Source organism: Sinohyriopsis cumingii, chromosome 5, assembly GCF_028554795.1.
Source record: "Sinohyriopsis cumingii isolate HCF-2022 chromosome 5, ASM2855479v2, whole genome shotgun sequence".
Lineage (NCBI taxonomy): Eukaryota > Metazoa > Mollusca > Bivalvia > Unionida > Unionidae > Sinohyriopsis > Sinohyriopsis cumingii.
The window spans coordinates 117,571,085-117,715,263 of NC_142965.1; the positions used below are offsets into that span (position 1 = coordinate 117,571,085).

The following is a 144,179-nucleotide window of genomic DNA, read 5'->3' on the forward strand; positions in this document are numbered from 1 at the left end:
TGCCACCAACGCCCTTTCTCACATTCGCTACTCTTAATCGGTAAAGATAACAAAATTGTTTAGAAAAGGTATGTCATGGCTACGACGACGACTACGACAACGACGACGACGAAGAAGAAAGGATAGAAACAGAAGAAATAAGAAGAGTAAAGACCATTCTTCTACCAAATAAAGTTTACAGTATCTAGTCCTGTATTCAGAGTTTTGTCGGACTTTAACATCTCATAAAAGATGTTTTGAACTTTATCAAATTTAATTATTCCAGGGATATGTGTTTTAGCAGAAAACACTTACTGTTAGAACGGAATCTTCTACTTGATTTAACTTAATATATTTGTGCGTACCAAATTAAGTATGACACTTACAGATATGAACAGTTCCTTGATTTTGGTCTTGTGATCAATAATAGATTTAACGAAAATTCCCGGAAAGGGTATTGTAAAATGATAACGTCATGATGGGAAAAGAGGACATGTACACTGACTTGAAGAAAAAGAATGCGTTCTGCTTAGTAAAACTTGCTTTAGAAGTTAAATAATAAAAAAATATGTTTTAAATTTACATTCTTCAAAAGTGGACGTTTTTTCCACTTCATTTTATCCAATTTAATCAAACACAATCATGCCCAAGTATTTGAATACACTGTCTTTTAATGCAATTTTTCAGACCGAACAATCGGGTACCACGTGCTACATATGAACTTTGATTGGTCTAACAGGTGTTGTCTCGATGTTTACCTGTATTTTTCAAAATGTGAGTGGTCGGGTAGGTGTTGTCCCGATCTTTACTAGTAAGTATTTTTAAAAATCTGATTGGTCAAGCAGGTTTTGCCTCGATGTTTACGAGTAAGTTTTTTTTCTTCAAAGCTTATAGACGCATTCAATAAGTCACACTTTGCGTATGTTGGATTGTTTTCCTTATCAGACGTGACGTCATAAGAGGGTTTTAGCTGAACATTGATAAACAAAGCCATTTCACAAATCCACGTATCCATATTTTTAACGTATTTTCTATATTCTTTTATTTATTTTTAAAGTACAGTTTATTTTTGGAAAAAAGAAAAAACATTGGTTTCTTGATATTTGTCAATGGATAGCTCACTTGATTTTCGATCATGGTCTAATAATGGAATACATGATAACATAGTTTTAATTCTAATTTTATTAGATTATTTTAATCTTTTTAATTTTTGATATAAATGTTGTGATAGTTGTTCCGATTTAGATTAAACTGAAGCTTTATCTCTGACATATATTGGTCTAATGGGGGGGGGGGGGGGGCATATATTAGTTACATTCCTTACAGTAATAGAGAATAATGCGTTTTTCATTGATCCATTTAAAAAAATCTTAATTTTAAATGTCCATCTGCATTTCTGAACTACATTTTACGCGCAGGGTTTCCTTGAAAATATAGTAATTTACTACTTCATAGAATGCAATAATCATTTGATCTCGACATTTTGTTGGTTCAAATCGAAACTATTAAAGACATGCCAAAACATTTAATCAACGCAGATTTTTACATTTGCACAACTTAGACTTAACGGATTTCCTTGTCAAACACATCACTCTGCATGATTCCTTAATTAATTGAAAAGAAACACACAAAAAAAGTTTTCTCACACATGCCGATAAGAACGAAATATTTATAACCCCGTTTCTTTGATGTCCGTTTTATCAACGCACGGCTTGTCTTACCGGGAAAGCTAAGTAAGGATCTTCAGACATTTATAACAAGACTGTCAAAGAATATTTATAAAACCACAACGAACATGCAGAATTGACTTTTCTATCTCACTCTATCGACACAGCTAGCAATTATTTCGGTGCAGGTGTGGGTTTTATACGTAATCTTCTATTACGAGGGAGTGTTATCTAAAACTCCAACTTAACTTAATGAGTCTTATTATATGATCGTTAATGGGCAAAGAGTTATGAGCTAATTTGGTTCCTCTCTTCTGCTATTAATACTGGGAGGTGATTAATCAGGTGTCAAGGTTCACCTGTCAATAACTGTGCCAGGTCATAACCTAGGCCAACCAGATCATCAAATCCCGACAAGATGCAATTTTCTTCGAAGGCAGTTAAATTCACACCAACAACGGACAAAATCTACACTCCCTTTTAATAGTAACGTGTTGTGTTTTGAGTCTCCCTTGATACCATACATCGATTTGTCCACTGATTGCATAACTGCACAATATATTAAACTGGTCAAGCATTTTTCATACGTCAGTACGTACCTGCAGCTAAGAGAAACACTAACCATTTCACCATAGTGAACCATGCAATAGTACACATCTGAAATAAATACCATAGGGTGTGCTATGTTTTGTTCGACGTTTGTTTTTCTCCACTCTCAATATTAAGGTTTTGTCCTTATTCAGTCAACTTAACAAGGAAACTCACCAAGGGCTCCACAACAAACTTTTTGTACCCCCCCCTTACTATCACTTTATTTTCAAAACTTCTTTTCTTGGTTGGGCCGGGCTTTCAACACGGCCCGGCCCCACAGCACAGCTGTACCTGCTACCACTGTAGTTCCGCCACTATTCAGAAGGAATATGCTGACTCCACTGATACATGTTTAATACACCTTTGTGATCATAGTATGGCCCATCTGTCCAAAGGTTTTTGGATCATAGTATGGCCCATCTGTCCAAAGGTTTTTGGATCATAGTACGTCCCATCTGTCCAAAGGTTTTTGGATCAAAGTATGGCCCATCTGTCAAAAGGTTTTTGGATCATAGTATGGACCATCTGTCCAAAGGTTTTTGGATCATAGTATGGCCCATCTGTCAAAAGGTTTTTGGATCATAGTATGGACCATCTGTCCAAAGGTTTTTGGATCATAGTATGGACCATCTGTCCAAAGGTTTTTGGATCATAGTATGGCCCATCTGTCCAAAAGTGTTTGAATGCTAAAGATGGAGGACAGAGTGAAATAATGAGGACTAATCATGTTCATATTTCTTGTTTCAAAATGGGAAATGCTTATCCATGTATTATATGAATTAAAAATTTGTTAAACTTAGTGATCATCGCCGTTTTGTCACTAGAGAAGGAAATGTAATTTTGCTACATCATGTGTTAGTAGCATAGCTCCCTATTTCCGTATTACACCGTAAATAATTGGAATCTAGTTGTATCAATGGCATTTCAGAGATCATTTAAAAAATCGAATGTTAAGTTTACTTTTTAAAGCAGAGTCCAACGCTATTTATACTATTATGAATTCGTTTGTTTTGATGTGCTTAATTAAAAAAATCGGTTGTCAAGTTTTATAGTATTTAATAGTAATTTCTCATTTAGTCGAATATATAATTTTATTTTATAAATGTACCCTGGCCAAAATCTTGACCAGTCAAGACCCAATTAGTGGGCTATGTTTGTTTCTTCTGTATGTGCTGTGTCAATGTTACCGGACTTGTTATTAGTTATATATACTTGTGATGTTATTTGCTGAGCCGGGCCCCGAGTGGTCGAGTGGTCGTTAGCGCTCCCCGTTACGGATCACTGCCATCTCACCTCTGTCTGCGTGGGTTCGAGTCTCGAATTTGGCTGTGGGTATGTGAGAAAGCTTGCCAGTAGTGGTTCTTTCCGGGTTTTCCCGGTTCTTCCTCCATCATTAATACTGGCCGCTATGTATAGCATATCGTGTGCTGAAAAATAGCGTTAAACCCTACAACAACAACAATTTGCTGAGCCTGCCTACATAAACGTATTATGTTGTTCTTATTTCTTTCTTTCTTTATTTACTTATTTAGTTGTAGTTTTAAACATTTTCAAAACACACATTTATATCAAAAGTACAGCTGGCTCTAGAAACTCAAAGGGCTCTGTGATTGTGCTGCTAATCTTGAAATGTGGTGAAAACCACATAATCAGAAATAAAGCCAAGGACATTGGATGGCTGACCACCATCGTAAAGCACGTGCTGGTTCCCGAAATTTAACCAGGCACTGCACAAATACAAAGTGAGCATATACACCATTTCTCAATCTAGGCTCATGTTTTTGCACTTAGTTGCATTTCGTGGCAAGATAAAAATAGGGAAGCCATAAAAAAATAATACAGTGTCCCAATTTTCTGTGTGAAGGTGATTTCGAAGGATAAATAATTTATGCTCTAATAATAAACGTATGGTCATTACTGGGCACAACATTTTTCAAAGTATACTCACTGGAACTAGTCTTAACACGAGTATAAATGTGTTGAAATTGTATTATAACGTCCCTATTACATCGAAAATTCCAAACACTTATCCTCAGATATACCATCAATTCTAACCATAGTCATTTGCCATGATGCGTAACCACACCTCGAGAAAAAAGAAAGCAGAGAAAAATCTTTGAATGGTCAATTATAGATTAATGCAAATGACTTCCTGGAAAAAAGAACAGACAAGCCAACCAATCATCACAATCAAATAGTTGTCTGAAATATGGATGAAATTTAGCATCTTCTCTGTGGAGAGGTGATCGTCATAAAAAAAAAAAATATTGATAGAGGTACGAGTGTAGGTCAAGATATTGCAGACATAATTATATTGCCATCCAAATTTAAAATTTTAATATATTTTATATTAATCTGCCAATGATTTAAACATAAAACCGTTTGTCCATAACACACATCGTATGTGTTGCTTATAAGTCGCGTCGAACCGCCAACAACACAGGCAATGATCTGCCGTCGTATACTGCGCTGGCATAACACGATTTTTTAATGTTTCTTCTGAAAAACTGCATAGACCCAGATTATGGGACAACATAGTTGGATCTTACAGCCTGGAACTGAACTAGACTTGTAAGCTAGTATATACTGTAACTGGTGCATTTACAAGTACAGAAGGAAGGCTGGTATATATAATCCAATGCCTCGTTCCAAAAGACGAGTGAATAAATACGGCCACTATTTTAGGACTAATTTCAATGAATAAGCTTTTCTTGTTTGCTGTCTGTGCAACTGTGAACGATAACGTACCTGCAAAATATGATTACAAAACAATTTAAGAGCTGCGTTTAATAAATGAAATATACACAGGCGAATTAATATTTTGCAGCAATCAACTCGTTGTCATGATTTCATTACACACGTTGATCTATCTAAATAACCAACCGTATCGGCTGTACAAGTACATGCATGTGCTTCAATGTTTCAAATTCGATATTTCGGTCGTGCCATTAAAAAGGTAAATAAAACGAACGTGGAACAAAGAGAAAAGTCTTTAAGACCAGACACCTTTGTATCACAAGGAACTTATTACCAAACAATGACTGAATCAATTTCTGGGGAAGTATCGGTTCATGCATTCTGAAATAGTCGTCACTCTGCGTTTTCTTAATTTCTAACACTACAGTGAATCTAGCTAGTTTCAAAATTATATTACCAAACACTGAGGTTTCATTTTCTGAGAAGACAGCTTCCGAAATCTCAAAAGGCACACAATCACGAATATTCTCTGCAATTTCAAATGCAGTGATTACAAATGTGTGATCAAAAGTCATTTGCATTATTTATTTATTTTTAAACTACTAAAATAAATCAATATTGGTGGAAATATAAACTTTGTATTTTTGGCAGATCTGATGACTCGTGTTTTTCAATCGCTTGCTCTCTCTGATAATATTTGCTTTATTAAAGTTTGCTTCAGACGTCTTTTTATCGTTTCATCTAGTAGTTTGGTTAATACAGAAAACAGTAAATGATTACTCAGTTGTTACCTTGGCAAAAACGCAGTTAACGAACAGAACTGGGATGTAAATGTTGCGTGATAGTAACATACCCTTAAATACAATTTACCATGTATCACTGTATTTTTATAAAAAGAAAGATTATATTAAAAAGGTTTCATTTGTTTGATATACCGTTTATAAACAATGTGATTTTCCGATATTAACGATAAAATATTTGTAGTATAACATTTTCAGTGACCTCGTCGTTGCAGTATATGATAGTAGCAGCAGCAGCATTAATAGTAGGTTTTCATCGTCGCGGTTGTTGCAGTATAGTCGTGGTACGTTAAAAATAGTGTTTGTAGGGTTTAAAGCCATTTTTCAGCCCAAGATAGGCTATACATGGCGGCCAGTATTAATGGTGGAGGAAGAATCCGGGGAAACCCCCGAAAGAACCACCAACCCACGAGAAGCTACTGTCAAGCTTTCTCACATACCCACATTGGCCGAACCCGAGACTCGAACCCATCCAGACAGAGGTGTGATGGCAGTGATCCGTAACGGTGAGCGCTTTAGACCATTCGGCACCCCCGTTGCAATAGTAGTAATTGTATGACACAGTATCAGTAGTAGTAGAGGTAGACAAACAAGTTGTTCTCCACCTTTTTGTTTTTGTTTGACTGGTGGAGAACAACTTGTTGGTCTATAGTAGAGGTAGCAGTAATAGTAGTAGTTGTACGTTTTCACTGCCGTCGTAGTAATGGTATGGTGGTAGTTGTAGTAGTGCATTCTCACTGCCGTCGTTGCAGTACTACGGGTAGTAGTAGTAGTTGTTGTACGTTTTCATCGCCGTTGTCGTTGCTGTCTTAGTAATGGTATGGTGGTAGGTGTAATAGAAATGTTATGATTGTATGAATGTTAGTAGAGTAGGAGTAGAAATGGTATATATGTGTGTGTGTTTGTGTGATTAAGATTTTTAACGTAGCTTTAACAATTTTTCAGTCATATTGCCACAATGTCTGCAGTGTCTAATTAGACAAGTTAACTTTTTTATTTTCAGATTATTCATTACCATGTAGTAATGGGGGGGGGGGGACGGAGTTAAGATGAGAGTCACGATGCAGTAACATAAAGCAATAGGTACTAGATACTCATTTATTGTCAAAATAATTGATGATGAAAACGTACAGTTTAACTCTCATCCTTGTGGGCTCGCATATTATTGTTTACTACTACCTGTGGCGATCGAAAATGACAAATGTTCTATTCATGTAAGAAGTGTAGGTCACTCGAGTTGCCCTACGTCAAATGCGCATGACCATACAGGATGCGGCTCTGGGATAGGTTTGGCCAGCTAAAAATAGAATCTGACAATGACCTATAGCCTATCGTGAGCTAAAAATGACGTTAAACTGACAAACTACTGTACGTGTGACATAATATTCATTACAGTCATTCTTGGCATATCAATACAGATGCCGTTATATTTATTTTCAGCAACTAGAGGTATAACTCTCTCTGAGATGTTATATTTATTTTGAGCCACTCAGGGCATAACTCTTGTGACATATGCAAATAAGCAGCTCTGACCTGGGAAGAACTCTTTGTAGCCATTAACTGCTCTGAGTCCAGGCCTCATCGTCTTATGAGACTGTGGGGCCTCATGGGAAATTAGAAGTCCAAGTGAGAAAAGAGGGAACTGATTAGTGTGCATTAATCATGACATCTAAAGTAAATAAAATTACAATGTAGTAATATTTATTATTAGTTTTATTATTACGTTTTTGTTTCATATATATTTTCACTTTTCTCTGTACTGAAAGAATAATGAATTTATTACTGCTTGTAATTAACTTGTTTGAGACTAATAGTGATTTGTTTCTTTTCATTTCATTTTGAAATAAAATATGTTAAAAAATATATTTACAGGAACCAGTTTAAAAATATTGAGTGTCCATGATGTGCTGAAGTGCCTACCTACCACAATGGACTTTGCTTTTGAAATGTCACTTTGGACTGGCTGTGACTTGAAAGTTGATCCCAAACTTTGTTTTGTTTTAGGATGTTCACTTTAGACATAAAACAATATTAAATAGACATTTACTGAACAGCTAATAACATAGAGTAAAACCTGCTCTAAATGCCACCTCTGTAAGACAGCCACATTTTTAAGATCCAACATAACACATTCCATATAACAACTATCATTATATCACAGCTGGTTTAAGTAAGTCATAACGTGGCTTTGTTATTCAGGTTTCATTGTAATGGACAAATGGCTGAAGATACGAAAGTTATGCCAGCATAAATAGGTCACAGTGACATAGTTTTAATATGGCAAGTAACATTTTGGGACTTGCATTCACATATCAATTCTCGAGTGTAGGTGAAACTGGGTCCAATATATTGTGTACAACAAATGTATGAAGCCTGAACAAAATGGTCAAAACATTATACATATCCAAAATACTTAATTGGCAAGTGAATAATAACATATTCCTGTCTTATGTCACAATCTGTTTGGAAAATAACTTTGCATAGGGGTTAACACACTATCACATCTTGTCTTTGTTCCCATAACTGCTTGGAATAAAATGTCATATTTCAACCTATGTCCACAGTGACTATTAAAATAATTACCCATGGTAACTATTCTTGTAACTACCCAATCATAGTGACTATTCAATTACCCTTAGCAACTATTCAATTACCCATGGTGACTATTCAATTACCCATAGCAACTATTCACTTACCCATGGTGACAAATCAATTATCCATAGTGACTATTCAATTACCCTTGGTGACTATTCAAACAATTACCTGCAGTGACAATTCAAACAATTACCCATAGTGACAATTCAAACAATTACCCATACTGACTATTCAAACAATTATCCTTAGTGACAATTCAAGCAATTATCCATAGTGACAATTCAAACAATTACCCACAGTGACAATTCAAACAATTATCCATACTGACTATTCAAACAATTATCCACAGTGACAATTCAAACAATTACCCATACTGACAATTCAAACAATTATCCAAACAGTTACCAACTTCAGTCTTGTTACCAGAGCTGTACCATAAAAAAGCCAATGTTTGTTTGTTTCAATTTAACAAATCTGTCACAGGTGTTTGTGTTGTTTTGCACACCTTTAAATTAGTGACTTTCTAGTCCATGCTTGACAATCATAGCTGCCAATCTTTCAGGCTTGCAATGAGTGAAAATAGGGATAAAAAGTAGTGAATTTGGACATGAATTAGTGAAAAATACCATGACAATAACTCCGTTCACTCTGACTGTCAATATTACACTATATCAATATCCCAATATAAAACTAAAACACTACATATATGCAGAAATATATCTGCATTTCTATCTATTATGGTATTCATAAACTTCACTTGTTCTTGTGGTTATTTATCAAGACATGATACTCTGGCAGACATGAACTTCCTCAACAGCTTGATCGTAAATTTGTTTTCTAAAGAGTTCAGACTTCTTGCCTGCTGGCTGATCTAGGTGACTAACATTGCTGACAAATTTTCTGCAGCTAAGGAGGCCCTACTGTCTGTCCTCACTAGAAAAAATACTCTTTCGCTGTCACTGTTGTTGTGAATAATGCACAGGAGCTGCAGCACTTCTGGTTTTTCCAAAGGAAAATTTGGAAATGATTGTCAGAACAAATGTTTAGCATGGTCTCCAGCTGATAAAGGTAGACTGTGTTAAACAAGAAAACTCACAAATAATGCTTCAGCTTTGGTAGCTTGCAGGTCTTCCACTATTGGCTTAAAATATTCCAGAGCTGAAATCAAATTCTTAATTGTTCCAAATTTTACGTGTTTTTTGCAACCTATGTGCTTCCTCACATCATCTCTACCACCATGCCCAATACTAAAATTTGTGGCACACTGTGTGCAAAAAGCATGATGTATATCAATGTTTCATGGTAGAATGCGCAGCAAATTTTTGATACATTTCAAATTAAACTTCACTTTTTGAGCAAAAAATTTAGTTTTCCTTGGTGGTGAAAACATGCGATGCCGAACGATAACTCAAATCAGTATTAGTGACGCATGTGCTGAACAAAATTCCGGTTAGGCCACCATTTCTCTCAAAAGCGTTTGTAAAACTACTCTTATACATATAGATTAAAATAGGATAAAATGCTTGCTACTGGGCCAACTGTACTAATTGGCTGTAGTTCTACTAATATCGCAATCAGCAGTACCAGACAGTTTTGGCAACCGCCAATATCACGACTAGCGCTTAACAGGAAATCAGTTATTTTATTAAAGATTTAAATAATTGAGAATTGAAGAAATCATGAATTTTTGGCTTGCGGTGTGAATACATGAATCACTGAAAAAGTTGTGAAAATCACGCCAAATTCATGAGAGTTGGCAGCTATGGACAACTGCCACACTCATCAAGGTTTTCAATTTTCCAAGGATACTTCTCTTGGACATTATTCTGGAATATCATTCCAGGTCAATGGAAATTTTTAAAGACCGTTAACCTAAGATAAAACCTTACCTTCAATACAGTGACTCTTGACCTTCCTAAACTCAACAACTGAATGGTGACCCTGACATTTGTTTTATCCACATATCAATTCAATTCTACCAATGGAATTGGTCTAAGATTTTTTATTTCTTGATTTGCAGAAAGAGGTAAAAATCATTAATAACAATCTGGATTGTTGATATTAATTTTGAATGAAAAGGAACTTGTTCAGAAATCACTCTCATAGAATGTAATTAAGAACATCTAATACAACTGTTTTTCTAAAGAGTACAGTTACACTATACAGGTGTCTGTCATTAAATAAACAAAACAAAAAACAATAAAAAACAAAAAGAACTTCTTAAACATTTACTCTGAATTGATTTTAATAGGTTACCTATTGATTTTGTTTTTGTGGCAGTAAATTTATAAGCCCAAAGAAACAATGATCTTTTTGTGGAAGCAATAGGAATCCTTCCTTAACCCACATGTTTAAAACCAATATAAATGCAATATTACTCAAACCACAGAAATATATATATATATTCATTAAATTAAATAAATTAATTGATAAAAACAATAGACGGATACAACCATTCTTGATCCCACAAATGAATCATTTGCAAACTGCTTTGTACATGATAAAGCTCACACACAATACATTTCAAGCACTACTGTTGTTCCAATCCACATGGTCAAGGGCATATTCATAATGATTTAATACATACATGTATAGTTAACATGGTCTCGAAAGACCATTTCCTCAATGCACATATTTAGTATATAGTTATAACCTGTCATGAGAGATTGCAGTTTTTGAAAGACCATGATATTTTGGCAGAAAGGGTGGTCTTTCAAGACAGGTTCCGCTGTATATGGATATTTGAATATCTAGGGATTATTTAACTGCATGGTTGTCTGTGAAGGCTTAAACCATTGTTGTTTTGGTAGTTCATAAACATCATTATCTTAATTGGACTAAGATGAATCAGACATATTATTACACCCCATAAAAACAACAGCATCAATGACTTAAGTACTGAATATCATGTGACAGGGAACAAACCACTGTGTCATGCTCACATGTGTTTTCTTGTCTTGTCTAATTCTGTATAATAAACAATTTTATTGCCCATCTTTGAGGAGATATGAGGATTTGTTCACCAATGACAAGTCTTGTTCCATTACGGGTTTGTTATTAAGGAATACGACTTGCCTTGGGTGAATACATTTTCATATTATCTCCCCATTCCACAGGCAATAAATGTATTATGTTCATCAGAAATTTGTTCATGGAACACAGTCCCTGCCAGTGACCTTCTTTTGATACCATCATGTTAAGAAAAATCCCATACAAAGCTGCATAAATCTGCAGCCACCAATATCCCAGACACTGACTGATATGAAGCCCAAGATGCTGGCATGAAATATAAACCAGTGTGACCATCTTTTTAAAAAAAGACAACATAATGATTTTGAACCATTAAAATCTGAGAAAGAAAGGTCCAGAATGCCTAAGCTGGAACATATTCCAAAAATTTGTGCTTATTTCTGTTTTGGATTTCTAACATTGCTTTAACAATTTTTCAGTCATACTGCTATGATGTTTGGAGTGTGGAATTTTACAGTGGCATCAAGCCACATACATGTAGCATCATGTCCCACCCAGTCACATTATCCGGACACCAGGCCAACTAGTCCTAATACTAACCTCTTAATGCTGAGTGACTAGCAAGGCAGCGGTTTGTACCATTTTTATAAGTCTTTGGTGTGACTTGGCTGGGGTTCAAATTCACGACCTCCTGCATCCAGGGAGGACACTCTAACTACTAGGCCACCAGCGTGATCCTATTCCAAAATGTAATGCATAAACTACCTTAACCCAACTTTTGATTATAAACCTTCGGTACTAAAAGTCCTTGTTTTGTAAAAATGTTATGACATTGATAAATGTAAAGAGAAGTTAACTTTCACAGTATTTCCTCTAGTTATTTAATGAACAAACCCAATTCTTGATAGCACGTTGCAAGATGCACCAAGCAAGTTCAAGACTTGGCAGCAGAAACAACTGAGACATTGACCTAACTGTAAAAGTGAACCGAAATCAGAAAGGCTAGAAATGCTGGTCACAGTGATCCATGGTTTTAGACCAAACAAAATGCATTCATAAAGTTGTGCGACTCTGTGATCAGCCACGTCTGAAAAATAGAAAATTTAACCAGTAAATTATAAGTCACTGTAGCCTGGATTACGTAGGATGGTGTTGTGATCACCGAGATGCAAGGATGGCCATGGGGAACATCTGGTAATGGAAGCATGATAATATATGAGTGTGTGTTTGCATGTGTGTGTGTGTGATTTGGATTTTTAACATAGCTTTTAAAAAATTTCAGTTATATTGATACAATGTCTGTTTGTAGTGTGGCAGTTTATAGTGATGTCTAGCATTGGGGCATCATGCTGTAGACATGTAGCATGATGACCCACCCAGTCATATTATTCTGACACCAGGCCGACCAGTCCTAACACTAACCTCTTAATGCTGAGCACCTAGTGAGGCAGTTGTTAGTAATATTTTTATAAGTGTTTGGTATGATTCGGCCTGGGTTCGAACAGGCGACCTCCTGCATCCGAGGCGGATGTTATAACCACTAGGCCAATGGAGTGGGCAATTATATACGGAAAGAAATATTTTTAAATAGTATATATATTTTATTAGATGCATGATTTATAAGTGAGGCATTAAGTTTCATTGTGAACATACTGCTAATGCATATATAGTATTATTAATAATGACAAGTATTTGAACTTCCTCAACAGAAGAACTTCAGTCAATTAACCAATGCACTATGTCTGCACTATATACTAGATGAATTTTAACTATAGTATCTTTTATCTACTTCTTCTTGAAAAAGGACATCAAAGATCTTTGCGTTGTTCCAGCTCCTTTTGAGGGAGAGCCCTTCTTCTTTGGGGATGGCTTCTTCTGTACAAAAAAAATAAATACAGGATTAACTATTTGCCTAAAGAAAACTGCCAATGGTGACATGATCAAACTGCAAACCATGAATGCTGTAAATTCATTTTTATTCATGAGGCATTAATCTTTGATGATTTTTTGTGTCTCTAAACCTTGGAACAACACATAAATATCTGCTTGTGTAACATTTATGGGTGCAGTGCTCCATGTGGCACATTTAATGCTATCAGCAATGAAATGCAGGCATAGCAGACTACTTCAGTGAAGGAGAAAACGACCGAAACACAAACCCCAGCCATAATGTTGATGTTCCACAAACTGGCTCTGAGACAGACATCATAAATCCATAAAATGTATTCTTTTTCAATTTTGGTGCATAACATTTCTGTGAAAAATAAAATTTGCAAACCAAAATATTCCATAATATTTAAATCCATCTGATTAGATTATTGTAAAAATATGTTATTACTATCAGTAACATGTTTACCATGTTTACATAATGCGTGTGAATTGAAAACAGTGTGCCAAAAGAAATTGATAAATGAAAGGCAAAAGGAATGCAATTGAAAAATGAATGCATTCTGATGAAAATGGAACTTAAAATAAATTATTTTTTAACATGTGATCGTTTCCATGGTTGAAAGTCCGCTTGAATAATAATTCAGAATCAGATCCTTTTCAACTTAAAATTGTTCATCGCATATAAGCCATGACATTAATCTTGTTGAGAAAGATGCCAGGGGGCCCTGAGTGGCCAAGTGGTCTAAAGTGCTCACCGTTCCAGATCAATGCCATCTCACCTCTGTGTGCATGGGTTAGAGTCCAAGGCTCGGCTAACGTGGGTACGTGGGAAAGCCTGCCAGTAGCTTCTCGTGGGTTGGTGGTTCTTCCCTGGGTTTTCCAGGGTTCTTCCTCCACCAGTTATACTGGCCGCCATGTATACCCTATCTTGTGCTGGAAAATGGCGTTAAACCCTAGAACAACAACAACAACAAGAAAGATGCCAATGATGTAATGACATCATCACAATTGGTTATATCTGTAGCCCTTATCAGAACAAAATTAAATAAATACAATTTTTGACAGATACTCAAACAACTATATTTTTTCACTATTTGATATTGTGGATATATCCTTATGATTACAGGACAAATATAAATATGCATTTAAATGGGATATGTTTCTAAAAGCAAAAACATAAAATCCCCCCACCCACCCAATTAATGCCATTCTTTGATACCAGTATGAGAGTGCTATCCCTTGATCCAACGGGAGAGTACTTGATAATACTAACAGAATTTTTATAAATACAAATAAATTAAAATATTATACAAGTTATAATACTTTTAATTCATACTCTATAGAGAGCTAAACTCAGGTCCACAGAAAAATGGCACCATCACCATGTCTGCACACACCAACCCCTATACCATCTCAATCATGCAAACACAACAAATGATGCTGGTCAGTGGTATAGGCATTACTGCATAGCAGACACACCTGCATGCTGACCTAGTAATAAAATCTCAGTAAAGTACTTCACCATTCCTAGGTCAGACTAAATATATAGACCTTTTTAAAAAAAGATGTAAAAATGTAGAAAAATTCTGTACTGGAATGAAAATTAAGTCAAGCCATCTATATTCACCTAAAAACATGCATCACAAATTCTCTTTGTTTGCCACAAATTGTTTTTGATAAAATGAGCTAACTTTTGTCCCAAAAAGTTAAAAGTCCAATTTAAAAACTCTCTAAAAGATGGAATAATTGCTGTAATAGTTTACCAAATTTAAATTGCCCAATTCAAGTAATTTTTGCATAATCATGATTTCAAGACTGTTGTAAAAAATGTCAAAAAAGATATAAAAAATATAAGAAAGATAGAAATTGACAGAAGGTCACAAAAAATAAGCTGATCTGCACAGTAATACAAATAAACCTGCCAAATATAAGTTGTCTCCCTTGTAATTTTTTGCATCAACGTACTGACAAGGTTTTGCCAAAAAAGATCCTGAAAATTCAAATGGGTCATCCACACATAAGAGAGAGAGACAGTGAGAGAGAGAGAGGGAGAGAGAATAAAATGTAACAGCATATTATCAGCAAATTGTAGTCATCAGGAACAAACTATCTGACAATTTCAGTTAACCCCATGCATGCAATTATTATACTAGATTTCTTTCTGTAATCAACAATTTTTCTTTTTGTAATCAACAATTTTAACTAGCTAAATCTGGTAAAATCTATATGGAATACTTTAGCCATACTAAAAAAACTTGCCTACTACACTCAGGTTTTCTGACCAATAATCCATCTGAATGTCTCCTGTGACACTTGTCTACTTTAACATAGATATTATAAGCCATGTAAATGGAATACTTCAAAAATAGCTACGGGTAATCATTTAATACTAGGGGTTGAGACTGTCATCATGAACTGCTCTTGCCAGAAATTTCGTGTGTATGCAGTATACTTTTACCATTTTATTTTAACATGATTGACATGTGATTTTGCTGTTACTGGTTGCTCAGTGCTAGAAGTGAATTGCTTGAAGATGTTCTATGAGGTCATTTGTGCAGGTTCCAAAAAACATTGATGTGATTTAGTTAACTGGACATAATCCTGAATGAAAGCTGCATGCATAATTTTATACAGTGACTGACTGAGGAGTTCTGCAACTTCTGACAAGTCTGGTAACTATTAAATAAAAGTCAAATGATGATATTTAACATATGTTTTGCACAACTAATCAATCTAAAGTAAAGTGCTTTTCCAGATCTCTAGCCAAGTTTTGCTAAAATACAAGACTGCTCCTGGTTTAAAACAAACCTTACTCCAGAGCTTTTTCAAGTATTCCCTGAAGGGTGGAAACTCTGTGATGTCGAACTAAATTAAAAATTATTATTCAGAAACCATTTTATTCTTTTTATTACAATGACCTTGACTATTGACCCCAAGATTTAACGGTTTTTCTCCTTACCCAAAGTACTAATCAGTCACAAGTTTGGTCCAAGTCTGTATTGTAGAACTAATGTTATTGTGCAGAAACCATTTTCTTATTCAGTCGTTGTGACCTTGACATGTGACACCTTAATCGATACACTTTCTTCTTACCCAAAATGCAAACCAGACAAAGATTTGGAAAAGATGGATAGTGTTAAACTATTGCTATTTTGCAGAAGAAAAACAAACTGGCAAATATCATGACCATGTATGCTCAGCCTTTTTCAGACCTGCCAACCCTGACAAGTCTGTCTCAGTAAGGCAGTTTAATTTTTTCTGTAAGATTTACCAGTTTTAAGGTGTAACAAAATATCATTAACTGCTATTGTAAAGCTGGAAAATGTAATTAAAAGTTTGACGCATCGATGATAAATATTATGTTCAACTGAAAAGTTTTAAAGGTCGCATAGACTTTATTTACCACTAGTACAGTTGCACAAGCTCTAGTTCCAAATCCTATGCAGCTCAATGGCTTGTTGCTATCTCTCAACTTGACATAATTCTTGGAAATTCTTTTCCATTTCACATGATGACAGCAATCATATCTCACATCACGAGTCATACTCAAATTGGCATTTCCAATAAACATAACTGTGTCCTTTCCAGCTTTTATTCACAAGAATCTGAATACACCTTTTTATTCTTCTGTGTCGATTATTAACACTTTTATAGAAGCTTATTTTCCCTTTCATATTAAACATGCATCTCTTTCTGGACGCCATTAAAAAAAACAATCTATAATCAATAGTTTGATTATGCAGATGCTTAGCATGAACAAATAGGTGCAGTTTAAAGCATCTGGGGTGCTGCTGTAAAATTAGTCTGGTTCCCTGATTAATTTCACTAATTCTAAGAAGAAACCTGGATCAAAATGAAACATGGATGAACCAATTATCAAGATTTTGTGGCAAAAATCATTTTCCCAGTTTTTGGTATTATGCTGTAAGTCCATATTTTAAGGGTAATTTTCGTACGACTTACGGCAAAATCATTTGAGTTGGCAGGTCTGCTTTTTCCATATAAAAGGTTTTGTGTCAATAAGAAGGGGTATGCAAAATGTTTTAAACTGGACTCTCATTCCATGCATTGGGCATAGCATGAATACCTCTGTTCCGAAGACGTCTGGCCTTCAGTGGCAGTCCAATGAGATCTATTGTTAAAAGTTTTACAGAAGGAGAAACAGCAACAACCTTAAACATGTGTTGATAATTGCTGGAACTCCACTCTAAATGTGTTTCTGCTAAACAATGAATGGGTACTTCTTATTTGTTCGTTTTAAAAGGTAAGATAAAGATCTCTGTCTCTAACAGCTCCATGCTTTCTGCTGCAGTTTTTGACCCCCAAACAAAATCTCTATCATTTGTTGTATAGATGAGGCATGAAAATGCAATTGTTGAGGTACACAGGGAAGGTATTTAAAAAAAAATATATCCCAGGGTACTTTGATATCACAGAGTTCATATTAAAATCACAAGAAAATTATTAATTGCATCTACTGGCGAGTACCCCATATTAAAAGTGCCTTCTCTGGGTAACAGGTATGTTTTACTGGAACAGCCGTGAGGTAAAAACTTTACTACTGACATGGAGAGATGGGAGTAATATTACAAAAGAATACCTCTTTCTTTCCTTTTCAAGTAAGAGACTGGCAGGGACTTAAAAATGAAATCCAAGCTATCCTACTTCTTTTCCTTCAAACCCTTACCTGAGGTGAAGACGGTTTTGCAGGGACTGGAGGTTTCTTGACAGGTTCCTCAACTTCAGAAGCATCTGTTGATTCGCTTTCCCAGACTTTCTCTGTGACTGTGGAGGACATGATTATGCAATAAATAAATGTATGCCTGTATATAATAGCATTTGATGGCACCTCGGCACAACAATGGCCATATAATGCCAATTACAAGTATATTTAAAACATATACAATTAAGAAATATATATATATATATTAAATCTCATCCTATTACATTGAGGCACATGCTTAATAACGCCACTGAGAACTGAAGAATCCTGTCAACTGAAAAATTGCCAAGAACTGGATAACCTTGTTTACTAACGATATTTCAAGTAAAACCAAAGTTAACCTTTTAGAAAATTTACCATTTTATTTTAGAGAGATTTTTCAGTTGATAGTGAAATGATCCGACCATCCATTCAGGAGTAGTAATAACATTTCCACTGGTGGCCATCTTGAATGTCTGCGTGGTATCATTTTCATTTAGGACCATCTAGATCATGGGATGAATGTGTGTGTAAAGTTTTGTGGCAATTCTCCAAGTAGTTATAGGAGGAGTAGTGATACAAAACTTGTGCTGACAGATGGATGACAAATATCAGACCATCCCATAAGATCTTCTAGTCCAGAGGTGGGCAAATTTTCCAGTGCAAGTGCCTCATACACAAATTTACACCTTGTCATGGGCCGTATAGTTCAATAAGTAAAATAATTAATATTTGAAATAGCAAAAACAAAAGGTTTTTCTAAATAACATAATTAATTTTCAGTTGTTAACATGTTGTTAATATTTGAAAACTTAAACTTACACTTCAAAAGAAGGACATTTATTTGATAAACAGAGTAACATAAACAAAGTCAGTGCGAATGATGACTTGTTCCTAGGCTGCATAAAAACTATTGGTGGGCCACATGTGGCCCACGGGCCATAGTTTGCTCACCCCTGTTCTAGTCTATGATGAGTACAGCAAAAAATATATAAACAGACCCAACAAAATGTCACTTTGTTTAACCAAATGGAGAAATGTCAGATACATTTTGACCCAACTGAAGAGCACTGGCTGCATATCAAAGGACTTCACTTGCCTCAGTTAGCTCATGGCTGTCTTAAGTAAGGAAACACTACAATACGGTGTATACAACAGTAATGAATCATATTTTGATATATGGGGGGCAAAATTTTCAAATCAAATAGACATGTGTGGCTGGTTCACTGTTCATGTAAGACATGGCTAAAGAGGGAGCCCTACCAAGAGCAAAATGTTAGGTCATTTAGAAAGAAATAAAATATGGGTTGCAAATACTCATACTTGTTTATTCAAGTATTTCAAACATGTATCACTACTGCAAGCACTTGTGTTATGGATTTACTAATTTCTGCAATAAATAATCATTTTTTTAAGCATTATTTTTTTGAATCAGTCACTGTAGAAAGCTGAGCTGTCCACAGGCTCCAGGCCAGTACCCTTATCAAGAAAACTGAACTGTCCACAGGCTCCAGGCCAGTACCCTTATCAAGAAAACTGAACTGTCCACAGGCTCCAGGCCAGTACCCTTATCAAGAAAACTGAACTGTCCACAGGCTCCAGGCCAGTACCCTTATCAAGAAAACTGAACTGTCCACAGGCTCCAGGCCAGTACCCTTATCAAGAAAGCTGAGCTGTCCACAGGCTCCAGGCCAGCACCCTTATCAAGAAAGCTGAGCTGTCCACAGGCTCCAGGCCAGCACCCTTATCAAGAAACCTTTACTGTCCACAGGCTCCAGGCCAGCACCCTTATCAAGAAAGCTGAGCTGTCCACAGGCTCCAGGACAGTACCCTTATCAAGAAACCTTTACTGTCCACAGGCTCCAGGCCAGCACCCTTATCAAGAAAGCTGAGCTGTCCACAGGCTCCAGGCCAGTACCCTTATCAAGAAAGCTGAGCTGTCCACAGGCTCCAGGCCAGCACCCTTATCAAGAAAGCTGAGCTGTCCACAGGCTCCAGGCCAGCACCCTTATCAAGAAAGCTGAGCTGTCCACAGGCTCCGGGCCAGCACCCTTATCAAGAAAACTGAACTGTCCAGGCTCCAGGCCAGGGCTCTTATTAAGAAAACTGGAGTGTCCCTGGTTAATCCGCAATATAAGTGCATGTGTCAATGTGTACAGACATGTATATTACACATTATAAATGATATAATTGCTTATTATAAGCCTAAAACAAAACATCAACTAAAATATTTCTTTTCACTTTAATGAAATGTGTACAATGACTTAAAGACTCCTGTGCAGATTCCCCAACACAATAATGAATCTAGGCTCATAGCTTTGTGGGGGTGTTTGAAGGTCCATACTAACATATCATTCATGAAAGATATAAAAATTGTTCTCAAATTGCAAGGGACACTGGCAATGAAATTATGGAAAAAAACTGGTCATAGATTTACCTAAGTAAAACAGGCAATTGAAATACTGGACTTAAAAAATTACTAACCTAAAAACCCATCTTTGTCCATAAATGTTTTCTTGACCTGCTTTTTCCGCCTGACTCGATGTTTTTCTGCAGTCATCACCTTTTCATCTCTCTTTTCCTTTGAAGATGATTTCATAATTATGTTTTCCTCTTTTTTTCCTATTTCCTCTTTTTCATTCACCTCTGCTGCTTCAGGGCTGGGAGATTCTGGAATGGGGGAGGGCTGCTTCACTGGAGATGGGACAGGACTGTCCTCTTCTATCTCAACTTCAGTAAACAAAGACAATACAATTAATGCTCACCAGGGGATAAATGATTAATGTTGACTGATTTGCCGACGAATACTGGTGGATAAAGACTGTTGCAAATTTCATTAACAAAAAGCTTGTGGAATCAATAAAACTTAAAATCTTTAACAGGGTAACCACAGACAAGTCTTAAAAGAAAGCCCTTTCATTTCTAATCAAATGTATGTTGGTTTGTTTCTATTCTAATACAGCATATTATGCTATTTAGAGCAGAAGCAACTGGAGTTAGGTTCCTTGCTAAAGGGAGAAGTATGTGTTAATCAAGGAATTGTGCCAAATTGGTGTCCTGAGGTGGCATGTGTTGGAGTAATCCTTGGAGGATCTCATGGTAGCCACTGGTCTGACCGAATAGTAGGCTTTAAACCTGCACCCTATCAAGTGCAAGACCAGCATTTTAATCACTGAGTTACTGTGGCTACTGACTCCATTGGTCATCTCTTATGATGTGCAGGAAAGCACACTGCACCTACTGTACAAGTCTGCTGGGGGTAAAAACCACATTTGAAAATATTTTAACCTGAATGTAATATAATTTCACTAGTCTCCAATAGCCATTGTAAATATTATCATGCAGAAAATATATAAACTTTTAATTGGTACCACATGGGTAGTTATGCACTGACAAATTGTGAAACCACCCACCTACCTACTTGCCTAAAAGACATAAAAAAACAAAAAAAGACAAATAATAAAAAAGAACATTCTCTTCAATCATATCAAGATATGGGTAATAAGCTGACAAAGGCTGCAGTACTGCCAAAATGTTTTGTATTACTCTGTTTAACCACCTTTCTTAAAAAACAGCTTGATAAGCTGTTATCATTGTTGACCATCGAAGCAATATTTTAATGGATAAGAGACACAGGCTCTGAGAAACCTTAGTGATGGCCAGCAGTGCAAAGTTCATACATTAATAATTACCTTGCAGTCCACTCACCTATACCCATTCACAGTTAAAATACACATATAACCTGCTGATGGTCATCAAAATATACAGTATATAGTCATTCAGATGGAAAGTTTGCTATTTAATGAACATATTTTATCCCCCTTTCAAATGGCACCTCCTGTAAGAGCAGTGCATTTGTTCTGACACGGCCTTTGACTTTTGAACATTAATCATTGATGGAAGATCAACCAGCTTGTCTCAGGCACTAATAAATACCCACATGCTACATTTGGTTAAATCTATGAGATGCCCAAATGCACCTGCTCACATGGCATAGATTATTTTAAACTGCAAAGGTACTGATAAGGCGGGTGTCATGGTTTCAACAATTTCACCAGGCCTGGCTATAAGTCACACCAATGCTTGAAGCCATGTCAGACAAATGTTTAGTAGTAAAGTGAGCTAAAGCTTCAAGTTATTTAGCTGACATCATTCAAGATATTCTTTAGATATATCCACAAACTGAGTTACACTTATTTACATTATGAAGTTCATAAGCCAGTACAGGTAACAAGAGTACCACAAACTGAGTTCAGAATGATTCAAACTTGTTTCTATTATGAAGTTCACAAGCCAGTACAGGCAACAAAGGTACCTGATATGTTCATCTCATAACCCTTCCCCCACTAAAGACCTAGACCTTTAAACCTAGAAACTTGGTTAATGAACAAGGTGTGAACCTGGGTAAAATTTCTTCAAAATATCTGTATGGACTAAAAATAATCTAGATAAGGAAAGATGACACTGACTTGCATTTTCCCTTGTAGTGACCTTCATATTGTTGTTGTTTTTAGTGTATGACAGGCTATACATGGCAGCCAGTATAACTGGCGAAGGAAGAACCCAGGAAAGCCCTTGGTAAGAGCCAGCGACATACAGAAAGCTCCTGGCAAGCTTTCTCGCATGCTCACATTAACTGAGCTGAGACATGAACCTACATGGATGGAAGTGAGAAGGCAGTGATTGGTAAAGGCTAGTGCTTTAGATCACTCCGCTACTCAGGCCCACTATAGTGACCTTGACCTTGAGATGGGTATGACATTGAATATGTGAGACACTGTCAAGTCAAGATATATACTAGGCTGAAATTTCATGAAAAATATTTTCAATGGTTTAAAAGTCACACCTTTACATGGATAGAGGTCACTGATTCATATGTTCCCTTGCTATGACCTTGATGCAGGTGGCATTGCTATGGTATGTGATGCACTGTCTATAAGTACTTTAAGTTTCATTGCAATATCTTCATTGGTTCAAAAGTCATAGCACAAGCAAGGATACAAGTCACAGAAATACAGTTTTCCTTATTGTGACCTTCACCTTGTGGCAGGGGTTTTGGGAATGGTATGTGACACACCACTGCATCACTATACTTGATCAAAGTATCACGAAAATCTCTGAGAATATTGCAAAATTCTTGACCAGACAAGCAAATGATGATGGACAGACAGAACACTGGATGGATAGACAGACAATAACCTAACATAATATGTCTGTCAGACATAAGATTAAGAATAAAAAGTATTAAAAAAACCTGACTCTTGACTTTTAACCTTAAAAAGAAGTGGATGATAAACTTGTTTACTGCAACTAAATACAAAGTCTGGTCTAAATTTGTCTTAAGTGTGAAAATGGAAGCAATGACCTCAGACATGATACTATGGTTAATTGGGTCTGGTTTCAAAAGTGCTGACATAATAATAACCAGATTCACACCATTTTTATTCAGAATCGATGAAATATTGCAGGAGTTTTCGTGGAAATCTCATTTTCAGACCACCATATTTCCAGAGTAGTAGTGGTATCAAGGTTTTGGAGATGGACACTACGGTGCCATGTCGAAGTGGAACTGGGCACCATTTTCATCCCAAACCAGCTACATATTGCAACAGAGTTTTTGTGAAAAGCTCATGTTGGTGTGACAATTTCGTAGCAAAAAGACCTGAACCTAATTATGACTGAGCCTCACAATTATGTCTTATAGTTAATTTATTTATACCCAACACACATACATTAACAGCATACTGCATAATGTTCCAGATTCCAGTGTCTCACCAACATGGCACATGTATGATTGACATTAAAACCACTTTTTATAAACTTTCAAAAACTTTCATGCACCTGTATGATTGACACTAAAACCACTGTTTATAAATTTCCAAAAACTTTCATGCACCTGTTTATAAATTTCCAAAAACTTTCATGCAATGTATGCTTTTCACTAAAACCATTGTTTATAAATTTCCAAAACTTTCAACTTAAAACTTTAATGCTGTTGAGTATGCTGATGCTATCTACTTTATCTCTTCATAGCGTATGAAGGTGAGACAAAAATATGAAGGGGAGACAAAAAATGCTTCAAGATAGCAAATGTAAAGCGAAAGAAAGTGTCAATAAGAACAAGGTAAATAATAAAGTAGTCCAATTAGAATAAAGTATATATTGAAACAGTTCAATTAGATCTGGATAAATAATAAAACAGTCCAATCAGAAAAAAATATATTTTTAAAAAGGGACAAAAATGACAGTGTCATGCTCCAGGTTGTTTTTATTCAATCTATTTTGTTATACATTTGTCAGATTAGTTCAGATACAATTATTCTATTTTTGTCATGTGGTCCATAGCACTATCACTGCATTATAACGAAGTGTGTTATATTGAGATCTATTATAAACATTCCTAAAATGGCTCCATCATAGCCTGAATCCCTCTGCAGGTTTGCCAGATACACTACAACAATACAGCCAAGTAATGATCCAGGATTCATACTGAACTCTCAATGATAAATTCAATGAGTTTTCCCAAACTTTCAAAGACCACAAACATAAATTTCCAAGACCTATTTTCGCTAACATTTTGTATACAGAGAAAACAATGAATGCAAAATACTACAGTATTGTTCAATGATGAAATTTAAACTATAATTAATTTCTTAAAATTGCTTTATAATGATTTGGAAGATAGGTTAACATTCATTGTTATTTCAGAAATATGTAACTTATGCATCAGATGTAATACAAAATAAATTGTTCTCTTAACAGACATCAGCACTGCTTTAAATGCATTATTATATTTGCTGTTTTTTCTCTTCAGTCATTTTGGAAAGAGAAGCCACAGCTGTCATCTTTTCCACTACTCTTCTCCTACGAAAATTTGACTTTGTGACAAGCACAATCGGCCCTTTTAACTCTGCTTCTTCTGCCTTTTGAACAGAGGAAGTATGCAGGCTTGTAATGTGAGCTTTTTGGCTTTAAGTTCTTCCACTTCACCTTACGCATGACTTGTAAGGGTTCCTTCTCCCATCCAAGCCAAGTTGATTGTCTTTTTATACAATGTACAAAACGCCTTTCATTTACATGTTTTGTCCTTTTTCAGCCATTCCTTGTATTTCTCTTGTTCAAGCCAGATATCGTTGAAAGAGCAAAGACCTGACATTTTTAAACAAGAGGTGAAACACAACTGAAGGCGCAAATCGACTGAACAAATTTTTAATTCTTGAGCATGTGTTACTTACGTGCACTTTCTACAGAAAGTAAAATGTAACCAAAATTCAACTGGCTGAACTGTCTTTAAAAAAAAAAAAAGTCATGAATTAGTGTAATCAACATTTTAATTGGCCAAAACTGATGGACTTGTCCAATCAAATTGAATGATTCATCAACAGAAAGAAGCCAGGAAAAACAACTACATCTAAATCTAATGACCTTAGGTAATTTTATTTGTTATTATAATAATAATAATAATAATAATAATAATGAGAATTTTGTAGATCACCTTATCTTTAGAAGCTCTAAGGGCTTTACAACATTAGATAACACCTAAAAACATATATAATGATGAAAAATAAACACAATGAAATTAGAAAACAAACAACATATTGAACATAGTTAAGGTGCTGACTGCTTTTGATGAAGGGTGTAGTTGGCTTGCTTAGATGAAGAGTGCATGTGTTATTGAAGTTGCCGCCAAGGCCAACTTTGGATGGCCAAACAAAGGCTTGTTTGTTATTGTGGCGGCAATGAAACTGAACAGGTCATCAGAAGAAAGAAACCAGGAAAACTCAACTACATCTGAATCTAAAAACCTTGGACAATTTTATTTGTGATTATGGAAAGAAATATATATTTTTGGGGTTTATTTCAATTTTCAAAGACTTTTACAGACTTCAGGGTAATCTGCTTGATTTACCCAAACTTTCAAGGCCTTGAAAATGCTACCTCATTTTCTCCAAACTCTCAAAGACCTTCAAAGACAGTATGAACCCTGTGATCAAACCTCTATCTTATCCACTGCCATATAATGGACAAAAATGTTTTGTCCCAGCAGTCTACTGGAGTTTTACTGTAATACCAACTACCAATTATCTATACCCTCCCAGCAGTCTATTGGAGTTTTACTGTAATACCAACTACCAATTATCTATACCCTAACAGTCTCATCAATTTCTATATAAAGTCAATCGCACAGGCTAACAGAGGAAGTGAATTATACTTTGTTTTAGGTATATATCATCAACAAGCTCTTGCTGTTGTGCACCATAAAATTATGTCATCAATATGACATCATGTAACTCATCCACATACAGTCATGTATGTTCTAAATGAGATACTGAATGAAGCCGAGTGAAGAACAGAAGCAAATGCATCTGAATGTTTTGTGTGATTTGTGATTGGCATTTTAATGTAGCTGTAAAAAAAATTCAGTCAATGCTACGATGTTTGCAGTGGAGCAGTTTATAGTGATGTCTAGTACTGGGGCATTATGCCGCAGACATATAGCATGATGTCCCACCCAGTCACATTACCCTGACACTAGGCCGACTAGTCCTAACACTAACCTCTTAATGCTGAGCGCCAAGTGAGGCAGCTGTTTGTACCATTTCTGTAAGTCTCTGGTATGACTTGGTAGGGGACTGAACCCACAACCTCCCGCATCTAAGGTGGACGCTCTAACCACTAGGCCACTGAAGCAGTCTCTGAATGTTTTGTAATTTTTTTAAAAACAGAAATGTTAGATGGTAACTACAAATCAAAGATCTGTACATACTCATTTATAAGTCCAGTCAAGATGCAAACTGCACAGACCCTGATATTCTGACATATAATGTGCTGGCCGATCTGGGTCTATGCAGTTTGTTATGTGTAGTCAGTAAAACAAATATAGACCATGGCAGCTGGCACATTATGTAATGGCAAGTCAAGGATCTATGCTGTTATGCAAATGAAATTTACTAGGTCTATTCCATTTAAACATACATGGTACCAGGGAAGGCAGTTTAAAAAAATATACGCCTGGGTACTTTGATTTCAAAGCATTCATATTAAAATGAATTTTTTTAAATAATAAATTGTATCTCTGGATGTATACCCCACTTTAAAAGTGCCTTCCCTGGGTCCCATGCCTGTTTCAATGGAACAGTCCTGAGCATATATGGCACATGATAAACAGGTTACAGTATGCGTACATCTATTTAGTGTGGACTTCTTTTTTCAACAGTCAATTAGCAAGCTTGTTTGCCACTTATGCAGATATCAGCCAGTACACATAACATAACCCATAATTCACCCTAACCCTCTGATTCCTACTTCATCAACTTACCCTCCTCCTCCTCTTCACTACTGCTGTCAAACAAATCCTGCTTGATCCGTCTCCTCTTCTTCTTAATGGTATCTTCATCATCTACATTTATTGGTAAAAAGAAGAAATAAGCAAAAATTCAAACAGGCTCAACAGTGTCCACCTTGTACAACTAATGTATTTACCCTACCATATATACTCACTTATAAATCAAGTCCAACTGAAAACTACAAAGACGCCAAACTGCTGTTGCATAATGTGCTGGCAGATCAGGGGCTATGTTGTTTGCAGCTGAACCTGACTTGTGAGTATATACAGTACTGGAAAATATATCTATCTACCCAGTATCTATCTCTGTCTTGAACTCCATCTGTCTATGTTACAGCAAGATGAGAAGTGATGCACATTGGATCCCATGAGTAAGTAAAAGTTTAACTTTTGTTGTCTGCACTGTGCTATAATATTTTTCTTGGACAATTACATTATTGTAATAAACATTTTATCATATCTTGTGAAAACACTAACACATCTGAATATTTATTTCACCTGAAATGTGCTGCACCATAGAATTTTCCATTCCAGATCTTTCTCTCATTTAACTTTAGTGTATACTCATTATCTATCAATACATGTATATATTAAAGTGAAAAACAATGTTTTCTGGATTTCATTTATTTCCAAACAAACAAATCGTTTATTAAATAACAAATTGTACATATGCATGAATTTAATCTCTCTTGTCACTATTTCCACCTCAAAATAAATTGAATCTTCCCTGCAGTTGGGGCTTGGTGCATGCCACTGTTAAAAAGACAAATTTAGTATTTATTGTTCAGTTACTTGACAACTGTGATCTTTCTCACATACACTGGCACTACTATATTCCATTACAAACAGTTCATTCTTGTTTGAATTTGATATCCATTGTCCTAAGAACCACATGGCTAAATTGAATTATTACATGCGAATTAAATATTCCTAGAGCTTTGGCTAGCTAATTCTCATCAAGATAGGCATGCGGACAAGATTCCCAAAAATGAGATCAAATTAGTAAGAAATCCAAGATTTTGAACAATAAAGGGACATTATCTAAACAGCGGTAGATATTGTAATGACAAACAATCACACACATCATTTGTTCTTTATAATCACCAATAAAGACAACAGAAAGATGTTTCGTAGATCAGATTCTCAATAAAACGTCGAATCTAAGTTTTAGAGTAGGTTGGTTTACAATTACCAAAACAATTACCTTTCCAAAACAAGATGAGCAAAGACCTTCCGCAAGACCAAAATTTGGTGATTTCTTTTATTTCCTAATCTTTCATTTCATTATTTGATGTCTTAGTTAAAAGGTTACCAGAAGTACTGGTATCTTCAAATGGTGATTATTTTTTAAAATCTCGTTTAATTATTTGATGCCTTGACTGAAAACCAAACCAAAGTTAGTCACCATTTACAACATATACTTAGCAAAGAATAAGATGGTCGTTGGGTGTAACTAAATTATACATTGGTCAATTTTCTAATCTATGTAAAATGTGAAGGTTTCTTCCTGATTCGATTATAACACATCAAAATAAGAGGTTTAAAATACTAATAAAAAACCCAATAAAACAACATCTTAACTGCATATGATTTTAATCTAATCGTGTTTTTCAGCAATATTTTAAATCATGGTTTGCAGATTAACATTCTTGTAAGAAACTTTAGAGAATCTGATGAAGAATACAAAGTACCATATCAGAAAAAATACGATGATATACTTAATAATTTTATGGATAGATGATGTACAAAAAATTAGAGGGTACAAAAAGTTACAAGAATTATGGTAAGCCTGTTTGGAGAGATCTGTACATTATCAATCAATGCTATCTTTTTCTTCTTTTTTAAATGAAAAATCCACAAAATGATCCATAGATTTGCTTTAAAAAAACCCACATGAAATTTGACACCAATGAATTTCAAGTGATTTACATTCTATACAAATTCCAAGTCAGTGACTGCAGGACAAGGCTTAACAAGTTCATAAAGCAATAAACAGACCTATTACAGTGACATAAGATTTTGTACTCATCCAGAGATTCCACATACAAACTATGACTCCAAAACCAACACTAAATGAAAAACTTCCTTTGATGCAAAACTCATTAAAAGTCATTGAAACAATATTGATCATATTCTTTTTGTTTAAGATCAATTTTTAAAAAAATTTGTTTAGTTACAGTTGGTGTACAGAAGGATGGCCAGGGGTAGCACTGTATGTCTCTCCCACAACGATGGATATAAAAGATCTATAATCTGTTTATAATGAAAATCAAAAGATCCATTTAAAGCTCTGTTAAAAACATGTGTGCGAAACTGCAGTTGCAAATTTTGTCTGCTTCATAATTTGGATCAAAACGACTACTTCCTGTAATCCTTTGAAAGACTACGTCCAAGTTTAATAAAAACAGGTTCCATTAGAATTACAAGAAAGTGAATCAATACCTAGAAGTCACAGCTGACTGTGAATGTACTTGACAGGTACAAAGCATACCATTGGCTTGCCTTGGCATTGTAAGCTAAGTATGTGAACCAAAACAAACAACTCAACTCAAATACACATACCTGACCCTACTCTCTGAGTCTTCCTTGAAGATCTGAAGATGAGAAAATAAATATTTTATCTTTACCTTAAAACATATCTACTGACTAATTAATTTATAGTACATTCAAGATGAGCTTACAATCAACACATTTTTTTAAAATGTTGTCAATAACCACAATTCCAATTTGGAAATTAATTGCACAAACCTTCAATTTTAGAATTTTTTAATATCCATATTTAGAATATTTCCACTGTGTCAAATGATTGGGGTGTATTATGATTTTCAATGGATCCCAGCACAATATTGACTGTTCTCATGTATTCCTATTTGTATCTAGCATACATTTGACCTGTTCTCATGTATTCCTATTTATATCTAGCATACATTTTACATGTTTTCATGTATTCTTCTCTGTATCTCACATACAATGACAAAACTTGACATTTCTGATGCTGAAACTACTAGTCACAAAAAGTGGTACCATACATATACACCAGTTTGAAAGTAAAGTCCAACTGAAAACTACAAAGATCCAGAACTGCTACTGCATAATGTGCGAGCAGATCTGGATCTGTGCAGTTTGTATGCAGTCATCAGTAGAACAAACAAGATGGCTCATTATCCGACAGCCATGTTATGAGATAATTGGTTAGGGTCAATGTTATTTGTAGTTTGATTTAACTTTTAATATATATATATATATATATATATATATATATATATATATATAGTCAAGCAATCAGATTGGTTAAGCAGACAAATACAATTGAATATTTTTCTTATCATTTTTCCCTTTCATTCTGCAATGGCACCATATTATCATAAAAGAACAAAACCATCAGTGTTTACCCACTTTTCCAGGTTTCTTCCTGAATGAAATTGAATTTTTTTCAAGGTTCACTTATGATCCTCACTGAATGGAATTAAAAACTTTTTGGCTAAGAATACATGCATTTTTTTAAATAAAAGGCTGTTTGTTTTCAGACTCTCTCATAACATCTGAATTAGACATACATAATAAACCAGAGAATGAGTCTCTACAAACAAATACAACTATAGAAATTCATATACATCTGCATATAACTTAGAACAAGAATGTTAACTTTACTGCATATTTTGGTATATAGAATTATTTTTAGAACAGGGTCATTTTCAATTAGCGCAAGAAGCACTTAAAAGTTGTATATCTTTGTATAAAAAGAAGTGACAAGTTTAATTTGTTTTTGTTTTGAATCCACTTACGCAAGTAACAGGAAAAATCTTTCCAAGCACTTGTCCTTGGAGTCAGTTTCAACAAACATTTGTTCCTGTCGTTACTTTACTCAAGACAGTAAACTTATTACATGTGTTTACTAAAGATTCACTGGCATTCCATGCAAGCTTAAAATACTAGAAAAATTCTGTACCTGTTCTCATCACTCTGAACATAATATTTTCATGATCTGAACCCATTTTTAGTATCAAGTTTGAATCATGACCCTGTATAAATAGCAAAGTTGTCTCCCTTTGGGACATGTTCTTGACTGACATCAAATGTGCAAAATAGGCAGTAGTAACTTATAACTGACATACACTGGAATTTAAAGCAATGATGGAGTTCAGAGGTTGTTAAGGGTGAAAAATGAACACAGGTATTCTCAAGGTGCGTAGCTTTATCACAAAGCCCAGTGATGAATAAGTAGTCAAAACGAGAGTATGATTCGGTTTCCTGAACTTATGTCTGACCAGTACCGTAACATCCACTTTCAACATAATCTATGGACTGTACATTTATTGCAGTCATTGTCAAGGACACACAAAGCATGGAATTCAACATTGAAAATTGACCCAACAGTTGGAAGCCTTTTAAGTATTTAGCATTGAGAAATTCATAATAATGGCTAGTTCAAGGCATCAAGTTACTATTTACAATAATTCTTAACACTGTTTCCAGTGCAAACTACCAAATAACAAGCAAAGATTCATCACAATACATTCTGTTGACCGTACAAATCAAAACGGGAACTGGATAAAATAAGCTTTATTAATTTTCTCTAACATGACACAGAGTTGTTGGCATGATCAGAACATCCTTGGCATGTTAAATTAAGTTGACAAAGAGGCCTCAGATGTAATTTGTCACCATGGAGAACTATATTCTGAACTACGTTTGTTTACTATGGCATAGGCGAATTACAAAACCATCAAACTCGTGTATTCCTACAACTTGTTACCACAACAACAACTTCTGAGGTTATTTCTCAACTTGACGAAAATGGTCGAGTGATGTTTGGATCATGTGACGGAATGGCGTGAATCTAGACTGGTCTTCTTATCTTCAAGATAACAGATACTGATATTGAGTGAAGTGAGGGGTGACCAGGCTACTTAACTAATCTGATTGCCTGAGCACTTGGACTGACTACTAAACATATTTGTTTCGGGTCAACAAAAATTGTTCATTGCAGCAACTTTATCTAAACTGACTTAAAGAGTTATGTAAAATCAGAAAATTACATTATCAACTCAACACATTTAACTCGCAATCAGTTCAATTACACATTTTTATGTCATCATATGGATTATGAAAATTCCCAATTATTTCCTGACTTATCAATAATTGCAAAATTAACAGGGGCTTCTCTGTCAGGATAAAACGTATTCTGAAGACTTCTATCTGATTTCCCAGTAGTGAGGGAACCCTGCAACCTATTATAAGAAAGTGGCAGCCTAATAAATCAAACAACAGATTTACCAAAGAGATAAAAAAACAAAACAACAGAAGGTCAGGCCTGCATCTTGATCCCATGATGAAAAGCACTGCTACAAAACATGTGACCTTGACTCCAAGGTCAAATGATTATGTGGGCATGCCACATAATGATTTGTCTTAGCTTTATCCATCCCATGTATGAGATTAATACATCAAGAAGTTTAGAAAATAAAAAGCAAACAAAAAAAAGCTCCAAATCTTAATGCAAATTGTTATTTGCTATGACTCTGACCTTCACTCCAAGTCATGTTGGATAAGAGAGCCTGTCAATGAATGAATAATATCATCATTATAATGATTCATGCTAAGTATAATGAGAATCCATCAAGGGTTTTGGACATACAAGCAAATGAAAATACATTACACAAAACCTAATCACACATTTTCTCTCTGTCACTGACCCCAAGGTAGGAGTAAGTATGTTGTAGAATCAGCTGTGTTAACTTCATAATGATTTATTTTAAGTAGGAAGAAGATCCATCATGGGTTTTACAAAATATAAACAAAATGAAAAACTCCAAACAAAACCTTAACAAACTGTTGACACTGATGACAATGGAATGGGTCTTCAACAATAATCAGATTTGCAAGAGGCAAAAAAAAAATTAAATTTGCAGATTGAGACTAAAATTTTGTATAGAGTAAAACATAAGTAATAATTCCTCCATGTTTTCTTTCAATATAATTTGATATCTGATGAGAGAAGAGCATCTGTAATAACAAAAATCTAACGCAAAACTATTTTGAAAAAAGCATTAATATTTTTTTGGTATCAATACAGGAAATGTTTGCTGTAGTTTTATGACCAAAAAAGGACATACTTTCTAGGTGGTGATAGCTCCTTTCTCTTGGGTGGTAACTCTTCTTTCTTCTTAACTTCTATACTGGTATGGTCTGTCTTTTGTTCCTTCATCCTAGGCGGCAACTCTTCTTTTTTCTTAACTTCTTTACTGGTAAGGTCTGTTTTTTGCTCCTTTATGCTGGATGGTGACTCTACATTCTTCTTAATTTCTTTATGGTCTGTTTTATCTGTTGATTTATCTGGAAAAAAGGAAAATAAAATCCAGTGCAAGAAAATCCCAACTGAAAAGAATAATGCAATTATCTAGTTACACTGACCTTGGCAACTGGGCCATAACATGTGATATATGGCACTTCTGTCATGTGATATATGGCACTTCTTATGTCTTATGTGATATATGGCACCTCTTAGACCTAACTGCTAAGTTTCACAATAATTAGGAATCAACATAGGCAACATCACTTAAATAAAACAATTTTTTGAAGTTGAAACCTATACCAATACAAGATGGCCTGGGCCTTCATATCCAGCCCATGATCAACACAATGCCTTAAAAGTGTGACATTGACCTTGGCCAAAAGGGTTAGTGAGCATGTTGCAGAATGACTTGTTAGCCTCATTCTGATCGTGAGATGTACGAACAAAATCCATAAGGGGTTTAGGAAATAAAGGCAAATGAAAAATGAAACAAGAGTACTATGAACGACACATCATACACCTGCTCAATGTTTTAGTAGTCCTCTGTGTAGGCACTAGTAAGGTCTGGCTGTCTCTGTAGGTTACTGACCAGCAGATCTGACTGATCTTTGTCTATAGATAATGTATGCATTACTGAACCAAGCTTAAAGAGCAAAAAACCACTACTTTATTATAGGCTTACCATGACCTTGACCTTTCAATTCCATAATCTATTGGTTTCTATATTACCTTATGTGCAAAACAGCAATACTGTTTGGTCATGGAATTCTTTTTCAAGCAAAAGTTACTCAATAAAACAGATTTTTATTTAAGCCACAATTACCAAGAGCTCCATTTGACCCCAACACCAATAGGACTCTTCCAAAATTTAAGTGCAAGCATTCCAAAACCTCTGAACAAAGGATGTGGTCTAGAATAAATGTTATTATGCAAAAATTATTTCTCTTCTTTCAGTCAGTGACCTTAGCCTCAGACCTTTCAATCCTGAAATCAATAGGCCTATTTCTTATTATATGTGCAAGTCCTCCACATATATTGATAAACATACATAATGATAACTGCATATTCTGTGTGGAAACCACTTGTTCCCCCTTGTGGTCAGACTTTTCAAGTTTTGACCCCAGAATCAATAACCATTGTCCTTTTCATCTGTGCAAATCATTCATAATGTCTGGTCTGGGCTTGTCATGTAGAACTAATGTTTTGTGCAGAAAACCTTATTTCTTCTTCCAGTCAGTGACCTTGACCTTTCAACTTCTTGAGCCAAAAATAAAGAGGCTACTTACTTATCTCAAGTGCAAGCCCTCCACAAAATTATGTCCATGTATGTGATGTGGAACTAATGTTATCATGCAGAAACCAATTTTCTTCTTTCATTTCTTTTTTCTGTGACCCCCATATTGAAAGGGTTCTTCCTTATCTCAAATGCAAGCCATTCAAACAGAGTTTGGTAAATGTTGATGGTAGATAACTAGAGTTATCGTTTGGAAACAATCTTTTTAACAATCACAAGGACCTTGACTTCTGACATTTCACCCCAAATCAATAGGGCCATCATCAAAGTATCACAATTACAAATGGTTTAGAACTCAAGTTACTGAGTGGAAACAAGTTTCTTCTTTCAATTAGTGTCCTTATCATTTGACTAAAGTGCAGATCATTCACAGAAAACACCCTAACATAATACACTCAGCCTTATGGCAATCATGTAAGTTTCTATGACTGTGACCCTGATGTCAAGGTCAAAATGGCAACTGTTCATGTCAATGAATAAACTGTCTTAGTTTCATGTGATCCATATGAAGTATGCAGAAAATCTACAAAGGGGTTTACGAAATATATGCAAATGAAAAAAAAAGTTAATCAAGACCTAACTGCATACATTATGTGACCATGACCTTGCACCAATGGTAAAAGGGGGAAACACGCACAAAACAAAATGAATTCTTTGCTTGTTAATGTTTAATGCCAAGTATGATAAGAATCATGCGATTTGGACTGTTAACAATTTCAGTCATATTACAATGTCTGCAGTGTGGCAGCTTATAGTGATGTCTAGTACTGGGGCTTCATGCCACACACACGTAACATGATGTCCCACCCAGTCACATTATCCTGACACCAGGCTGACTAGTCCTAATACTAACCTCTTGACGCTGAGTGCCAAGCGAGGCAGCTGCTAGTACTATTTTTTATAAGTCTTTGGTATGACTTGGCTGGTGTTTTTGAACCAGAGACCTCCCATACCCGAGGCAGACCCTTTAACCACTTAAGCCACTGGCACAATATGATAAGAGTCTATCAACAGGTCTAGTTAACATTAGCAAATAATAAACAAACCTAAAACCTTAATGACAATTCCCTATGAATGGGACCATGGCCCCAAAAGGTCAAAGGTGCAAGTAAGCATTTGCAGAATGAATTATCATAGCTTCATAATGATTTCATGCCAAGTATGATCAGAATCTATCAGGAGGTTATGGAAATTTATGAAACAAAAATAAAATATGACACCATAATAAACTGATGATGCCACCTGTCTGTAGTGTCATCCTTTCTGCTAACAAGTGAAAATGGTAAAATTAATACGGGAACCAATATTTAAAACAAGTTCCAGGGGAGCTGTGTCTTGCCTGCATCTTGCTATGAAGTACCACTACTATATTCAACAAACAAAATCTTCAACAAATACTATTTGTACACAGAATCTATAGTTTACGATGCTGCTGTTAGCAGAAACGAGATGCCTGAATCCAGCAATGCCTAAGCGAGCACAACAATGAGTTTTTGAGAACACAGCTATTGAATTGAACTGTAAAATTATCATAAGCATGAAATGACAATTCACCATTCCAACAAGCCAGGGCAAGCAAAAGTCATTGTTAGCCTAGATTACACTGTGAAATAGTGTTAAACCCAAAATAACTGCAACAACAACCAAAAAACAACACAAATTCTGAATTTCAAGGAAATCTACCCTACATCATCCTTGCTGAACTAGCAGGTAAAAATGTGAATTGTTGCCACCGCAATAAAGACTTTTAAAAACTCTGATACAAAATTTTAACATTGTTGATAATGGTAATAGCATTTTTTCACTGTTTTTCTATTTACCTTCAAACATAAAACAAAAGAACATACCACATTAGCCAACTCAGGTTGATTGATCCTCATCACACACATGTAAGTAATTTAGTGACGAGGAAACTGGATTGAAGTGCCTTACCCAAAGACATACCATGGTAGCAAACTGTCGCTGATTTGATACTAGAATCCAAACCCGCACCGCTTCCAAGATGCTAGCCACACGGCTACAGTGGATATGGTCTCCATTAGTCACTTTTTATAACATGGAGAAGAGTGCATTAGGTCTATTTTATACCTCCAAGCACCCTGGGATTCACTTGAACTAAGTATTAATTAATGCAACTGATTCCCTTACCTGTCTGTTTTGTGAAGAATGACATCACACCTCCTTGTTTCTTTCCTGTAGGCTGTAAAAATCAAAAAGCTTATTTTCAATGATTTAAAAAAAGATGTCTATCCTATGTGAATTAAATAACATTTTTTTTCTATTTTAAAAATGACAAAATAATGACTCTATGGACCATATCACCTCATTAAAGTCAGAAAGCATACAAATATATCAATGAAACATTTCTAATTCATAAATCCCATGTTGGTAAAAGAGGACCAAATCAGCTTCAGCTTCACATAAATAGGCACACTCTTACCCTACCATAAATGCCTTCTCTTGAACCTTGGAGACATCCTGCCTGCACTCTAAACCATCTACTCTGCCTCTTTCTTTGGTTATTTATACCAGTAAAACTGTGCTTGTTATTTTCTTTGAATTTCATATTTCTCTTATGCATTTTACCAATGATGCACTAAAAGACAGTATTTTTGTATGTTTGTTGTTTACTTCTGTTATACTTTTTACTCATGATGATACATATTTTTGTTTTGTTTACAAGAAAGGGAAGTATTAAGATACATATGCACAAGAAAATCTGGTGTTTGTTCACAGAAAATGTTCCTTTGTTGAAATAGATTGTCTATATGGTATCTGGTCCCCTCTCACCCACCATTCTGCAAGCTATTTCTTACTACATCACAGACTATTTTGGAGGACTTTGCCCAAGAACCTGTCATCAACAGAATCTAAAATCAGTTGCTAGAAACTGAACAAAGTATTAACAAGAGTGCCACGAATGGGACTTGATACAAGATGTTTAACAGTCCTCAATTTAGGACATGTTTGACTCCAATATGGGACTTGATACACGATGTTTAACAGTCCTCTATTTAGGGCATGTTTGACTCCAATATAGGACTTGATACACGATGTTTAACAGTCCTCTATTTTGGGCATGCTGACTCCAATATGGGACATGATACACGATGTTTAACAGTCCTCTATTTAGGGCATGTTGACTCCAATATAGGACTTGATACAAGATGTTTAACAGTCCTCTATTTAGGGCATGCTGACTCCAATATGGGACTTGATACACCTATCCCATGTTTAAGTCCTCTATTTAGGGCATGTTTGACTCCACTATAGGACTTGATACACCTATCCCATGTTTAACAGTCCTCTATTTAGGGCTTGTTTGACTCCAGAGTAACATGAATGGAACTTGATACAACTATCCCATGTTTAACAGTCTTCTATTTAGGGCATGTTGACTCCAATATGGGACTTGATACACCTATCCCATGTTTAACAGTCGCCTATTTAGGACATGTTGACTTCAATATGGGACTTGATACACCTATCCCATGTTTAACAGTCCTCTATTTAGGGCATGTTGACTTCAATATGGGACTTGATACACCTATCCCATGTTTAACAGTCCTCTGTTTAGAGCATGTTTGACTCAGACTTTTAGTCATTAAATGCATCACATTTTGGCAGGCATATCTAAGCTTAATTAAATTACTTCTATGGAGACCTGAAGAAAGCTGCGAAACTCTATGCCTGGCATAACCTGAGTTGCATAGCAAAGTAGATAATAAACTGATCATTATTGTTGTAATAGCTTTCAGAAAGCAAAGAAAAATAGTGAAAGCATTCAGTTAAATTCTCTTGAATACATGCACAATGTAGTCCTTCCCAAGACAAACCTAAGACCTAATTTAAAGAACAAACTTAATTTAAGGCACAGACTTAATTTAAAGTACAAATTTAGTTTAAAACCCAAAACTGACAGTAGATGAAATAAAGTGTGAATATATTTTGTTAAAAATTTATAAAATTCAAATACTGAGAAAAATAATAATAATTTAAAACCAAAATAGGGTCTTTTGAGATTTTCAAACTGATTTGCCTGCTGTTCAGATACATTTCCACCATGTTACGAGACCCTCAAATACGATCATTAATTATTTTGGTACATTTCCAGCATGTCACAAGACCATCAAATATGATCATTAATTATTCTGGTACATTTCCATCATATAACAAGACCCTCAGATATGATCATCAATTATTCTAGTACATTTCCATCATGTTAAAAGGCCATCAAATACGATCATTAATTATTCTGATACATTTCCACCATGTTACAAGACCCTCAAATATGATCATGAATCATTTTAGTACAATTCTATTATGTAACAAGACCCTCAAATATGATCATTAATCATTCTAGTACATTTCCATCATGTTACAAGACCATCAAATATGATCATTACTTATTCTGGTACATGTTACCAGACCATCAAATATGATCATCAATTATTTGGGTACATTTCCATTATGTTACAAGACCATCAAATATGATCATTACTTATTCTGGTACATGTTACCAGACCATCAAATATGATCATTAGTTATTTGGGTACATTTCGATTATGTAACAGGACCCTCAAATATGATCATTAGTTATTCTAGTACATTTCTATTATGTTGCAAGACCATCGAATATGATCATTCATTATTCTGGTACATTTCCATCATGTTACAAGACCATCAAATATGATCATTACTTATTCTGGTACACGTTACCAGACCATCAAATATGATCATTAATTATTCTGGTACATTTCCATTATGTAACAAGACAATCAAATATAATCATTAATTATTTTGGTACATTTCAGTCATGTTACAAGACCATCAAATATGATCATTAATTATTCTGGTACATTTCCATTATGTTACAAGACCATCAAATATGATCATTACTTATTCTGGTACATGTTACCAGACCATCAAATATGATCATTAATTATTTTGGTACATTTCCATGATGTAACAAGACCATCAAATATGATCATTAATTATTCTGGTACATTTCCATTATGTAACAAGACAATCAAATATAATCATTAATTATTTTGGTACATTTCTGTCATGTTACAAGACCATCAAATATGATCACTAATTATTCTGGCACATTTCCATTATGTTACAAGACCATCAAATATGATCATTACTTACTCTGGTACATGTTACCAGACCATCAAATATGATCATTAATTATTTTGGTACATTTCCATGATGTTACAAGACCATCAAATATGATCATTAATTATTCTGGTACATTTCCATCATGTTATTAGATCATCAAATATGATCATTAATTATTCTGATTTATCTTCTGGCTCCCACATTCCAATTTTCATTGTTATCTTGCAAAATTGTTTCTCTGCACAGGATCTCGAAAGTTTCATAATCACATGATAAGGATTACTGGGGAAAAGAACATATATACTCATGCAAAAGTAAGATCAGACTGCAAGCAACTTAGACCCTACATTTTACCTTTGCAGCTTTTTCTGATGGTTTATTTTCTTGCTTTACTTCTAGTTTCTCATCTTTCGCCTCTGGTTTGGCGTCTTTTATCTTCTGTGCATTGGCAAACATGCTTGCTATGGCTCCTTTAGGCTTTTCTTTTGGTGCTGCTACTCTTGAGGGAGGTGCTGAATCTCCATTTGTTGTTTTAGCTGCACTCTGGAAATAGAAAAGAAACATTTTACACCAGTGTAAAGTAATAATAATAATAATAGTCATAATAATAATAATAATAATGTTTTAAGAATGTGACTTAAATAACTTTTAAGGAACTAATCTATCTTGAGACCATCTATTATGTACAAGGATTTCTTTTTAAAATAATATGTAAATGCCATGTCAACACCTAAACAATGTGTATACACAAAAATACATAAAAAAACCATTTTTAGCAGACTGAGCATCTTGCATAATGTAGGATCATTAAAGCTGATGCAGGTGAAGAGAAAAATTTTACATTACTTGCCAGGGCTCGAAATTAGCTGTAGTCCACTAGCCCGAGGCTAGCAGATTTCCTGTCAGACTAGTAACTTTCGGTTATCAATAGTCAGCGTTTGTTTATGCCATTCTCTAATAAAGACTTGACTTAGCCGATGTTCTGTAGAATCAAAGCAGTGGCCATTGTAAACACAGTCATAAAATATTAGCATGAGAAGATGAAGTCAATTTCTGCCTCGGAAAGGTGTGTTTCTATAACAAGAATCAATTCAATTTTGTGCATTTCACTTAACAGCGCACAGTATTAGTTTGCACGTTTTTTTGTTTAGGGCTCTTTTTTGTGTGCTCACTACCCAAATGCTCCACAGCCACAAACAGGAAACTACATGTTACATTTCCATCGAAATAATTATAAGAATTAGACCAATTTATTACGATTACGTTATTGACACATCCTTTCCATACAACTACTTTTTCTATGATGATAAGAATAGTTTCTATATTTTCCCCTTACAAGAATGAACCAATAATTGAATACACATGGAGATATCCAAGCAGAATGCCATACATTTGTTGGGAATTAAAATCTCTGAGCGTGGTCATCTAAAATTTGAAAATTTTCCACCTTATTATTAATTTCAACGATACATTGACGTTTGATTAATTAGGAACAATTACCAAACTTATGACTTATGATACTGTAATTGAATCTGTTAAATACAATGCGCTGAGTGTCAGATGGCTTTGTTTGATGGGAACACACCTTTTCCAAGCTGAAACTAATACTACCTTCTGATGCTAATATTTTATAATAGTGTTTACAATAGCCACTGCTTTGATCATGCAGAACATCTGCTGAAGTTAAGTTTTTGTTAGGGAGAGGCCATTTAATTGTGGGAGGGGGCAAAGACAAGTGTTTTGAAACATGTTTCTTGCTCTGACTTATATAAAGGACACTGTGCCATTCCTTTTCTTGCTTTAAATAATTCGCATCAGCTATACTTCTCGTATTTCAAAACAAGACAGGCAAAATGTGGCATTTGATAGGTGTTCAGCCACAGGAAAAAAGCAAAAGCTGAATGAGAATGATGAGGAGTAACTCTATGATAGGGAAAAGCGTAATGGAAAATTTCAGAAAAAATGGACAAAAGACAGGGAATGGTTGAATTATGATGAGGAAAGGAACATTATATGGTGTAACTGATGTAGGCAATTCACTAAAACAAACACAGAAAACATCCAGTTTTGTTGCGGGTTGTTTAAACTTTAAAACTGAATCGGTAAACGTACATGAAAGTTGTGTGACACTGTTTTGTAAACAGGACTAGTGAAGAAATTTGTGTTAAATTCGGGCCCTGCTTGCCCTATATGACAACAACCAAAGTAAAATATTTTGAGACCTGGCTTTACCTCGGGTTTGCTGTCTATCATTTGCATGGCTAGCAGCTCCATGTCGTCTTCTGATCTTATCTCTGCTCTGGGATACTGAATGGAAGAATATCTGAAAAAGCGTAATTGAAACTTTACTATATGTACCATATATATTCAGTCCAACTGAAAACAATACAGACCCTGATTTGCATAATGTGTCAGCAAATAAGGATTTCTGTTGTGTGTTCTACTGATTACTTGTAGCAATCTGCTGTGAACTCTGCCAACACATTACACAATGGCTGAATTGGGCCTGTGAAGTTTGCAGTTGGATGGGACTTGTGCCAAGTTATTTCTGATGTTGTTGTTGTTGTAGGGTTTAATGCCATTTTTCAGCACAAGATAGGCCATACATGGCGGCCAGTATAAATGGTGGAGGAAGAACCCGGGAAATCCCCAGAAAGAACCACTGACCCACAAGAAGCTACTGGCAAGCTTTCTCACATAACCACATAAACCAAATCCGAGACTCAAACTCACACAGACAGAGGTGAGATGGCAGTGATCCGTAACAGTGAGCGCTTTAGACCACTCAGCCACTTGTGGCCCCCAGTTATTTCTGAAGTTGTATAAATGATCTATGGGACTAAAGTGCTATTTCTACTTGCTGATAAGTTGGTTCCTACTGCAAGCTGTATAGATCCAGATCTGCTGTCATGGACATGTCTGGGTCTATGTAGTTTGTCAGGAGAATCTCATTAAAAAACCAACACAGACCCTGATCTGCTAGTGCATTATGTGAGAGCTGATCAGGGTCTATGTTGTTTGTAGTTGAACCTGACTTGTAAGAAAGTACATACAGTATATGACAAAAGGACATGCAAAAATGCAAGATTTAGTAACAAATCAAACTTTGATTAGTTTCAAAAGAAAATTTCTAAGACGGGGACCTGTGAGAGGAAATAAGAGCAATGGTAAATGACTAAACTGGAATAGCAGCCATAAATGAAACAGAACATTTTGTAGTGCAGCCCTTTTCTGGTACACTAAACATTTGAACACATAGAGATCTCCCTTGTTTTGGAAAACACATGGCTTATGTGACTGCCTAATGGCCCAATTTCTTATATAAAACAACGTAAACATAAACCAAGAAAATGTGACAGGCCAGTACTGCTTAATAATGTTCTTGGAACAAAATAGTTAGCAGGGATGGTCCTGCCTTTTAAAAAGTTGTCGCCAAAAAAAACGCCAACCTCAATATTTTGTCGCCAATTTTCAAAAAGTGTCACCAGAACAAGTAGTGTACATTTTTCCAAGTGTTAATTTAGTCTATTAATGTAACAGGCAATGAAAATTACAAAAGATGGGTTAGTTAATACTTTAATTACAACAAGCATTAACAAAATGTTACAAAGTGTTACATGAAGATCCGTCGTGATTTTAGGGCTGCCCACATGTTGAATGCAGTTTCAAAGTCTAACTTTTCACATCTGTACATGCTGATTCTCATTAAATTCTCGAAAGATGAGATGCAGAGTTTATTTCTGATGTCAGTTTTTATGAGGTTCATCTTACTGAATCCAAGTTCACAGTCTACAGTGCTGACGGGTGACATCAGTAGTCTCTCAGCAGCACCCCCATGGCTAGCTTCACAAAGCTTGTAGTGAATTGCTTCCTAAATCCCAAGAATGATCCCCGAATGCTGTATAAATTTTCTCGACAAGCAAAATAGGATCTCCATTCCCACGAATCAACACCTGGCAATATTGGACCATATATATAAGCATAAATTCACACCCAATTTAGAGATTCTTTCACTCCTGTATTTTGAGAAATAAATAATTATTTTTATTTATGCAAAACTGATTTTATTTTGCTATTTCTTGTTGCAGAGTTTAAGTCTCTGCAGCTGTAACACGGGATTGATGGTAAAAGGAAAAGATTAATGAGTAAAATGCTGTACTGGCGACATATATAATTGTGATTGAGATTTTTTCCATTTGCTTTGTATTTATACATAGTAGTCGGTATTTCAAAGGTTATCAGTTTTCTATGAAGGTTCAGCAAAACTACTGTATTGGTATATGTAAAAAAACAACAACAGAAGGATTAGCCATTCAATTAATTGTATCTGTTCTATTTGCGTCTTCAGAAGTCGGTCAGTTGTAGGTATAGTTCAGTAGCATGATTGACTGTACTCAGCCCAGATGTCAGCATAAGCAGATTATGATGTAACAATGCACAGTAAAGATGGGGTTGTCAATACGAACAAAGGATTGTTTGTGTAACAGATTGATTCCAATGCATTGCTTAGTCAAGTTTGTGGCTTCCTTTCATTCTCCCTTGTAATTTATCCAGTCCAAATCCATGATTCTATGTACAAATTAAATAACCAAAAAGTCTGTTGCCAAAAAAAAATCGCCAGATGGGATATTTTTGTCGCCAATAAGGAAAAAAAATTGCAATTTGCGACATTGGCGAAGCCCAGGACGATCCCTGGTTAGTCATGCATTACATTAAAAAAATGAATTTATCTATTCGTTATACTTTTCTTGCAAACTGATGCTTTTCCATCCCTGAGAGATCCATGAAATAATCAGTATTTTTCTGAACAAATCTGGTCACATCCTGGGAAATTCTACTGCCAACCTAGCCATAAAGGCCCCACTTAGTTTATACGTACTATAAATTTTTGTGAAAAAATTTTGCACTTCTAGTCATGCTATTCCCTCCATTTAAATTAACTTTATGAAATTTTCACAGACTTTACTTTTCGGAAAAACTGAATGCAAATGTAGTTATAAAACACCCATGATATATATATACACATAATATTTCTGAGGAAAACATTTGGTCCTAGAATTCATTCTCAATCAAAACAATGCACTACTCACTTGCTGAATTCAAAGATGTTATCCTTCATAACATCATAATCAGTGATGTAAAGTGCACTGGAATCCTGTAACAGACAAATATTTTAGACATTAGACATGATTCTGAATTAACAGAAAGATTACCATATATATTTGCTTATAGGTTGAGTCCAACTGCAAACTTCACAGACCCAGAAATTCTATCACATGATGCACGAGCATATCTGGGTCTATGCAGCTAGTAAAAAGGACCAGCAAAACAAATAATATAGACCATGATCTGTCAACACATTATCCAAAGGGAGACCATAATGTATGATGTGAATGAGTGGCATTTTTTTGGTACAAGTGCAGGCCATAAAAAATTACCCCACACACATCTGACCCATGGGCCAGTAGTTGGACCACTCTGTTCTAGAGTAATGATCTGCATGTGACCCATGGGCCAGTAGTTGGACCACTCTGTTCTAGAGTAATGATCTGCATGTGACCCATGGGCCAGTAGTTGGACCACTCTATTCTAGAGTAATGATCTGCATATGTGACCCATGGGCCAGTAGTTGGACCACTCTGTTTTTGAGTAATAATCTGCATATTTGATTTTGTCTTGTCATATCAATGGTGGTTGTTATAATCAAATCAATTACACTACAGCAGTGGAAAACTGTGCAGTTTAAAAAAATCAGATCATGGATTATCGTGTAAAAGGGTATCTGACTAGAAATTTAGCTGTGGCCAGATAGTCAGGGTCTTTATCACACTTTATGATTATAAATGAACGAAAGAAATAATTTCAACAGAAATTATCTCAGATCACATTCTAACAACATTCATCATATAACATTTGGGTTCTGACAGAAAATTGATGAGATGAATGTACTGAATGTACTCAATGATACATTTTCAACGGTATATTTGGCTTCAACTCCAATCACACTTTTCTGGTAACAAGATTCATATTTTCTTAATACAAATTATTCTTGATGAAAACATTTTCTTTATGATTTTATGTTTGGAAGGAATATGTTAGAGGACAGCTTCTCAAGATTTTAACAAGAGAAAAATTTGTTTTTAATTTAGGAAACTATAAACATGATAAAAATGTTTTGATTATAATAATATTAGCCATGAAGCATATTGAGGATATTTTCTTTTCCTACCTTAATAATGGATATATATCATACCAAAAACGTGATATTTTCACAAGCTGCAAAGCAACAAGTTAAAATATATTGTTTTTGGTACAAGATGAAATATATGTTAATAACATTGTTGTTGTTGTTGTTGTTGTGGGGTTTAACGCCATTTTTCAGCACACGATAGGCTATACATGGCGGCCAGTATTAATGGTGGAGGAAGAACCCGGGAAAACACCGGAAAGAACCACCGACCCACGAGAAGCTACTGGCAAGCTTTCTCACATACCCACATTGGCTGAATCCTAGACTCGAACCGCCGCAGACAGAGGTGAGATGGCAGTGATCCGTAACGAAGAGCGCTTTAGACCACTCGGCCACTCGGGGCCCCGTTAATAACATAAAAAAAGAAAATTTTCTTTTTGTTATATACTAACCTTGTTCAAGAATCTAATTATAGAGGATTAAACTCACTCTTTGGCACAACACATTCACTCCCACCCCCTTTTCATAAATTCACCTCACTTTCATAGGCTGATCATAAAAATATACATGACTCAAGAAAGCGATATAATTGGGTTGACATAATCTGTCACAGTAAGTTATATTTTTTCATTCTGTAAACTATTGGACCTTATCTGAAAACAACGAAGGTCCGAAGCGTCAATGCATCACATCAGGTTGATCGTTGTTGTCAAGGAAGGGGAAATATCTTGAGAGAGATGCAAATGCCAACTGGTTCAATCTCTTTATCAAAGATTAATTTCATATCAGAAATATAAGTCGGTTTCTACTTATTTGTTCTAGCTCACAAAATACTGTTGTTGCTGAAGGTACAACATTTGGAGGTACACATAATTATGTGTCACATAACATGATGGCCAATCGTATATTTTCATGAGAAAATATTGAGATATATTTTTCACAACATGTGAAAATATCAGAATGTAATTAACATGAAAATTATTTAATCAGTAAATCTCTATATTTCTCACTTAAGTAAATAAAAAGAACTTGTATTGCTGATTCCTGGTTTATACATGCTGATCTAATTCTTCGTTAATTCTGATCCAACAATAAGATGAGGAAGATATTTCCTCTCAAATCATGAAGTTAACACCACCATATTTGTTACTATGACCAAATGTCAGGTAACAAATTAGGCTGTTGTAACAAGATAACTGTACAACCAAATCAAACTGATATTACTGCAAGTTAGGAAAACATGAACTGCACTCTTTATGGAAAAAATATACCTTTAGTTTCACTTTTTGAACACTGTAGACATGACAGCTGGTTACAACTGACAATGAGCATTTGTACTCTGAAAGCTTTTCCTCTGGGACTACACCACACTTGAATACCTGTGGAAAAAGTGATTTTGTTGGATTAGATTACTTTCGAAACCAACATAAACCCTGTAGCATGTTTTCTTAGTAATAATGAAAGTCATTTCTGAATATTTAATCATTTGTTGTAAAATCTGATCTAATGAACAAAAAGTAGCATAGATTCAAGATATGAAAATTAAAAGCATTAATTAGTTTTCTCCTAAATTATATGGAAATTTTAATTTAAAATGCTACTGAAACAAGTTCAAAAGATAATCACAACTATTTTTGTCAAAAAACATCTTCATGACAAGAAAACTACAAATGATTAAAAAATGTCCTGAGAACATCACCTTATCAGTTTACAGTATAACTGGGACAATATTTGCAATAATATAATTAGTCAAAAACCTTTATACATTTACAACAGGAATTCCCTCACTGACACATGTCAGCCCATGTTTATCAAGTAGGAACTAGTGGACGTGGCTAAAACTGGAGATTATTCACCAGCGGTCATTTTTGTTAACTAGTAAGGGGCCATCCATTTAGTATGTATGCATGGTGTGGGGTTAACCCCATTGTGTACACTTGTATATTGGGGGATGGGTCTACTGATAATGTAGGTATGCATTGGAAACAGGGGTGGGGTGAAACCTCAATAATAATTTGTCTAATACATAACCTGTTCAGCAGGGTTCATTCGGTGTTTGAATTTTAGTGGACACTAGACAAACTTTTTAAAGTTACGAAGCTTATTTCTTTGATGCAGCCAGACACGCAATATTGGTGTACTATCTGTTTTAATAAACACATTAATATTATTAATCCTTGATCGTTTCTGCGTGGATTAAATATTGACCATTCTACAGAATTGGGTGGGGTGGGGGGGTGCATCAAGCATGCATATGCAGGTGGGGTGTGTGTAAAAAAATATGCACATGTACAGGGAGGGGGACAGGGGTCATGCTTTGCCAGGTTTTTGTGTGCATACTAAATGGATGGCCCTTAAAGTTGCTGTGAAAAAAAGAACATTTTCCTATTACATTTAACATGACCATGACTCAGACATTTAGAAACCAGAATACATAAGTTTGCCTAAAGCCCTTATAGAGAGCCAGCTATAAACTTTGGGCAAGGAACTTACTCTTAAACGTTCTTTAGTAAAGACCAGATTTCTTGCAGCCACAATGACTTTTACCATTGAACCCCTTTGCCTCCTGAACCATTCATGTACAAGTCTCTCTTAAAATTATATTAAAGATAAATGGTCTAGAATCAATGGAATTATGCAAAAACAAATCATACAAAATGGTTATAGTGTTCACATGAATATAATATAATGTTGGTTAATTTGAACCATATGATATACTGTGTCATGTGTGAAGTGCTTGTGCCTTGAAACAATAAGTTAATATTTCTCTCTTGCTCACTTGTCTGTGATTTGGTTGGATCCTAATTTTAGTCTGATAACTCTAAAGGATGAGCAAACACAATATGTTTATATATCTTCATGTCAACAGGCATCTTTGTTTTTACCGAATAAAAGCACTACACATTATGGACGCATACACTACATCACAAGACAACGTGGATTTTAGAAAGCTGAAACATTTTTCATTTGGTTATGAATAACAAAAAATAAAAAAGTATAAGAGAACAGTATCAGGTTAGTTTCCGTGTATTATCAAATTAAGTGTTCTATTTACCTACTTTACCATACACCACTCCCTCGATAACTCATGCACATCGGGGTCCAGAAACATCGACTGCACTATAAGTGAGGGGCGAGTTATCGAGGGACCTATAAAATAAGCCTAAAACCAATAAAGTGATTGAGGACATAACGGAAAAATAAGGGGGTGGGGTAGGCAGATTATACTGTTGAATACTCACTTTATAATCGTTCTGAGATTAACTGTGAATAAATATCTCTTCATAACGGTGCACTTTATTATTTCCTCATAGGACAACACTGATTTCAGGATAAATTACAGTATATTGAGGCGATCATCAAAAACATTATTCCACGTGGTTTCCGTTCGCTTAACATGTGTACCACTTTACACATTGTGTACTGTGTCACTAATTTTTATGTTGAATTGGATACATTCTAGTTTTATTGTTTGATCCAAATTAGACGTTTTTTATATACAAAAGATCAACTCTTTTCGAGAAACAGTGTCGATCGAACGATAGAAAGATATATAGATTTGAATGCGATAGAAGTAAAATGAAAAAAAACCCCAAAAAACAAGGGTTAATCAGTACTAACATATTTAATTGGTCTACAAATTTAAAACAACGTAAATTAGAACAAGTTAATACTTGTCATTTGTGCCACGCTTGACAATATCAATTCACTTTTTGAAAAAATCAGTTAATTTTTTTGTGTGTGTTACTCCTTGGTTTCTCTGCCGCCGAGCAAAATCCCTCAGATTTCTCAACTGCATGAGCTTTACGTAGTCAACATTTTGGGTCTCCGGCCACCTTATGGCAATATCAAAATATTTGATTGCTTCCTGTGCAGAGGGGTGAGGGGTGCAACATCTGCATCTGCATCACTTTCAACACTTGTGTTACTCCAGTTAGAATCGTCTTCTGCTGCAAATTTGTTCGTTATATAATTAATTATAATTTCATCTGACATGTATTTGGCTGTGGGGCAATCATTGTCAGCACAAATCCACTCCTCCATATCATCAAAAGAAACGCCCATCTCAGGACCATGAGTTTGTATGAATTTCTCCCAAACATCCTCGGCATTAATGACATCAGTTTCACTGAAACATTCGAAGTCACTATCATTGTCGTTGTCTCTGTTACTGTTTTGCTTTACGTCAAAGGCAGCTCCAAGACCCTTAATCCAGCACCCCAGGTCTCTTGTAATCAATTTTTTTTTAATGCAACAAACACTTCCCCAAGTTGTTGATCAAAACAAAGCCGGCATGTACATGTAATTAGGTTCTCACAGAAGTACTCACGGGTTTTGATGTGACGGTCGATTGACTCTTTTCATGTTTTCAATGAACAGAATATGTTGCGATTATAATGTTTACACTGAAATGGAATTAAAGGATTAGAACATGACTTTCACACAGGAAGACGTTTAATTGGTGTTTATTTCATTCTCTGTTGCCACCTGTTAGCATTTACCAGAAGTTTTCATTGATCGCTATTTCACCAGACTGTTTCTTTACAGTATACTGACAAATATTTATCATAAAAACTCACATAATATATGATATCTTTAAACAGGTCTCGCTAGGATTTTAAAACTGGGTCTTTCTGCCTCTGAATTCAATCACTAAATATCAGTACATTTTCTCACTCAGCCACCAGTCAAAGCTTTTGAACTAGCCGCCTAGCTGTTGCATCATGTTCTTTTAAAAAAAAAAATGTACTCTTATAAAATGGCAACAGTACATCAAAGAGTCTCTCAGTCACTGAATTCTGTCATTGTAAATATCAGCACAGTTATCTGATCAACACATTTTCCCACAAAGCAGGTGGCTGAAACAGGACCGTCAAATCTTTGAATTTTCCTGCGCACCTATTACATGCGTACGGAGGACTCCCGCCTCAGTGATTTTCTGCGTCCCAGATAAAAAATTGGCGTCCAAATACGGGTAATTAAGCGTTTTTGAGATCTCAGAAATTAATTCTTCTTTAGAACTTGCAAATTTCAAAATATGGATTATATTTTTACGGGCATTAATCACCATTTCCGATGATAAAACGAGCAATGTATCAAGGTTTAATTTATCAGTTCTTATCGTAATTTTTTCAAGTTCAGCATATTTTAAAGATATTTTAAATACATTTTCTCTGGAAAAAATCGGGAGCCAAGACGGACACCGCGTTATAAGCGGGATCGCGAGTTAACCGGGCGCAAGTTATCGAGGGAGCAGTGTAATAAGCAGAGACAAGGGCATCTTTGCTAGCCAAGGTCCTGATGTGTTAACCCTATCTACACCTTGGCAGAGCAATCAGATACTTCAATGCTTTATGTCTGTGAATTTCTCTGGATATGGTGGCAGGGCACTGCATCCAATCAAAATCAAGTTGTTTAAATCTGAACAATGTTCCTATATGAGCGAGATGAGTGGAACAAATAACTGGAATAGAGTTATAAATAAGCAATTTTCCTCTGCAGGTAGGTGTTTATACAAACAAAAACTTTCCCTCAAATACACCTGTAATGGCTTCCGTCTGGTATACAGTCAACCTTTCAATGCTAAACTTACAAAGAATCCTTTCGAAGTCAATTGTCTCCACCATTTTCTGTCCATGTACAATGCACCACTGTTACACACTATTAGTTAGTTAGCATTACATACTAAGGGATATAACTCATGACGTCCAACAGCTGTCATTAGGACAAAGCACTGAAATATCTGATTGATCTGCCAATGTGTAGTTAAGCTTTGTAAAATTTAACAAATAATTTATTTCCCTAGACTATAAAGTGTTTAAAAAAATAAGAAAAGAACTTATGGTATTGTGAATTAAATCAAACTTGGAATCCAAGAATTAAAACACAAGTCATATCAATGAAAAGTTCTAAAAGAGCCAGTTCAAATCCCGATGAAAATCCAAGATGGAAGGTAATGATATATGCAATAGTCAGCATTGTACTAATGTGTCAACAGTCTCTTGTTGAATCACAGAAAATATTATTCCAGTCTTTGAATTCTGTATAAATTCCAGTAAATGTCTTCGTCCAAGAATTAATTTAGAGCATATTTGTATTTCCAGAGAAAGCAATCACTTGAATTCAATAACCTGAAGAAAATGAAAATTCACCCCCAAACTGGACACAACATAAAACAACTTGATGTTTCAAGTGTTAAGGCATGACTGACAGAATTCTTATCATAACATCAGTTATAAGACTAACTAAAATGCAAAAGAGATTCCCGGATGGGGGTCAAGAGTTCATCCTTCTGGAAAAAATAGAAGTTTGTTTACGAATTAACATATGTCTCATGTCACACAGTCCAGGTATGACCCTGATTCAACTAAATGATTCTTACTCTGAGAAAATGTTTCTAATATTCATACATGCCAACCACTGACGAGGAAATAGTGTAATCCAAGTAGACAAAAAGAGGAATCCAAGCAGAAAAAGAGGAATCCATAAATAACATGCTAAAAATTAAATAAACAATGATTTATTTGCCCCTCTCGTCTTTTAACATCATTTACTGCTTAAATTTTTCATACATAGCACTTTTAGCTTTCGAAAGCAACAGATTTTCATGTTGTATTTTAAAACACTTTGTACCAGCTGAGACCATGAATGTTTTGCACACCAGTAGAGCACAAAGTACTGGGTTACTGAGTCTGGACCTGAATTCACTTTTATTTTTGTTAACAATACTGAACAATCTCTCACAGTCAGCATTAGAATGGTAAAGAACCAATATTCCTTTCAAAACCTGACAAAGAAGAGGAAATTTATATCTTCCAGTGATTGTGTCTTTTAGCTGGGAAGTAAGGTGCCACTGCACATCAAATCTATCTGCATTAAGTATATTGTCAGGCAGAATCCCAACTTTATACTGCAGGAATTCTCCTTCCAGATGAGCCAAGGTAGGCAAAGATGGTAATAGAAAGGGATATCTCTTGACAAAGAATCCAACACTTTTGAAGCTTTTTGACTGTCTCTCATTTACATCAGCAACTGAAGCAATTAAAAGCACTTCATCTCCATAGGGGAATTTCTGGAGCATGTAATCACAGGTTGTAGCATAATCTCTAACATTATCATCAAACACCTTCACAACTAGAGTAGAATTGTGTTCTATGAATTCTCTTGCTTCTGCACCAATAGCAAGATCTTCATTATCTTTCTAGAACTCGGTAAATAACACCTCAGCATTTATAACATTCATGTCCGAAATTTAGTTCTGCTGTAGATAGGAAGTTACTTTAGTATTGGAGTTCGTAAGATGAGCTAATTTGATGTTTCTTTGTTTTCAAGTGTTTCTCCACATAAAATTACCACCATGCCCAATATTAAAATGAGCATGATGCTGCCCTAGAATACAGGGAATAGTATCGTTGCTTAAAACTGACCTGTCATACATGTACTATATAGTATATAGTACATGTATGACAGGTCAATTTTAAGCAACGGTGCGAGCCCCTGTGCCTGAGAAAGGAACGATGTATTATGCCATTCATGTATTCATCTTTGAAGGATTTGTTTTGTATTTTTGTGTCTTTTTCTGATCCACCTGTGAAATTCTTTGAAAAATATATGTGCTCTAACACAAACATCAACTAGAATACATCTGATGACTTTTAGCACCAAATAGTAAAATTATTTCCACATGGCCTGCAATAGACGTCACGTGATGCTGCCCTCGTGTCCTCATCTTTGGAGGATTTTGTTATTTTATGTTTCATTTATTATTGGCATTTTTCTAATCCATCTGTGAAATTATTTGAAAGGAGATATTTTTGCTCTCATACACGCACTGACTAAAATAAATTATACTTTTTAGCACCAAATACCTTTAGACTGGTTCTGTACTAAATATAAATTAGAAGAAAAAATCTGCAAGATTAAAAATTAGAAAACCAGTCTGTTCTCTCCTCACTAAGCCATACAGCTGCTATAAATAGAATACAAGGTCGAAAGTTTGAAAGTAGAACCAGCATGTTTCTGGGTAATAGGATAGTTGCTATAAATAGAACATAATACTGTTAGGAAAGTGCATGAACAAACTTACTATTATAGTGTAGTTACGTAGAAACCGTCTTTTCTAAAATACAGTATGTGGGATAAATGGGATGTTAATAAAAACAAGAAAACAAACAATTGATTTGTTTTGGAAGGTGGATATACCGAAAAAGCGTAATCCATACATGTTTACGTGTAATTTAGTGAAAAAAAGTGTAATGATTCCGCCAAAAACATAATGGTTGGCATGTATGAATATTACGTATTTACATCAATGAAAAAATGGGGCCCTGAGTGGTCGAGTGGTCTAAAGCACTCTCCGTTATGGATCACTGTCATCTCACCTCTGTCTGCTCTGGTTCGAGTTTAGGATTCAACCAATGTGGATATGTGAGAAAGCTTGCCAGTAGCTTCTCGTGGGTCAGTGGTTCTTTCCGGGATTTTCCCGGGTTCTTCCTCCACCATTAATACTGGCTGCCATGTATAGCCTATCGTGTGCTGAAAAATGGCGTTAAAATCCACAACAACAACAATGAAAAAATATTTTAAAAATCAATCAAGTCAAACCAAAATGAACTAAATTCTTAAAACAAAATCAAGTCCACTAAATAATATTACATTACAATAACATGTAATGGAATAAAAATATTTTAAAACCAACAGACAAACAATTAATTTAAGTATACATAACAATACCAGAACCTTGGCAAGTGAACATAAAGGAAGCAGGTAGGGGTGACAAATTCAACAAAATTAGTTTAGTTCATGAAAGTTATGGGACATATCCAACAAATCCAAATCTGGAGACTGTGCCTCAGTGGTTAACTACCAAGCTCTCAGTCAGTAGGTAGCAGGTTCAAATCCTGCCTGTATTGACTGCCATTAACTTTACTCTCACTGCCATGGCAACTGTGTCTTTAATGTGCTGATATGCTGTTAAACAACAATCAATACATTTTGTATCGGCTAACGGATCTGAATATGAATGCAAAATAAGTTTCAAAGTTTTTCTTGAATCTTACCATCTCTCCTGTGTCCCTTTTACTGACCCCTGCCACAAAGTAGGTCACTGTCAGGTCATCCTTTTCCTCGTTTTCCCTCTGAGTCTTCACAAAAGTACATAACATTCTAAACAAGACATAAAATATCAAAATCAGTTAAGTTCATATTTTAAAAATTTACAAAATTTCATCTTTTGTTAAGTTTCTGGATAGGATTCATTTTAGTCTATAAACATCCGTTTAGTATTCTGCAAATTCTTTTATTTTTGAGAAATTCAAATTTAGTGATGTTAATGAAGAAATACTTTATCAGTGTTTAAATTTGTACATGTGAACTGTTTGAAAATGGTATCCTGGCAGATTGGGGTCTACTGAGTATGTTAGGACTAATTAGAAGAACAAAAAACAGAGACCCTGATCTGCTGGCATATTCTTTTATAGCAGATCTAGACTAGGTTGCATGCAGCTGGACTTGACTTGTGAGTGTATACAGTACCCAAGACATTTTTAAATGAGTATTCAACATCAGATACAGAAATTATGAAGAAATGTTAAGTGTAATGTGTAAATTGTGTGTGTGTGTGTGTGTGTGTGTGTGTGATTGGATTTTTAACGTAGCTTTAACAATTTTTCAGTCATATCGCTACGATGTCTGCAATGTGGCAGTTTATAGTGATGTCTAGCACTGGGGCATCATGCCGCAGACATGTAGCATGATGTCCCACCCAGTCACATTATCCTGACACCGGGCCAACCAGTCCTAACACTAACCTCTTAATGCTGAGCGCCAAGCGAGGCAGCTGTTAGTACCATTTGTGTAAGTCTTTGGTATGACTCGGCTGGGGATCGAACCCACGACCTCCCGCATCCGAGGTGGACGCTCTAACCACTAGGCCACAGGAGCAGTCGTGAGTAAATTGTCAGACCTTAGCATTATTAGTCTGCATACCTGCAACCCCAAAAAACAAATCTGTATAAGGCTAGAAACATAACATGAGGTCAGCCTATAGCAAACACTGTGAATACAACACTACTGCAAACTATGCAACCTGTCTTAAAAGACAACCTCTTGGAACCTCCAAAAAGTGCATCAAAAGCAGAATGGCTGGAATTACATTTTGTGATCTCTTGAAACATTTTGGAAAAAAATATTAAAAAGGTTAGCACAGAATGTCTTGACTAAATATGACTTAATTCTACTTTTAATATCATGATATGAAATCCAAGAATACATAGATTATGGGAGTAGCATTTCCTGTGAAGGAAAAATAAAAAGTCATATATGATGCATAAAAACTTGAAGAAAGAAGCCAGTGGAGGAATGGTGAGCATTTCCTTTATCCTATCCGTGCCCATATAACAGAGATGATCCAGAGTAAACAAGATGCACAACTCATCCAACATGAGTACCATAAAAGGCAGATTATAAAGCTCATCATGTTTAAAAGACATCCATTTAAATAACTTATATTTTTGCACAGAAACCATTTTTCTCCTTTTGCTCAGAATGACCTTGGATTTTAACCTTTTCAGCCCCAAATCAATAGGTTTAATCCTTATACTAAGGGCAAGCCACCCACAAAGTTTAGGCCATATCTATGATATTAAACTAATGTTGTTGTGCAATGTTTGAGTTCCATATAAATAGCATTTGTCCATATTCCAAGTGCAAGCCACAAATAACATTTTGTTAAGGTATGTCAATTTGAACTAATGTTATTGTGCAGAAACCGTTATTCTTTATTTAGTCACTGTGGCATTTTATTTTTGGCATTTGATTCCAAAATAAATTGGGTGCTTTCTGATGCCACGTGCAACCAATCCAGTTTGGTAACCAGAGATGACTAAGAAATTAAGTTATTGTGCAGAAATGCCTTTTCTACCACCTGTTACAGTGAAATTAACCTTTTCAGTCCAAAGTCTATAGAGCTTGTCCTGAAACCCAAATGCTAGCCATGTGTGGTAAATGTAGATTGTGGACAATTCAAGTTATTGTGAAGAAACCATTTTTCTTCTGCTAAAATGACCATGACCTTTCACCTGTTGACCCTGAAATCAACAGGGTCCTTCCTTACCCCATATGCAAGGTAGTCACAAAATCTGGCAATCTTATGTATATGGTACTGAGCATGAGCATTTGTGCAGAAACTATTTTCCTACTTTCAGCCAGTGACTTTGACCTTTCACCTTTCCAGTCAATAATCGATACAAGCTTTTGTGGATATGTTTGAAAACTAGAGAGATAGACTTACAAAGTTATTGTGCAGGAATCAAATTGTTAAAAGACGGACAGCCTCCTAACGTAACACTGCACATTATGGGGACTGTATAAAAAGTGTGCAAATATAATAACCAGTGAACATACACATCTGATGATGAAGATACTATTTACCAAGTTCTACAGCAATCAACTGAAGACTGAGAGATTAGATGTGTTTATGAAACACTTTCATGATGTACTGCAACCAGTTGCAAGTAAAGAAAGACAATAACTATTATAAAAACTTTAAGCACAAACATTTATCAATATGTTTCAAAGATGATGACTTTAATATGTACTAAGTTTCAAAGCGATCCATAAAATCTGCAAGACAAGTTGCATTCACAAGATTCTGTCTTGTACTGCATTCAGCTGCATGATAATAAGGGCAATAACTCTAAAAAATACTGCAAAAGAATAATGATGAGACAAGCTGCACATCTTCATATGCTTACTATAACATAGAGAAAGTTTCGTGGAGATCCACTTAACTCTGTAAGGCTAGTTGTGTTCACAATATTCTGTCTCAAGATTGTGTGGAATATGTGTGTACTTTTGTTGCTATAACCACAGTTTCTGTCTATTTCGTGGAACATGTGTATACCTGTTGGTATAACCAGTTTCTGTCTATTGTGTGGAACATGTGTATGCTTGTTGGTATAACCACAGTTTCTGTCTATTGTGTGGAACATGTGTATATTTGTTGGTATAATGACAGTTTCTGTCTATTTTGTGGAACATGTGTATACCTGTTGGTATAACCAGTTTCTGTCTATTGTGTGGAACATGTGTATACTTGTTGGTATAACCACAGTTTCTGTCTATTGTGTGGGACATGTGTATACTTGTTGGTATAACCACAGTTTCTGTCTATTCTGTGGAACATGTGTATACTTGTTGGTATAACCAGTTTCTGTCTGTTGTATAGACCAATTGTATACCTATCAGAATAACTACAGTTTCTGACTTTCAAAAACTTGAACACAAATCTTTAACACTGCTGATGATGCTGCTGCAATCACAGACATAACAAAAAAAATGATTACTATGTCATACCATGCTTAAACAGGTGAGACAAAAACTAAACACAAGTTCTTGAAACACTGACATCTGACCACTATGCCTGAAAAGTGAGCTAAATACAAAATTTAACCATGGTATGCCTGATCGATGAAGAGGGATACCATTGTATGTTATACCACTGCAACGGTGGTGCTTAAATATAAAAATTACGCTTGATCACAATCAATTTTTAATTCAGACTAATTAAGTAACACTAATCCTGCATTTGATCAGTTCTGAAATTTATTTTCCATTCAACCATGTGTTCTTAAGTTCAGGTCTAAAGCTTTTGAAGTTTGAAATTTCTACACTTGTCTACTTACTGTTTGGCAATGTTTACATGGACCTTTAATGTCAGACTCAGCCATTTGTACGTCACCTGGAATGAAATTACAAATAGACATAAAAACCGGATATAAATGAAAAATCAGAACTACGGTAAGTGGTAACACGCTTGCTTTCATTTCTTGATTTCTGGCTGGAAATTCCACCTTGTTGTAGATATACTTTCATGTGTATGTACATCATTTCAGCCTGGGACAATGTTTTTGAATGAAGTCCCACACCACAATGTGTGGCCCAATTGTGACCATATATGTACATATTGATTCTGTTTGTGTTTTGGGTTTAATGCCATGTTTCAGAACATGATAGGATTTACACGGTGCCCAGTATATTTTGTGGAAGAAGAAGCTGGGAAAATCCCAAAAAGAATCACTGAATCCCAGGAAGTTATGTACTGGCAAGTTTTCTCACATACCTATGTTGGCTTACCATGAGAACAGAACCCCCACAGAGGTGAGATGGCATTGATCTGTAAACTAAAGGTGAGCGCCTTAAATCACTCAACTAATTGGGGCCCATTTGCCAACTCTTTGGTCTAACAGTGTGACCATATGTGTACCTAGTGATAATAATAGTAGATTGAGGCACAACTATTATATCTCTTGCACACCTAACCATTTCCTCAACAAAAAGGGGAAAAAATATCCAGTATCATTTACAGGAAGGTAAATTCTGTTACTGTGTATCCTCTGATGTTCTACTAGAATTTTTCATAGTCAGCAAATCAGATATATTCAATGCATATTACTGTCACTGAATGGTTGTCCTTAATACATTATATTTCTGGCTCCTCATGAACCTTCCACAGTCCAAAAATACAAACATGGATGTGTACATAATTCAGACTATAGTTATAAACTAGAAATACAATTCAGCTATACATACCGATTTTATTACTATTTAAAAATGACACTAAAATTATTGCTGAAACTAAAGTATTAAAGATTCTTCCTATTTCCCAACTCCTGGATTAGAGGTTGGGTCTTAACACTAACTGGTGAAGAAAAACAAATGATGGCCAGTAGTAAAAATCAAGTTGAATTCTAGCCCGGTACACTGTTACTAGTCTGTTTTGGTGTCACTACTAATAATCTAAACCTCTGTGTTGGATTCTTTAGATACAAGTCCAGGGCTAAGTTCTGAAAACTAACAGTTCAGGCCCAGAAATCAGGCCTTCAAAGCTAAAACTCATACTTGAGAGAAATCTGGCGAAGTGCCACTTACAAATTGAGATCTTGTAGTGATGCAGAGCATTTCCAGAGTAGACTAGATGAAAAAGCTTCATTTCTGGCATTACATATTTATGTAAAATGGTCAGGTGACCAGTCATTGATAAATGACAACAGAAATAGATTTTTAGTGTAGAAAGGGCTTTTATTTGATTCAATTGTCTGATTGATTAAACTTAAGCTAAAACGTCATTATTTGTCAATCTGATGAAAGATGCAATAAAGTTTGCCAGATTACTGAAAGTCTGAGCTTGATCACTGCTCTTTATTGTTCCCATCTGATTTTCCAGCTGATGCGGTAACATACTGACATCACCCTGATCATGAAAGAACTAATACAATTTCAAAAATATAAGACAAAATTTTCAAACAAAATAATAAACTGAAAATCTACCTCTGATACCATAAAAAACTTCAATATGTGCACTTCAATGACATTTAACCCTAACCAATAGACCATAATCTGCAATGTTACTTTTTTTTTTCAATATTACGGTTTTGAAATGGCATGTTTTATTATTATGTTTAATATCCCATCAATGTTCATCGAGTACCTCAAGATTTTGGGACACTTTGCTTTCTTTTTATAACTTTTTTTATAGCAGAGTTAGAGCAAGCCACCGTGTAATGCAACAGTGTAAGATGTCGACCCTAATATGTATGATGCATATCAGGGTAAATGTCTTACACAGAAGGACTAGTCACTATGTGGAGAGGGTGCAGGTAAGGAAACACAACCATGTTATGGGCTATTGGTAACAAGAAAAGGGTTAACAGGGTGGGTGGGTGTGGTATAGCCAAATATAACATATAGTCTGTAATAAGTGTAAAGTTATAAATTATTAACTTAAAAAACTGCCTCTTACATGTGTCTATTTTGTGGAAAATATATTTTATGAGTTAAAATAAGCAAATGAATATTGTATTTGCATTGAGATACAATTGAGGTATTGTATTGAAATTATCTTGTTACATGAAGAGTAAACAAGGTGTTACATTTTTCATAAACTTTGTGCCATATCTTGATGCACTGTAATGGGGACTGCCATATTGGTCTTTTTTCAGTCAACCTAGTCCCATGACTGACAGTCATATTACATGCATTATCAAGCTTTCCATATTGAAAGTACAGATGTGGTCGGTACTAATAATAACAAAGAGAATTCCAATACATTCCTGAAATACATACTACAAAATGACTTATTTGCTTGTTTACATTTTACTTCTCCTTTCTTCTTTCACTGCATGCTGTTCTTAAAGTACTAATCCACCAAAGTTCATATTTTTTGGTATCATCTGTCCTTTGGTTTTCAATACCTGTCTAAAAATAATGATAAGTACTTGCAATAATAGCAATTAATCCTAATAAACCTCACATGTATGCGTAACTGTGATATATACCTTACATGTATGCATAACTGTGATATATACTGAATTGGCTTGTAAGTGTGCAAACAACTGAAGTTTTGGTATGCCTTTCTGCTAGTGTGAGAAGGCACTTTCAGCAAAACAAGAGTATGATTCAAATTAAGAAAAAAGTTAAAAACTGATCAGGCAAGGTATATAAGCAAATGCATACTTTACAAGATGGTATTTTGTTTGTTTCTGTAGGTTGTCACAACTGTCTCTAACTGTAATGTTAAACAACATGTTTAATGATGGTGAATACATGATTATACTGCACTGGATTCAACGGTATGTTGCATAGGCTTCGAATAGGGAAAGAATTGACGCTTCTTTGTTCACTTGATTATATACAAATATGTGGTGATTTAGTGAAATTTGTGTGTATTTGTGATGACTAAAAATTGCATCATTATTATTATTACCAACATACATGAAGAACTGTTATTATCTTCATCATCAAATGCTGCTTATGGCCACTACTGGCCTTCCTACCTTTTTTAAAGGAACTACTGACAAGGTTGATGAGGACCGACTAGAATCCATTTTATTTGCAAAAAACAGCTTATATTCAATTTCTCCATGTTTCATACAAAATCCACTTCTCGATGCCACTAAATGGATTATTCTTAAGTGTCATGGCGTTTCATTTTCACTACCTATATACTCTATATTACTGTACATTGCAGCAAAGTCTGTGAACAAAAAGCTATGGAATTTTGTTATTATTTATTTCACACACTCACTGCTGAATATTGAGGGATTCTTAACTCAAAGAAATAGGACATCACTATTACTATAATTTGTCTACATTTATTCACAATCAGATTACCATCCCCAACCCACATATACTGAATTGTGCATCAACAATAACCCATAGACTAGAAACACCCCTATTTGTCTAATGAATCAAATCAAACTGATATTTAACCACTTATAACAAAACATGTATCGATGGCTGTCGGTAATCAGTGGTTATGGATCCCCACTCCACCCCCTTTTATTGCGGTCCTCATCTTGATCTTTATGCACCAAATTGACAGGTGCAACAGCCATAAACAAATATCTGCTTCAGCAGGGGTTTAAAGGAATGTGGCGATAGTGGACAAATCTACGTGTTAATCAGTCAGGTACTACATTTCTTACAATCTTATTTTCATCATTGATATATTCATCAATGTTCTCTAAATACAAATCATCAACAGCCATCGTTTCGTTTATGTTGTTCTTTCCCGCTATCAGGTCCATTACTAAAACACGAAACGGAATACGCTTGTAACACGAAACGGAAAGGAAAGCATGGCTGCAGTATTGTATACTATATTATCTCATCTTCATATTTTCCTAACGACTTTAACCAAGAAATAATAAATAGGTAGGCTTTTATACTAGTCATGAAGAAGAGTGTATTTTCTGATGCAGCAAATTTGTAAGGTTTCTTCCTTGTATCCTTGTGTTGTTCATAACCAAACTTGATTTCAGAATTGCATTTTAAGTACCCTTACACAACATTATATAACCAAAATTTTCAATCAATTATATATATATATATATATATATATATATATATATATATATATATATATATATATATATATATATATATACATACATACATACATACATATATGCAGTATTGTATACTATATTATCTCATCTTATATATATAGAATATATATATATGTGCATATATGCGTGTGTGCGTGCGTGCGTACGTGCGTGCGTGCGTGCGTGTATATATATATATATATATATATATATATATATATATATATATATATGTGGGTGGGTGGGTGGGTGATATGTGAATGTGCGCACGAAAAGCAAGCAGAAGCGGATATTTAAAAACATTACTGCAACCATAAAATAGGCTAATTTGTCAAACAAAGTATAGCAATGCTACGTCAACCATGTTTCTAAGTCATTTCAATTAAAAATGTAATATAAAAAACGACAACAAACAATATTAGGTAAGCAAAGCTTGGTTCTGCTGACGTATGAGAATAGTCCAAATAGAATTTACCAGACGGTATGAACAATCATGTCATCTTTCAAATATCCAATAGTGAAACACCTCAAGGTGTGAAAAAAATGAATGAAATCAACATTATGTCGTATGAATAAAAAAGAAATTACAAATCAGTAATAATCTTCATGAATAAAATTACAAATCTCTGTTTAAAAAGGTCCAGGACATAAATCAGTTAATGTCAACTTAGAGTTAAAAGTATGTCAGGCTTTCTAGCTGCATTCTGATGCTTTGGCATTGTTGTGATGTAACAACGTTATTAGAACATACCTTATGATCAGTCATGATGGAACTTAAAACACAAATTATACTACTTAAGTAAAATTGCATGGAAGTCAAATTTGATAAAAACTGACCAAGCCAATCCAGACAGCTATATTTCTTTATTTACTTCCAAGCAATGTTTTATTTCTGTAGCATCTCTCCTCTCCGTATGTAAAAGGAGAAGGGTTGGTCGTTTAGTAAGCAGCCCGACCCTGTAAAACCCAACATGCTACAAAATCGCCAACAGAAGAAAAACCAGAAACTGAAAGCCTGAGGAAGGAAGGTTCTGGAGGACTTATGACGCTATAGGGTGAAATTCGCGAGCCCGTGGAAGCTATAAAGGAGATCACTCTTCCATCAAACAGGAGAATTAACATCGCAACATTGAACGCGAGGACAATGCATGAGGCAGGAAAAACAGTACAGGTGGAGCAGCAGGGAGGGCGAATCGGACATTTTGTCCAAACGTCATTTGGTTTAATTAATACTTTCTGCACTCAGCGGATCCGGTGTCGTCAGCGCCCGGTAAAAAAAACGACGTCGTCGACGCTGGGATCGTCCAAACGTCATTTGGTTTAATTAATACTTTCTGCACTCAGCGGATCCGGTGTCGTCAGCGTCCGGTAAAAAAGCGCGACGACCGCGTCGATGTCATCGCCCTCCCTGCTGCTAAGAGGCTACTTACAATTTAACCGAATATTTGGTCAAGTCCGATACGATATCGTGTCCGAGGGTCATGTAAATTTATCGTTACAAATCCATGTGGGGTCGACTGAGCATGACTAAAAAAGTTTCGAAAAACATTAAAGTCCATGTCACCGCCGCACCATGTCTGCCAAATATTTCGTAGCGTGTGTGTATCAACGCCGTTGAATACAGCAAGAATATTACAGTTGTCTCTGATTACTTTTGGAATCTGAGTGTATCGTTGAGTGACATATATCACGTCAGTGTTTTTATGCCTGCCTCTGGAAAATATCCTAGCTGGGTTTTTTTGATTGTCTAACATAACATCATCGTACACGACTAGATTGTTAACGTCGCCATCAATATCATCGATGCCTGGTGCATCATTGATATCTGTAATAAACTCGATGACATTTTTTTCAGTGACCGCTGATGCATTCTCGTTGAAATCTTTCAACACCTCGTAGCATCGTTGATCATCTACGCTAGGGGCGATTAAATACAACTTATCCCACTTCATCCATCTCATTATTAAATTGAGTAACAATTGCGTCTTGCCGGATCCAGATGGTCCGATGATAATCATCCGGATCGAGTTTGGTAACGCTGCAACATGCTTAACTGGTTCTCTTGTTTTAGTCGCTGAAAAGTCAATTATATTCATATCTCTATACATAAATTATGGATCTATATTGTGTGAAGTGTAGAGTGCGTACTGGCACAAATGATATGACAACCGTTACAACAAGAAATAATAGATCGGCCCTTACTGGTAAGTATGTACAATGCGGTATAAAGAAATTTAGATTTATTTCTATTAGACCCGGAGATGTTTTTAAAAAAAGCGAGGAGGTGATATTGCAGCCAAGTTATCAAAACTCCCCGGAACACCGTGGGCAAAGTATCCAGGAGAAAAGCACCTCCCAGGATATAGCTACTGTGGCCCCGGAACACGATTAGATATCAGACTCGATGATCAAAATCAGCCCAAACCCGGTGAGTATCCAATAAACGCTATCGATAAGGCGTGTCATGCTCATGATGTTGCTTACTACAAAAGTAGCGATCTGCAACAGCGTCATATCGCGGACGTAAAATTAATTCACGCGTTAAATGCTATTCCTGATAAATCCTTCAAAGAAAAATTGGCTTCATGGTTGGTAAAATCGGCTATGAAAGGTAAATTAATGATTGGAAGCGGAGCTTCTCGCGCTGGTAATTGAAAACGCTAGCGTTTATAATAACAACATGGAATCCATCTATTATTCTCCGAGAGGATACTGGAAGGGGAAGGCCGCAATTGGTAAGCTTGCAAGCGCTGAAAAAGTAACGAGGGCCACTGCGGCTAATTGGTTGTCCAAACAGGCTATATGGCAAATCTATCTACCACCGCCTAAACAAATCAACTTCTCGCGCTTTGATGTCAGCGTACCTAATGAAGTTCATCAGGCTGATGTACTATTTCTGCCGCATGACAACGGTTACAAATACGCGCTAACCGTAGTTGATGTTGCGAGTCGATACAAACAAGCGGAGCCGTTAAAAACAAAGTCAGCAACTGAAGTAGCCGATGCGTTTGAGCGGATTTATCGAAGAGGTCCTCTGCGCTGGCCAAATCTATTGCAAGTTGATCCTGGTAGTGAATTTCGCGGCGCTGTTTTATCAACGCTGAAACATCATAGCGTCGCGATACGACGAGGTCATACTGCGCTACATCGTGATCAGGCAATTGTTGAACTATTCAATCGGACTCTTGCTGAACGGTTATTTGGGTATCAATACGCGAAGGAATTCATCCAAGAAAAACGATCTCGTGAATGGGTTAAAAGGTTGCCAGGCGTAATTGCAGCGTTAAATAACGAGATTACCCGAGCAATCAACATAAAGCCCAGCGACGCGATTAAAAAAAAGTATATACCCGGAAGATCAAAAATAGATAGCGTTTCCAAGCCGATTCTCGGCGATGTTACCGTGAGATATCTATATGAACCAGGAGAGCTTGAAGGCGGTAAAAAAAGAGCTACTGATCCTATCTGGAGTGTTACCACACATAACATATCAACGATAACACGATCAACTGATAGACCACCGATCTATAGACTGGATTCAACTGCCCCACAGCGGGGGTTTACACGCGAGCAACTACAAGTGATACCTGACGCTACTCAATTACCCCCGCGTGGTCTTAACTAGCGCCGTTGCGTCTATGGCACTCAAGACAGGTCAACCTCACATTGGTTTTGACATGACCGAGACTGTTATCGATCCTGTCCACGGTAAATTGGCGAGCGTCTTTATCCGAATAACGCCAGCGCATTACACAATTACAACTCGCGCAGTGATTATTCTGTTGTTGTCGTAACGCAATTATTAATTCGGCATCAATATCAAAACGCCGCTGTTTTTTTTATCCTGTTGGCGGTAACCCGAGAGTTTTCTATCGATGACGCTTGCATCGATGATGTCGTTGGTGACTTTGTTGGTGACTCCGTCACTGGCTTCGTCAATAACAATTCTTCGAAGCTGATTTATCCTCCGTACTCGGGACACTGCAAGATAGACTAGATTTGACCATTCGATGCGATTATCAACCATCCAAACAATTATGTCCGTGATGGTTAGTCCCTGCGAGGAATGTATTGTTGTTGCGTATCCTAGCGTCCACGGGGATTTATCAGCACGTAGCGCGTCCTCGACGACGCTGATATCAACGAGCACGATATCATTCAGCACGAGAACCTGTTTTTTTGTCCCTGACGCCGTCGGGCCCGGGATTTCAACTTCAATGTTCTGCCGCCGTGTGTCCGCGGGTCTATAGCATAACGGAACTGGGCGCGTTGGAAACTTTTCCTTATGCAACGTTAACAACTTTTGCTGAAGTGTGTCTCTGACTATCTTTCTACTCGCTACAATCAAATCGTTTGGTCTCCATGTTTCCCAGAATTCATTTAACGGCGTTTCCGGAATCACCTCGCGGATTATTTCACATTGAATTCTATCCGGCTGTAATCTGATTAATTTTTTAACCTCGCGCAGTTGTTCATCAAGTGCTCGGTAATCAGTATCGGTTTCTTCATAATAGTCCACAAAACCCTTTAACCAATCATGTGGACCCTCGCCGACAAATGGTGGTGGTTGGCCATGATCCCCACACATGATCACCGCTGTATTCGCGAGCAGCAACCACTCAAGAAACATTTGTAAAACATCTAACGAAACAGTACATATCTCATCCCAGATGATAACCTCAGGAATAAATTTTTCCCCCATTCGATCAGGAGTCCACTCACCGCCGCTGTATCGAAAAAAGCTGTGATAAGTAACGGCGTCAACATTTCGTTGTTTTATCTCTCGCGCTAGTCTATGGGTCGGTGTAAGCACGATTATACTTGTCCGCGTTCGAAATAATTCAATTGCCCGAGTCGTCTTTCCTGACCCGCCGCAGCCGCTTAAATAAACTGTTTTGTGCCTACAAATTGGATCAGAACACGGTGGTGCATTAGACCATTCTGACAATTTATCACCGCGTAAGTAGTTGTTCTCAACGGTGACATCTGCTGACGGGGAATAATCGCGTCGTATTTCATTTTTAATTCTCCATGTACCCCAACTCTCGTCCGGACTAGTAAACTCGGCTATGTTTCCCTTATACTTTACGTCAATATAAAATGAATCAATCGCAACTCTAACCGCGGTGTCGGGAAATCTATTTATCATCGAGAATAAATTGATAGCGGTGTAACCCAGCATAGACGCCCTCAAATGCGGGTATGCTGGGCTGTCTCCATCGCTGTAAGTAACAACTGTACCCAACTTTGTTCCATTGGACAAGAAAGCTGTTTTACAGTTCACGTATTTATTTTTCGCCACTGCGTCCTTGATTACGAAATCATATTCTGCGTCATCTATAATCAGCCGTGAGCAATATCGTTTGTAGTCGCAGTTTTTTCCACCTTGTGTGAACTTACCGATTATTCTTCTACCGAGATCTTTTGCCTCTCTGTTTCGTTGGTTGAATATCTTTTTGGACCATTCGATGATATATTCCTCGTCGGCATCGATGTGTTTTCTGGACTCGTCAATTATGCTATCTAGACGCTCCGGTTCTGGTAACCAGACTTCAGTCTGCGCCCGGTATGATATAATCGCGTCACTGACAATCAACGAAACTAGCATTTTACAATCAATCATATACCGTAGCAGCGCTATTGGCAACCACTTCTTTTCAGTCATGTGTCTACCGATCCAAATATAGCAACAGCGATGAAGTCCTGCCGCGAATTCAAATGATACTATGCGAGCGAATTCGGTTAAATCAAAATCAGGCAGTGGTCCATTAATAGCAACACGAGTCATTTCATGTCTGGGGTGTCCAAATCGTCTAAAGTACTCAGCGGCGGATCCATACCCGAGAAAACTCGCTGGATAACAGGCAACCATATCAACGGAAATCATAGCGTCGCGGTTGTATTCAGTGTTCCATAGTCCACCGTGATAGTATTCCAAACAACTGGATTGTACATCCGGTAGAAATTCCTTGCGCGTTGGGCTCCACGCATTTTTCTTTGCTGCAACATGAGCCGCAACCGATGGAATCGTGAAACAATTTGTTAGCAGTTGTTCATCATGCTCTTCAAATTCTATGGCGGTTTTTTTCATCTTGTTGTGAAACGCTTCAGTGCGGTATAATTCACCGTTTGGTCTTACAAACTGATCAAAAGTATCCGCATCGTTTTCAGCGCTGCGAAGTAACCACACTGACACAGGGTCGTTTTTACACAAACAAGCAATAGCATCAAATAGTTTCCTCTCCGCGAGAAAACCATTTTGTATAAATTTCCCCGGGATATACTTTACTGTTCTATCCCGTGGAAACACTGTGATCGCGGGCGTCCACGCGTGTTCGTTATGATCAATAATTTTGATTGGGGCTCCCTTTGATTTATACTTCGATTCGTGTAATACTTCACCGGTTATCGTTGTAACGGTTATTGGAAATCTTAACGACGTTTCTAATCTCGCTATGTCGCTGATGGTCGCTCCACGCTCGCGCACTGTCTCCTCCCACTGGTTGATTTTGCTGCGTCGTAAATCAGTCAATTTGTTTCCTCGACATGCATTTGTAAAATGCTCTATTATTCGTTCTGCTACACAATTTATCCCCGTTGACTGTTTCATCGGCGCTAGTTTTCCGATATCAGGTTTCTTATTTAACGGGTATATTCCATAAACAACTGCTGTTTCAGGATACGCTCGTTCATAGTATGGTCTGTCAATTCCGGTTAACAACCCCGGCTTGGAGTCGCGGCTAACAGTGACTGTTTTCTTGTCGCTGAGAACTGGTTCAAATTTATCACGTATGATCCAATTACCTGATTCCACCCGGACAATGAATTTTACTCTGAAGAAATACTTGCTGGAGCCAAGTTGTGATATTATCGTTGCTGCGCGGTTGTCGTTCATGGTAGCATCAACAACGCCATCAATTCGAAATGTTGACCAACTATGAGATGCACCATCACGCTTGAATTCATTGATACAATCGCGTATTTTATTTAACAGGGTTCTATCGTTTATTAACGCTTTTGGTGCGTCCTTGAGGGCTCTATCGAGATTGAATTTAATATTTTTCCAGGGCTTAATTGCTGCTAATCTCTCGAACTCATCCATATAATTAAAACAAGTATTTAAATAAAAGAATATAGTATAATGAATAAATGCAAATGGTTGATGATTGGGTCGACAACCCCGTGCAATAAATCATGTAGAGGTGAATTCTGCGGGTATCATTTACAAAGCGTTCGTAATGGTTCTCTTGGCCCCCTCCCGTGCTTGGTTTGCCACGTTGGGGTGCGTGGTAAATCGCAGTTGTGTATCAATTGTGGCGGAAAGCGATACAGGGAGTTAAAACGTTATTACGACAAGCGAATTAAAAACGCCGTCATTGACCCCACCGCCGACTTCGTTATCAAAACTCCTCAAGACTACATTGAAAGGTTTATAATTAAACCAAATAATGAATTAGACAAGTAGTATTATTATACAAATGGACCAAGAGTTCAGGCCTCACCCTGTGCTCGTTAATTACGAGGCATCTCGCGACGGCGTTGTTAGAAACCGCAGACTGAAGAAACCGGTTGGTACCGTAAATAATCAGGGGTATTTGATGTTTGGTGCCGGAAAGAAGAAGTATTATGTTCATAGGGTGGTATTTGAAGTATTCAACGGATTAATCGAGAATGGGCTTGTGATTGATCATATTAATAATAATAAGACTGATAATTCTCTTATAAACTTGCAAGCTATCTCGCAAAGTCAAAATACCAAAAAAGGCGAAACTGGTAAATACTCAAAGAAAGCAAAACCCGTAAAGTCATTTGATACAACAACTCACGAGGAAAAAATATTTCAGTCGATGAATGAGGCAGGAAAATATTTTGACATTTGTATCGCCTCAATACGAAAAGTAGCAGAACGAGTATATCAAACAGCGATCTCAAAAAGGACCGGACACAGAATTCGATTTTCGTATATAAATAAGGTCACCATGACGAATTGTCTGTAATACCTCTTTTATGTTTAAATACTATCAATAGTAATAAATAACACACTGCGCGGGGTTCATTTTGTAAAATAATTTTTTTTTTTTATTTAAAAATAAGATGTTTTATAAGAATATGAATATCGAAGACATTAATAATATATTAGCCGAGATTTCAAAATTAAAAAATCAAGGAATTGAATTATCTGATAGTCTCGACAGCGAAAAAATATTATCCGATTATGAGATTATTAAAGAACAATCGAAACGGGGGCGTTTTACCCTGGCCCGCGAGTACTTTTTTATAAAACGATTACAACATGCGATTAATGAGAGCCTGTACCACAATGACGTAAATGCATTCATTGGACTATTTACTGCCGTTGAAATAATACGAAAAAAACTTGGACGTGTTTATGAACGACGCCGGGAGATTTCTAGTAAGATCAAAAATATTAGAAGGATTATAGACGAAAACTCCGTGGAGCCCCCGATGGTATACATATCCCCCCCGCCACACTCGGCGGGAAATTAGAAATTGCGGAGCAATTGCAATAATGGTAGGCGAATCACTTACTACTCGGCTAGCCAGAGAGCGGTTAGCGGCGCTTAAAAAGTTCATACCTTTACGAGACAGGGTCCGAGAACAACTTCAAACGCGGCAGCAACTACAAACTGATTTTACTGTTGGAAGTGAACAACTCTTTGCCCCGGTAAAAAGCGCAACTGTGCCCGTCCTCGGTACGCTTGAAAAGATAGCAACTCAGACCAAACAAACAAAAAAGTCTCTGGAAACACTTCCTGCGAAAATAGCATTCGCTACAACACGGAGGCCACCACCACTCGCTATAACGGACCCACAAGAACCTTATGTTACAATGGCCGACGAAGAAGAACTAGGTGCTACTGCGAAAGAACCAGAAGAAGAAATACCGGAAGAAATACCGGAAGAAGCACCGGAAGAAAAAAAGAAAAGGGAGAATATACCCCGTAACGTATTTACAAAGTCCGCAGTAGATAAAATTAGAGCCTTCGACAGCGATGAAGAATTAGCTAATTTTATTGTTGCAAACCTTAATAAGAACCTTCGAGAGACGTATGTCAATAGCGGTTACGAGGAAAGTGTAAATTCGACGGAAAAATGGGCAAGAATGGTGTATTTAGCGAGTATACATGAGAATGCGATACCACGTGGTGGTGGTCCCGATTACAAAGCATTCCTCGATAAGGTTAAAAGGGCAAAATCAAAAAAAGGAAAAGGATACTCTGTTGGTAAAGAATCCCACGGCGTTACCTGTCCTGGTAGTGTTCTCAGTGATATATCACGGCTGGAAGTACTAATCGGAGAAAAACGAGCCGGAAATAACTCTCCGGAAATAATCAATGAGGCCGCTGATATTTGCAAGCGGTTATTTGCAGGCGGTATCATGGACATTAATGCATATCGAACGCTCATAGACGAGTTAGTGGATGATTAAAAAAATTATAAAATTGTCGTTTTTGTTAATTTTTGGTCGTTTTTGGTCTTTTTTTTGTCGTTTTTGGTCGTTTTTTTGTCGTTTTTTGTCGTTTTTTGGTCGTTTTTTTGTCGTTTTTGGTCGGTTTTTACGGGTGAAAACCCCAGGAAATCATTTAGAGAAAATCGATGTTTTTTACCAAAAACCGGCAAAAACCAACCAAAAACGACCAAAAAACGACAAAAAACGACAAAAATTGACAAAAATTGACAACAAACGCGGATTGTTGCCGCCGATGAAAACCCCAGGAAATCATTTAGAGAAAATCGATGTTTTTGACAAAATTTATAATTCGGTGGTGGGGAGGGGGGTGATCAATCACTAATTGGAAAACTAGTGTTTTTATAATAAAGATGATCATACACTACAACCATGATAAACCAGTACTCGTCTACGTGGTAAACTCGCGATTGCCTGTTTACCGCGCGTACTATGGAGATGGTCTCGGTAATACCATTGCGGGGTTATTTACAAGAATGGCTCCAAAAGTGGCGCCGTTAGCCAAACAATTAGGAATGAAGGCTATTGATGTTATTCGTGATAAGGGAATTAGTGCTATCGGAGATGTTGCCGGAAAGGCGTTTTCTGCAGCAAAGGACAAACTAATGTCATTGGTGAGAAAAAGAAAACAGAAACCACCGGTGATGCCATCAACGACAGTGATGCCTGCAAATGTCAGTAAAGTAATAAATAACGCCGTGGAAGAAAAACTAGAGTCGTTGGCGGCTCAGTCATCCACCGATGCGGCAACCAACGCGCTCATGATCGCGATAGCGGGAAGTGGCCTTAAACAGAATTCAAAGAATTTACGACGAAAACGACGTTGATGAATTGCAATTGAAAACATCAACATGAATAATAATAAAAATGTTTGCGCGAACCGCTGATCCCGCGTTTGATATGGACGCTCCAGTGCGCAGGGATGATTCTGTCCGTGATAATCAATTTTATTCCTATCAACCACCACAAGCCGACCTACGATCGCGAATTGAACTTCAAGTCCAAGATACCAGTAAATACTTTTTGCCGTGTGAAGCGTTTATCGAAATTGAGGGAGAACTCGTGACAAATGTTGCCGCTAATACACCGTACGCAGATGACAATCGTGTTCGAGTTGGCTTCGTCAACAACGGTATCATGGCGTTATTTGAAAGTGCCAGATATCTTATTGACGGGCGAGAAATTGAATCAATAGAACGCGAGGTTGATGTTGCAACGACGATAATTGGGTTAGCGAGATACTCGGATGATTATACAAGATCGGCGGGCCCATCTATGATGTTCGCAAAGGACACCACTGATAACGCTGATCATCTTCAGTACATTAACGTGCTGGCGGAAAGAGATACCGCAATTGACCCACAGGCTGAAGCAGCCAATCCAGACCGCAGAGCAAGACCAGGCGCTAATTTCAATATTATAAAAAGTATTAACGATAATTACAATATGGGATTCGCAGCACGAGTAGGAATGTTGCAAAGACCACGCCGAAAGTTTTCATGCGCGATTCCACTCCATCACATATTCGGATTCTGTAGAAATGTCAGAAAAGTTATCTATGGGGCTAAGCATACAATCGCGCTAACGCGAAGGGGCGATGATAACAATGCAATATGGCGTGCTGCTGGCGTCGATAACGGTAAAGTCGTTTTAACTAAAATAGCATTGTGGATGCCGGTGTTGACTCCATCAGTTACCACGGAAGCACGATTGTTATCATTTATGGAACAGGGAGGGAAATCGTTGTTGAGTTGGCTAGCGGTAACAACTGATGCTAAAGAGGATAACGTCGCCGATACATTTACATGGCACTTGGCATCAAAACAGGGTGTTTCCGCCCCGCGTCATATATTCATAGCGCTACAGAATAGGGAACGATTGGGTAATCAAGAACGCAGCCATATGATATTTGATCAATTAGGAGTCAGCGATGTTTCGCTGAGAATAAACGGACAACAGGAACCATCCGAGGATATACAGCTTAATTACGGCGACAACCATATCGCACGTGTGTATCATCGACTGCTGTCATACATGGGTCGTGATCAAAACGTCGACACTGGTTTGCAAATATCACAACTTGATTTTAAAAACCTATATCCGATTTATTATTTTTCGTTGGAACATCTTGTTGATATACACTTCCGAGCTCGTATAGCCCCGGGCGGTGCTGATTATAGAGCGGTTGCTGTCATTCTCAGCGATAAATCAATGCTGCTAGAAGGTGTTGGTGGACGAATGAGAATCGTTGACGCGCCAGTGGATAACATGTAATTGAAAACACAAACGCGTTTACAATAAAATGTCGTATAGTGTTGTCAGTGTAGAGTTGACTGATGGTCAAGTCAAAAAATTACGATCAAAGTCGGCTAAACAATGCGGAACCACAATAACGCTGAAGCCGTCGCAGATGGCGGGTGGTAATCATAAGATATCGTTGACGGCGCGTCAAATAAAACATTTCAATGATGCGATGAAGAATAAAAAGGGTATTCAAATAGATTTTTCGGCCGCAGCGATTAAAAACATGGAAAAGACCGGTGGGATATTTCCGCTGTTAGCTGCGATTCCAGCGTCGATTGCCGCGGCCGCACCAGCAGTGGCTAAGGCGGCGTCGTTAGGAGCCGTTGGTACCGCGGCGGGAATGGCATTGAAGAAGGCAACCGGGAAAGGCTATAAAAAAAAACGATCCGTAGCCGGAAAGGGTCTAAGACTACCGGGAACCCCGTATTCATGGTACTCGGGGAAGGGTCTAAGACTACCGGGAACCGTTTAATGACTCCTATGTCTAATTTTGATTTAATAGACGCCGCCGACGCGTTAGCGATAAAAAACTTCAGGGGTGTATTTATGAGGGATCAATTACCGGCGGCACCAAGGGATATTGAAACCGGCATAATTAACCTCGATGGGTCCTCCGGAGCGGGAACTCATTGGGTTGTGTACGCGATTGATCCGCGTGCGATCGTCTATTTTGATTCATACGGGTTAGCTCCGCCGAAAGAGTTCATGCGGTATATCCGGGCGTGTTCAGCCCCGGTTTTTTATTCCACGCTGCCAACACAGCGATTAAGTGATCCACCGATATGTGGCCGCGAGGTATTGAACGTGCTCGCCGCGATTTCATCATCGCGGAAACCACCTCATGTGGTTGTAAACGAATACACTAGTGGGGTCGTAGAGGCCCGGCGGGTTAATTAAAAACACCGTTTTTTTTACAATAACGATGATTGATATTTGGGGACGACCGGTTTCGGCGCTGAAAGAATCCACGGAAACGCCCGCCACCGATGACATAAAAAAACTAATCGAGGATGAAATCGCTGAGACGTTGAACCTAACAAGTGTTGACCCAGGTGAAATAGTTGTATTTCAAGACCGCCAGGGTAAATTGAAATCCAGTAATGTGTCGCTGGATGACGTTTTAACACGACAGCGTGATGCCGCCGAGAACACTATCGCGCTGTATACCAGCGACGGACGACTCAAACCGGGTGAACATCTATCGACGATAACGAATAGGGTAACATTAGTCCAAGACGGTTTTACAAGGTTAGATAGATCGGTGACCGAACTCGACGCGCAGGTGAAAAAATCTGTCACCGAGGTGAAAAAATCTGTCACCGATATACAACTCACTACCGCTAGTTTTTTTGGGACCCCGACGGTAACCGAACCGAATCTTGCGGGGATAAAAACTACTATTTCGGAGTTTACAACGCTGTCGGGCCAATTTTACACGTTACGAAAAAATGTTAACAGGATCGATGACAACTTTGATAAATTCTTTGGTAAAAAAAATACCAAGCTGGATGAGATTACAACAACTATAAATGATATCACTGCGTATGGACAGGAAATAAAAACAATCAAAACTGATGTTGCAGCGAACAAGAATAATGTAGACGCGCATGAGCAGGAAATAGAAACAATCAGCACTAATGTTGCAACGATCATAAATAATATAGACGCACATGGACGGAAAATAGAAACAATCAAAACTGATGTTGCAGCGAACAGAAGGAGTGTAGACACGCATACAAAGGAAATAAATACACTCCTTATTAATATAGACGCGTATACACGGGAAATAGAAACAATCAAAACTGATGTTGAAGCGAACAAAAAAAATGTAGACGCGTATTGGCGGGGAATAGGAATAATCAAAACTGATGTTGCAGCGAACAAAAAAGTATAGACGTGCATACATATGAAATAGGAACAATCAAACTTGATGTTGCAGCGAACAAAAAAAGTATGACCGAGAATACACGGGAAATAGAAACAATCAAAACTAATGTTGAAGCGAACAAGAATAATATAGACGCGTATAGAGGGGAAATAGAAACAATCAAAACTAATGTTTCAGCGAACAAGAATAATATAGACGCGAGTTGGCGGGGAGTAGGAATAGTCATAACTGATGTTGAAGCGATTAAAGACAGACTACCTAGAATGACAGAGCAACTCGAAAAAATGAAAACACCTCATGGGATCATCGGCAGTGGCGTATACACGGTTCAATACGGATCATTCGATTGGACTCCTACGCGTAATGCAATAGATGTCACCGCAATTGTTAAGGGCATTTATCGATTGACATTGATTTCGGCGATGCAGTTCAGTATATCATCGCCGAGTTCATCCGGGTTTAACAATACAATATCAACAATCATTGACAAGGATACAATCGAACGGTTTATAATTAAAGCCGTTGATAGCAGTCTATTTAGGGCAAACATCACATGGTATGTAGAATTTGTAGTGGATCTAAGTGAGTAATTGAAAACACTAGCTCTTTTAAAATAAAATGACCACCAGGGTAATTGAATCAGAGGTATCACCGACGTCACATCAATATCGATTCGATACCGCAAAAGAATTCTCCGCGAACTTGAAAACGCTTTCCGAACAATACCGTGTAAAAGTAAAAAAATACCGTCGAAAAATAACCACCATCGACGTGGCCGTGTACTCGGTGTCCGGTATAGTAGCCGGTACCGGTGTCATTTTATCCACGGTGACCATGATGGCCCCGATCGCTGTTCCAATCGCTATCTCCGCGGCGACAACAATTGCTGGAGTCGCCAACGCAATCACTAGAAAGATATCATCGTGTTCTCAGAAAAAACTCAACGAATATACAGTAAAACATCAAATAGTATCCGACGCGTACTCGAAATTATCCGGGTTGATCTCGTTATCGATCGATAATTCGTTCATATCCGATGTTGAATTCTCCACGATGGTCCAGTTGTATGGCTCCGCGATGTCAAAAATCGAAAATTTTCAACTGGAAGCCGGAAACCACTTCAATGGGATTAAAACACCCCCTGAAAACAAGCAAGTTGTTAATATTCGGTGTTGAAATTAAACACTAAAAACAGCTAATAATAATAATGTCGCTGAACCCCGAAGGGTTTCAATTGCTTCAACGGATCGCGGAGAACACCACTCCGGTACAAACAAGTATGATATCGATAACGTCAACGAAACCCGAATTCAGTGTGAACTTCCCATCACCGGTTCCAGTAAAGGAAATAGCGCTGGCAAAATTGCGAGTATATCACAGTTGGCCTAATATCCGAGCGGACGCATTTAACGGACAACAACCTAATAACTCGCTGGTTTTTGCATGGACAAATAAGCCCGATGGGACCCCAGACTGGAAGGAGGTTACAATACCAACTGGGTCATACCAAATAGAACAAATCAATAAAGAATTTCAACGCAGGATAAAATCGATCACAGGAAAAGAATCAAAAATCGCTATTACGGTTCATGAACCGACGTTATCGTCGACGATTGAAATAAGCACACCGGGGTATATGGTTGATATTTATAACAGTTCAATAAGAACCATACTAGGATGGCCTAAAAATCCACCTCATGAAATCCCCGCGGACTTGCACACGAATGCGCAATCGTATCATGGAATTAATCCCAGTTATCAAGATGATTTGTCTATTATAAGAAACACGTTATTACCCAGTAGGTTTATATTTCAAGACAGGAATACCATGCAATGGTATTTTCCGTATAAGCAAACTCCTGAATCATCCGCCGTGGTCACAGTTGGTTTAAATGATATCACTGGTGCGTTTGCCGAGATTAATCGTAATTACCAATCACAACTAGAACAGCTACGGAAAACGAAAGCACGCAAACACGTTGAGGTGTTAAACCAACTTATATCAGACATGGAATATATCAATGAACGAATCGTTAAAACAATATCCGCTAACAGCGATGATAATAAACAAAAATTCCTAACCGAGTATAATATCACAGAAGCCAATTTACCCGATTTCAAGTTTCCAGGATACAACGCACCAGAACTAAGAAAATCTCTTAATGATTTTCTCGCCCCATCAACTATCCTCAGACACGATAACGGAGAGGATGGTAGGCATATTGCTCCATACAACGTAAATGTCGCATCGGTGATAGCGATTAATCTAGTGTGTGATGTTATCGAAGGGAGTTACCAGGTGGATACCAAGCAATCAAATCAGGCTCAACAGGGGTATATCCTTTATTCATTTTCACCAACAGCCCCTCCGGGATTTTTAATCGTTGAGAGTCCAATTAATCCGGTCTATATGCGATGCCATAATCGGTTTTTAACGAGAATTAATTTTAGACTTACCGATCAGTCAAATAACCTAATTGATCTACAAGAGGAGGAGTTAGTGATCACTCTGTTTATAAGATCATTGTAACTCTTAGCAGCAGGGAGGGCGATGACATCGACGCGGTCGTCGCGCTTTTTTACCGGACGCTGACGACATCGGATCCGCTGAGTACAGAAAGTATTAATTAAACCAAATGACGTTTGGACAAAATGTCCGATTCGCCCTCCCTGCTGCTGGTAGCAGCATAGATGAGGAACTACAACCTATTCCTACTGGGCATTAGCGAGACAAGATGGATTCAATCTGGACAAAGAAGACTGGTGACAGGAGAGATGCTACTGTATTCAGGACATGAGAAAGATAACGGGCCTCATACACAGGGGGTGGGGCCCATGCTGTCGAAGCAAGCATATAATGCACTAATAGGATGGGAACCACACGGGCCCAGAACCCTCACGGCAGCGTTTAGGACCAAGAAGGAGAAAATAAAGATGAACGTCATACAGTGCTACGCTCCAACAAATGACGGCGAAGAAAAAGATAAGGACCAGTTTTACAACAGACTACAGAACATAGTAGAGAACTTTCCAGACAAAGACATCAATATCCTCATGGGTGACTTCAGTGCCAAAGTTTGGACAGACAACACAGGATATGAACAAGCCATGGGAGTAGTGAATGGGGACGATTCAGGACTACGGCAAGTTCTATGGAGAAAGTGCATATTGCATATAGGGACTATGTAAATTAACATTAGGCAAATAACATTAGTTTTCCATAGTCCATGAGAATTTTTCCTATAAGGCATAGGCATTATAGGGACAAGGGGAATTTAACATGGGAAAAGAACATTAGTTTTTCCCATTATCCCTATAACTGGACAAACGTGACAAACATCATAGGCATTATAGGGACAAGGGGGAAATGGAACAGGGTCGGGACCCTATTTTAATACGGTCCCGACCTTATGGGGTCTATGGAAATTGAACATGGTGGGACTATATAGCGTTAAGGGAAATTGAACATGGTGGGACTGTCTAGGGACAATGGGGAATTTGTTTAGAACCTATCTAGGGACAATGATGGTAAAGGGTCAAACACAACAGAGATAGAGACAGACATACACTAGTACAAGCCAGAGATTTATATATAAAGCATTACCAAGACCTGAAATTTTGCTGGGGTGTTCAAAAATTTGCATAATTGTAATGATGCTATAAATAGCTATAATCAAGGAAACGCTCAACGAAAAAATGGATGTGACTAAAAGTAACGCTAAAATGACGAAATTGTCTCAGAATTTAAAGGAGAATAAACATATTCCCGAAAATTAAGTTACAATGGTTTAGACTAAAATGGATAAACTTAGTAACTACTTACAATATCAACTTGTGTGACGATCGTGGATAAACACCCATGTATCTATTTGTAGCTATAATCAGCTGAAATTCCTATGAAATCTCACTATCTATTTATAGCTACAACTCGTGGGTTATTCCTTTGGTAAACCACACTATCTTTTTATAGCCTCAGCTTGAGCGACGTTCCTGTTTATGAACTCTAGTATATGTGTATAGCTACAACCTGTGGAAAACCCCCAAGTCCATATTTATAGTCTCAAAATTTTCAGCGTCAGTGACGTCACTGTACTGGACACTAGCGGATAAATGGCAACAGTGCTGCAAGTGGCTGACCTGAATATGCGCTACTGTTGGTAGGTAGGTAGAATGTATTTGATGGGGATAAAGGGAGTTTTATAGGGAAAAACAGAGACCAATAAACACACACACACACACACACACACACACACACACACACACACACACCACAGAGGGAAGAAGAAAAAACAAACCCAAAATATACTATTCACACAGGGAAGAGGAAAAAAATATATACTATCCACACACGGGAAGAAAAAAAACAAAAATATACTATCCACACGGAAGGGAAGGAAAACAAACCCAAATATACTATCCATACAAACGTACGCGAACGCATACAAACCCCAAACATACTATGCACACAACGTCGCTAACGCGTACAAACCCCCAAATATACTATCCACACAACTTCGCTAACGCATACAAACCCATAATATACTATCCACACGAAACGGAGGGAAAACAAACCCAAATATACCATCTATACAAACGTACGCGAACGCATACAAACCCCAAATATACTATCGACACAACGTCGCTAACGCGTACAAACCCAAAATATACGATCCACACGAAAGGGAGGGAAAACAAACCCAAATATACTATCCATACAGGATACTAAATTGGCCACGATAAACAGTGAAAATAAGAACAAAGAGCTGCCACTGTCAAGGGTAGTACGATCCGACATCTGAAGCCTCCATTAGAGCGGCAGTGCTCCCCCAGACAAAAACTGCTGATTACGATGGGGCAACGTTTCTAATTTGCGATAATGTAATGCTCATCGACAGAGTTTATAAGACGTCTTGCCTGTACAACTCGGAATTTCAACTCGTATCTTACTATACATTTTCCGAACTCTACGTGACGTGTGTGTGGTTGATGAGGGAGAAGTAGCTGTGTCTCTACCGTTTACAAAGACGATCCAGTATCTGACTGCCACTGCTCCCATCACACCGACCAGGAGCATCACTATCAAGTATCATTGTTCTGGACTGGCTGCACTCAGCAAGGATACGCTGGTTATCTCCGAGTACAATGATCTCGGAAACCAGAACTACTACTAGCGTATAATGAACTCATCAGGAAAGGAAGAATATATCATGCGATTGACCAGAAGGGAGAGAATTATACTTATTTGGCCTTGAACAAGTCGAAAACACGTCTCTACATATCATGTGCTTATATCAACACAGTGTACTGCTTTAGTCTGGATGGGCACCTGTACTGCACGTACAAGGACTACGACTGTCATCACCAAGAGGGATCGGTCTTGGCAGAGATGTCTATGTCTATGTGATGGGATTTATATCCGATAATCTTCACCGACTGTCCCCGGATGGACTACTATTACAAGTCATCACGTCAACGTGTCCTCAGACGATTGCTTTTCACATAAATGGTTGAACGTTTCTTCTTAACAAACTGGAGAGAGAAGAATAAAATTCAGACGTTTCAGATGAAGTGGTGACATATATGAACAAGAATATCTAGGGACATTTATACTGGACACGTAAGTAAATGACAAACGTTTCTCAATTGTTTATTAGAAAGGTAATGATAACAAACTTCTTCTCGAATGGACAGAAGTTTATATTATGCAATAACTATTAAATCATTAGAATCTTGAGGAATATTGTATTTGTAAATTTCTTAGCTTTTAAATTTCCTTGATCCTAATAGGTATTATTTTCAATTAAAATATATAAATTAATGTACTCACTCTTAAAGTTCTAGTGTAAATAAGACAATGCAAAGACTTCAGTTTAGTTTCTCAGTCACGAAGTGAAATGATCTTATACATGCACAACGCAGACTGGTATAAAAGTACTGCTACATATCGATTACTAATACATATCCAACCCAGACTAGTACAGAAGATAGGGAACAGAAAATTCATTTATGTTTAAATCAATTATAATTATTTATAAATTGAAATACATTCTTTAGCGGCAAATATGTTATATTGGGACTTTTCAAATGGTAGACGTGTTGCGAATTTTTGAGGATGGAAACTTTTGCGATTTTACTTTTAACTACTTCGTCAGTTCGTAGGAGTACATATTTTACGGCCAAATTTTCTGTTTTCGACTGGACCTCAAAGTCGCAAAATGAAAACCACGAGGAATTTTCCTATTCACAATATTTGTTCTGTCGATGAAATAAATGTATTTGTCCCATTCTGAAGCAAAATGATAACCGAACATGATGAGATGTTTTAATTTTTTTTCACACCTCTAATGTTCTTAAATTAAATCACAGAGTAAAGTGCCACCAACAAGTTTAGTAACATTCAACAAATAATTTTTTCACAAGAAAACAAAGTGAAAATTTAAAAAGGAATTCACAGTTTTGTGATCTAAATACCAAATAATCATAAGAGTTTTATCACAAGTCTAGAAGTATACAGTGTTCAGAATGAATTTTCTAGTGGTGTTCCGAATGCGTTCGAATCTCGAATGTGTTGATATGCCAATATTCTTGAATGTGCCGATGTGTTAATAGTCTTGATGTATTACAGTGATATAATCAAGAATGTCTTTGAATCAACTGACGAAAATTCCAAAATAATTTTTTCGTCCAAAAGTCAATAAGTATTTTGTAATTCCAACGAATAATTTAAATACATAAATTCACTCAAATTATAACTGAACACGACAAAAACTGAGTCCACAAAGACTGATGTTAATATCGGAATGAATAATTTTTAAAATCCTTATAAAGAAAGCTTAGGCACAATAAGATAACTAGGATGTGGATTTTTTCCAGTGCAAATTTAAACCCAGTTCGGAAACAAGTTCGGGTATGTTTACTTATATGTTAGCAACCAACCTAAAATAAGTCAGACAGACCATATAATTTGCAAGAGAAATCCAGTGTTCTGAACACAAATCCGAATAAACATGCTGACAAATATTATCTTAATGCTGAGTCTACAATCAAGGACAAAAGTGACCTATGTGATGTGTTTGTAACAAAATGAATCTTATAATCCACATTCATGGACAAACGTTAAACACACACTTTGGACCTGATAAGACTCTCTATAGCATCGGTTATAACATTAATTTGTAGCATTTGCTCTGCTTATTGTATGTGGAAGGTGGGCAGGAACTGATGGGCCATTACTTGATGCACGAAATGAGAGAAGGCTCTTTCGTCGCCTGTACGTTTCAGCCAATCCAACAGACTGAACATATCGCCACAAGGCATGTGACCAATGGAAGGCACAGGCCTTAACTTAGACGCCAGGAAAGGCTCTCTGATACATACAGCTGAAATTATCTAAAGAACGATCCCTGAATAATATCGTCTGTGTATCCAACCATTCTATGTGATAGGTAATAAGGCTCTCTGATACATACAGCTGAAATTATCTAAAGAACGATCCCTGAATAATATCGTCTGTGTATCCAACCATTCTATGTGATAGGTAATACAGTTCTCATAAAAATGCACGATGTACTTCTTTTTTTTCCAGACATGAAGTGTTAGTGTTATCGATTATTGTTCAATTTTGATTTACAATAGTCTAATTTAAAACAAACTGCTTACCTTTCTCGAAGTCCAATACGAAGGTTTATAACAATACATGTTCCAGTCTTGACCGCAGAGAACGAAACACATGCAATTAAAGATTCGAAATTATAACAGTGTTCGTATGCGTTGACTAGAATCAAATTTACAGCGGATAGCTAATGTCAGTTACCTCGCAATCAACAATGAAGCATCGTTTAACTATTGGAACGAAATAGAAACGCTGGCAAAACTGGGTAGAACATTGAGCAGATAATGGCAGAATAAAGACGGAAATAAACCAATCGCTTAATAACACAGCAGATCACCAACACATCGATAAATAAAGAAACATATTTGGAGGAATAAAGCCTCCATATGACTCTGAGAGGAGACCCTACCAAGGTCTCATCACACAGGCGTTTTATTGTGTTACCGTTTCCTCTACATATCACATATCCCTTCAATAAACATGTTGTAAATGTAAACGCGTTTTGTAAAAGGTAGAGAAAAAGAAAGCTTAAACAGATTAGCTTACTGTGAAGTAGTCTGACTTAGTCATCCGGCTCTTGAGACAGAATATAATCGGTAACTGCTTCTGTGCACCGTTCCTTTCAATGAAGGCATTGATGGACATTAGCTCACCAAGTCCGACAAACAGACCTCTTAAATTTGTATTCATACGGATGGAAGGTATGTGGGTCTAATCTTACATGTTCATCAAAATGTGCAATTGTTCTGCATGGACATATTTCCGGAACACACCTGCGTACACTTTAGACATTACCTGTATTTGGTAACAGTCATTTTTAGCATCGCTTATTATGAACTGTTCATTAATACACGTTCGGCTTAATAATTTATTAATTTCACTATTTAGTCTACATATCTAATGAGAATAAATGAATAACCCTACCATGTACTTCATTTATAGCGCCCCCGTATCTTGGCGCCCTATATTTGATCAAGAGGTGTTTAGCTTAAAACTGACAAAGTCTGGAGTTCAGCAATAAATGGTAATCGTACAGCAAATACTAATATGAATGCAACACATTGTTTGCCTTAATTGTTCCATCCATATACCAGCGCTTCGCTTCTTCCAAAATAATAAATAAATAAAATCATCGATCCTTCACATTTTTTTTTTAAATATTAAGTTCAAACAGTTACACTTAATTCCAAAAGAGGCGGGTCAATTGGCTCGTCTTGGTCTTCACTTCCTACCGCCATGGCCACATGATCTTTTTCAACACGATGAAGGTATGTTTAAATACAAAATCACACACACACACACACACACTATATATATATATATATATATATATATATATATATATATATATATATATATATATATATATATATATATACACACACACACACACACACACACGGTAATATCATGAATCTTTTGCATGGGTGTTATTAAGTATTACCCTTCATATCCAATCATATTTAATTGTTAACGTGTGTGTCGCATAGTCGAGATGAATTGAAAATGAATGTAGCGTGTGTTCGATCTGTGTAGACTTAAGATGACAAATGTATAATTCTTCTATGGAACATGATTCCTAAATGAATCGAGTTAATGATAAGTAGGAACTTACTTTTGCATCTACCGCTGTTTTCAGATTAAAGAATTAATGTATCGTAGAGTCCCAAACACCGTATCTGTCTGTATATAGGGCAGATTGCACATTGTCAGTTCGTCCCGGCAGGCAAAATTCGCGCATTTCGTACGTTTTGGAGCCCGTAACTTCATTTTGGGGCAACGAAGAAAAATCAATGATATCTTATTGAATATAAAAATATATCAGGAGTAAAACAGACCATATAATAAGGTCGCGTGTCTTCAAAGACGGAAATAGCATAATGAAATCGAGGGTCAGGCGCTTAACGAATATTTTAGAAGGTACTTTCCTGGTCTCTTTCATAGTATGATAGAGAGGATCCTTTGTCAGAATGTGTAATGGGGGTAATCTCGGGTAATTTTGTCCCTCGGTACATTTTGTTTCCTTCAGCTTACTGCATTTTTAACATTAAACTGTCGTCGAGTACCTATTTGAGGGGGAATGCGAGCAGATAGTTTTCGAAAGAGTCGGTTCAGACCGTTTGCGGAAACACTCTCTAGAAGGCAGTACATCGATCTAAGCCTTCCAAACCGACTTAGGGAGAGAATGCTTCTTTTCTTTTCTCGATAGCTTGTTTCCTATGTCTCAGGTATATAGTACGTCTAATATTTTTCATTTCATGATCCGAACAATATAATTAACCAAATCATGAAATATTTCCTTCCTGATAGTTAAGTTATATATATCTCAACCCCAATCTCGCAACTTCGATTAATATTTTAAAGATCCTATGAATTGTTTTAGTCGAATTGTTATCACTTTAACTGGTATAATGTCTTCAATGTATCCTCTACGTCATTCAGTCCAGATGTAGGCAAGACTGGGGGTTCCTCCTCGTCTTTAAAGTCTGGTTCTTCAAGGACGTAGCATGGTGGAGCCTTTTTTCTCAACTAGATGTAGTTGTATCTTTTCCTTGGCTGTCTTTGTCTTTTAACTCATTTTCTTTTTCTTTTTTTATGTTCAGCCTTTTTAAGGTCATAACTATCTCATTCCATGGGTTCGTTTTTTGTCGTGGCGTCCGTTTCGAGTGCCACTTCCACCTCGTTTTATGCGACGCTTTATGCGAGGTTTCAGGCTATTGAAGGTCAATGTTTATTATTTGGTTGCCCCTTTTATCTACTGCATTATATACATTGGAGGATTTATGGGGGTCATGATTGTTTTCCTCTTGATTAAGCTCCTTATCTTCCATTGGATCTGGTACATATTGAAGGCCGTTTGTTTGTCGCTTAATCTATTTGGACATCCCTCGGAGCGTGACCCTTTTGGTCTCAACGAGTGCACGACCAATAGCAGATGAAAATGCGGAACTACGACTTGACTAAAAAAGCACATGATCTTTAAAACATTTTCCTCATTCATTGTTATTATTCTTATATACGTGATAAATTCATTTTTCGTCATCTTCCCAGAAGAATCAGTTTTGCATGCTTAACTTTTAATCACATTTAATTTCATTTGATTCCACACTGGTCCTAAGATTGTCACCTTTATTTCATTGTCTCTGCTGATTTATTTGTTTAATGATAACATAAGACATAAAAGTTTATACTGCATGTCTCCAAGCATCAAAAACCAAACTTTTCTAGTTACGTACATCTCTCCAGTGCTGGTATGCATCATAAGCTATACACACTTTTGAAGAGTCGATAAAGCACAAACGTTTCTATCAGAGATTGCAACACTTTTAACAGAATGAGTCTTTCGTGCACATTTAAAGTTGGATGTTTTTTCACATATTATTCATAAATAGTCCACAAGGTATCTGCCGGGAAACGAAATGTGAGAAACATATCACAAACACACATCCTACACGTCATACAAAATTCATTGCAATCGTAGGTAGTGGAAACACTAGAGAGAAAGGTTATGGTATGGTAATTATTTATATACAGGTCGAGTTTTCGTGTTTGTTATAGTGTCTTATTAAAGAGTATGGAGTGAAAGCAATGCAATGAAAGGCGTAGGTAAAAGACAATTTAGACCCATATTCCGAGTCAAATGAAACATATGGATAAAATATGATTATCTTCTCTCTCTCCTTTAAATATGTATTATTTGATCCAGGAGCGAGATTAATAGATGAAATTATAATTCTTGTTGGTTTTTGATACTGGTTCTCAGTGTACTTTTTTCTTGGATGAATTAATCATGTATTTGGTATAGTCAGCCACTTCTTGTCCCCAAGCATCAAAGCCAACTTCTCAAGTCACGTGTAGATCACAAGCTACAAACACTTCATGGTAAATATGAAGAGTCGATAAATCGCAACGAATTTTTTCCTCACGCGGAGGTGGAAAGGTATCAATCAGAGATTGTAACACTTATAACAGGATGAGTGTCTCGTGCAAATGCAAAGTTGGATGTATTTGCATGTACTATTAAAAAATAGTCCACATTGAATCTGCTGGGAAACGAAATGTGAGAAAAGATATAACTAACACAAATTCCACACGTCGTCCGAAATTCCCTGCAATCATAGGTAGTGGAAACAATTGCAAAATATTTTCGTATTCCCTTAATTCTGAATGCTTTCATTGACGTCCTTCCAAGGAATGCGTTGCAACACTAAAGATAAAGGTTATGGTATGGTAAGTATTTATATCCATGTCGAGTTTTTGTTTTTGTCATAGTGTCTTTCTAGAATCAATATTCTTATAATCTTATAATGCCTGGAATCAAATTTGAAAGATATAGCTAGGTAAAGCAACAGGAAACATGTATTACTCTTTGATTGGCGTATCATGATGCGGTAGTGGTTTCCAAGTTCATAAATAAAATAAGACCCGTAGTTAGGTATACACACGATATCCCTTTAAAGAAACAGAAATGTCGTGCTGCATCGCTTCTCTAGTAGAGCAGTAACGTACAAGAAACGCATCGCATTCGATTGTCACAGGAACGGCATCTCTTTCAAGGGTTGTAGAGGGGCGGCAAGGCCGTGCTGTATAGCTGAGGTCATAGGGTACGGCATCGATGGGATCGGATCGCAAGAAACAACATCGCACTCGAGTTAATGTTCGAACTTGAAGTCTGTAGCGAGAATTGTGTCAAGTTCGCCAGTATCAGTGAAAGTATGCTGAACTCAAAATTGCCATTAGTGTTCATGATGGGTCCCTCACTTGGTTGATGCTGTGTTGAATTATTCATCGTTCTTCTAGGTCAACGTTTGTAATGCAGTGTTGGTCTTGTAACCTTACCCTCTTTGTAGTGGAGCTCGAAATGTCTGTACTTTAAAGTATTGGCCTGGAGGTCGCACTCGTTTCTGCTACACAATTTGGTGAACTTTTCTCAAGGTTGACTGACGATTTTGGCGGTTTGTAAATGAACACTTTTGTGTGTGGATATGATGTTCTCACTCGAAAGTATTGACATTCTACCGACTATAAAGCTTCTTTCAAAACAGTTTACCATTTGACTTGATCGATAGTTCTGTGTCAGAGCTTTGGCTTTGCATTTGGTATGAATTTCTCTCTGTCGGTCATGGTATTAGTGTCCATAATGTTTGGGATCGTCAATAGAAAAACAAAGGATATTATCTTCTGGGTGTTGTCTGTACATGTACCTAAACGATCGCCTTCGTTTATTAGGTCATAGCTATGAGGATGATGGATCTACATACAACTATCAGTGTCAAAGTAAAGGACTATGTCTCCTAAATGTTCTAAGGTTTTGTACAGATTTAAACAGTACTGTCTGCCACGCACGCAGCAGTAATAACATTTACAAACATGTTGGGAGGTGTAAACTATATCACTTCTTCGTAACAGATAAAGATAAAATCTGCACGGATGATTTCGATGTTGTTCATGAATTTTCATTTGTCGTCCACCAGTCGAAAGTAGTTACAAAGATCTGCCTAGTATCATGTCTCAGGCAATATCTGACGTTGTGCCAATTTCCCACTAATACTGTACCCACAGCAGGCGTACCCAATGCATGGTCTTGTAAACTGCGCACGAATACTGCCGCGCCTATATACTGAATGTTATGTCACATGGCCACTCTCTTCCGATTGGAAGAGACTGCCTGCTCTAACTGAATTTTGTAACGTGCATTTGGATTGGTGAAAAATGTTCAATCCGTTTCTATCCGATTATAGGATATATATATATATATATATATATATATATATATATATATATATATATATATATATATATATATAAATGCCTTGTTCCATTGTGTCACCTGTTCTGAACACCAACGAAGATGTTTACAATGCTGGCTAGCACAGAAGCATCAACACCAATTTCGCAGATGCTATTTAGTGCGGACTATTTGATATATGCCAGATCATCATGGGCCATTAAAAGAATCACCGGCACAGCGGTATTGAAGCGAAGAATCTATGTGGATAGACAAGACTGTCTGAAGAGTGTCTAGCTGCATGGACCCCTATGCAAAGACGTTTAATGAAGAGACGAAGACTAGTGGGATGCCACTTTTAATAACTCACTTTGTTTACCCAATTGCCTTTTCCAGGGCCACCCAGATCTCTACTCAATCATTGCCATTTGGGTTTGTCTATTATTGTGTATATGTTTGTTTGCTTGACTGTGCTGATAACTAAAACTTCAAACCCTTGCCATAAACATCTTTGACCCCATACCAATATTCACATGTTAACCGATAGACCACATCAACATAGGATTTCACATATTGTGGTTTTTGATAGTATAATTTGTTTTTTCTCCTTCTCGTGTGTGGATAGTATATTTTGGTTTTGTTTTTTCTCCTTCCCTTGCGTGGATAGTAGATATTGAGGTTGTTGATAGTATATTTTGGGTTTTTTTTTCTCCTCTTCCTGTGTGTGGATAGTAGATTTGTGGTTTGTTTCCTCCTCTTCCCTCTGTGTGGATATTAGATAATGTGTTTGTTTTTGCTCCTCTTCCAGTGTGTGGATAGTATATTTGTGGGTTTTTTTCTCCTCTTCCCTCTGTGTGGATAGTATATTTGGGTTTGGTCTTTTTCCTTTTCTCTGCGTGTGGATAGTATATTTGGGTTTGTTTTATCTCCTTCACGTATGTGGATAGTAGATAATATGCGAAGTGAGTGTAAAGGATGTTTTCCTTCACGTCCGTGCTTGACAAATATAAAGTCAAAGCGTTCGTCGTTCGTGCCATTCAACATTGAATAAACGAAAATGGCAATATATTTGTTTAAGAATTTGAAACAGTTGGTTCTGGATGATGGATGTATCCTATGTTGTGGAAAGGCTTGATAATGAATTGAAGTATAAAGGTAGCATAGACTTTGTGACCAGTCTAAAAGTAGCCAGAGACCTGGTATAAGGTGTGATAGAGGAGGAAGTGAAGAAATTAAGAAGATTAATTACACCAAAATATGTGAGAATGGAAAACTTGAAGGAGGCACTTGATAATGTCATCAAAGTCAGGTGCTTTCTAGTAGACACATTGTATTGGACAGAATAGTCATTTGTGAAGTGGGGACTAGACAAGCTAAAGAAAGCAGAAGAAATGATGAAGAAGGTGCTGAAAGTAGAGGTGAAAAATAATAAAGATACCTGGGCAAAGGAGAGAAACGAAAAATAAAACACAAAGGACAAAGAAAATAGAAAGAAAAAAGAGGACTTTGAAAGACTGAACCAAAACTGGATGAAGGTGCAAGAGAAAGTTATATCCATGGAACATCCTGACTGGATACCAAAGGATGAAAAAAAAAAGAAAACAGGAATCATCGAGAAAGTGAGAAGATGGCGGAAGAACTGGAGAAAATAAAAGAAGAACCCAAATGCCCTTTTCATGGCTACTCATATGCCTCGAAAAGATTTGCTTTCTTGCCTAGATTTTGTTTTGTCGGTTGTATAGTTGTTTGTGTTTGTATGTTGTATATTGTACATGCTATATATGTATATGTCCCGCCAAACGTTCTAGGGTTTTTTCTCGCTCTTTGGTCCCGATTGAGGTCAGCCCATTGCTATATTGTTACCAATCTTAAGTACCTCATCAGTTCCGTTCCTATTGTCCTTATACAACTAAGTCCAACCTTTTGTCCGTATATAATCCCAAAATTCCCGATGTTAATTCCCATTGTCCGTAAACGTTCCCAGGGAAGGGTCTGAAAAACCTTGTCCGTACACGTTCCCACGACCTTTTTGACTGGGATTTCCATTGTCCGTAGAGTATCCCCATTCACTACTAATGTATTTACAGGGACGTAAGTGTTTATGGACGAAACAAAACATACACAAATATTCACACGACACAAAGACAAAACAAAGACAATAGTCGATCTTTTCGACGCAAATGAGTGGCCCTGTAAAGGACAGTTGAGTTTCTTCTTCTATTTCCTCCATTTCTTCCACCATGTTCTCAGTTTATGTAGGAATTTCATCTTCTTAGGTATCCAGTCTAGATGTCCCATGCTCCTAAAAGTTTTCTTGACCTTTATCCAGTTCTCATTCTAGACTTTCTTTTTTCTATTTTCCTTTTAGTTTTTCTCCTTCGCCCAGGTAGCATTGATCTTTGCCACTTCCTCCTTCATCTATATCCTCACTAGAAATTAAGTTATCTATAAGGCGATAGTCACCTTTATGGGTGGGTAAGACCAATCTACACAGGCCTCTATATGTTGCTAAAAATGATTTACTTCTTCCATGAATCTACTCCCTCTTTCAATATACCCACTCTTCAAATGTCAAGAACATTTCTTATTCAGCTCTTCATCCTCCATCACTTCTTTGACAAGACCCTTAGCTTTTTTTAGATTTGTCATTTGCCTTGTAACATGGCGTAGGGCGCCAGGATATATCCAGTAACCTGCTTTCTTTTCTGCAACATACTCTACATCCACCATCCCATGATAAGCTTCTTTCAGATCAACCAGGGAAGTCGTGTTCGTATGTGTTAACTAACGTACGAGGGTAACCCTAATGGCGAACACACCGAATTATATTCAAGAAGCACGAACGTGAAGGAAAACATCCCCTTGTTCAACATTACATTCAAGACCTTAACATGGAAAATACATAGTAATGCGCGAACCTAAAATAAGCTCTATTCACTTTGTTTGCACACCAGTACTCTATTGCAAACAAAACAAACCATACGTCATTCAGGCAAATACTGGAAAAGGGAAAAACGTTTTGAAAAACGTACACAAACAAGCACATAAAATCCCCAAACATCAAACACACACTATGTACAAATTAGGGTAGTAAGGGTTTATAGACACTCAAGTAAACCCTCAGATACAAACTTCCATTGGAGAAGGGAAAGTGATTTGTGTTGGGTAAAAAGACGAACTCATACATACACAAACATAAACAAGCTTTTGGGCAAATTGATCAGTCTCTCTTTTCTAGAGATCTCGGGTATGCTCGATTGGCTGTCCAGAGGTTGTTCTAGAACAATGCCAGAACATCGGTGAATCGAATATTTCGGAGATGTTCCGGAATCGTGCTTTCTTGTCGTGAATCGAACGTTTCGGAACAAATTTTAGCATGGCAGGCATAGCAGCTGTGTTGGTGACCAGAGAAGACGCTGAAAGTGATGAAAATGACGACACTGACGTTATTGATGCCCTTATTCTTACATCCACTGCACACTTGTAAAATAATTGTGATGCAATAATTGTGAAATCGCAATCCTTAGAAAATAGTTGTAGCTGGTAGGGTCAGGAAACGATATATGATGAAGAAACTATCATCGGCTTCTAATGAGACAAATCCCAGAATAGAAACATTTAAAACTAACGATTGTATTTTCGTCTTCTTCTTCCCGATGATTTGGTATGGGACTATACTTATACATGAATACGCTTGTACTTGTCTGCTGTGCAGTAGCTAGTAATTTATTTCTACTTAGACAGGAAAGCAAAACATTACAGCATTAGAGTACTGAAGATTGACCCACTTTTGTTCTTCATATTTTGTGTTGGAAACCCATGCTGTATTTAAAACAGTTGAAAATATTAAAACAGTTTCACCTTGATATTATTCTCATTTTTCAAATGTGTCCTTGGCCTAAATAAATCCCAAATTTATGTTTATATACTTCAATAAGCGTTAGTCAAGTTAATACGCTTTGCAAACTGTACATCAATGCACAGTGCGTTATTTTCTTTATCAGTATATTTTAAAAGCACATTTTACTCAACCCATGGACAGAAGAGGGGGGACGAGAAGTCACTGTGATCCATCTCAGGTAGTGTTCAGTAAGGGACCATTTAAATTTCAACCATCTTTATTATTCTTTCATAAAGAAATATATCCATCAATAAACAGACGCATAAACAAATGGATACACAAACAAGTAGAAACATGTCATGGGCTACAATCAATCATGTGGTTATCGCTCAAGTTAATCAGCCAATCGTTAAGAACGTTTCCAGAGTACTCGGTTTTGACATTCGACACAAAGTTATGTTCCGTTAGGCACATGGTTGATTTATATACACTGAAGATGAAACATTTTAGAACGATTTTTGCTTTCATTCAATATTATCCTACCTGCATCATTTCTACCACAAATACAACATTTGACGGTACTAATTAATATTGATTTGTCAGTTGTCTTTTTGGCACAAGCACTTGTTTTCGCGAAAAGTATTTATACATAAATGTTCTGGCATAATACACATGCTATGAAATTTTGATTCCGTAACTGATATTACATCCCGAAGATTATTGCCTGGAAATACTTTTTCAAGATGACAATCTTAGGGACATCATACAAAATATTTTTAAAAATCATAATATTGCCTGTTTGTCAGAAATAACTGCGTTATATTTGATAGCAACGCGAATGATTAATGCTCAACTTCACTATTCTGTCTTTCGATATAAGCCAAGGAACTTCCAGCTTTATGTTTGCTTTTGTGCTATCGGGGAACTTAATTTCAAGTATAATCTATATGTCCTTATCGACAATTAAATCAGATTTTATCTTGAATATACGTGATGATTAATGATGATAAGGGTTTGTTAGCGACTCAAAATTGCGGAGTAAGATGCGCGCGTTACATTGTGGGTATTTGCGTACATAATCGTAACGTCAGTGAAAACAATCCATGATATATCGGGAGCACCTAAGAATCTTACTTTCTGGCTTACAGAGGACATATTAGTTGCAGGATGGGATGAGTCATGGAGAATTACTTTTTATCAGTACTTACTTCATACCATGATCAGATTACTACAAATATGAACGGAATTTGCATATTGAATATCTGCCTTAACAAGGGAGTTTAAACATATTGTTCACATGCTCAATTTTCATGATGGGATAGACTGGTAGGCAGCTACGGCAGAATATCGATTTAAAGTGGAGGTATAATTTAAGAAAGCAGTATAGTTAAAAAAATGTATATGTACAAAGACACCATGGTGCGTTTTTTTTTAAAAATATATCGTTAAGTATCGCGCCAATAATTCAGAAATCTATATATGTTACCATGATCTTATCTGAGGCAAAGACTGTAGCTCGGGTAATGTTTTTGGATATCCCGTGAAGTGTGTATTTACTTCCTTGTTCACAGTTGTATTAAAGGCATAATCAAGACTAGGACAATCAAACCAGTTTGAACTGGCTGTTGTCAAGTCATTGTACAGGGAATATCTTTTGCATGTATATCTTAAAGGATTTCATCGAAAGAAATGGTATGTACATATATGATACTGAATGATTACTGTTCATTCTTATAGTTTATTTGATCAACTCTTTAGAATTGTCAAGTAATATGTTGCTTACTGGTTTTTTTAGCCGTGATACTTGTGTGCAAATTGTGACACGAAATCGTTTTGATTGATGGACTGGGACAAAATGGCGACCATCGCATGGATAGTCATTATGAACCTATTACCTTTATAACGTTGGAGAAACGCCATTATGTAGTTTAGCTGGGCAACAATGGTCTCAGCAAATGTTTACTAATTTTAGATCATCAAATAGGTCACTTTAATGCAATTTTTTTTTTCATTGATTCGAATATAATAATATTAAGAATACATGTTACTCATGAATACCTCCTGAACGGCCATTGCGTAACGTGACAGTATCCACTGGTTTTATGATTACACACACAAACACACACACGAACGAGTACATAACCATCATTACGGTGACATATTTCACAGAGCATCAATAGGGTGACATAATGACATCATGTTGTGTTATGTAAATGAAGCACATATTTGTATGTGAATTCATCAAAATATGTTATCATTCCTATTATCAAGATCCGATATTGATGTCTGAAGCAACAAAGCTTATTTTTAAAAGAAAATACATTTGTTGCCACAATACTGCGTTGCCATGCCTACACACAACCGTGACAGTCAAAACTTTCTTATGGCGATCGGATCTGTTATCAATCACAGCAAACAAACCATGATAATAAAATTATATTTTAATATGCATTAAGTTCTGCTTCTTAAAGCTGTATCATAACGTCATCACATCGATTGCAGCGTCCATATGTTGATTATTTCTTTTTTGTTTGGGGGGGGTGGGGGGTGGGAGTGTCATTGGGAGCCGTGTGATGGAAGATATAAGCTGCACTATTATTTGTGTACAATAATAATTATTTAACTCCTTCAGAAGGTATGTAATCATTATATATATATATATATATATATATATATATATATATATATATATATATATATATATATATATATATATATATATATATATGACCCATGAATAGATAAATTACTGTTCCCCTCTCTTATTTCCCATACTGAAGTGACCTAAATGTGATATTTGGTTGAAACGTGAATAACGGGTAGATGATGTTGTAATGGTGTTCAAATTAATTCGGTAATGAATGTAATCAAAGCTTTCTCAGAATTTGCTTTCGACTATATTGTAAAATCATTGATATGCAGTAATAATAATCGTAATTGCTAGTTAGTAAACATGATTTCTATCGTGCAGTACAGTATGAATATACATTTTTGTAAAAGTGTAGTAAAATACGTTGACTTGTAAAAATTATTTGGCAAAATCCAGAATTTTCAGTAGTGGCGACTGCTAGTGAATATAGTTTAGTTTTTTTTTTCTCCCACGAGATAAAATATATCCGTTATTCACTCCGAGCAAGCAAGTGTACTTTATATGCTAAAATGTAATGGCTAGCAAAGTATATATAACGTATTGAAAGCAGATTTCTTACAATTATCCAAGGGATAACGTCAGCGGTTTACCTTTTATATTCTGCTGTGGTTGGTGTACATTCGCACAGAAGATATAGGTAGGCCTAGTAACTTAATTCTGCTTTTCAGGTCAAGGTAAAACAGCAAGTAAATAATGAAGACAAATATTTCCACACTGGTTGAGAGGCGTCTATGTTTATCACTTTCGTGTCTACGTAATTTCCCGGCCGAGTCATACCAAAGACTTATAGAAATGATGTAACAACTGCCTCACTTGGCGCTCAGCATTAAAAGTTTAGTGTTATGACTGGTCGGTCTTGTGTCAGGATAATGTGGCTGGGTGGGACATCATGTTACATGTCTGCCCCTTTGGCCCACTGCTGATTTAGCGCACACATTTTTTTTGTCTTGGTCGGGTGACACACATTTTTACGAATGCGATAAATGCCACATAGTCGGTATATACAATGAATAATACATTGTTGAACAACTCTTTAATTAAAGACGTCACTCTTCTTCAATAAGCGAGAAGTAACAGACATAGTAACGTACGTTAATCCACAAAACACTGAAATACACATCAATATGAGCATGATGCAATCGTTGCTTTACCTTCACTGTACTTAACCGAATACGGCAGCTGCAAAAGGTATATGTGCGATATTTGGACTCCTGAGAAGCGTATACCTTTAAAATATTGCTTTATTTATTCATATGTTTAAAAAGCTCATGCTAATGTAAGAAGAAATATCAATTTATTTCTTTATGAGAAGATTAGACAAAGATTAAAAACTATTTTCACCGAAACTAACCCGAAATTAGGCCTTCAACACAATGCACTTTTTTTTTTAAACCCTAGAGGGTTGTTAGTAGTAAAGGGGGCCATTATAGCCTCAATGGGAATTAGCATTACAGAACCCCCCTGGGCCACTATAGCCTCAATGGAAATTTAACATGGAGAAAAACCCTGGGCCACTATAGCCTCAAGGGAAATTGAACATGGAGAAAAACTCATGGGCCACTCTAGCCTCAAGGGAAATTGAACATGGAGAAAAAACCCTGGGCCACTCTAGCCTCAAGGGAAATTGAACATAAAGAGAAAAAACCCTGGGCCACTCTAGCGACAAGGGGAATTGAACATGGGAATAGAGTGTGGGTCTGTCTAGGGACTAGGGGAATTTAACATATGGAAATTGAACATGGTGGGTCTGTATAGCGTCAAGGGGAATTGAACATGGTGGGATTGTCTAGGGACAATGATGGTAGAGGGTCAAACACAACAGAGACAGAGACATACATGCACTAGTACAAGCGTGAGATTTATATATAAAGCATTACCAAGACCTGAAATCTTGCTGGGGTGTTCAAAAATTTGCATAATTGTAATGATGCTATAAATAGCTATAATCAAGGAAATGCTCAACGACAAAATGGATGTGACTAAAAGTAACGCTAAAATGACGAAATTGTCCCAGAATTTAAAGGAAAATAAACATATCCCCGAAAATTAGGTTACAATGGTTTAGAATAAAATGGATAAAACTACTTACAATATCAACTTGTGTGACGATCAAGGATAAACACCAATGTATCTATTTATAGCTATAATCAGCTAAAATTCCTATGAAATCTCACTATCTATTTATACTACAACTTGTGGGTTATTCCTTTGGAAAATCCCACTATCTTTTTATAGTCTCAGCTTGAGTGACGTTCCTGTTTATGAACTCTAGTATATATGTATAGCTACAACCTGTGGAAATCCCCAAGTCCATATTTATAGTCTCGAAATTTCCAGCGGCAGTGACGTCACTGTACTGAACATTAGGGGATAAATGTCAACAGTGTTGCAAGTGGCTGACCTGAATACACGCTACTGCAGGTAGGTAGGTAGAGTGTATTTGATAGGGATAAAGGGAGTTTTATACGGACAAACAGAGACCAATAGACACACACACACAAACACACACACACACACACACACAACGTACGCACGCAGACATACACACACACACACACACAAACACACACACACACACAACGTACGCGCGCATACTCACACACACACACACACACACACAAACACACAACGTACGCGCGCAGACATACTCACACACACACACACACACACACACAAACAAACAACGTACGCGCGCAGACATACTCACACACACAAACACACACACACTATAAAATAGATAAAATTAGTTACTACTTACAAAATCAACTTGTGTGACGATCGTCGATAAACACCCATGTATCTATTTATAGCTATAATCAGCTAAAATTCCTATGAAATCTCACTATCTATTTATAATACAACTTGTGGGTTATTCCTTTGGAAAATCCCACTATCTTTTTATAGCCTCAGCTTGAGTGACGTTCCTGTTTATGAACTCTAGTATATATGTATAGCTACAACCTGTGGAAATCCCCAAGTCCATATTTATAGTCTCGAAATTTCCAGCGTCAGTGACGTCACTGTACTGAACACTAGGGGATAAATGTCAACAGTGTTGGAAGTGGCTGACCTGAATACACGCTACTACAGGTAGGTAGGCAGAGTGTATCTGATAGGGATAAAGTGAGTCTTATAGGGACAAACAGAGACCAATACACACAGACACACACACACACACACACACACACACACACACACACACACACAACGTACGCGCGCAGACATACGCACACACACACACACACACACACACACACAGAGGGAAGAAGAAAAAACAAACCCCAAATATACTATCAACACAGAAGGGAGATAATACAAACCCCAAATAAACTATCCACACAAACGTACGCGAACGCATACAAACCCCAAATATACTATACACACAACGTCGCTAACGCATACAAACCCCAAATATGCTATCCACACTCGGGAGGAAGAAGAAAAAAACAACCAAATATACGATCTACACAACGTACGCGAACACACACACACACACACACACACACACAGAGGGAAGAGGAAAAAACAAACCCCAAATATACTATCAACACAGAAGGGAGATAATACAAACCCCAAATAAACTATGCACACAAACGTACGCGAACGCATACAAACCCCAAATATACTATCAACACAGAAGGGAGATGATACAAACCCCAAAAAACTATCCACACAAACCTACGCGAACGCATACAAACCCCAAATATACTATCCACACAACGTCGCTAACGCATACAAACCCCAAATATGCTATCCACACTCGGGAGGAAGAAGAAAAAAACAACCAAATATACGATCTACACAACGTACGCGAACACACACACACACACACACACACACACACACAGAGGGAAGAGGAAAAAACAAACCCCAAATAAACTATCCTCACAAACGTACGCGAACGCATACAAACCCCAAATATACTATCAACAGAGAGTGAAGAAGAAAAAGTTTTTGAAAGCACCTAAGCCCTCACCTGCAATGACCAACTCTGCCAAACACCTACACCCCACCCCACCCCCACTCCCAACACTACAAAACCCATTTAACCCGTTATTTTATGGCATCAGTGTGTGATTTAGGAAACATCAAGACACAAAATGATGGATGAATAGACTGACTATTGTTTACCAACTTGCATGCCTAAAGAGCGTGCGTGAAGGAAAACATCCTTCCATTTCAATTCTAACTAAAACATGATCCAGAGGGATAGAGAGAGGTGAAAGAGCACATTTTCATAAAGTGTGAGTAAAAACAAAACACGCCATCCTTATTATACAATGTCAAGACCAAGAGACACTTACGTTTTCTTTCTGGTCTATTCTCTTTTAGAAGGTAGTATGAAATTTCACATCAGGGCCAACGCATCGGCTCACATTGTCAATTTTTCCATTTCCATGTCTTTACTGGCACAAGTTCTTCATCATCTTCAATTTCTTCTTCTTCTGAATCCCTCTTCTCTGTTTCGTCTTGTTTTTTGTTTCTTCTCTTTTCTCGTAGGGCACTCTGAATTCCAGTGTTCTTTCTCCTGACAACGATATTAGGTATCTTGACTTTTGTCTCTCTTTCTTAGACGAAGCAGGTATTCTGGAGACAAATACCCATTTACCTTTGCAGATATAGCAAACTTCATTAGCACTTACACACTTTCGTATGAATCTCATCAAATCAACGACCAAAAGAGTAAGTTTTGTTGCCACTTTCGCATGTGAATTATGCTTTCGTATGACTTTTAGCAAATATTTGACCAGCAGGTCGATCTGTGCTGACTCTTCCATCTTCTTGATCGTTTGAGAGCGGAATGAATACTCTGGCGCTAAGACACTCTCCTTATATACAGGGACCTGCTGCGTATGAAACCTAGTCAAATGTAATTTTGCAATAAGATGAAACGATTTCATTGAGGAGGTAAAAGGCAATGATGTACCGTATCGCCTCACACAAAACCTGAAGTGTTAGTTCAAATCCGTGTCAGCGATTTCGAAGACGACATAACTGGGCTTTAATCAATGCTCTCCAATTATGCCACAAAACCACGAGTCCTGATTCACGCCAAAAGAAATTTCGTTCGGTCCATAAAAATAGTATCACATCTGAGAAACGCAAAAACGAACTTCCAGAAAACTGAGAACGACGGCTTACACCTACAACGTTAATGTATGAGTTCAAGTAGTGCGTAAAACTTAGTCAAATTAAATTTTTATAGTCAAGACGAAACGATCTCTTTTCGAAGAAGAAAGCAGACACCAAGCGACAAGGGCGATCCGTGTCACACAACACTTTTCAAAATGTGTATTATCAGAGGTTTGTTCTAGCGATCTGCACGGTTAAATTAAATGTTGATGTATTTTGCAATAAGACGGACACAATTTCCATGGGATCGCCCATGGTACGATTGTTCGTGCATTAGTTTAATTTTTAAAATTATTTTTTTTATATAAATCGCCTATAGGATAGACCCAGTAAAGCATGGCCATTCTCGTCACTGTCTGAATAGCTACTCAAGTCAATTCGAAGCGAACGCGGTAAGAAAATAAGTATAGCCAATGAAATGGCTTACAACGGGTGATGCATTGTTTTGTTCTAGGACTGTGTGGCATAATAATCCCTATGTTCTTGCGTTGTTACCATTACAGTGCAGACACTGAAATGTGAACTTACAAGCCCTCTTTGTGTGTGTGTTGTACCATTTCCTCTTACCACATCAAAATACTGAGCGTCACAGTATTGGTTCGCGTTTTCAAGCTGACCATTTATTTTATATCTCACTTAAACATTTCGACATAAACACTCACACTCACATCGGTAGAGTCAGAACAGACGTGTTACAGTATTGAGGGTCATGTTATCTTTTTTCTTCTTCAAACTAATAAATTTGGGGTTTGTATGAAGTAAAGAACCGAAAGTACAGTGAAACTCAAGGATGATGACCCAATCTGTCTGTCTATTGATGCGTGTATTTACTTAAGAAGAAATATGACCTCTAAAACACAAAGAGATACGGCAAGCATGATTAGATTAAACAGCGATGTTTTTCCTTCACGCCCGTGTAATTTAGAGTTTCAATCGTCTTTGAAGACAAACTTGATCTCCTTTTGTAGGGCTTGAAATAATAAAAAAAGCTGAAAAATCTTAAGCACTTTGCTATAGATAATTTCATCAACAGACTCAACAACATAAATACCGTTACAACAATAGAAAGCCTTAAATCTTCTATCAAAAAGAAATGCATGAAAAAAATTAAAGATTAACGATAACTAACCAATGAAACCGAATTTAACAAAGGCAATGACATGTGAAGAAATGTCTCTCACTTTGGAAAGGTAGGCGAATGTACTCTGTCATGCACCATCAACCTGAAAAAAATTATAAACAGAGAGAAACCTGAATTCAAAATTCAGTTGTTTTTTTTTTCTTCAAAATTATTTCGTTTCTTTTTTCTTTCTTTTTTGGAACAAATCTAAGCACTAATATAGAGTGGAAAAGGGAAAATGCACATACAAGCTTTGATATTTCTGAAAAAATGAGGGGATATTCCTAACGTTCATAACCACCTATATATGCTTGGACTTGTCTGTGACTTATCCACAAAACAAGATGTACATATTTCTGGTCAAGCTGCAAGTGTGTGCGTGTTTTTGAAAATGGTAAAACTTGGATATACAATTTTCTCGTGACACGTATAAAGTGAAGAGTCTGTGCAAGTGTCAAAAGCCAAAGTCATATAAGTTTTGTATTTTGTACGGCTTGTAAAGATTTCCACTTTAGGAAATGTGAAGTATCACAAGTTATTATCACAAACAGAAGTGGAACATAGGGGCTTGCAAGAAAGAAAATAACCCAGACAGTTGGTGTCATCAAGAGTGCTAGAGACGGTACCCGAACTTGCTTGCTTGCTTACTTGAATTAAAGTGATTTTCGCTCTAATAGAGCATGTATCACTGGTTTAATAACGCACCGCGTGATTTTTAATTACTCCTGGGGAAGGAAAGAGAGCCTCATCCCCCAGGCTTTTATGTACTCACAGACTATTTTTAAATTTAGCCACTCAGGTGTAGGACTAACTAGTCCTTAACAACCTGACTGAAAGGCTTTAAACATGAGTGGGAATTGTCTCACCACACACTCATTTTTCTGTCCGAGCGTGGTAAAGGAGGAAAAAAGGTGCTCAGCAAGACAGCCATGAATGTTAAGTACTCACCAAAACGCTAGCCCGTACCTATTTCAAATCAAGTCGTGTCACCAAAAAAGATGACGTGTACGACATCAAAGGCATTGTCGAACGCAGAATGCCTCAATGCTAACTGGCTAGGTCTGCATTTCTTGCTCCCGCTGCTGTTGCGTATATTTCTTCCCTCCACACCGAGTTCGGGGCCTAATTCTTTAAATTTCGTTGTACCCGAACTTACATTATCCATATTATCACCAACAAAAAAAAGACAAAAACGCACAGACCTAAAAGAAACACTCACTCACTTTTTACAGAACATTACTATTTTTAAAATTTTGATAAGCGACGGAAACGAACAACTTAGAGTCACACTTTCTAACCAAGATAAAGAAATCATGTGCTGATTGACTCACTTCTGTATTTTTTCTTCTAACTGAATAACATATCATAGGCAATGGAATGTTATTTCTTTTCAAGAGTATGGGGTAGCCCTGAAATTTTTTTTGGGAACTTGAAACTATGGCGATCCCTTAGGTTATAAGATGACGGCCTCCTCTGACGACAGGTTTTCTCACAGGATAAGGTCTGCTTCTTCGGAAAAGAGAAGAAGAACTCTTTGGTGTCGATACAACTGTTGACAAAACCTCTGTCAGGTTCATGCTGCTGCTGTTGCTGCTCTCTCTGCTGTTTATGAAGTCTGTACTTCTCCATCCATTCTTCTTTCTCCTTCTTGAATTCCTCCTTGAAGAGCTCTTCTTTCAGGTCTTCAGTGACTTTCAACATTATGATATTGTCTATCTCTTCAGGTCTCGGTATCAGACTTGTCATGACCCTATGCAAATTCACATAGGCTTCGTTCAACTTGGCTAATCTTGAGCACATCTTCGTAGGAAGATAAGTTAACAATGGATGGGCAGACTGGAGACTTCCTCGTTTTTATTGTCAAAGCGCGGACGTGAAGGAAAACATTACTACACGGTTCTCGAGTCGAACCGTTCAAATAGTGTTATGGGAGGGATAGAGAGAAGTCAAAGAGCATGAATCAACATTCTTATAGTCAAACAAAAGACATTTTTTTCTTCAAAATCACTTAACACTAACCAACAACTATAACATTTTTTTAACAATAATCCAACCATATAACATCAAACATTTTTTTTCAAATACCAAACATTTTTTCAATTCACACTCTACTTTAAACAGGGCTGACAACGTTGTGAATGAAATTGTGATTTCCACTGTTGGAAGTCATTAGGCCATTGATGGACACTACGTTTCCTAGCTTGAGACAAAAGATAAGCATAATGGTCACAAAACCATCGATCTACTTTCACATCGTTTCTTGAAGAAGAACGAGGATCAAAATGAGTTACTAAATGTTCTAAGGAACAGCCCAGGCTGCGATGATGCAGAAAATACACACAATATTGTCCGCACACCAAGGAATCTGTGGCTTGTAATTTCACATTATTCAATCGGGTGGTCTGAGCATTTCTTCTCATAAAGTCGATGATATCGTCTTCTAAAGGGGGCAATCCGTACGAATCGAAATATTTCACACATCCTTTATGAGGAAAGTAAACGGCTACCCAGTGGGTTCCTGGGAGATGACTGTCGTCCGTGTAAATGACATAAGCTTGATGGTTTTGAGGTTTGCGATGAGGGAGTTCATCTTTAGCACAGACGACAGGATTCCAAGAAGCAGTGTACGAACTGTGGTTCAAAAGGTAATAAAGTTCTCAGGTATCCATTTTTTTGTTTTTTTCTTCTTCACAGGTAATGATAAGTCATCAATTCGATCCTGACTTTCTGCTTGAAAATGTCTGACAAGTAACCGTTTCTTCGCCTTGTCTCCCAACTCTGATCCAATAGAGCTTCGATGCGATGGATCTCTTGAGTTGTTAATGGAGGACAATAATGTTCACGCAAGCCTTTATACCACTGTTGTAACACGTCTTCTTCCGAGATGAGACTCCAAGCTTGGTCCAGATATTCGTCCAATTTTTCTTCTTGACTCAGCATTAGGCATTTATCGTGTTGAATTTCACTGGGATGATCGTTATGACATCCATAGCAATCTTTCTTGATCAATTCCTTAATTTTTTTCTGTCAAGACTATAGCATAACAGGAAACTATATGTGATTCTTGTTCTGGCCATCTAGACTTCATCATGATGACTTCTTCGTCTTTGTCTTGGGGTTCTCCTTCCTCAGGATCTTCACATTCCATGTCCAAAGAATCCCTACTATATAAACATTGATAAAAGTCTTCCATGACTTCTAATAGTGTAGAATGACTTCTCTCAAACTGTTGGTTTATATCGTATTGTCAAATTCAGCATACAGGAGGACGTTCACCGTATTATCTGCGCGTAGATTTTCTGCAAACTGAAATTCCACACGCATCTGGCCTGTTTTTATAGGGTGAAAATGTCACTCGTCGCTGTCTTGACTTAAAATTCGTTAGAGAACCGTTTTCGAAAATGGAGTTTCACTGTAACTATCCCTTTGGAGAATGGAATATTTTGTCCCAGATAGCAATGTTGACAGTGTCTAAATACGACTTACTGACCGGTAAATAGTGAGGATGTACAAATTCACGGTGTACGTGATAGGTGTTTGCACCTTCCTGGTCATTGTTTGTGGTACTATCCACTTTGAAAGGAATGACACGCAGTAACGGCACAGAGGTGTGTCCCACTACGTTGTACTCCACCACATCGGAATAGACAAAGATCAAATTAAGTCCTTGGTTCAGTTCTACCGGGTTTCCAAAAGCTCTGTAAAAATCCGTATTACTTTTGATCTTGAGGCTCAAATTGTTTGCGACCATTTCTGCATGTCCACCCAAAATTTCAAACAAACTACCATTGAACCTGAGGGACAGTGTGTCCGTATCTTGAAATTTGATCCTGAGACGATGAGCCACTTTATGGTACTCAATCTTCACACTTTTTTTTGGCTCTGTTCAGTGCTTTGCCAAAGGCTAAGTTGAACCTGTCCGCAATAGTGTCCACCAAATGTTCACCACTAAACTAATAACCTGAAGGAATTTTCAAGGTGTAGATAATGAAGGCTGGATTGCTGGCTGGTCTTGTGTCCCCTAAAAACCCGATTTTATTGATTTCTTCCTCCAATTGGGCATTCAGGATTTCCACCTCGAAAGTGTTTTGCTTTTCGGTGATGTTTTTGATTTGTGTTGGGTGAATGATTTCCACTAAAGCCACTTCGCAATGGGCTTCGTGATCTAAGGGGATGGTCTGAGGTAATTTGACCGTGTAACAGCACAACGTGTTGTTGGGAAACACCTCCATGGAACTGTCACTGGGTAAGGTTAAGTAAAATTGGTTGTTATTGCTCATAATTCCAGAGTTCTGTGGCTCTCTGAGGGGTTACTGGAAGTCAGAGGAGTGTCTCCGCCCAAAATGGAGTTGTTGTTGGAGTGGTGGCTGGCACTGACACTGGACACAAGGTTCCCGTGGTTCCCGTTCGAGGAGAATTTCAGGGAGGGATTAGGAAGCAGGTAATCGATGCAGCTGCTCAATACAATGGTCCACAATTGTTTGTCTCCTTGTTGCAAACTCAAATTGGCAATGGCTGCCCCGATGACACAATACACCATGAAGTTTGGGAGGAAAAGACGATTTGCATTTTAGGCACACGTTCTCTATACCTCACCCACAAGGGTTGTTTTTGTAAATCTTGCAGAGAAGAATTGGGTCAAGGAGTGATCGCAGTAGCTGAATCTGTGTGAAAGGGAATGATGGTCACTTCTTTTTATAGTCGATGACGTGCGAAGCGTCGATCCAAGAATGATAACTGGTCGGATATCCTTTCCAACGTACTTTGACTTCTTTGACACGTCGTTTGCCCACTTTACGGTTTCTGCCAGTTAGCACTCCACCCACCTCGAGAACACAAATAACATCTAGTCAACAGCCGACTATACCTAACAATCAACCCGTCCCGGAAAGAATGGTGGCAAAACAAAGGTCCAATTATGTTAGACAAACGGTATGGCAAACTCAAATGTAATTATCGGAGGCACTACGTTCTTTTCTCACTCCGATACTACAGGCAATCTCAGCTGAAATAACAACCACAACAACAATAACAGCGACAGACACCATAGCAGCGGATTTGAAACTATCTACCTCAACTGAAGAATTAGTATCAGAACCAGAAGAGGAAATTGAGGCGGTTGAGGAGGAGGAGGGGGATGCTGACCCTCGTTGAAAAGTACACCGAAATGGGGCTAGATCAAGCATTGTATGACGTCAACATAGCAGGGCAGTTTATTAGAGCCATACAATACGTTGCCTACAGATCTCTAGACACCTTTAAACCAAGACCTTCTCAATGGGGATTAGGGGTCAGAGTTCTTCCCCAATTCTACAGACAAACCTACACTGGATACCCCCTCAGTCAACTGGTAGAAGCCGCTGCTTACATTACCGCCCATCATGGCTACGCATTTCCTGATATCAAGAATCATGAGACTAGGAGTGCGGGAAAGAACGTGAAAGCAAAAGAGAGACGTGTTACCTTCTAACAGAAAAAACAGACTTTTTTTAGGGCTCTAAAAGATTGCTTTTTATTAAATAGGGAACCATATTTGGCTTGGTATCCCTCCTTGACTAAACTATTCTCGAAACAAACTTGACCCATTGGAACACTGCAACAAACTTAACTTTTTAAACCTAACAGTGACCAAACTGGTATATGTCGCTTAGACATAATAATTTAAATAAGATCAGTATGGCTATTTTTATGTACACTAAGTACTAATATTAGACAGATATGTTAGGAAATTTAACAGACTCGTTAGATTTGAACTAATTGCACAGGTGGTTAACACATTATTGGTACTTATTATTGTCGACTAGCAAAAAACGGGACTTGATTTGAAATAAGTACGGGCTAGCGTTTTGGTGAGTACTTAACATCCATGGCTGTCTTGCTGAGCACCTTTTTTCCTCCTTTACCACGCTCGGACAGAAAAATGAGTGTGTGGTGAGACAATTCCCACTCATGTTTAAAGCCTTTCAGTCAGGTTGTTAAGGACTAGTTAGTCCTACACCTGAGTGGCTAAATTTAAAAATAGTCTGTGAGTACATAAAAGCCTGGGGGATGAGGCTCTCTTTCCTTCCCCAGGAGTAATTAAAAATCACGCGGTGCGTTATTAAACCAGTGATACATGCTCTATTAGAGCGAAAATCACTTTAATTCAAGTAAGCAAGCAAGCAAGTTCGGGTACCGTCTCTAGCACTCTTGATGACACCAACTGTCTGGGTTATTTTCTTTCTTGCAAGCCCCTATGTTCCACTTCTGTTTGTGATAATAACTTTCCTAAAGTGGAAATCTTTACAAGCCGTACAAAATACAAAACTTATATGACTTTGGCTTTTGACACTTGCACAGACTCTTCACTTTATAAGTGTCACGAGAAAATTGTCTATCCAAGTTTTACCATTTTCAAAAACACGCACACACTTGCAGCTTGACCAGAAATATGTACATCTTGTTTTGTGGATAAGTCACAGACAAGTCCAAGCATATATAGGTGGTTATGAACGTTAGGAATATCCCCTCATTTTTTCAGAAATATCAAAGCTTGTATGTGCATTTTCCCTTTTCCACTCTATATTAGTGCTTAGATTTGTTCCAAAAAAGAAAGAAAAAAGAAACGAAATAATTTTGAAGAAAAAAAAAACAACTGAATTTTGAATTCAGGTTTCTCTCTGTTTATAATTTTTTTCAGGTTGATGGTGCATGACAGAGTACATTCGCCTACCTTTCCAAAGTGAGAGGCATTTCTTCACATGTCATTGCCTTTGTTAAATTCGGTTTCATTGGTTAGTTATCGTTAATCTTTAATTTTTTTCATGCATTTCTTTTTGATAGAAGATTTAAGGCTTTCTATTGTTGTAACGGTATTTATGTTGTTGAGTCTGTTGATGAAATTATCTATAGCAAAGTGCTTAAGATTTTTCAGCTTTTGTTATTATTTCAAGCCCTACAAAAGGAGACCAAGTTTGTCTTCAAAGACGATTGAAACTCTAAATTACACGGGCGTGAAGGAAAAACATCGCTGTGTTTAATCTAATCATGCTTGCCGTATCTCTTTGTGTTTTAGAGGTCATATTTCTTCTTAAGTAAATACACGCATCAATAGACAGACAGATTGGGTCATCATCCTTGAGTTTCACTGTACTTTCGGTTCTTTACTTCATACAAACCCCAAATTTATTAGTTTGAAGAAGAAAAAAGATAACATGACCCTCAATACTGTAACACGTCTGTTCTGACTCTACCGATGTGAGTGTGAGTGTTTATGTCGAAATGTTTAAGTGAGATATAAAATAAATGGTCAGCTTGAAAACGCGAACCAATACTGTGACGCTCAGTATTTTGATGTGGTAAGAGGAAATGGTACAACACACACACAAAGAGGGCTTGTAAGTTCACATTTCAGTGTCTGCACTGTAATGGTAACAACGCAAGAACATAGGGATTATTATGCCACACAGTCCTAGAACAAAACAATGCATCACCCGTTGTAAGCCATTTCATTGGCTATACTTATTTTCTTACCGCGTTCGCTTCGAATTGACTTGAGTAGCTATTCAGACAGTGACGAGAATGGCCATGCTTGACTGGGTCTATCCTATAGGCGATTTATATAAAAAAATAATTTTAAAAATTAAACTAATGCACGAACAATCGTACCATGGGCGATCCCATGGAAATTGTGTCCGTCTTATTGCAAAATACATCAACATTTAATTTAACCGTGCAGATCGCTAGAACAAACCTCTGATAATACACATTTTGAAAAGTGTTGTGTGACACGGATCGCCCTTGTCGCTTGGTGTCTGCTTTCTTCTTCGAAAAGAGATCGTTTCGTCTTGACTATAAAAATTTAATTTGACTAAGTTTTACGCACTACTTGAACTCATACATTAACGTTGTAGGTGTAAGCCGTCGTTCTCAGTTTTCTGGAAGTTCGTTTTTGCGTTTCTCAGATGTGATACTATTTTTTATGGACCGAACGAAATTTCTATTGGCATGAATCAGGACTCGTGGTTTTGTGGCATAATTGGAGAGCATTGATTAAAGCCCAGTTATGTCGTCTTCGAAATCGCTGACACGGATTTGAACTAACACTTCAGGTTTTGTGTGAGGCGATACGGTACATCATTGCCTTTTACCTCCTCAATGAAATCGTTTCATCTTATTGCAAAATTACATTTGACTAGGTTTCATACGCAGCAGGTCCCTGTATATAAGGAGAGTGTCTTAGCGCCAGAGTATTCATTCCGCTCTCAAACGATCAAGAAGATGGAAGAGTCAGCACAGATCGACCTGCTGGTCAAATATTTGCTAAAAGTCATACGAAAGCATAATTCACATGCGAAAGTGGCAACAAAACTTACTCTTTTGGTCGTTGATTTGATGAGAGTCATACGAAAGTGTGTAAGTGCTAATGAAGTTGCTATATCTGCAAAGGTAAATGGGTATTTGTCTCCAGAATACCTGCTTCGTCTAAGAAAGAGAGACAAAAGTCAAGATATCTAATATCGTTGTCAGGAGAAAGGACACTGGAATTCAGAGTGCCCTACGAGAAAAGAGAAGAAACAAAAAACAAGACGAAACAGAGAAGAGGGATTCAGAAGAAGAAGAAATTGAAGATAATGAAGAACTTGTGCCAGTAAAGACATGGAAATGGAAAAATTGACAATGTGAGCCGATGCGTTGGTCCTGATGTGAAATTTCATACTACCTTCTAAAAGAGAATAGACCAGAAAGAAAACGTAAGTGTCTCTTGGTCTTGACATTGTATAATAAGGATGGCGTGTTTTGTTTTTACTCACACTTTATGAAAATGTGCTCTTTCACCTCTCTCTATCCCTCTGGATCATGTTTTAGTTAGAATTGAAATGGAAGGATGTTTTCCTTCACGCACGCTCTTTAGGCATGCAAGTTGGTAAACAATAGTCAGTCTATTCATCCATCATTTTGTGTCTTGATGTTTCCTAAATCACACACTGATGCCATAAAATAACGGGTTAAATGGGTTTTGTAGTGTTGGGAGTGGGGGTGGGGTGGGGTGGGGTGTAGGTGTTTGGCAGAGTTGGTCATTGCAGGTGAGGGCTTAGGTGCTTTCAAAAAACTTTTTCTTCTTCACTCTGTGTTGATAGTATATTTGGGGTTTGTATGCGTTCGCGTACGTTTGTGAGGATAGTTTATTTGGGGTTTGTTTTTTCCTCTTCCCTCTGTGTGTGTGTGTGTGTGTGTTCGCGTACGTTGTGTAGATCGTATATTTGGTTGTTTTTTTCTTCTTCCTCCCGAGTGTGGATAGCATATTTGGGGTTTGTATGCGTTAGCGACGTTGTGTGGATAGTATATTTGGGGTTTGTATGCGTTCGCGTACGTTTGTGTGGATAGTTTATTTGGGGTTTGTATCATCTTCCTTCTGTGTTGATAGTATATTTGGGGTTTGTTTTTTCCTCTTCCCTCTGTGTGTGTGTATGTGTGTGTGTGTGTGTGTGTGTGCGTATGTCTGCGCGCGTACGTTGTGTGTGTGTGTGTCTGTGTGTATTGGTCTCTGTTTGTCCCTATAAAACTCACTTTATCCCTATCAGATACACTCTGCCTACCTACCTGCAGTAGCGTGTATTCAGGTCAGCCACTTCCAACACTGTTGACATTTATCCCCTAGTGTTCAGTACAGTGACGCCACTGACGCTGGAAATTTCGAGACTATAAATATGGACTTGGGGATTTCCACAGGTTGTAGCTATACATGTATGCTAGAGTTCATAAACAGGAACGTCACTCAAGCTGAGGCTATAAAAAGATAGTGGGATTTTCCAAAGGAATAACCCACAAGTTGTATTATAAATAGATAGTGAGATTTCATAGGAATTTTAGCTGATTATAGCTATAAATAGATACATGAGTGTTTATCGACGATCATCACACAAGTTGATTTTGTAATTAGTTACTAATTTTATCTATTTTATAGTGTGTGTGTGTGTTTGTGTGTGTGAGTATGTCTGCGCGAGTACGTTGTTTGTTGTGTGTGTGTGTGTGTGTGTGTGAGTATATCTGCGCGCGTACGTTGTGTGTGTGTGTGTGTGTGTGAGTATGTCTGCGCGCGTACGTTGTGTGTGTGTGTGTGTGTGTTTGTGTGTGTGTGTGTGTATGTCTGCGTGCGTGCGTTGTGTGTGTGTGTGTGTTTGTGTGTTTGTGTGTGTGTGTCTATTGGTCTCTGTTTGTCCGTATAAAACTCCCTTTATCCCTATCAAATACGCTCTACCTACCTACCTGCAGTAGCGTGTATTCAGGTCAGCCACTTGCAACACTGTTGACATTTATCCCCTAATGTTCAGTACAGTGACGTCACTGACGCTGGAAATTTCGAGACTATAAATATGGACTTGGGGATTTCCACAGGTTGTAGCTATACATATATACTAGAGTTCATAAACAGGAACGTCACTCAAGCTGAGGCTATAAAAAGATAGTGGGATTTTCCAAAGGAATAACCCACAAGTTGTAGTATAAATAGATAGTGAGATTTCATAGGAATTTTAGCTGATTATAGCTATAAATAGATACATTGGTGTTTATCCTTGATCGTCACACAAGTTGATATTGTAAGTAGTTTTATCCATTTTATTCTAAACCATTGTAACCTAATTTTCGGGGATATGTTTATTTTCCTTTAAATTCTGGGACAATTTCGTCATTTTAGCGTTACTTTTAGTCACATCCATTTTGTCGTTGAGCATTTCCTTGATTATAGCTATTTATAGCATCATTACAATTATGCAAATTTTTGAACACCCCAGCAAGATTTCAGGTCTTGGTAATGCTTTATATATAAATCTCACGCTTGTACTAGTGCATGTATGTCTCTGTCTCTGTTGTGTTTGACCCTCTACCATCATTGTCCCTAGACAATCCCACCATGTTCAATTCCCCTTGACGCTATACAGACCCACCATGTTCAATTTCCATATGTTAAATTCCCTTAGTCCCTAGACAGACCCACACTATTCCCATGTTCAATTCCCCTTGTCGCTAGAGTGGCCCAGGGTTTTTTCTCCATGTTCAATTTCCCTTGAGGCTAGAGTGGCCCAGGGTTTTTTCTCCATGTTCAATTTCCCTTGAGGCTAGAGTGGCCCATGAGTTTTTCTCCATGTTCAATTTCCCTTGAGGCTATAGTGGCCCAGGGTTTTTCTCCATGTTAAATTTCCATTGAGGCTATAGTGGCCCAGGGGGGTTCTGTAATGTTAATTCCCATTGAGGCTATAATGGCCCCCTATACTACTGTTGTTGTCCCCATCACTATGAAAGCAATAGTTTAGAACATTTGGAAATTGAGATGATTATTGCTTGCCAGGCTAATGGAATAGTTTCTAAACAAAATATGTCTGACTGTAAAAGAAGAGAAGAGAAATGGGTCGTGAAAAATTAGGCCTGAGGCATATTTCGATCAAATACACGATGTGACCCAATATACGTTTCTCACACTCCAACTTTGACCTTTGTTTGCGGAACTGATATATACACTCGTTTGGTCTTTATTCCATTCTCAAAAAACACGTGTCACTGAACAATTTACTGTGATATTCATTATCACCGTTAGTATTTGACTGGATATTAGTGGTTTACATGCTACATGTACGAATCAGAGATGCTGCCAGGATGCGCGAATGCGGGAATAACGCAAAATTTGTACGAATTCACACACGTGGGGAATAATGATGCACGAAGACTCCCGCGTATTAATCTAAAGTCGCGCATATAAAACAGTATTCTATGCAGTATACAATGTTTACTTAACCGTTAAGCCTTAATGTTCTTGTCGCGACATAAATCGTGCAGAGGTTCGGTAGCGCTTGTCGGGACATCTGCTTCCTTTTAGGTAGATAAATGTTAACACATCTGGGTTCTTTGGCTGCAAATGAATGTTTGCTAAGTTAAATATACTGGGCTTAGGAACAAGCATTCTGTCGTAGTTAGAACATTGCATCAAGGAAGTTTTACAAATACGTGTTTAAAATACGGGCTGCCTACAATAACAAACTGGCTGATTCACAACGTAGTTCATCTTTAGATTTCTCGTTCTTTCGGCACAATGTTTGATGGTAGCGACGATGACAATCATATTAAAATTATGAACTATATCAGATTATCTGAGCTGAGAAAATGTTAATAAAGATACTGGTAATTGACTTTGAACCCAAAATGATGAGCTGTGGAAAAATGTACGTCACAACCATAAAGAACAGTTTCTCAACTTGCAGGGTGTATTATCAAAATCGGATCGACGTTAAGTTGCTTCTTGTTGAATTTCGTTTTGTTATATATCTGTTGTTGTTATTTAATTTTGTAACAACTCCGTCATGCACACCAGGAGAAAAGTAGTTTCTAGCATGTAGACACTATGACTACCTGACTGAGACAACCACGATGAGATAAGAAACGTAGGGCAGACAAAACAGCTAGATTTCTCTGTCCCATGGGTGAATGAAAAGAGCCATGTTGCTGAGGCCACCAACGGGATGAGGTATCATAGGGAAATGAAAACTTGTCAACAAGTGGAAAGGACTATATAGAATAAGGGAAATTTTCTGCTCCCGTCTCAAATTTCTTTGAATAATGCATGTTGTAAATATCAGGTGGCTTGATTTAATTTCTGTAATAAAGTTTTGTGTTCACTTGCTTGGTTGCCATGGAAACTGTTTTTTAAGAAATATAAAAGATATACACATTTATTTTCTTTCCCATGTATTTGGTATTAATATTGTCTCTTTATAAACATTTCATTCAAGGTAAAATGACATTATTTATTTGAAATCTTTTTCTGGTATAAAGCTGCATGAAACAAGGATTTAGCCTGTGAAAAAGTTACAAGAAATAAACCAGAGTAACATGTGGTGTATGAATCTAACTTAGAAGTCAACATGCAACTGTATTGACTGCATTTGTTATTCATAACATCAAACGTGAGTTCTCTTGGAACTTTGTTTAGCATTGATGGTTGATAGGATAGTTGTGCATGGAGAAATATAGGTCTGATCTTCTGCAACCTGAAATTTTAAGTTATTGAATTTTGAATATCATAGTGTTTCCGTACTTTTACAATGAGAGTTGAATTAGTACCGTGAGTTCTATATGGGACCTATACCATAATATTAATCTGTTGTTTTCATGGTTACCACGTGCATGTAGGGCATTAGTTTGCTAGTTTTTGCATATAAGAATGAATTGTAGTATTTATGTATAGTTTGCTTGTGATGTTGGAGAAAAAAGCTATACAAAACACATATGGGAAGGGTTGTATCCAATAGACAGGGGCGGTAGATGGATCATGCTATGGGATAAGAGAATACTATGGCCTGATGGCAGAATGTCATATGTTGGTGCCCACAGATAGGCTTATATAGTTCAATAACATTTAACATATGCAGCAATCCCCACAAATGGGGTGGGGGAGAGATTTTAAATGTAAGCCACTTATGTGAAAATCGTTTTTGTATCAATACTGATCATTTAACCTTAAAAATGCATTCAGTAAATCAAAGCAGAGAGCATTGTAAAAATCAAGGACTATGTACAATACTGCACATACCACACTGAATCAACCTGCAGAAAATTACTAAAATTATTTATGGTAATAATTATATTTTGCTTTTAATTTGTGTAGCCATAACATATATTAATTTGCCTTTGTTCTAATTCTTTTCTTCTTTATACTTCTCAAAGAGTTTGTAAAGAAATGCCCTTTTCTCAGATTTTGTCTTTTATGTACTGTACCTGCATTCTAAATGTTATCTCTGAGATATATATCTCGCTTGCTTTTCTTTTCTTGCTTTTCTGCATCCATTTTTAGAGGGAACAGGGATATTTGTTCTTAACAGAATAGTTCTTAACCCCTTGTTTCAAACGGAAGTCCGTGAGAGTCCTATCTGTATTGTGCTATTTACACAGGCAGCTTTTCTTCCTCGCCTTATACAGTTGACACATTCTTGATGTATTGTTCTTTCCTGTCACACCATGCCTGTTTTTTCTTCATGTTTTAAGTCACATGAGAGAAAGCCATTACAGTCAGGATACTGGAAATGGTGCCCGCGGAAGACAGTTTTCCACATCTCTTCATTTTTTCCTGTGTGCACTAAGCATTATGTGTTCTTTTCACCAGATCTGTTTCTGTGAATATTTACTTCATGTCAGAAATGTGTGATCAGATTTGAAACAATAGCTATTTATAAATGCAACATTGCTCGGCACTTACTATCAAATGGTAGTATGTGATCATTTAGCTGTAAAATAGAGCTCGCTACTTTGTATGCCAAATCAAGGTTTATTACCTCCCCTTTGTAAGTGAGTGATTGCAAGTTTTGATTGTTTCTCTATTGTCAATAATTTATGCATTTTAATCCGATTTACTTTGAAAAGTAAATAATTTAACAATTCTTGTAGTAGAAAGTTGCCATAGTAATAATTTTGGGGCCTTGTCTTTTGTGATTTTTGGTTAAATGATGGCATATATATATATATATATATATATATATATATATATATATATATATATATATACTACAACTTTAATATGCATTTCAGTGCTGTTACTAAAATTTACCAAGTAGCTTATACAGCGATAGATTATAACATTGTATTATTGTTGCATAGAAGCAAGGACTTACCTTGGCATTGCAAAGTTTTCCACGTATTTGTCCACCTCTAGTTACTTATTGGCTTCGCTTTGGCCGTAACAGTTTACTCGTGCTATCCGTCTCCAACGTCAATGTCAACATTGCAGTGACTTTGAATAGCTTTTTTAAATTTGTCTCTTGTTATCCTTATGTAACAGACCTCAAGTGGCTTTGACGTTTGGGTTGATGCACATTTTTTCCCCTTGTTGTGGGGAACATAACCAGTCTTGAAGAAATGACTGTGTATTCATTGCTTCCTTCCCCTTCCCCATCGTTTTTTATTAAAACGTAGTACTCAGTTATTTAATTCTTCAGTACAGTAAAACGTATGGAATTTGTTTTGGCTTTTATACCTTTTTGTTAAGATTTAGAGAGTTGATAAATCTAATGTGCTGATAGTTTAAATAATTTTGGAATGTCAGCATCTCTTGATGCTTCATGGTTGTGAGTATTTGTTTTACTCACAAAAGGGCAATTACCTCTTATCATTTTCCTCTGCCATGTGGCCCACTGTTTTGTTTGGTTTGAATGATAGGAAATGGGATGCACTGTACCTTATTTCAGTGTGAGTGAGAAAGAAAACAAATGCAATTTTTGAAATTTATAACTTTTAAAACTTGTGTTATAGTTGGTAAGAGATGCAAATACAATGCATCATGTAATTTGGTACCCAGTAATATAATACTTGCTGATGTCAGCATGTTTGTGTTTCTTTTGTGTGGCATGTATGCCACATACATATAACACGAAGATGCAAATGCAAAAAACAACTATTTTAATAACAAAATTAAACCACTCATATGTACAATACAATACAGCAACATGTAATGCGGATGCAATTCAGCTATATACAGTGGTGTCACATAAAATGCCACTACATATTATCTTTACACAAACATGGCCAGATCATTATTACAATTATGCTCTAATATCAGTGAGTAAAATACATGCATTTCAAAGAAGAAAAAATCTTGTTATAGGACACACTGTACTATTTGAATGGAATAACTGAGCCAATCAAGAAAAGAGTGAACATAAAATGGAGTATATATGGGTTGGTGGTCCATAATTGGTTAATAATGAAAAGTAAAATTTTAGTAAAAATATCTTTTGAGAATTTATCCTATCTGTAATTAAAATAATATAGACAAAATTGTATTGATACAATTTTACTATTTTTACAGACTCGACTTAGGAGCGCACAGTAATAAAAGCAGCACCTGATTCATCAGGTGCAGAATGGATAACATGTGCTTCAAGCACATGTAGGTCCAAAAAAAAAAAATGCAGCGACTGATATGGTGTTCTCAACAGAGAAACTTGCACTAAGGATAGTTGTGCATGGAGAAATATATGTCTGATCATCAGCAACCAGAAATTTTAAGTTATTGAATTTTGAATATCATGGTGGTTCTATATCTTTACTATGGGAGTTGAATTAGTACTGTGAGTTCTTCAGGACCTTCTAAACTGCAATTCCGTTATTAGCCCGCTACATTTTGAGTACTGGATTACTGTGAATTCATACAATTTTGTATTTTGTATTTGATAATCGACATAATACACAATCTATATAACTTAAGAGATAAGTACCGCACGGTCTAGGATCCAGTTGTAATCTCTCGCGTGCAACTAGTGTTGGTTTGTAAAAGGAAGGTCCACTTGAGTGTTTCGTAGTATCAAAAATACGCTTATATTTGACTGCAGATCAGAACGATTGCTTGATTCGAGTTCGTGGTATTGATTGTCAGTATATTTTGCTTTATATTAACCTATCACAAGGATAAATACAAAAACTAGCATTAACTATAGCTAGAAGAAAAGCAGTTTCACTATAAAGAGATTTTAAAACGAATCGCGTTCCAACAAAATTACTTCTAACACAACACCAGATAAACAAAAGACCAAAAAAATAAGCCATTTATACTCGACCTGTTAGTGGCACAAATAACAGCTTTTGCCAGATCGAAAGCGATCCTTGGTGGATCAATCGGAACATCAATAGCTGTTATGTTGCGAACCATATTGCCAAATATACTGCCTGTGCTAGGAATGTTAGGTATAGCTGGAGCGTCAGGTGCAATATCAGGAGCAACAAAAAAGCTGTATCCAGCGATGGTATAAAACAATTACTATAAATGGATTAAAGTTCAATTTTATCTGATCAATGGTTATAAACAACGCCGACAACATGAGCACAAACCCCAAAAGAACGAACCGTAACAAGGTCAGTGGTGGGTTTTATAGGCCCGCTGCTAGCAGGGATAGCAGGAAGTTTATTACTAAACCTGTTAGGGATATGATGTGGAATGCAGGTAGCGAAAACGGGCTCGGGGAAGTCGGGGTCGAGGACTGATGCTACCTGGAACCAGACGTTGAAATCGTTTGCGTTAAATAATTTTGAGATTTGTGATAAATTTAAATCTGTCGACGGATTTATCAGAGTATTTTCAAAAGACGAAATACAAATAGATCACGAATTTCTGATCAAATCTGTGTCATCAATATGAAAGATTTTAACGATGGATCTGGAACACATTCGGTAGCACTTCACAACAACAACTACTTTGACTCGTTTGGTCTTTCTTCGAGTGATGTTATCAAACAGTACATCTTAAAAAAAATAAAAAAATAAAAATTATAACTCAAATCAACTTCAGCCAGTTGGAACTTCAGTTTGTGGTTATTATTATATACATTTATCTCGCAGATGTACACGTCTGATGTTGAACCAGGTAATTTTTAAAAACGTTTATTCTACAATTTAACCCGTTTTCAAGTATCAGCAATGATCGCCAAGCGGTACTTGGATCGTAAACGATCTTAACATTAATTTTGTGTGACATCAATTATAAAATGACAACATACTGTCTCATATAAAGAACCAAAACCAATAACATCGATGAAACAACAGAAACACACGCTAATAACAGAAGAAATGGTAAAAAGTTTCTGTGATAAGAGAAAGAGTATGCTCCTTGAACGAGATAAATCCGGTGACACAATCACTGGTGGTTGTGCACTGCAAACCCAGAGTTTCAGCACTATGGCAGTAACGTCCGACGATAAAATAAGCGACTAAAAATAAATGAAATGTAATTACAAAGATGTGAACAAAGATCTGTGCTTGGAAAAAAATAATACAGTTGCTTATTGCCAGCATTGTAGTTATAGAGCTGTCATCGGATGAGGATTGGATATACATAACATTATTGGCAAATTACCGAAAGCAAAGGGAGGTCGGACATTGCTAGGACATAAATATACCGGTCCATGGAATCCACTTAATCAGCAATTCGATGAAAATGACATACCGTTACTGTGACAAAAACCTTGAAATGCAATTGATGCAATTGCGATGGGTCATGCTATTTGTTATCGCGATCACTTCAACGATAAACTAGGTTGCGATCGGGTAATGCTTGACGAACTACGAGGTATGAAACCGTATAATAGGCGAGAAAGATTTGACAGAAAACTAGTACAAGGTATCATTGGAGAAAAATATAAATTTGAAATTAGTGTACCTGGTAAACTTGCGATGGAAACGCTAGCACATGAGCTACACAGATATAAAAATAAAAGCTTTTTCGACGAAAGGTCGTCGCAAAAGCAATCGCTGATATGTGGATAATAATCTTGTGGATATGCAAAACACTGAACAGTACAACGATAACAAACGGTACCTGTTTAACGTTATCGATGTCTTTAGCAAATACGCGTTTGGTGTTCCTGTTGCTGATAAAACAGGACTGACGATAACAAAATGCGCTACAAGATATTATTGTTAAGACGGAGAGAAAATCAAACAAAATCTAGACCGACCATGGATAAGAGTTTTTTTAATAAGCGGTTCGAGCAGTTTCTGAAACAAAATATATAAAATACATTACCGGTAACGAAGGAAATAGTGTCGTCGAACGAGTTAATCGTACGATAAAAGAAAAGATCTACAAATAACTGACAGCAAACAACACCAACAAATATATTGAGGATCTGCCAGCGATGATAACAGATTATAATAAAACTAAACACAGTACAACAGGCATGTCACCGAATGCTATAAAAATCATATTCTTGCAAATGATAACATATATCGCAGACACCAGTTTAGTGTTGGTGATCGTGTCAGAATTTCATTAACGAAAAGGATATTTGAAAATGGTTTTGCTACGAACTGGTCTGAAGAAGTGTTTGTCATCGTCAAAATTTTAACAACAATATCGGTAACATATAAGCTAAACGATCTTGCAAAGGAAGATGTCAGAGGAAGTTGGTATGTGCAGGAACTTCAACTAACAACACAATATGTTTGTTATTAGACGAGTGATAGAAAACAAGGTAATACAATTTGGTTAAATGGCGCATTTATGGTGATAGTTTTAACAGTTGGATTCCAACTAGTGAAATCAAAGATCTTTGATTAGATCGCTGTAAATTTCGTATTTTAGAAGAACAGACTTGCATTTAACAGGTCTGCACAACTATATCAGATATCGTCTTCGATCTTCTGTTCAATCTGTCAATAAGTTTAAAATCTTTACAAAAATAAAATCAGATTTTATATTTTTGACGACCATAAACCTCAAGTTGTCCAATACATGTAAACGACTTAAGCATATCCCAAATATATCTTAATGTTCTGTGACAGTAAAATCAATTTTTAAACAATCTTTTTTGGCAAGATGATACCTGACATTATATCGTGATTGCGCTGCAACATACACTTGTTCGTGTTGAGGTATAATTCCAGGTTCATCAGCGAGTTGATCATCAGGTACAGGAAAAAAATATGTTTCAAGATCAAACTTTGAACTGTCAGCAGTTTTGTTATGCTCTACGTGTTGATGTGTTATTGTGATTTGATTACAATCTAGAATTTTATTAAGATCAGTAAGTCGTTGAAACATATTTTATCAGCGATATTAGAAATAAAACTTTCGTCCAATAAAGAGTAATAAATGCCAGACGAAATAAGGAGTATTGTCCGAGCAAAACCCTTTAGCGACAATAAAGGTTATAATAATACTAATATTTTTATAGCTTTTACCATTAGTACCTAGTTTTATAACTTATATGAATATATCCAAATTTCCACAACCTATAGAACAGAGAAAAAAGAATGATCAAATTACTTTGTCCGTAATTATTTAAGTATGGTATTCACATGCACCACTCCTTGCTTTTGTTTTGTTTTACCTTTGTTTAATTCATAAATTACTGGTACATGATGATAGAACAAAAATATTGGTAATTTTCTGAACGAATACATTTAAGTCAATGATAAAATACCTATACATTTCACGTTTGAGTAATATGTTACGTAAAGAAAATGATATATCGGCACAACGGATGTGTTAAACATAACTTTTATGATGACACTGGTGTCTTTGCCCTTTCTATTGCTACTATGTTGTTAAGGTTTATTTGGTGGTGCAGCCACTAGTATTTTCGTGAAGTAACAAAGAACGTGAATGCAGTTATATCCTCCCCACAATATTTCATCCATTGATTAAAAACTCGTCACGAATGAAAATAATCAAACTAACGAGTTGCTCACACTCATTGAAGTGTATCTATTCTAACACAAGAGATAAACAAATATCCTTTACATACCGGTTAATAGGTGTTGATGTAGATTAGTAAGATAAAAAGTAAATAAAATAATATATTTTCGGTTTTAAAAAAATTAAGTGAGTATGCGAGGAAAGATTCAGTCATCTAAGTTTTGACCTTATCATTTGGTTTTATATCATAAATACATTTGCGGGCCTATATGATCAAAGTTAAGTGACCCCACCTGTGCGATCGTAATGTTGAACATAAAGAGGCTTTTAACATTCAATTTCCCTTGTTCCCGGAGTGACTGACTATGTTAAACCAAGGTAAATCTTTTGAAACTCAATTTTTATATTTCTCCTATTTGGTCATACTGGGCAATACTAGTTGATGTTGTTGCTCTAGGGTTTAACGCCAATTTTCAGCACAAGATAGGCTAAATGACGGCCAGTATAAATGGTGGAGGAAGAACCCAGGAAATCCCCAGAAAGAACCACTAACCCACGATAAGCTACTGGCAAGCTTTCTCACATAAACACATTGGCCGAGCCCGAGACTCGAACCCACGCCAAGAGAGGTGAGATGGCAGTGATCTGTAACGATGAGCGCATTAGACCAATCGGGGCCCCTGCAACAATAGTAATGCTTGAGACCATCTTAACAATATTAATCCCCTTGCGCCATAATGGCCAAAACCAAAATGTCGGTCCTAATGTTAATTCATCGTTCACTCTATTGACACATTCCTCACAATTGCGACCCCAGCTGCTGGACGTTTGAATTTATCGTTCCATTTTGTACAGTTTTATCCGCAATGAATAAGTAGTGTCTAATATTACGAATTTCCTTAGAAAAGTAATGAAATCTCCATTATTCCCAAAAGTAGCTGGATGAGTATTTTCTTTCCAGTTGAAGTGATCATTTTTTTCAAATACTTTTAAAAATATATTTCAAATATAATATAAACATTGAAGCATAGGTACTTAGGTCTTGTAGAATGTCTCAAATATCAGCCTAATTGATGCGAGACGTAATTATCTGTTAATTAGCACAGTGAGAGGCACAATAGCGCTCGGGTTTACCATATGTTGTCTTTGGAAAATGCATATCCCTGCCAAAATTTAGTACGGCTGGGGCCACACAGAAAGTGCCATGCTTTATGTGTCTGTCTGTTTGACTGTATGTCTCTCTGTCTGTCTCTTTCTATATCATACACACATGCGCGTGCACACATACCTTACCTAAATGGAATATTTCTAAACAAAAAAAAAAAATTGGGTAGTTTTACTTACGTATTGGTATATAAATTAGATGGAGAGAGAGAGAGAGAGAGAGAGAGAGAGAGAGAGAGAGCAAAGAATTTTCTGGCGAATAATGTCCGTGAGGTAAATTATTATTCAGCTGTACTTTCATATCTTGGAATCAGTGGAACAAGAAGTACAAAGTGGAACCAGATGATAGTATCCGGGATAGCATATCTAAACTACTGCGACAGCAGGATCAAACAACAACAACTGCTTCTACTACGATAATAATAATAATAATAATAATACAATTATGCCGTTACTGCTGCTGATGCTACTACTATTTATACTACTACTACTACTACTACTGCTACTAATAATAACTATAGCAGTAACACTAGTATTGTAATCAGTGTTGCTAAGATGATTACATCTGTACCACATAGTACCATGGAATATACTTCTAGCACAAACAAAAATGAATTTGCTTGCATTCTTCTTTTTGTTCATCTACTATTTTTTTTTAAATATTATCATTTTTATTGGCACTTTTCAAACTTCATCTAATGTTTCATCATAATATTGAGGATATTGTTCATTAGGTGATGCAATATAACAGAAACCTTATGTGTCTAATGTTTTTTTCTTGTTAAATAGTGGGGATGAACGCAGGTGTGTGTGTGTGTGTGTGTGTGTGTGTGATTATGTGCACTTTACTATTGGAATACATTTTTGGCATTCAATGATAATTCTTTGCATATTTATTTTCAGGATTTGAATTTAAAATCGGATATGTATCCTTGAAAAACTTAAAAGTTAAATTTACGCCAAGGACTATTGTGTTGAAAAAATGCTACATCAAATTAACTTCCAATTTTTAATTATAGCTCTATATTTTGTCTGACACACCAAATATATGAATTCAGTTATCAGGACAAAACCAAGCAGCCATCTTCAAGGCCACCCAGATTCCTAAAATTAGTGATACTGCTCAAACATTGCAAAAAACAGTTTTTTTTTTAAATTTACGAATCTTAAAACTTCTCTGCACTTCTATCTTTACATGTGTGATACTATACAAGTATGCTTGTTTGTAATCTGTTCTACTCTTTCTCCAACATACCTCTTTAGCTCGACTTTGGGTATGTGTGTGAGTGGGGTGGGGTGGGGATAGTTCAGAGTGTGCGTATTTTGTTTGTTCTAGGTGTTACTCTTTCTTACTCGACTTCCTACTTTACAAACCAAAACAACATTGTGTAGTTAGTTTTGTGGGTGTTGCTGAGTAAATGGAGGTCTGGGACAGTAAGTACCTACGTTTGATGCTATTAATGAATTAGTGGATTCTGCAAGAGAATTCATTTGATAATTCACTTAGAATCTTCTTTGATTTTGCACATAAATAGAGACCGATAACATAAAAATACATTTCATCTATTATGTCGGCAACCAGGTAACTGTTGGGTCTAGTGGTAAATATTACGACTTCTCACACATAATTACCGGCTTCAAACCAGCAATGGACCTATCCTTTTGTTCTTAATTTGTTTTTGTACCTTAAATTAGTAAAGTGAGTTTTGTTACTGCTAATTACACAAAACGCATCAGATCATAAAAAGTAAACAGCTAACTCTCATATACTCATCCGCTAGCTCATACATTTGAGCATAAAGGAGAAAGAAAATTTGCTTGTTCCGAAAGAATAACGGATATATTTCTTCTGTGGGTGCAAAAATCGCAACTGGTGAAAATAATGAAATAATGACTTTTCACACCTTCGTTTACCTATATCCGTTCTTCACACGAGACAAGCAAATATCTTGCATCTATTAGATAGTAGGTGATGAAGCCTTTTAGTAAGATAAGATATGGTTAAAAGAAAAAATATATTTTGTAAAATGTTTAAGTGAGCATGCACAATATAGAGTCGATGATGTTGTTGTTAACTTTATCATATATTGTTGTATCATAAATAAGTCTGGCGCCCTATTGGCATTACATCAAATATACCTTGTCCCCTGAGTGAACCGTCATGCTAAACTTAGGGAAAATGTTTAAAACCATGTTTTTACATTTCTCCTTCTTGGCCACACTGGCAAATGCTCTTAATCTTGTTTTACCCTGTCGCCGTAATATTAATTTATGTGGTCTCTCTATTTATCCAATTGTCGCCATTGAAGTCCCAGTTGCGTCATGTGTGAAATTCATTGGTAATTCTTGTCCAATTAAATCCACAATGAGTAGGCAGAAGCATATATTAAGGGTTTCTTATTTAAAACAAATTAAAGTCGACATTATTCCAAAATGTAGCTAGATGATTATTATATTTTCAGTGAACTGGTGGTACCTTTGAATTACTTTCAAAACTATATTTTAAGTATAAAGTAAGCATCGAAGCGTATGTAGGTGGGTCTGGTCCCTGGTCTCAAATGTCATTCAAATTCAGGCGCAATTTAATTATCTGTTAATCAACTTATTGGACGCACAATAGCCTTCGGGTTTACAATATATTCGGAAACTGTATATCCCTTCTGAGGTTACTGTAGCTGAGGCCACTCAAGACGTGCCTTGTTCTCTCTCTCTCTAACACACACACACACACACACACACGCGCGCGCGTGCACACAGATATTACCTATATGGATTCTTTCTAAATATATACCTAAAATGATAAATTAAAGAAATCGAACAGTTTTATCTCTATTTTGACAAATAAAATGTGCGGTGAGATCAAACAATTTTCTGGCGGAAAATGTTAGTATTTTAATGGTACATTCAGACCTGTCCAATCGGAAAGTTACTTAACACTTGTCATATAATATAACAACTCAGCATGACCAATAATCAGCGTAGCTTCGTTGTTCAGATTGAACAAAACTTGAGCAGGTAATCCTGGTTTAAGGTTGCCTAATTTGCTAAATAGGTGTAAAATGAGAATAACACAATAATTGCAACTGATGACTTTATTTCACTCATCAATGAACACCAATTAATTAAAATAATAAAATACACACTTCTGCCTAATTAAAACATGAATATATAAAATTATACAATATATAATCCTGCTACATATACACAGGTTGGCATTTTGCCCTTCTTTTCTTAACTTTTTTTTTATATGTGGAATAAACATCCAACTCCTGTGGTGACCCATATAGCTACGACCTCCAATGTCTCCATTACTTTAGTGTACACTCATTATTTACCAGCAATTAATATAATAAATACCTATGTTTTCGGAAATGCTTTTTCTTCCAAACAAATACATCAGTAATAAAAAAATGACAAATTGTGTATTTACATAAATTCAGTCTCCTTTGAATTTTTTTTTCAGCCTCAAAACATTTCTCACCGTAGTGGTGAGCTTAACCTCAGTAATTTGTTGTTGTTGTTGTGGGGTTTAACGCTATTTTTCAGCGCACGACTATACATGGCGGCCAGTATTAATGGTGGAGGAAGAACCAGGGGAAACCCCCCTGGAAAGAACCACTGACCCACGAGAAGCTACTGGCAAGCTTTCTCACATAGCCACATTGGCTGAACCTCAATAATAGGTTAACAACTAGTAGCTGTCGAACACTTCACAGTGCGACAGGGCTAGGCCGATAAACTAGACCTGCAACCGTAATGATATTGATGTTAGGGTTACCCCAACATCGATATCATCACAGGTGAAGGGCTGATTTATCGGCCTTCGACAGAGCTAGCTACCACAAACATTGCATATTTTCAATGGCACGAACGTAGTCTGTTTCAAAATAGATATTCATTGTTATCTTAGTTTTTATCATATTTTGCATCTCTGACTGTAGCTAGTGCCAACAGAGACATGAATATCCAACAGTGAGAAGTTGTAAGCATATTTTTTGAATTTCATCTGACCAAAAGTGCACCCCAGTGTACATTGCATAGGGTGAAGATTTGGGGGGACACGGGACAAAACAATGCAGGAAACTCATGAGCCCATGCTCAATGTACAGCACTGTAGTCATGGTTCTTAACAGGCATGTACCCATGAGTTTTGACACTTGGAATTAAAACGCGACCCATTTCTGATACATGGAAATTTCATCCTTCACAATTTTTTGAAGCATGATAACTTCAGACAGAACATGTCTTAATTACTCCATATTCACCTCAGACACAAGTTCCTACCAAGTGCATGCTGTCTATATTTTACTGTGTGTGCCAGGGATTGTCATTTCCTAGACTATGGTTTACACTTTATAGGCTAATAATATAGCTCCATTAGCATCAATACAAACAGGTCACTGATGTCACACTTAGGTGGTCGTAACTGAGTCAAGGTTAGATCGCCTTCAGATTATCTTTGCCATTTTTAATAGTTAAAGGAAGAGGGAATCACAGCTTGATTGGATTAAAATTGTGATCAAATATAGGCGCTTGTTTCATAGCCTAACAAATAATAATCAGTCGGACCAAACTGCGCAAAATATAGCAGCTCATGAAATCAGTTGTCAAGTGTAAGTGGTAAAACCGAGTTTTACATGACATCAATCTGCTTCAATCGGCAAAATGTCAAAAAATGTCACGATTGAATAAAATGAGATGGAAATAAGTTTGTTGCATTTCATGCATTTGTTAACTGATATACCACAAATAGTCAATGAAGAATATGTTATCTTCTGGCCCAGTCTTAGAAATGACCTGCCAGTTATAATCAGTCTAACCCATAGGCTCTAAAGGAAGAAGAACATAACAATAATGAAGAGATTTATTGTGTAGAAATCAGATCACATGGTTCCTATGAAAAGAATTATGCTGCTGCTAAATAATAACATTGCTTTTTGATTATTTTAGGATTTTAGCTTTTGAGCAGATATTTAAAATTAAGTTGATAATGTCTTGAATTTTTAAAATTAAATATTTTAAAATTTCTTAAGTGCTCTTTCAGAAATTGATAATGCATACACAGTGAAAATCTGCTTCTGCATATGAAGAAAAAGCAAATTTACTGTTTATTGTGCTCTTTCAATTTTGCTTGTGTGTATGTGTGTGTCTGTGTTTCAGATTTTTAATGTAGCTTTTAAAAATATTCAGTCATATCACTACGATGTCTGCAGTGTGGTAGTTCATAGTGATGTCTAGCACTTGAACATCATGCCGCAAACATGCTGCATCATGTCCCACCCAGTTACGTATCCTGACACCAGGCGGATTAGACATTACTCTAACCAACCTCATAATTCTGAGTGCCTAGCTAAGCAGTTGCTAGTACTATTTTTATAAGTGTTTGGAATGACTTGATGGGGTTTTAACCTGCGACCTCCCACATCCGAGGCCGACACTCTAACCACTTAGGCCCCTGGAGTGGTTTCAGTTTTACTTTCCGAGACCACATGAACTGTCATTTTCATCAGACGAATATCTTAATAGTGATACAAAAATAAAGGTCAATCCAAGTAGGCAAAATTCATGTAATTGCATGTTAATTTTCTCCTAAATGACAGCTGTATAGCAAATAATCTTGTCCTTTACCTGTACCATCTTTCATCAGATGTAAATATGAAACTAGATGGATCAAAATAAATTGTGGTTATAGCTATGTTAAAGAATGATCATGAACACTTATAATCACACTTAACTGAGACGTCATTAATAATAGGATGCATTCAAATTTATTTTTTTATTATAATTATGAGAGATAGTGTGGGGCAATGAAAGCATAGGTAGATAGGGAATCATTAGTAATAACTCAGCAATCCAATGGTGTAGAATACTAACAATGAAAACCAACCAAGTTCTCATCATTATCAAACTCTGAACCACCAATTAGGCTCAAATGCACAACGCTTTGCAAAACGGTGTTTAATGACATTTACAAGTTTCAACTAGATACTGATGTACATATCATTACAATGATGCAACCCTTGTCATGCAAGCTAATCCATAACTTTAGCTGTAGGTACAAGTTTAGTTTGCATTATGGGAAAACATTCAAACTATTTGCACATAATCTCTGATCTAGACAGAGTCAGAGCTCCAAATGTTAGTTATGTTTCATATGAAAGAATGCTTGGAAAATTTGAAGAACTGATTTTGTTATGATATGTTGTGACTTATGCATCTAGCACCATAACTTTTAAGGACAGTATAAATGGGAGTAATAGTATTTACTGAAACCAGTTTTAAAGAAAAGAAAACAATGCACACTTTAATATTACCTGATTGCAATTACAATCTATGTATATATGTTTCGATCACACAAATGATAAATTGAATTTATTTACATTTCAATATTACATATCTTCGCTGACTTAGAGAACATACGTGACAATCCTTAATGAACATACAGCATATAGTAATTGTCTGGTCGAGTATTTTAATCACATGCAAACATATTGATTTCTTATAATGTCTACATAAAGAGGAGTGTAAATATTTCACATACTGGAATAATTTATGATTAAGGCTTATCCATCAATGCATCCATGAATTGGAAATCAATAGGGTTTAAGTTTATTGTACCTATGACTGGTAAATGGAAAATGGACTGTAATGCAACCAATATTTCCTGTACGTGATGTTTTTCTCAACTTGGTGCAGGACACAATACACTGAAATCAAGTTACAAATGAGGATACCAAGGGTCATGACTTTGTCATTTTGCAGCAACACAAGAGTACCCTCGGGTAATATAGTACACATTAGATGGAGAACTCGCCCTTATTTTGACGCAGTGTCATAAACTCATGTCTTGAGAGAACGCGTCTCACTTTGATGTCACAAACGCAACATTTGTTTACACGATCAACATCGAGTCACACAGACAGAAATATTTGCCAAAAATCCTATTATTATCATTTGAGAAATAAAGAATCATACCATGAAAAAACTACATTTAACTAGTTCTCCTTGTTTCAATCAGTAAGACCTCGTAAAAATCATTATCAGAAATTGTCACAGGGCAAATAAATTTCCCACCATAATAAGGATCCAGCCTGCTACACAACAATGTGTTTGCCACGTTTGTCATACTGGTTACTGCATCAGTAATACTTGTAAGAACCATACACACAATTACAAAGTTTTATATGGAAATGCCATTAGTGATATTCTGAGGTGCTTCTTTTGTTATTACAACCAGTGGAAATTTACAGTAAACATTATTATATATTTCATAACTTAATCAGCATCCTTTATATTATTTATTATTGAACAATATTCTTTTATTATTTTCTGTCTGATAAATAGCAAATTTTCAGTCAGCCCTTTAGAGAATCTCGATATTTATCTTATAGTGTAATTGATAATGGCAAGAATTACAAAAAATAAAAATCAAACCTCCTGTGACGTTTTGTCATCTGTATCTGATTATTAACACTTTTAGGCCAAACAATATTTGTGTCTACCATAACTATTTTATATTACCAACCCTAGCACTGACCACCACTATTTTATATTACCAACCCTAGCACTGACCACCAACCCAGCCCGTAAAAATAATTATATATATATATATATATATATATATATATATATATATATATATATATATATATATATATATATATATATATATAATGCTTAAACTAAAAATATTTTAAAAAAATACCTACCTACCTACCATAATTTAAAAATCAGTGCAATAGGAAACACGCATATTTTCTTTTTTCGGCCTTAGAGACATAAATTAGGAAGGATGCACACATGTTTTGAAGTTTAACAGCCACAACCCCCAACTCCCCCGTACATTCAAAGATTGAGGCTCTGTTCATTAATAGCGCTGTGTTATATCGGGCTCTATATTATCGCGGCAAACGGGATTTTCCGATTAATTTTGGACACGCACCATCTAGCGGTTGTTTACAGATGTAAAGCTGTAGCCAGTAAGGATGCAAATATCTTATAGCACAATTTCCTTTAAAATGTCAACATTTCTTATAAGTTTACAACGAAAAAGAATGAACATCACTTTTTGTAAAGCGCATGCAATTACGTTGATTATCATATAAAAAAACTCCAGTCAAACTTGCGACAAGACAAGACAAGACAAGATAAGATAAGAATTCTTTTTTTTCATACTACATAGTCCATACATCTAAATTAAAATATAAATATAAAGTAAAAATATTTTAAACATAAAAGAACATTTGTATCATACGTACAAGTATACATATGTATCTACAACAATTAACTGAGCTCTGCATTGTTAATAATGAAATTAAGTGGCACATTTAAAGAGTAATTTGTTCCATCTACTACTAATATAAGAATTTAAATGAATGCCATAATTCCAAAGAAATTCCAATATACAGTTCTTCTGTTAGATAGTCTTGTCATCATTGAGAATAACTACTTTCTCATTACTTCATCAAAACTGAATACATTATAATTTACAAACATGTTGAAGGCACTGTTCCATCTAGGAAGGCCTAATATAAAACGAAGACTATTATTATAACCAATAACTAGTTTTCTTTTCAAACATTCACTAAAGCTATATATGCATTGGCTTTGATTACGAAATATATTCAGTGTATTGTCTTGTGTTTGATGATTATAGGTCATATACTAATGGTGAGATACATGTTCTTACAAGGTTAAGCTTGGAATTTCATCCCATGGTAGTCAGTATGAACCACAACTGACAAAATGTTGTGTGTGATCATACTTCTGGTACATAAATAAGAATACTAGAACAGCTAAACTTTCTTGAAATCAGTAATATTTCAATAATAATAATAATAATAGCTTTTTTTATATATTTACATTTATTTGCCCATATTGCATTTAAAGTTCATATAAAGTTAAATAATAATTGATCTTAATTTGTAATGTTGTTATTCATAGATTTCCACTTTAATTACATTTATGTGTTCGATTTGATCATTGAATCCTTTCGTTTATTGTGGAAATATTCTGCTTGTACAAGAGTGGACATCCCTTCTCATTGGTAAGTTGCAATTTACGTTCATGGTATAACTACCAATTGTACATTCCCAGTTGGGCGGAGCTTAAGGCGCAGGGAACATTGTGTTCAGAAATAAACAACAAAACTAGCTATGATTGGTACATCATGTAAGAGGTGTACTTTTTGTCAGGCTTAAAATAAACTTGAGCCTCTTGACAACATGTGAGATCATGTTAATTTATATCTAGATCGCATTTTGTATTTTTTATGATTTTTTAAAAATGTGGCTGAAATTTTAGTGAAAATGCGTCTGTTGTGACTGGATAACTCTTACCCCGGACTAGTTCCAACATAGTTAACTCTTAAATGCAATGGGGTACCTGATTCTGTCCTTGTCAAATTGACAATCTAACATTGTTCTCTATGACAGTGTGTGACACGCATGCTGAGGTAGGATAGAAAGACAGGCACTTGATTCAGGGGTAAACTAGTGTGTACACCACCAATTAACATAAGGTAACTAACTCTCGCTAGTCACAATCTGACTCCTCGATGACTTCGACCTAATTTACCGATACTATCTGCGCATTCAGTCACTCGTAACGTACACCACTGTAAAGAAGACACGCCACACCTTTTATCCATTACCATTTATGTAATCGTACTGATTCTGAAGGACCAATTTTGCGAAAAATTAATCCGTTGCTTCGTGTCTTTCACACACAGATGACAATTCCACGGCACAACTTCCGGTTTACTTCGTAGTGAATGCGATTATTGGACAGGATGTAAATAAACAATGAATACATATAAATAAGAACTATCAAAATTAAAATTAAAATTAAGTTCATTTTCTTTCAGGATCATTTAGTCAATATTGTTTTGTCGAATCTTTTCAACTAATCTGTACATTCACTATATTTTACTTTTCTAATAGAGGTCACGACACTTTCACAGCTGCATAAAAGGAGAGACATCCCAAATGTGATATCTCAAAAAGAGGGAAATTCAAAATATTTTTTCTTAATACGGAAATCGCTAAAACCCAAATGTTATGCACGACATAAAGCTTAAGAAAAATCTGGTTAATACAGGGAATGACAGAAAATACAATCTCAACGTGGCATGTGCTGGCCAGTATATTAAAGTTAACAATCCCCTTCCCACCCATTCCTTGCCAATCACAGGTGCTCAACGCGAGCTTGATGATGATACAAATCCAATAATCTCTTTTATAGTACGATAGGGTGCTGTGTCAGAAAGGGTCATGTGGGTAATCGGAGAAAGGTTTGCCTCTCAGTATGATTTTTTTCCCCTTCAGATTATTTTTTTTTACTACCTGTGTTGCCAATGGTATCAATTTTGTATTTTTAAAACAATAATAAAAACGGGTGATGGTAAATTACTGGAAGTTATGGGAACCAAATTTCAAATTGTCAAGTAGATTCACAAATATTTCTTGCTCTGATTTATAGACCACAAACTACTACATGAACTGTATTATTTTGAAGAAAAAAATATTGATGGAAAAGAGAACAAATCACCATGGATCCAAACAAATCACAGTAACCCACTCCAATACCCGAAAATTATATGGTCGGCCCCAAATATAATATGGAGTAACCTGGCTAATCTGACTTCCAAGTATCCTTATACTCATATGGACATCCAAATCTGCTTGATGGAAACTCTGCAAACAATATTAAACTTGCAACCATCCAATGTTACCACGGGCACTTGATTGTGGAGTTCGCTTATAACACACTTACCAATTAATTGGGTTACCATTATACGCCCTCCCCAATAAAATGCTAGTATACGAATATAATTAATTTTGTGTTTAAAAAACAGTGGAAATTATATATATTTATTGTCATTTTCTTGAGATAGTGCAGTAGGGAGTGGAAACATTTTTAGATTGTGACAGAAAGTGGGCGTCGTTCTGACAACGTACTCCACAAATGGGAGAGATATGCTCATCTGTTTCTGTTCCATTGGCTGTAATCTTTTTATTTCTCCAATTCATTTAATATTGGTAATTTACCATGCATTTCTGGATTGTTACTGTTAAAAGTTAATGTCATTCTTCTATATTCCTTCCATGTGTAATTGTTGATATTTGTAAAACATCACTAGATTATTTGGATTACCTATCCATTAAAACAACTGAATTGCTGTGTTAATTCTCTCTCTCTCTCTCTCTCTCTCTCTGACCACTCCGGTGGACTAGTGGTTAGAGCGTCTGCCTCAGATGTGGGAGGTCGTGGGTTCGATCCCCGGCCGAGTCATACCAAAGACTTACAAAAATGGTACTAACAGCTGTCTCGCTTGACGCTCAGCATTAAGAGGTTAGTGTTAGGACTGGTCGGCCTGGTGTCAGGATAATGTGACTGGGTGGGACATCATGCTACATATCTGCGGCATGATGCCCCAGTGCAAGACATCACTATAAACTGCCACATTGCGGACATCGTAGCGATATGACTGAAAAATTGTTAAAGCTACGTTAAAAATCTAAATCACATCACATCACATCACATCACATCACATCTCTCTCTCTCCCTAATATATATATATATTAGCACACTTAAGTCAATTCACCATCTCATCGTGTAAAACGTATGAGAAGCTACTATAAAGAAATGTATGAGCCAGGCAAGCTTGCCCTATTCAACATGGAATACAGGAATGAGGTTATAATAATTGTAAGGAAAGCAAAAGTAATTAGCATGCTCAGATAATGTAAAAGGAATAAAGACAATAATTGAGGACAAGAGGCTTCGTTTTTGTGAATCCTTTTAATTATTTACAAATTAAATATAAACTTGGGCACTGAGCTTTAATATACAGAACCCTACTTTGGAAGGTTAATGTTGAAGCAACATTAATATTACCAAAATGTATGTTTTGGGCAAACTGACAGAATGAGACACACAACAAATGATTTTCCTCTGAGGAGTTATAGCTAAGGTGGATTCAACCAGTATCAATTAAACTTTTGTTATGAGGTGTGGTATTCAAATAAATCAGTGAGCTGATTTGTTAATTACATGGTCTATTTCAAACTTCATAACAGTATACATAACACCTAGCTTTCAAAATCGACATAGATACATCTATGTTTTATCACTATACCATACATACTCGCTTATAAGTCGAATCTAATTGCAAACAAAAAGGATCCTGATCCGCTGTAGCATAATAAACCTGCAGATCAGGGTCATTGTGGTTCTACTTACTATTCCTATCAAACTGCAAAGACCCAGACATGCCAGCATATTATGCGACGGCACATATGGGTCACTAAAGTTAGCATTTAGGCTCATCTTATAAGCAATTATATGCATTGATTTTCATAAATATTCCAAAGCATAACAGTTAAAAACCATTGTATAATCATCTTAACTGATGCTATCATTGTTATTGGGATCAAATCTAGAGATGTGAGACAAGGCAATCCTTACCATCACTGATCTAAGCAATCCTAATGAAATCCGAATTCTGAATAATTGGAATATATGATGCAATAGTTTGATCATCAATTTGCCTATGATCTGGAAAACCATATTCGTTGCGAATACTATTGTGTATTATATATTGGAAACATAAATATAGAATTACAAAATGCTGAAAACGTGAGGTGAAATTTGTGAAAATTAAATCTACCCTATAAATTGTTCAATTATTATTCTATCATGATAAGACAACTTGGTATTATTCCTGATCAGTTTTATAGGTGTGTGGTAAGACAATCCTTACCATCGCCATTCTATACTCTGATGCAGATTTTAAATCAAAAGTGGACTAATCTACAATGAATTAAAATAAGTACAAAATATAAGAAACTTAAATGCAAAATAATATTTAAGGCATACAACATTTTGTTTCATTGAGAAGAGGTCTGAATCAAGAAGGTATGTCATATAGTCAATACTGTGAAAACAGCGAAGAAACTTTTGCAGTAGGAATGTCACAATCTTTGTACACTATAAATCATTGTAACGGAATTGCAAAATCCTACATAGCCAATATCGTGCCACTACTGGACTTGGATGTATGTCATCCAAACGTAGATCAAAACATAATGAATAACAACACAAATGCAGTTTCATATGACATTTTGAACAATCTTTTCCTTTTCCAGATTCTCACTAGGTCCAATAAATAAATGTGTTAAACAGAGGGAGAATTTCAAGGAGCCCAAATTTAATTGGGGGATACTTTCCAAAAAGCACATATCGGTGCATATTTTATACACTTACCACTATTTTTTGCAGTTGTTGAGCTACCGTCAGCAGGAGGGTTCTTATGGTGATATGTAAATACTATTTTCGAATTAAAATCTATGTTTGGCGACTTGTAAATCCACGTGGAATATCACAACCGCCTTTCCTGTTACTGTTTTTAATATAACGCGGTAGATAAGGCTGTTACCAAACATCGGTAAGTGTTTAAACTCTACGCAGTTGTGTTCCTGAAAGGTTTGTATGCAATACATATCTTGTATCAGTATTGACACAGATAGGGGGAGGGGGTTGATTTATCGGACTATGTTTAAGATACAGATGGTCCTAATGACAATATTATTTTCTTCTATTACGTTTTGAGATTTTACAGGCACACTCACTGACTGCATTAATATTAATGTTATTTATATCTATTAATATGTGATTGTGTACATAAATACATACGTACATATTTACTTACATGCATTCATGCATGCATACATACATACAAGCATGCATACATACATACATCCATAAATACATACATGCATGCATGCCTGCCTGCCGGCCTACCTACCTACCTACCTGCATGCATGCATGTCTGCCTGGCTGCCTGCATACATACATACATGCCTACCTACCTACCTACCTGCCTGCCTACCTACCTACCTACATACATACATACTGTACACAACTCAATAGTAGCTAGGGAGCTTATGATGTCGCAAATAGATTTTGATACAGTACTGGTAAAAGTCTAACATAAAGACTCCAAACGTATACATACTGATGGCTAATAACAACCACATTAACACGGCCCAAATAGCATGGATGAAATTTGTGCATCTGTTAACTTAGTAATAAAAACGAACTCCAAGATTTGATTTGCAGAGGATTTTAATCTTTCTAAGATGGTTTTGAAAAATTTATGTTCCACTGGGAATCGCAAATTTCCAAAGTACATGTACTACAGTAGTGTAGTGGGACCCTTTAGCCTCAGTGGGGAAATCCAGTCAAAAAGGTCAAAAGGCATTATAGCCTCAAGATTTATAGCCTCAGTGGGAATTAGCATTACGGACCCCCCTTGTTAACATAGAGGGCATCGCTTAGGTCTCCTTCTTTTCCTCAAACTTTGTCTCACTTCTGGCCCATAAATCAAAACCCTCTTTAAACAGCCTTGCCTCTCCAAGTAAATCCTTCTCTTCCAAACGCTTGTGTCCGTTATCCTGACAATGGTCCACGATGATCGGACATACATGGGTAAGTCTGTACGAAACAGCATTGAAGATACGAGAGTGGAGGATTCTACGTCGGTCCACATGTTGGTGACGTGAACAGGTGAAGGAATGCAGAGAACTGCGGTTATTTATAAGGAAAAGGAGGATTGAAACGGATTGAGTTGGTTGACCAATCCAAACACGCGTTACAAAATTCAGTCACCACACGTCCAATCTGAAGAGAGCAGTCTGTGACGTGACATTCCCTATATAGAGGCGCTAGCGTCTGTGCGCATTCAATCCATGCGACAGTTTTCAAACATGACGGAACATGAATTGGGGTGCACCGGCCGTGGAAACGAAAAGCGATGGAATGGCATCGACTACCCAAGTCAACCCGGACTTACTTCCAGAAGAGGTTAATTTTAATTGGGATTTTGTGGATTTTCTTTTGCAAGAATTTGTTCCAGAACCAGTACCCTCGCCACCTTTTCCTTCTTTACCACACGTGGAGAATTTTAAACAGAGACAGAAAGAAGAATATGAGAAATTTATACAGCAGCAAAAGGAAGCAGAACAAGCTTTTCTCCTACAGCAACAACAGCAAGAAGAAGAGGTAAGAAGGAAACAACAAGAAGAAGCAGCAAAGAAACAAGGGTGTGAAAGTCAAATGGTCACGATACTGTTAGACATTTTAGCGGAGTTAAGAAGTCTGAAACAAATGTATCAGACTTCTTTATTACGACTGAAGAGAAAAAGACCTTCCCGAGCTAAACAACCCAGTCCTGTGACTACACCTGCCATACCACCCTTAGTGATTTCTACCAAATCATCAATAGTACGCAGTCCAGAAGTAGGCCTTTGCCGTGGCAAAGGATTAAGGCAGTTAAAGTTGATTGTTTAAATCAAAAAATACCCAAAGGTCCTTTTCAGGGCCACCCATTTCTCTCGAAAAGAGATAGTATTTCAACTGCCAACATCAATTAAAACTCAAAAAGCCCATTTTTTTTCCCCTTTTGTATGTGTGAATGTATGAGTGCATGAGTGTAGGTTCTTATTCTAAAAATCAGAACCAAGCGACATGTTTTATGCCTGCTCTATTCTGGTACAAATTTTTACAATCCAATTCACATCACAACACTTTAAAAAGTTCATAGGCTTCTTCTGTGTCTGTCTTCACTCTCTGTTTTTTTTTTAAAATTTCTTCACTTTCACAGTTTTTTCCTCCATTTCTTTCTCACTTTCTCCCCTTTTTTTTTCTTCTCCTGTTTCTCTTTCTGCACGTGTCTGGGTTCTTCCTTGGGGGAGTGTACCTCTTCTTCTTCTTTATAATTCCTCTCTTCTTCTTCTTGCTCCTTTTGTTTCTTAGGGCAATCTGGAGACCAATGTCCTTTTTCTTGACAATGATAACAGGTATCTTGACTTTTGTCTTTTCTAACTCCTGTTTTGCTTTTGTGACGGTCTGGACACTATGAAGACCAATGCCCTTTATTCTTACAGATATAGCAAGTATCTTGACTTTTATCTCGAAAGGAGGGTCAGTAGTCCCTCGGCTTGTCTGAAGAAAATTTTCTGATGACCCCTCGCAAAGCTCCGGTGAAAAGTTCGATCTGTGTAGGCTCTTCCATCGTTCTGCTCACTTTGAGAGTGAAATGAATAGTGGAAGGCAAGTCACACACCCTTTATATATATGATGGTCTGCCATGGATATAAAGTGACCCATGGTGTATAACACGTAGTCATTTGACTTTTCGCAGTCAAGATGAAACGATCGAATCAATTCGAGAAGAAAGAAGAAGAAGAAAGTAAGAGGCAGAAACGTGATTTATTGCCTCGTACAATAGCTGAAGTCTTGGCACAAATTCATGCCAGTGATTTTGAAGATGACATGAGTGAACCAGCATCCAGACCCAGCGATTCTACACCCAGTCAAAGTTCACCACCCTTAGTAAACCCTGAAAAGTACTATCACATTTGAGAGACGGAAAAGCGCTCCGCTAGAAAATTTAGAACCACGGCTTACACGTACAGGGTGAAGTTTAAAGATTTCACGTCCGACGTACGATTAGAGAAAGCAGAGGGCTTCATCACTGAGGTGTGGGATTCTTTGCTAACCACAATGAAACACCAATGTCAAACCAAAGAAGACGATCGCTTGAGACTTTCCGTTCATGACGATGGTTTGAAATCCCCTGTTTGTATCGAGTTTAGTAGCCCAGCAGAATTGACCACTTCCAAAGTCATGGACAAGATACAACACATTCACCAATCCAATGACCGATTTCACATCACCAACAGAAAAGCGACACTGTTCATGACTCACGTCTCTCCCCAAGGGAACCGGACAACGCAGAAAAGTGTTATTGGTAGACGACGTTCGCAGCATTAAGCGTAGCCTCGTCCAAATTAACAACCATCAAGACCACATGTGTTTAGCCCGTGCCATCGTGGTGGGACGAACGTATGCCAACAAGAACGACACGGCAGAATGGAAAAGAGCCTGGAAAACTTTTTGACAATCAGACCGTGCCAAACAACGAAATGAAGCAGAACTCCTATTACAACAAGCCAGTCTGTCCAAAGATACACCCTGTGGCATTCCTGAAATGCAAAAATTGCAAGATATCCTAGCTCCACGCTACACCTTGAAAGTGCACCCTCAAGAAGTGCGCGGGGCTCTGTTGTTTCGAGGCAAAGATTTCAAAGACGGAAAATACATTCACGTCTATCATCACGATGAAAATTTCGATACCATTACCAGTATAACTGGATTCCTGGGATACGGTTATTACTGTTAGAAATGTGACTATGGCTATAACAATTGAGAGCAACACAAGCATTGTGGATCGAAATGCTTAGGATGTTTGGCCTCTCAACCCTGTCTGGACGAAGGACAAGAACGATTGCATTGCTCTGCTTGTCTGCGCACTTTTGTCAGCTCTGACTCCCCTACCGTGAAGTCAGACGCTCTCTTTCCCTTGTCGCTATACAAATCCACTATTCCATTTCCCTTGAGGCTATACAGTGCCAGGGTGTACTAAAAAAGTCTTGAGGCTGTACAGTCCCAAGGGGGGTCCGTAATGCTAACTCCCACTGAGGCTATAAATCTTGAGGCTATAATGCCTTTTGACCTTTTTGACTGGATTTCCCCACTGAGGCTAAAGGGTCCCACTATACTACTTACTACGAGTTGATTCATTCTCTGAGTGATGGTAACGTAACCCAAATGGTAAATATACCCACCCGTGACAAAAACATCCTTCATCTCTTATTTACAAATAACGTAAACCTGGTATACGCAGGACAATTTCCAGGAATTAGCGACCTTGACATTGTACAAATAGCTGTAAATATTTCACTAAATTTGAAACCTGAAAAATCTCTGAAATTATCTGTCAGTTTTCTCTGGTATAGAAATTGGTAAATATTGTCCTATGTTTAAAAATCTGACCCGTCAAACCCCGAAAATTAAATACGCGTATCATTTACACGTTGTTCATACAAAGTTGTATAATATATTTTGGCTTATTCAATCACTAAACGTAAATTAGCAAAACAATTTCTCCGAACTCCAATATGACTTTTGTGAGAAAAGCTCCTAATATTAGTAAACGAACTTGTAAAGTTATTGCATAACAAAAACGATACTGATACCATCTATTGGAACTTCGTAAAGCATTTCATTAAATTATTGCATGTGTCTATAAAATGCACAACTACTATATTAGGGGTATAACACTTACGGATAAAGTCATTCCTTGATAATCACTCTGCCAGAACTGTTAGACCTATGAGATCTGACATTCGATGTTATATTGTCAGCATTTGTCAATCTCTTTTCACCAGCACCCTCGCCACCCCCACCCCATGAAAAATATTGTATTATTTTTATAATTTATGCTATTTGAATACTTCTGAGCAGTTTTGGGATTATATTTTTGGCGGTCACATAGCCTGGGTTTAATGTTGTTTAGTTCCAAAGACATAAATACAGTAAAGACAGCCGTAAGTGCCATCTCTGTGAGATCTGGCAATAATGCTGAAAATATCAATACTCTGAGTCTTTGTTCTTTAGACCTCCACCATCAGAGTGGTAGGGACTTGTATAGTTAATGCAGCCTTAGTCTGTGTTCAGCCAATCGAATTACCCCGACTCACATTTGTATCACGATATACCTTTGACTTATACCTGTCCATTTACTTTGCATAATTTTTCGCCATTGTTGACCAACAGTATTGATCCACTGTAGATTTGCTGATTGGCCAATGTTTCGACCCAATGTTGGCAACTTTTGGTAGCAAATTGACGTTGACAGTTTTTTAATACACTAATAATCACTCCGCTCCTTCTTAACCACTAACATTTCTCTTAATATTAAATAACTATAACAAAGAAGACTCTTTACAACCGGCTAGAGGGCATAATCGGCATGTTCTGCATTCTACAGCCATAGTGGCGTAACTGCAAATTATGCATCTCATCCCCGCCCTCCTCCACCACCCTCGCAATCCCCACTACCTTAATTCTGTTTATTATGGGTTATCCTTTCAATAAAATTATTGTTTGTCCTCCACTGGTTTTCACCGCATTTTGTTGGGTGGGTGAGTACTTGGGCTACACCACTAACCAACCAGCTAGCATGAATTTAGCTGGGGATGGGGAGAAGATAAAACTCTCAAGAATCTTGCTGTCTGGCTTATATAGGTCACAAGACTAGTTGGATGGGCCATGGAAAATTACAACACTGTTTACTTCCTACCATGGATATATCTCCAATATTTAAAACTTGTTCAAATCACTACACGTATGACCGAAACATTCATACAGACCGATTGAATACATGCCTTAAATAGTCAATTAAATATATTGTACACATGCGCAATCGTTATGATTGGATAGACAAGTAGGTTTAAGGTGGAGGTACAGTATAAAAAATTACCGTAAGAAAGGGATATGTAAATATTCAGGGCTACGTCTTTTTTGGTATTACAGAAATATGAACACGGTATTATGAAGATCAGACTTCAACCCGTTTTCTGCATTCCAGTGAACGTGCGCATTAACTTCATTGTTCAGTTGTATTGAAGACAATCCAACCGGTTGAAACAGGCAGTTTTCAAGTCAACGTGCAAGAAAGGATCCAGTTAATCGACTGAAAAAAGGTAAAATATGATCATGAATGCGCACTGTCGTTTCTTAAAGTTTAATTAAGTTTCTTAAAGTTTAATTAGTTCAAACAGTTGATATATTGCCTAATGGTATTTTTAGTTGAGATACGTACCTAGATTATTCTTGACTGGGGCAAGATGGCAACCATCGTTTGTTTAGTCGACGTGAATAATTACTTGTAAGAGCGTGGGGGTAGGTGGGGAAATGCAAATCTGTAATTTGGTTGGCCATGAAAGTCCCAGCAAATTCTAAATGATTTTAGATAATCAAAGGAGTTTTTTTTATTATCTTGCAGTTTCTTTTTAATGATACAAATATGAATCTTGAAAGTATCAAACATCTTACTTATGCAGACGTTCTGAAGGTTAAACTTCGACTAGAATACTTACCCTGACAGTATCCACTGAAAATGGAAACCATTCTTGTCGAGTATATTGACTTCTACTCTTTT

The 144,179-nt window shown here is 36.7% G+C and overlaps 3 protein-coding genes across 4 annotated transcripts in view; 2 read left to right on the top strand and 1 right to left on the bottom strand.

Moving 5' to 3' along the window:
* Positions 1–12,879: 12,879 nt before the first annotated feature.
* On the bottom strand, positions 12,880–62,729 carry LOC149800053 (DNA polymerase delta subunit 3-like). The gene is made up of 14 exons (XM_089959610.1): positions 62,625–62,729; positions 58,824–58,879; positions 55,200–55,305; positions 47,412–47,519; positions 45,041–45,105; positions 42,183–42,273; positions 40,305–40,493; positions 36,975–37,026; positions 33,354–33,573; positions 29,800–29,831; positions 27,211–27,291; positions 20,376–20,621; positions 17,877–17,974; positions 12,880–13,174 (listed from the first exon to the last, which is right to left on the bottom strand). Exons 1-14 carry the CDS (start codon positions 62,724–62,726, stop codon positions 13,085–13,087), a joined length of 1,536 nt encoding a protein of 511 aa, XP_089815736.1. The 5' UTR covers positions 62,727–62,729; the 3' UTR covers positions 12,880–13,084.
* Positions 62,730–79,399: 16,670 nt separating this feature from the next.
* On the top strand, positions 79,400–79,897 carry LOC149800054 (protein CFDP2-like). The gene has a single exon (XM_089958345.1). It carries the CDS (start codon positions 79,400–79,402, stop codon positions 79,895–79,897), a length of 498 nt encoding a protein of 165 aa, XP_089814471.1.
* Positions 79,898–95,524: 15,627 nt separating this feature from the next.
* LOC149800055 (uncharacterized) overlaps positions 95,525–144,179 on the top strand; it is a 323,160-nt gene continuing 274,505 nt past the window's right edge. For both annotated transcript variants that reach the window (XM_089959611.1, XM_089959612.1), the window contains exons 1-2: positions 95,525–95,581; positions 143,552–143,721. The gene's annotated coding sequence lies outside the window, so the exon portion shown is untranslated. The remainder of the gene's footprint in view (positions 95,582–143,551; positions 143,722–144,179) is intronic.

Coding starts and splice junctions, on each gene's coding strand:
- LOC149800053 (XM_089959610.1), bottom strand. CDS start 62,726: ATGGACCTGATAGCGGGAAAGAACAACATAAACGAAACGATGGCTGTT. Junction 37,027..40,304: donor CATCAGAAAAAGCTGCAAAG/GTAAAATGTAGG, acceptor TGATTTTTACAG/CCTACAGGAAAGAAACAAGG. Junction 33,574..36,974: donor ATTCTTCACAAAACAGACAG/GTAAGGGAATCA, acceptor CCTTTTTTCCAG/ATAAATCAACAGATAAAACA.
- LOC149800054 (XM_089958345.1), top strand. CDS start 79,400: ATGAGGAACTACAACCTATTCCTACTGGGCATTAGCGAGACAAGATGG.